The sequence below is a fragment of the Gadus chalcogrammus genome, chromosome 22 (assembly GCF_026213295.1).
Source record: "Gadus chalcogrammus isolate NIFS_2021 chromosome 22, NIFS_Gcha_1.0, whole genome shotgun sequence".
NCBI classification, from domain to species: Eukaryota; Metazoa; Chordata; class Actinopteri; order Gadiformes; family Gadidae; genus Gadus; species Gadus chalcogrammus.
The window spans coordinates 14,115,260-14,256,283 of NC_079433.1; the positions used below are offsets into that span (position 1 = coordinate 14,115,260).

At 44.4% G+C, this 141,024-nt stretch overlaps 8 protein-coding genes and 11 non-coding genes across 25 annotated transcripts in view; 14 read left to right on the forward strand and 5 right to left on the reverse strand.

Annotated features, from left to right (window-relative positions):
- The first annotated feature begins 1,972 nt into the window (after positions 1-1,972).
- Positions 1,973-36,535, forward strand: cdk6 (cyclin dependent kinase 6). 2 transcript variants are annotated; one of them, XM_056582897.1, is made up of 8 exons: positions 1,973-2,126; positions 3,352-3,702; positions 6,090-6,225; positions 12,005-12,172; positions 24,936-25,045; positions 34,314-34,364; positions 34,794-34,929; positions 36,161-36,535. In XM_056582897.1, exons 2-8 carry the CDS (start codon positions 3,479-3,481, stop codon positions 36,311-36,313), a joined length of 978 nt encoding a protein of 325 aa, XP_056438872.1. In that variant the 5' UTR covers positions 1,973-2,126; positions 3,352-3,478; the 3' UTR covers positions 36,314-36,535. The 2 variants fall into 2 exon arrangements, with proteins under 2 accessions (XP_056438872.1, XP_056438871.1); XM_056582896.1 differs by lacking the exon at positions 1,973-2,126 and adding an exon at positions 2,133-2,504.
- Positions 36,536-38,978: 2,443 nt separating this feature from the next.
- On the forward strand, positions 38,979-51,605 carry fam133b (family with sequence similarity 133 member B). 3 transcript variants are annotated; one of them, XM_056582933.1, is made up of 11 exons: positions 38,979-39,132; positions 39,629-39,723; positions 43,025-43,103; positions 43,509-43,769; positions 43,888-43,935; positions 44,078-44,152; positions 44,548-44,646; positions 44,808-44,849; positions 45,056-45,148; positions 47,816-47,866; positions 49,858-51,605. In XM_056582933.1, the coding sequence occupies exons 1-11, from the start codon at positions 39,109-39,111 to the stop codon at positions 49,942-49,944; spliced, it is 954 nt and encodes a 317-aa protein (XP_056438908.1). In that variant the 5' UTR covers positions 38,979-39,108; the 3' UTR covers positions 49,945-51,605. The 3 variants fall into 3 exon arrangements, with proteins under 3 accessions (XP_056438908.1, XP_056438906.1, XP_056438907.1); XM_056582931.1 differs by having other exon boundaries at positions 43,885-43,935; positions 49,858-51,604; XM_056582932.1 differs by having other exon boundaries at positions 43,885-43,935; positions 44,811-44,849; positions 49,858-51,603.
- Positions 51,606-52,475: 870 nt separating this feature from the next.
- LOC130376295 (progranulin-like) lies at positions 52,476-55,681 on the forward strand. Its single transcript, XM_056583513.1, has 6 exons — positions 52,476-52,568; positions 52,994-53,152; positions 53,354-53,686; positions 54,877-54,963; positions 55,096-55,218; positions 55,390-55,681. The coding sequence occupies exons 2-6, from the start codon at positions 52,994-52,996 to the stop codon at positions 55,393-55,395; spliced, it is 708 nt and encodes a 235-aa protein (XP_056439488.1). The 5' UTR covers positions 52,476-52,568; the 3' UTR covers positions 55,396-55,681.
- A 1,636-nt stretch (positions 55,682-57,317) lies between these two features.
- Positions 57,318-62,315, forward strand: si:ch211-10d23.5 (uncharacterized protein LOC556599 homolog). The gene is made up of 7 exons (XM_056582833.1): positions 57,318-57,616; positions 58,179-58,271; positions 58,530-58,682; positions 58,801-58,926; positions 59,627-59,659; positions 59,947-60,126; positions 60,924-62,315. Exons 1-7 carry the CDS (start codon positions 57,415-57,417, stop codon positions 61,631-61,633), a joined length of 1,497 nt encoding a protein of 498 aa, XP_056438808.1. The 5' UTR covers positions 57,318-57,414; the 3' UTR covers positions 61,634-62,315.
- Positions 62,316-86,252: 23,937 nt separating this feature from the next.
- Positions 86,253-102,953, forward strand: fam83hb (family with sequence similarity 83 member Hb). 2 transcript variants are annotated; one of them, XM_056582515.1, is made up of 8 exons: positions 86,253-86,509; positions 90,406-90,603; positions 90,921-91,259; positions 92,576-92,740; positions 92,873-92,997; positions 93,152-93,688; positions 94,031-96,368; positions 97,051-102,953. In XM_056582515.1, the coding sequence occupies exons 2-8, from the start codon at positions 90,481-90,483 to the stop codon at positions 97,069-97,071; spliced, it is 3,648 nt and encodes a 1,215-aa protein (XP_056438490.1). In that variant the 5' UTR covers positions 86,253-86,509; positions 90,406-90,480; the 3' UTR covers positions 97,072-102,953. The 2 variants fall into 2 exon arrangements, with proteins under 2 accessions (XP_056438490.1, XP_056438491.1); XM_056582516.1 differs by having other exon boundaries at positions 86,253-86,493.
- LOC130376347 (U8 small nucleolar RNA) lies at positions 100,613-100,750 on the forward strand. Its single transcript, XR_008893984.1, has one exon. It is a non-coding gene; the product is annotated as a U8 small nucleolar RNA (small nucleolar RNA).
- Positions 101,410-101,542, forward strand: LOC130376413 (U8 small nucleolar RNA). Its single transcript, XR_008894044.1, has one exon. It is a non-coding gene; the product is annotated as a U8 small nucleolar RNA (small nucleolar RNA).
- Positions 102,178-102,310, forward strand: LOC130376416 (U8 small nucleolar RNA). Its single transcript, XR_008894047.1, has one exon. It is a non-coding gene; the product is annotated as a U8 small nucleolar RNA (small nucleolar RNA).
- Positions 102,949-103,081, forward strand: LOC130376421 (U8 small nucleolar RNA). Its single transcript, XR_008894051.1, has one exon. It is a non-coding gene; the product is annotated as a U8 small nucleolar RNA (small nucleolar RNA).
- Positions 103,082-103,717: 636 nt separating this feature from the next.
- On the forward strand, positions 103,718-103,850 carry LOC130376417 (U8 small nucleolar RNA). The gene has a single exon (XR_008894048.1). It is a non-coding gene; the product is annotated as a U8 small nucleolar RNA (small nucleolar RNA).
- Positions 103,851-104,487: 637 nt separating this feature from the next.
- LOC130376418 (U8 small nucleolar RNA) lies at positions 104,488-104,620 on the forward strand. The gene has a single exon (XR_008894049.1). It is a non-coding gene; the product is annotated as a U8 small nucleolar RNA (small nucleolar RNA).
- A 636-nt stretch (positions 104,621-105,256) lies between these two features.
- On the forward strand, positions 105,257-105,389 carry LOC130376420 (U8 small nucleolar RNA). The gene has a single exon (XR_008894050.1). It is a non-coding gene; the product is annotated as a U8 small nucleolar RNA (small nucleolar RNA).
- A 638-nt stretch (positions 105,390-106,027) lies between these two features.
- On the forward strand, positions 106,028-106,160 carry LOC130376414 (U8 small nucleolar RNA). Its single transcript, XR_008894045.1, has one exon. It is a non-coding gene; the product is annotated as a U8 small nucleolar RNA (small nucleolar RNA).
- Positions 106,161-111,381: 5,221 nt separating this feature from the next.
- LOC130376411 (U8 small nucleolar RNA) lies at positions 111,382-111,513 on the reverse strand. Its single transcript, XR_008894041.1, has one exon. It is a non-coding gene; the product is annotated as a U8 small nucleolar RNA (small nucleolar RNA).
- Positions 111,514-119,402: 7,889 nt separating this feature from the next.
- On the forward strand, positions 119,403-119,533 carry LOC130376348 (U8 small nucleolar RNA). Its single transcript, XR_008893985.1, has one exon. It is a non-coding gene; the product is annotated as a U8 small nucleolar RNA (small nucleolar RNA).
- Positions 119,534-120,330: 797 nt separating this feature from the next.
- Positions 120,331-123,762, reverse strand: si:ch211-199g17.9 (uncharacterized protein LOC108180085 homolog). Of its 3 annotated transcripts, none has more exons than XM_056582215.1 (8): positions 123,222-123,762; positions 122,552-122,626; positions 122,408-122,455; positions 122,214-122,268; positions 121,696-121,785; positions 121,434-121,497; positions 121,285-121,351; positions 120,331-121,186 (listed from the first exon to the last, which is right to left on the reverse strand). In XM_056582215.1, exons 1-8 carry the CDS (start codon positions 123,271-123,273, stop codon positions 121,140-121,142), a joined length of 498 nt encoding a protein of 165 aa, XP_056438190.1. In that variant the 5' UTR covers positions 123,274-123,762; the 3' UTR covers positions 120,331-121,139. The 3 variants fall into 3 exon arrangements, 2 of the variants coding, with proteins under 2 accessions (XP_056438190.1, XP_056438189.1); XM_056582214.1 differs by having other exon boundaries at positions 121,696-121,798; XR_008893829.1 differs by lacking the exons at positions 122,214-122,268; positions 122,408-122,455; positions 123,222-123,762 and having other exon boundaries at positions 122,552-123,215.
- Positions 122,690-122,821, reverse strand: LOC130376412 (U8 small nucleolar RNA). The gene has a single exon (XR_008894042.1). It is a non-coding gene; the product is annotated as a U8 small nucleolar RNA (small nucleolar RNA).
- Positions 123,763-123,769: 7 nt separating the features above from the next.
- Positions 123,770-135,591, reverse strand: grinaa (glutamate receptor, ionotropic, N-methyl D-aspartate-associated protein 1a (glutamate binding)). The gene is made up of 8 exons (XM_056582213.1): positions 135,426-135,591; positions 129,552-129,967; positions 128,670-128,782; positions 128,283-128,483; positions 127,664-127,792; positions 127,188-127,331; positions 124,030-126,199; positions 123,770-123,844 (listed from the first exon to the last, which is right to left on the reverse strand). The coding sequence occupies exons 2-7, from the start codon at positions 129,928-129,930 to the stop codon at positions 126,050-126,052; spliced, it is 1,116 nt and encodes a 371-aa protein (XP_056438188.1). The 5' UTR covers positions 129,931-129,967; positions 135,426-135,591; the 3' UTR covers positions 123,770-123,844; positions 124,030-126,049.
- Positions 135,592-135,735: 144 nt separating this feature from the next.
- mapk15 (mitogen-activated protein kinase 15) overlaps positions 135,736-141,024 on the reverse strand; it is a 9,606-nt gene continuing 4,317 nt past the window's right edge. The window contains exons 6-14 of the mRNA XM_056582212.1: positions 139,945-140,108; positions 139,419-139,558; positions 139,257-139,314; positions 138,815-138,952; positions 137,932-138,037; positions 137,380-137,776; positions 137,094-137,221; positions 136,749-136,904; positions 135,736-136,540 (exon numbers count right to left, since the gene is read on the reverse strand). Coding sequence (XP_056438187.1) covers positions 136,361-136,540; positions 136,749-136,904; positions 137,094-137,221; positions 137,380-137,776; positions 137,932-138,037; positions 138,815-138,952; positions 139,257-139,314; positions 139,419-139,558; positions 139,945-140,108 — 1,467 coding nt within the window. The 3' untranslated portion in view covers positions 135,736-136,360. The remainder of the gene's footprint in view (positions 136,541-136,748; positions 136,905-137,093; positions 137,222-137,379; positions 137,777-137,931; positions 138,038-138,814; positions 138,953-139,256; positions 139,315-139,418; positions 139,559-139,944; positions 140,109-141,024) is intronic.

The window sequence follows — 141,024 nt, forward strand, 5'->3', positions numbered from 1 at the left end:
CTAGATAACCAAAGACATTGTCGTTGTACTCGAGATCAGAGCATACACACGTTCTGGTGTTGAATTTAAAAGAAGCAAGAGAAAGGTTTCCCAAGCCCTGTGATGTAGGAAACTACATTCATGTCTGTGAATAAAGAAATTACGATACCCACACACTCATAAAACCTTATAATCAAACCAAAACTTCCCCAGATTAACCAGCCCAGAAAACACACAGACGCCAGTATGACACATGTGCATGGCATGCCATTATAGTTATGAAAATGCATTATTAACAAATGAAATCAATGATTTTAAGATTTGAGAACGTCATCTCAAAACTATGTACCAACGGTCGATTGTTTGACATTGTTGTATGTAAACCGTGTGTGTATTCTCTCTTTGCCTCTAGGCCTATGCGTTGATGCCCATATTTATATCTGTCACCCTCTCTCTATCTATCTCTCTTTCTCCACTCATTCCCCTCATAACCATAGCGTGGACAATAGTAACTAATTGGTTTCTTCTCCAGCCAAAACAAGGGTGCGCCTGCTAATTTATTCAATCCGGGACCAATGGTTTTCGGTTCTTGTTTCGCAGCAACAATGATGACGGAAAAAATTCTAATGGCCCCATTTTTACAGTAATTGGTCTGGGATGCATTGTCTGCATTGTGTGCTTTGTCATGCAAATGGCCAACATTTAGAGGTGGGGCCGGTGGACATTCCTATACATAATATACTTCCATGTCATTCACCCCTGCAGATTCACTTTCATCCTGGGAGGAATCCTCAGTGTGCAGCTCCATCCAGCATGCAAGACATGTTTTGTATGTAAATCTTCGAGCACCAGGGGAGAAGGGCGAGAGACAGAGGGAGAGACAGCGAGAGACAGCGAGAGAGGGGGTGGGGGTTCTCTCCCCCTCCTCTGATCCCCAGTGTGCATCTCAAAAGCAGAGCTTCAGATGAAGTTATGATAATGGCGCTGGGTTCCACGCCTGTCGTGTCACGTCTCAGCCGTGTCCGTTCACAGAGCCGTGGAGGGGAGAACTTTAGATTTTTAAAGTAAGAAGTGTTTAAAAGGAGGGGTTTTTATTTATGATGGGAAAACGTGGTGGTTGGTAGGTTGTTGTTACTGTTGGGACAAGATCGATTTAAAAAAAAGTATTGTTATAATTGTTTGTATAGGCCTAAATGAATTTCTGAGAATAATGATAGTATTTACTTTCAGAAGCTGCCACTTTCATAAGTTAGTGCTGTTTCTGACAACTTTTAATGGAAAGCATTTTTTATACATAAATATATGAGATTTATTTAGTCAGAAATGTTTCTTCTAGAATTATAATTAATTATATTGAGTTATTAAACAATTCTAAAATGTTAGTCAATAATTTTTTTTATAATTAGGCAAGAATTAAGTGTATACATTGAAAGGTAAATCTTTGTTTTAAACATTATTTCGATTTATTAATGTGTATACCCATTTGATTTAATGTACTATACTGTACGCTCGCTATGTTTTTGTCATGATAAACCCCTCACATAAAACAATGGGCCCGGCGGTAGCAGAGCCCTCGGCGTTCACAGCAGCTCCTCCATGAGAGCGTGAAAAACGACCACCCGAGAAGAGGAGCTACTTGAAGAAGAATCCCCTACCGACAGAAATCAAGCCACCGGGCCTTGAACCTGACCTCATGGGCCATCGAGGAGCGCTTGTCGCATTGCCTTCCCCGCTGGTGCATTGTTAACGAGAGAGTTGTGTAAATGGCCAGGAGAGATAGATAGTGTGACTATCCAATAAACTCCTTCGCAGTCCCGACCTCGCTCTCTCTCTCTCTCACTCTCTTTCTCTCCCATGTGGCGCTCCCGGTTTTGACAACAGAGACAAAACCTAGAGGGCTATGAATGGTAAAAGAACCAAGGAGGCAGAGGGAAAGCTAAAAGAAGGCGGTTTGCCTTTGTAGTCGTTAGGAATGCGGAAATGTCCCTGCTCTGTGTCAAACCCTCTCTGAAGGGGGTCAGGCACATTCAACCAGCGTGGGAAAGCAGGGGAGAGTCGGAGCTCACAGGCGAAGCGTTGCATATCCCGGGATATATGGAAAAAGAAAGAGAAATCTGAAAGACGGAAGAGGAGCGTGCTTTCGAGGGGTATATCACGCGTTTGCCTTTGTCCTATGACCTCCCTGGAAAAAAAAAGTAGCAACAGTGCGCCCATGCAGATAGTTTTTGTGCTTGTGGAATACGCCCCCCTCCCTTGGTGTAGTGTTTGCTGCTCTGAGTCTCAGAGGTGGTGGTGGTGTGTATGTGTGTGTGCAGTCTTGAGGGATGGGGGGTTAGAGCGTGCACAGTCCAACTACCTGTGTGGCCCCGCACGAGGACAGTGAGGGATGTGTGTGATGCTGTCTACTGGGAGTTCTCATTTAATTGAATTTACAACTTAAAACATCCACAACAGCAATGTTTCCTCTGCAGTTTATTGGACGTCATGCCAACTTTGCGACATTTTATTGACAACGTAACAAGAAGGTAATCATGAGCCATTTTACGCTTTAAGTTATCGATTTATATTGTTTTGGTTCAGAACAGTAGGTTGTTATGTTTCCTTTGTGAATCAATAAAACGACAAAATGCTGCAATCTAGAGATTTCTCCTCCGATTTATTATTTTTTTTATTTTCTGAATCGAGAAACTATTAAATTAATATAAAATAATCCACGTGACCCTTCTTCACCAAAACCACTTGATAATGTTGACAATACTTTGTTTTATCGGCTGCGATTGCAACTGGCATGAAATAGGACTGAGAAAGTGTTTAAATTGAGCATTTCTGCAGGAAGTTTAGACAATGCCAGTAAGCCACGTGCTCGCAGAGTCTGTCTTGCCTGAAACAGAAGTTTGATAAAGGGCACATTTTGACTGTCTCTTGCTCACTGCAACCACCCGAGCTAGGCTCATATGATTCCAAGTATTCGAAGTAGTTTATATTTATTTCCCTAGGCTTATTGTCTCCTCTATTTCGGGTCGCCATATCCATCTTGAAAGCATCATGGGTATCAGGGGGCGATTTAATTACCATTAGCCAAATGTCAAATCTGTTTAGCTTGCTCTATGCAGGCCTTCGTAATAATAATAACGGCCGGATGAAATTGTAAAAAGGGTGGTTATACTTGACATTATTCTGTTTTTTAGAGAGGTAGGAGGACATGAGTTGATAATATGCGTAATAGGAGGAGGAGTGGAAGTGGGACGCATCGGGTCTCTGTTGATAGTCGGAATATAACATGACAGCTCTATTATTGCCTACGTGGACCACCGTTTGATCCAAACTGACATGGATGGTGACTTTCTACCTCTGTGTCTCCCTGTTATCCAGGCATTGCACGTGCCAACTCTCTCCTAGGAAGATGTCTTTGTGAAAAAGCCTTGACTCGTCACACTCGCCCGGGATTCCCCACAATATTTTCAGCTGCAGAAAAAAAACTGAAAAATAACCAGCAACAATGGACAAAGAAACTATTGCTACTGACTATGAACCTGTCGCCGAGATAGGCGAGGGCGCTTACGGGAAAGTGTATAAAGCGAGAGATTTGAAGAACGGGGGACGCTTTGTAGCCTTAAAGAGAGTTCGGGTCCAAACAGAAGAAGAAGGAATGCCTCTCTCTACCATTCGGGAGGTGGCGGTACTGAGGCAGCTCGAGGCGTTCGAGCACCCCAATGTTGTCAGGTAAGTCAAGTGTGTGTGTGTGCGCGTGTGTCCTTTACGTTTTGAATAGACTGGTTTGTGATGGTCCTCCTCCATACCTATGTTCATAATGAATGACTGCAATTAGTGATTGAATGAATTTGAGGGTGTACCTCAATGTATAGCATTTTTGACACACACACACACACACACACACACACACACACACACACACACACACACACACAAGGGAGTAGCATTCCTCTGGGTCTCACCTCCATGTTTGTTTTATCGTGGACTTTGCGAAGAATGAAAGAATGACCCAGATCCTGACAATAATTCGTCCATAATCAATGAATGACAGGGTACGACACAGAATGTTTTGTCTAAAAGTACCCTATTTAGAACAAGAAACGGTTCAGCTTTCCTATTCCTATTTAACCAACCCTAAGGATAAGTTGAGCACCACATAGCCAACCCTACGTTGGTGCACCCAACTGTGTGTGTGTGTGTGTGTGCATGTGCGTGCGTGCGCGAGATGCACCAGGAAACCCCTGGGTGTTTGTAATGGGGGCCATTATTCATTCCATATGTTCTGTGTCTGGGAGCCCTCATTGTAGCCCAGCGAACCCAGCGAGGGGGTCCTGCTTTAAACAGCCACCGCTTTAAGAGAGGTTTGGACAGATTTCCTACTGGAGGAACTGGCTCCTTGTTGATATCATCTCATATACTTGACTGATCCTGTCTTTCAACTACATTACAGAGTATTACCTGTTGACTCGGGACACTTTGTTGTTTGGTGTGAATGCCAAGATCTGCTGTAAGGGTTGAGCGATTGGGTACCAGGAACGGTTAAAGGTTTGAACTTATATTTCTTGGTGACCATTTGGTAAGGCTAAGGTTCAGTGGGGTTGGTGGTTTTTACGCGGCAATATGAGACAGCGTCCATATCTCCGTGTCACGATGGAGCAGGAAGTAGAGGAGGACCTCCCTGGCGGTCACCCTCTCAGGGTCACGTCTCTGATGGGCATTCCATCCCGGGTCACTTGGCATGCTGTTGCCGTCAGGAGGGATGCTGGCCGCGTAGCCGTAGCGGACAGGCTAGGCTAGGGTTACCATGGACCATCAGAGGTTGTCATGGACACGGGTTAGGGAATGCCGCTTTGGTTGTGGTCCTGAGGTCTTTGAAGAGAAGATACTGGATTACTTTTTTTTTTTTTTTTCTTTTTGGTAAACAGCTTTTCACTAGTAGAGCCGGTCTTGGCAGCCACGCAGACATAATCTGTTTTTTTGGCTTTAGGGTCGTTGCCTAGTGAAGACAACTGTAAATCTTTTGTCTTAAACCTTTTGAATCCCGAGAGCTTCGCACGGAAGTAATGGAGATTGTCGTGAGGAGCCGGCGTTATCGCTGCGTGTGAATGTATGCGTGGTTCTCTACACAAAACTCTAGTAAAATAACTTATTTGGAACGCTCCACACAATTTATCTCAAAATTGAATTTACTAGATTGAAACGCGTAGATTGTGTCCATATAAACCAGCCATAAAGTGTCGGCGTTTTAACTGTGTGTTCTGTTGGAATGTTACGGGCCGACAACCGTCCCTGTTCCATTGGATCCTAGTGGGGGTTGTAAATGATTGAGCTATCAAAGTGGAGCTGCTGCCAACATCTTGATCGGTCACATGAAAGTACATGTAAACAGACCATGGCTCTGTGGTTGGCATCTGAGGACAAACGGCCCCAAACATACCTGCGGACCCATTTAATACAATCCAAAGAGATTTATTTTCAAATACATTGAAAGGGTCTGTTAACGCAATGCAGCAATAGTTACAGAAGTTTAGGGAACACGTTTGATGGATCTGGCCTTTGTTTTTGTTGTCATCATCCTCATTGTTGGGCTCCAAACAAGAGAAGCTATTTTTCAAGGAGGATCACACCTCTTTAAAAGGAAGCGCATACATATTTTTTTAATTAATTTATTTCAATATATTTCAGTCCTGCCAACTATGAACTTAGGTAGTTCAGATTCGGTTCAGTTTGTTATTTTAACCAACTGTCTGCATACAGTCCGGCCATTTGGCCTGGTACCCATGTACCAAGTATTGGGCAAACACTTACTCAAGTTTTTGCCCAATACTTGGGTAAACACTCTGCAAAATGTCAATTCACAGCCTTGAACTTACCAACTTTAGCCATGAACTTACCGTTACCCACCGTCTGTCCTACAATACCTAGCCCATCGCCACCTACAAGTCGGTGGCCTCTTTTTTCCTTTGTTTTTATTTTGGAGTGGGCGGGGACTGACATTAGTGGTCTTTTCTGCCCTCTTTCTAACAACCGAGCGGTCACACAGGTATGCAAATATCTCTCCAATTGCAGTGCCTCTTGATTCCAAGCTGCTGCTTTGCTCTCCTCCTCCACTCCAGGTTGTTTGATGTGTGCACAGTTTCTCGGACCGACCGCGAGACTAAACTCACGCTGGTCTTTGAGCATGTGGACCAGGACCTCACCACCTACCTGGAGAAGGCCCCTGACCCTGGCGTCCCTTCTGAAACCATCAAGGTAGGACGGGGGGGGACGGAGACGGGGGGGGGGGGGGACGGAGGGGCTTTGGGATTTTAATCAGGGCAAATCAAGGCATAACCTATAACTTACTGCTTACTGCTGTTTATCATTAACACTAATACATGTCTACTGTGTTCCTGTGCCCTGAGACATTATACGCACGGTATCTGGCCCACAATTACAAATCTATTTGTAAAGTTAGTGTACTGGTTTATTATCACCATGCTCATTCATGGAATAAAGGACAGTCACTCATGGCAACGCAATTCTTAAATTCCAGGCCAACATCGCAAACAAAGTAAATAATAATGGATCACAGATTACAACCCATACCCCTGTTGCTGGTTTGCTCGCGCTCCGCCTACGATGTGTTCATGGTCCATGGTATGGTGGCCTGGGGAGTATTCTTAGATGAGGTCAGCCGGAGACAGAGAGGATGCAGTGGTGCTGGGGCGACATCAGAGGTGCACGGGGCGTTCTCGTGCGCTGCACATGTGGCAGCTGGGCTCCAAATTAAAGACTTCTTGCCGTCTCTATTTTGATTGCCCTCCCTCCCTCTTCCCCTCTGTTTACACGGTTTCGCAGATAGGGAAACAGCCGTGCGTCTGTATTATAAAATCCCCCAAAATGTTAAAAGTGTCCATGTGGTGTCTTTTAAAACATTTTTATATGGGAAGAATATAAAAAGGTTAGTTCACCATTAGTTAACTATGTTTCCAAATCTATCCAGAGTGCCAGATCTGTCCTTCTCTTTGTCTCCCACAAAAGTGAAGCGCATGCACAAAATCTTTCTGGAAGGGGATTCAAGATATCATGTGTTTGCAACTAATGTCAACTCCGCATCTCATGACCGTTCCTTCAGTTCGCTGGACGTTCATCCACTGTCCTGCCCACCCTCACACTCTCTTCACACACATGTGGTCGGAGTCCCAAGGAGGGGGGTTGGTGTTAATAATGGTGGGACCTTATGATAGGGGCAACCTCCCCGTGTTATTGACAGTAGAGTGGACGCTACATAGTAACCCTCAAGGACACACACACACACACACACACACACACACACACACACACACACACACACACACACACACACACACACACACACACACACACACACACACACACACACACACACACACACACACACACACACACACACAACCCCCCCCCCCCCTCCGCTCGGGTAGCCTTTGGCCCCCTGTGAGTGTCCAGCCAACGGTGCATCCAAATAAACCCCCTTTTCCAAATGTAGTGCCCTTGTGTGTTCATCCTGCGCCACCCACTCGCACCTCGCCTCAGTCTCCAGACCCACCACATGCTCATTGATGAAAGAGGCCCTCCTCCAAGAATCAAATGAGCTGGAAGGACATCAAGCGGCCGGGCTGCCCCAACCTCGCTGCTCCTCGGCTGGGCCAGCGCTTGGGTTTCACCCACACTCCTCCTCCATTCTCATCCACCACCACGACCACCACCACCACCACCGCCGCCACCACCACCACCGCCGCCCTCCAAGCCTGCTGAACTCTTTTCTCCAGGCCCATAAAGGGGGAGGTTAATGAAGCATGGGGAGGGAATTACACTAACGCTAACCGGCAGATGTCTCACATTGTGCCTAGCTACAATTAACAATATGGCTGCCCCTGGTACATTAGCATGAGAAAAGGAGGCGCACTTGGAAAGCCATGTTTTGACGGCATCTTGCAGCAGGCTAGCTAGCTACTATTTTTTTTTTCCTTCTTACTTGGTCCTTCTGCTCATGAGGGGTCAGATGTGTTGCGTTTATGGTTTGGATTTGGTGTTCACCGCTGGCCAAGTGATATTCGAGGGGGTTCTGGTTGAAGTGGTGCCAATGGAACGACAGTTGGGTGTTGAGCAACCAGTTTGGCTGGACTGCTGTTCTGTGTGCGAAGGCAATCCTCCACATCCAGGCATCGTTTCCCAACCACGCAGTCGTTGAGGAACAGAGAAAGGGGGCCGAAACTGCCCTCGTTATGTTTGTTAAATGTCAGATATCCATTACCCCGTTCCCTGCCAATCAACTGTGAGAGTAATTGACAGACAAGGGGAGATGACACCGGGGCCAATGGCGGCTAATATTGTTTGTGTGTTTTTCCAAGAGTCACACTTCTGAGATAATTAGTATTGGAAGGAAGAAAATGCAGCAGAAAGGAAGCTTGGTGAAATGGCTATTTAAAGCCGAGAGGAACTCGGGCTGCTGCTATTGTGTCAGATACCATCCCAGCCCCCCTGGAAAAAAAATCTGCCCCACTCTCGTACGGCCCGCTCGGCCTGTTGGCCTGCTAGCTGGGTCATGGCTGAATGGAGATGGAGAAAGAAAAGCCTGTTTACGCACCCCTTGGTTAAAACACACACACACACACACACACACACACACACACACACACACACACACACACACACACACACACACACACACACACACACACACACACACACACACACACACACACACACACACTTGGACCCGGATAACATTGCATGTAAACACACAAACACACACGTCGACGGGGACAATGAGCGAGCGGCGCCGGGCTACGTCGGGCACACATGGGTCCACGTGAGGCGCACACACACGCGCACAATGCAGTCATCTCCCTGCCATTCTGCGGGGGCATCCTGTCGCCACCTCTTCGGGGGGGCTGCACAGTGGCCAGACCCGCGCCGCTTTGCTAATGTCTTCTGCTTGAGTGTGCAAGCCCCCTTGTTTCAACCCTTTTGAGTCCCTCGCCAGCTGGTCGGCCCGTGAATGGGGCAGCGGGCTCGGGTCCATGTCACTTGTGAGGTCCTGGCTCGGAGGGGGTGTTCTGCGGGGTGTGCGCATGTGTTTTATTTAGTAGGGGGGAGGGGGGGGGGGGGGGGGGGGGGGGGGGGGGTTTGGAGTTGGGCTGGTGTTAGTGGTTAGGGCGGGAGGCGGGTGAACCACGACACAGCGGCGGACGACAACAACCGCCGTCCAGTGTGAGGAAGAGGGGTTGCTCGTGTCACGTCCGCGCAGGTGCCCGCTCGCTCTGCCTCATGTCCGTCCTCCTCTTCCTCCTCCTCCTCCTCTTCCCCTCTGCTGTTTGTGTGTTCCCCCTAGCCATTTCCTTTTCTCTCTCTTCCGCTCTCCACCGCGCCTCGCTCCCTCTCCTGCTCCCCTCTAATCACTCCCTATCTCTCTCGCCCTCTCTCTCTCTCTCCCCCTCTAATCACTCCCTATCTCTCTCGCCCTCTCTCTCTCTCTCTCCCCCTCTCTGTGTCTGCATGCCGCCCGTGTGGTGCCCCCGGCTCAGTTGCAGGGTGGTCAGCTATGAGAGGAAACACTCATTGTGCCGTGTGGCCCCTGAGTCCGGCCAGCCTATAATACTGTACCGCACCGCATCTGCTTCAGAGAAAAAAAAAACGAAACGCCACAACAACAACTGACTGTTGAGCAGCAAATTGGGATGAAGGCCAAGTGGCCGTCCTTTCGCAAAGCCCCATCCTATAGAGCCACTTGCTTTATGGTGAAGTCTGCTTTGAAAGTATGACATGCTTGTTCGTACTGACAGGTGCTATGTTGGAATAAAACTGTTTGGGGTGGGGGGGTTAACTGTCATATTTGCGTCAGTCCTTGACGACCCCATTGTGCATGCCCTATGGCCGTGTACTGTAGGGCGACAGTTTGTGAGAACAACAAGTTGGAACTATAGCAAGACAGCTGCTGAAAAACAGATTATCCCTCTCTCTCTTTCTCTCTCTGTCTCTCTCTCTCCCTCTCTCCCTCGCCCTCTCTTCTCCCTCTCTCTCTCTCTTTCCCTCTCCCTCTCTTCTCCCTCTCTCTCTCTCTCTCCCTTTCCCTCTCCCTCCCTCTCTCTCTCTCTGTGTTATCAAACATCTGCCACAGTCGGCTATGGGAGCAGCAGGCCCACTCATGTTAACTCCTTCCACACTGCCGTGCTTTAGATCATTTTCCCCCGAGGGACACGCTCATAATTACCTTTTATCTCCCACTGTCGTCGGGTTGTTGTTGCTTTGACCCAAACTCGCACACCAGGAGCCATCAAAGCAGAAGCGGCGCACGTGGATCATAACCCCGTTCATAATCATTCTCTAGCGCTTTGTAAAGGGGGTCACTCGCAGCCGGTCAGTCCGTGAAGCGGATACACGCACATCGGTTTCACATTCTGAGTATCAAAACAGGGCTTCTCCGATCACGGACCATCTGCCGTGTGATGTCTCGTCCAGCTCTCCTAACTGTAACCCAGTGTCCTCCGCCACCGGCTCCCAACAACAACCTTCAATTTATGTTTCCCTCTGAGTTTTCAACGACAATTTTATAATTTGCCATCCTCAGTTGTCTATTTGAAGTTTGAATTGTAACCATATTATTTTTCTCTTATCATTTGCCATCCTCAGTTGTCTGTATGAAGTTCCAATTGTAACCCTATTATTTGTGCTTGTATTGTATCCTTGGTATTGGAGGAATCTTAAAGGAGAATGTTGGAAGCAGTTTTGGTTAACTATTAGGGATGTGAATAACTCAAATCTTTCGTGGTCGAATTATCAGTCGGTGGTATGAACGAATATTCGATGTGTGCCGACATTCACAAAGGCAGCCATGGATCATCTGCAAGAAATCGCTTAATTTCTTAAACGCAAAAAAAACAACTACCTGTTAAGTAGTTCCAGTCAAATTGTCTGTTGTGAAAATGCATTGAACTGTAATCAGAAAACGAGGTTATATGCTATAGACCCTATAGTATCTGTGGTATAAAGGCTGGGACGAATTTCATATTATAAATCTGTACACTTTATGTTGAAAGTATAGACCGTCGCGAATCCCATTGAAACGAATGGCGCTGTGATTCGGTCTTCAAAACGAGAGCTGGTAAATTGTGAAAAATGAATTAAACTAATCAGACAACACGGTTATATGCTATAGACCCTAGAGTATCTGTGGTAGAAAGGCTGGGACGAATTTTGAATTATGTACTGTATATGTACAATGCATAACGTTAGCTCTCTGGCTCATAGCTGAGCGGACTAGAATACCTCCCGTTGCCAAGTCGTAGCTACGGTCCGTCCTATATACTGCTGGAGGAGTGAACAATGTTTCCGTTGCATAAGAACCTTACGGGAAGGTAATGATTGTTCCAGGTATTAGTCAAACCCTCGGGCGTTACCAGGGAAACAAAGTTATGGCATGTGAAAAACTTTATGTTTGAATGGGAAAAAATGTTAACAGTCCAAATGTTAAAAATCGATTTTGACCCTCGGGTACGAATAATCGAGTAATCAAATATTCTGACCCATCCCTATTAACTATAGCTTTTGAATGCAGGAGATGATATAGTTAATTATCCCAGATGGGACAGTAATGTTTAATGGGTATTTATGAATACAGGACCATAATGGGGATTTTAAAAGACAAATTTTATTTCAGACTAAATAAATACCAAAAATATATCTTACACTATATAAATGCAAGAAATGTACGGCAACATTAAATACTTTTGAGGTAGGAGGACATTATTTACTCTTACAGTATGTGCTTGATTATTGAAACTAAACATTATATACCATTTTAGTACAGGAGTAAAACATAATACAATTTGGGGGCGCATGCAAAATGTTGGTCTCGTTATTTCCTTTCACTGTCCAAGCACTGTCCTGTTGAGCTGTGGTTCTGTGGTCCTGATGAACTGCTGCCGTGGGCCTGATGAACTGGGTTTCTGTGGTCCTGTTCTTGGGGTTCTGTGGTGCTGACGGACCCGTTCTTTGTGGCCCTCTGCAGGACATGATGTACCAGCTGCTCCAGGGACTGGACTTCCTCCACTCGCACCGCGTGGTCCACCGAGACCTGAAGCCCCAGAACATCCTAGTCACCAGTGGGGGACAGATCAAACTGGCTGACTTCGGCCTGGCGCGCATCTACAGCTTCCAGATGGCCCTCACCTCTGTGGTGAGTTGTGGCAAGCTGGACCTCCTGTATAGGCCGTTTAACAAACACACACCAAGACCCAATTCGTTTACACTGGAAAACCCCAGCTGGAGTCTCCAAAGCTAGCATCACGATGCGATGCTAGCTTAGCATCTCCTTTATTGGTACCCAGTCAAAACCCAGTCAAAACATATTCTTAACTTTTAACCATATAAATGTCCTGCTAGGAAGGTTCTTCCATCAAAAAGGCCTGAAAGTGGGTTCCAACTTCAGAACAATACATGTTAAAAGGTGTTTCACTATTCATATAGAGGATTTAGACATATTCTCTCAGAGAATATAAAAGTCTTGACTTTAAGAGGCCCTGCTAAAAAATACGTTTCTCTTCCTTGTTTTCTATTCTGCATCCAAGAGCTACTTCACATCTTGACTATTCTTCTGACACACGTTCTTCAGTGCTTGATAACCTAGCCCCAAACCGACCCCCTCACATACTGTCGTCCTCAGATACTTCTTCACCTGAAGCAGTTTTTTATATGACCTTGTACTATCTTCCTATCTTATCCAAATACAAAACGCTCTTGGCGCTTCCCTCACAAATCTAATCTCAACAAAATGATTGATACGTATTTACTTTCTTACTTTCTCTTTCTCTTTTACCACAGGTTCATTTCTTAAAACACTTATTGTTGATTGACGATCTCGTGTCACACAAGTATGTATAACTAACCTAACTAAGGTTGCTCTGTCAGACTAGGTAACGGAGGAACGACCCGTTTCACCTTTTGCATGTTTATTTGTGTGCATGTATGCGTGTGTACTGGTGTGTGCATGCAAATCTGTGATTATAAGCTCGTCAGATTCTTGTGTGTGTTGTTGTGGAGACATTTGAAGACATGCATATAGAAATGTAGACACACACACACACACACACACACACACACACACACACACACACACACACACACACACACACACACACACACACACACACACACACACACATTGTTATTGACACTCAAACACTAGATAGGCTGTTGTCTCCAAAGAGAGATATGCAGATACTAGAAATGCATAAATGAGCAGCGAAATCAATTCAGATTCAATGCTCAGGTCTGGTTTTTGGGGTTTAAATGTGGCCAATATCCGATTCCAGTGTGATATGTTCACAGTCGAATTCACACGTGCTATCGTGGGTGACAGATTGCTAGAAAAGGAAAGAAACGACATTACTATTATTCTACTATTTGAACCGTCAGTTCACTGACCAGGTCTAGTAGCTCTCGCTACTGCAGAATTTTGACAATTGTTAATCTAGAGTGGCGGAAAAATAACAGGAAAGACCAAATGACTGTTAAGACTGAGTTGGCATTGCAAAAATCTGACCCGTATCTTGTTCAGGACCCTGATTTGAAATTGGCCCAAATCAGAATCAGATCAGATCTGATACCATCGGATGATTCTGATCACATCGTTCTGAAAAAAAATCCCATCAGAGTCACTCATGAGCAAAAGATGTGGTCCTTTTCCTTGCCGTCTATACCTGGCCTTAGTGTCCCTTGGCAGACAGGGATGGATGGACGGACAGAGACACACACCTCTATCTTCCCACCGCCGGTGCGTTTGCAAACGTGGAGGAGGCAGCTCTGATGACCAGATAACCGCCAGAGAAAGGAGAGGGTTGAGGCCCAGGAACCGGCTAAGACTCAAAAGAGACTTGAGAGAGGAGCCTTTAATTGAAGAGAGATGGGACATCTAGGGTCCAGATAGCAGGCTAACAATGGTCAGGGCAAGGTCGTGCGTAGTCCAACGGATGGACAGTGACTGCATTGTCTGCGTTGTGTATGTTTGGCCGACCCAAACATACATAATGCTATTTAAAGAAATACAAAATTGCACTTGGGCAATTTCAATATTTTATTCATATATATATATATATATATATATATATATATATATATATATATAGAGACGACTATGTTGCTCTCTCCTTTAGCCGTTAAGTGAACTGCAGCGTGCTGAAGGCCGTGCATTTAGAGCTCTGGAGTGCAAGCTCTGTGGGTTCAGAATAGTAGTCAGACGCTTATGTCAGCCAAAACATAATTAGATGTAACAATGAAGTTTCATGAAAGAACAGAATTTTTTTGCCATTAGCTGCAATTAGAAGTAGCTTCCTTCCCTTTTACCGGCCAAACCGGCCCCATTCTGAAATATTATAAATCAACCCACAGGCCGTTCTACCATTAGAGAGATTAGAGAGAGGGAATTTCTACCTTAATAGTTAAATTACAACCTGTTGTTATGTTGGCAATTTAAAGCGATTTACATTGCGTCAAACTCCTACTCGTCGTCCCTGTAAGTGTTGGGATGCATAGAGTTGTGTCTTACAGAGTCTAGCCTGCCAGGTCACCAGAACCAACGTATGGCTCCGCAATAAACTCAACCTGGGAATCCAACTCGATTGAAGGATATCGAGTATGTATGCATGTGAGTGAGAACGAGAGGGAGGGGAGAAGGAAAGCGAGAGAGTGCGCGTGTGCGTGCTGAAGTGGAACAGTGCAACGTGAGCATGCGATCTCAGGTTCCAGATGAATGTTGCTGTGTCTGGAATCCCCCTATTAGCCCCTCCAACACACACACACACACACACACACACACACACACACACACACACACACACACACACACACACACACACACACACACACACACACACACACACACACACACACACACACACACACACACCACCATTCATCCATTTAGTGTTTCCTCTTTGTAATAAAAGCAAATAAACATAGCACTGTATTCAGGGGTGCGCACACATACATGGAAATAACACACACACACACACAGCTTCTGACAATCTTCCCCTTTACCCAACAGACAGAGTTGCTAACGTAGTCACCCTTAGTGCTTCTGTTACGGGCAGCCAGATGGGTTTAGGGAACTGCTGCTGTTCAAGACGGACGGCCTAGCTCTCGCTTTCAGTCTGATTCATCTCATGTGTCCTGAAATGACAAGCAGGGGTTGCAAGTTTTTTTGCATAGGCCTATAGACGAGACTGCGAAGACTTATTTTCAGTTATTTTCTTACTAATTTGAAAGAGTCGTGTGTGTGTGTGTGTGTGTGTGTGTGTGTGTGTGTGTGTGTGTGTGTGTGTGTGTGTGTGTGTGTGTGTGTGTGTGTGTGTGTGTGTGTGTGTGTGTGTGTGTGTGTGTGTGTGTGTGTGAGACGTAGGCATATGCTCATTGATGAACAACTGATGGGGCCCCCCGATTGACGGCTTCCGATCTCTCTCTCTCTCTTGCACACACACACACACGTGAGATTCCCCCCCCACCACCCTCTGTGAAAGGAAAGGAGAGAGGGTGAGGAGGGAGGACCACCCATTGAGAGAGTACGGGGGGGTGGGGGGGTGAGATTAGGCAGCCCCTGGCGGTCCCTGGGGGTCTGTTGCTTTGTTGATGGTCTTAGAATGACCCCGGTCTGGCTGCGGCCGCATTGTTGCAAGTCTGATTGACAGGCGGTCGGGTAAGGAGCTGATGTCTCCGGCCGGCACATCAGAGGGGTCCGGACAGACGCACGACCCCTTCCGCTGTCCATCACGCCGGAGCGCTAATGCTGCTGCCTAAGCAGTTTCTCCTTTATTGTTGGAAAAACAAAAGCTTAAGGCTTTTGATGTTTGAATTTTGAACTCCAGATTAAGTATGCTTGTTTTCATTCAAAAAATTCTCACTTGTCTCTAAACGTTTATTTTTTCTTCTTCGTGAAGATAGAAAGGGGATACGAACCTCTAGTCAATGTTGATGTGTAATTTTGTCAACCGTCCACCGTCGCTCTGACTACTGAAACCAAAACGTGTTAGAGACGTATTATCAGGATTTTTAACAATTATTTTTTATTTATTTGTCTGCTTACTTTGTCTGTGAACGGGTCGAAACGTCGGGAGCCTTCAAACCGCTTATCGTCTGAGACAGACGTGAACAGTAGAGTTAGTGGGCTTCAGATGCAGCCTTGATAGCATCACACGTGACCAGCGCTGCTAGCTCACATCAAGCCCCGCTAGCCCTGTGCACTGGCAGTATCAGATCAAGGGCACAGATAGACACATGGCTCGATGAAGAACGACACCGAGGCCGCGTGGGGAAGCCGAGATGAATTGGACATGTCCGCTTTCACTGATGCACATCGAAAGCAATACTTTCTTTCAAGCCTTAGACGCAGATCATTTCACCAATGCGTGTTGAACTTGGTCTTTTGTCAACCACCCGCCGGACAGGTTCTCATATCGCTGACACTTCCTCTTCCTCCTCCATTTAACGGGTGTTTCCCACCGTTATTGATCGGATGATATCTAGAACCTCCACACCTAGCAACCATTAAAAACAAAACAAATAAACCGGAAAGCTGAAAACTACGTCGTCCGTGGTTGTTTGCTGTGAGTGTCACTTAGTGCTAGGATTACAGAACTGTAAAGTCAGCGTACGTCCATCCAAATAGCCTACTTAATTTCCCTTGTGGCTTCACACATCCCACTAGGATCTAATATACAGCTTCAATTATTTAGTTGGCTCCATTTTATAGTTTTACCTGTTAAACACAGGATACAGACGTAGATGGCCCTTCCCATACATTGCAACAGTGAGACATGCATATTCATCTGGTTTTAAAAAAGGTATTTTCTCACCGCTATACCTACTTTCTCTGTGTTGGGACCTCCCACCATGCCTACCAGAACAAGAAACCCGTATCTTAGACAACATTAAACAAATTGAAACCAGATTTCCTGACTGGACCCCAGCAGCAGCAGACGCAGGGCCTGCTACAATACAATGCTTTCAGACCGACTCCAGTCGGCTCAGGATTTTATGTTCATCTCTCATTTAGTTTAAGTTCCGGAATGTTGTGGCGCCCCTGACGCCATACTGATCACCAGACGCCTGGTTGCGTTTGTTTTGAAGTGTGTGCCTGTGTGTGTGTGTGTGTGTGTGTGTGGGTGTGGGTGGTTGCGTGCTCCTTTACGACGTCTCTTTCTGTCTGCCATTTTCTATTCTATCCATGTTTCAGCAAGATGTAATCGCCTTTTTTGTCTGACTGCCATGGTCTAGTTTAAATCTTGAAACCTGATTGCACTAAAGAACCTAGAGCAATCACATTTTGATGCATGTTTAACTACAAAGTAAGCGTCACTATGGCGGTAATAAGCTGCGTGCACCCACTATGTGAGCGTTCACCTACCGATGCTAGGGCCAGGGCCTCTGCCAGGAGAACACCCTCCACCTATTCTTGCATCGGACCATGACCAGGATACACGCATGGTATGGTGTTCCTACGTATTATTTTATTTTTATTCGCAAGTGATGTTGATAATACACTAAGACATTAGACGGAAGGATTTGTTTCATCTCAACCTGGGTCTTGCGCTTGGAAGATGTTTCCATGTATAGATCAAGTCATGCATCACTTACCATCCAAACTATAAGTCACGTTGTGTTGTCTGTTACCAAGTTCAGTAACTCAGTTTATTTTATATTATAAGCTATCGCAACAATGACATTTACCTTTCAATATAGCTATACAAAAGTAAAAATGATAACAAATCAAGCATTTAGTGTGTGGTTTGGTGTAAGTGTATGGTAACACTCAAAATAAGTTATTTTCATTTCTATTGTAACATTTGAGAGATATTCGTTTTGAGGGACAAGTCAACACAGGTAGAACTATTATAGTTATATGAAAGCACGAATAATCAAAGGATCAAGTGGTTAAGAACCCAACTGCTCATATGGCGATGTGTGTCTGACCGAACAACACACACTCTTATTATATTTAGTTTTATATCGCTGCGTCACGCTAAATTTGATTGATTCGTTTAAATGAAATAATTTAACATTTCTGGCGCACATATCTAGCCCAATACGATGTGCTGCTATGCCAGCCACCAAGCTAAGACAGTGTTACCCCCAAATAGACTAACGACGGGAGTTCCGCCTAGGTATATTAACAACAGCCAAATTGTACTTCATGACCTTTTCTCTCTCTCTCTCTCTCTCTCTCTCTCTCTCTCTCTCTCTCTCTCTCTCTCTCTCTCTCTCTCTCTCTCTCTCTCCTCTCTCTCTCTCTCTCTCTCTCTCTCTCTCTCTCTCTCTCTCTCTCTCTCTCTCTCTCTCTCTCTCTCCTCTCTCTCTCTCTCTCTCTCTCTCTCTCTCTCTCTCTCTCTCTCTCTCTCTCTCTCTCTCTCTCTCTCTCTCTCTCTCTCTCTCGGGACATCTTGTATGTTACTTGCAGCAATTTTATCAAGTAACGTTGGATAGATTTTCTCCCATGTTCCCGCGGTACTTCAAGACGTCATCAAAGAACCTCAGTTTGACCTCTAGCTAAAATGTTAGGTTGGTTTCACACAAATGGAACCCGCACAATTTTATCTGCAATGATGATTAAAGAGATACTTATTATAGATATATAGATATTTATAGTCGTATACTACCTATAATACTTCAGAGACGTATAATACATTTTGCATAGGCCTACTTAATATATTGTAAGCGATATAACACATACAGACATTAAAGTTATAATTGACATTGGTGCCATCATAATCAATTTGCTTCAAGCGAAACGCTTCTATCTGGCCATGCTCGACTCGGCGGTGGTCCTGTGAACCTCGCGGTGGGTCTTCTTCTTCACCTTCACGTGCCATACCTTTTGCAGGTGTTTCCTCTGGGATCTTTCATTTGATCTAGCAAGGAGCGGAGCTCAAGTACTCTATCTTTAGCGAGTCCTTTTTCTTGGCGTGGATAATTTCCACGCACACTCTCCCGTCGCCTCCTAATTTGTACCTTATAAAACGTTTCTTCCCTTATCTCCCTCATGCAGTCATGTCGATGGCGCATGCTCGCGTCAGCAGCCCACCATGGGATGCACTGTGACAGACTTCAGCCCTGAAGAAGAAACCACTCTTTGAAGCGTAGGGATTCCTGCGCCCAGCGTTGAAGATGTGCAGTTTGGCTGAATCTAGTCCTTTGTGCCACGCCAGACAATGTGCTTCCACTCTGGAAACACACACACACACACACACACAGACACACAGACACACAGACACACACAGACAGACAAGCATAGAGAGACAAGCAGGCAGGCAGAGAGAGAGACAGCAGGGAGAGGAAAAGGAAAGCTCAGGGCCCAGAGAAGGGAGCACGTGTGTTGGGCTCTGGGATTGTTTAGATATCTCCTTAAACGGCTCCGCATGGGAAAAAAGGAGGAAAAGAAAAAACCCTCCCTCTATGCTTTGACTGCAGCCGGCTGCCGAAAGTAGGCCTGCCCCCACTTTCACATAAGCAAACGGCACGCACACACAGAAATGATATACCTGAATGCATAGATGCCGGCCGGCAGAAAGCACACACATGCACACAATGCAGGACTTATTTAGCATTTCCTGTGTAACACCTAACACCCCGACTGTGTTCAATGGGGGGCGTGAAGCAGAAGGAGAACCCAGAACACAGAACACCACCCTGACGTTGGCCCTATGGACGCGCCCCCTCTGCCCAACCCCCCCAGCTCCTTAGTCCGCCCTAATGGTCCAGGGCTGCATGGGTACCGTCCAGGTGGGGAGGGGGGGGGGGACCGGTTGGTCAGTGAATGTGCGCACGCACACACATACACACTTACACAAACACACACACACACACACCCGCGCATACATGACCGCATCTGGATATTAAAGGCTTTCCTATGTGTACCAGCAGAAGGAATAGGAGGGGGCGGGGGGGGGGGGGGGGGGGGTGAAAGAAAAAGTTACAGCATATATGAAAAATTTTCCAGCTAATGATGTGCGGATGTGGTAGCACTGGGGAGAGAGGGCCACTGACTGTGCTGTCTTTGTTTCACTCGCCCAGGGCCCCATGCCGCATTCCTGTACGCTGTGCATACTCTGGCAACCGTTGTGGTGCCCCATTTCTTTTTTCCTTCTTCTTCTTCTTCGTCTTTCACAGTTCGCGCCGCCGCTGCTGCCCTTGCAGTTTTCTTACTCGTCTGGTGGTTTGGTTGCTTCTACGTCTCGGTCTCTCCGTCTCCGTCTGTCTCCGTCTCTCTCTCTCTCAGACTCTCTGACTCTCTGTCCCTCTCTCTCTCTCTGTCACTGTCTCTCTGTCTCTCTCTCTCTCTCTGCCTCTTTATCTATGTCTCTTTATCTCAGCCTCTCTTGTTCTATCATCTCAACACGCCCCCTCCTCTCGATCTCCCCAGACCCCTCTCCTCGACTCCCCTTACCCCCCCCCCCCCCGGGCCTTTTTCTATTTTCTATTTTTTTTCTCTTTCCTCGCTCTAGTCTCTTCCTTCCTCGGCCATGACGCGGGGCATTGTTTGAGACTAGATTGTTCTTTCTGTAAAACGAGCGAATGGAAGAAAGAAAGGAGGGTGGGAGGGAGAGGTGAAATAATAGTGTTTACAGTAAGGCTGCCGGAGCCGCAGAGCCAGGGGCCCGTCTGGAGACACAACACTGTGGCCTCGATGGGGACGCCGAGGCGGACAGCGTAGCTCCACACGTAGCGCCCGACATCCGCTCTCCTCGTCTCCATACGCCTCCAACGTTGACTTTGTTGAAATGTAGGTTTCCTTTGGATACGGCGGGTTTGTCGCGCAACGTTGAGTTAAGTCAGGGGCTGTTCATGTTAGCCGACGAGTCAGGATCTAACTGTGAACACAGGTAAACACTGGACACCTCTCTCTCAGGGGAAGAATGTTGTTGTTAATCTAGGAGGTCATTTTTGTGCCAAATCTGTGAATTGTAGGAGGTCAGAGCAACTCCTCCATTTAGGAGAAAATTCATTGGGTCAAAGGCCTTCTTGACAACGTTTCACTTGTGGATCCAAAGTGTGTGTGTGTGTGTGTGTGTGTGTGTGTGTGTGTGTGTGTGTGTGTGTGTGTGTGTGTGTGTGTGTGTGTGTGTGTGTGTGTGTGTGTGTGTGTGTGTGTGTGTGTGTGTGCGCTTTTTGAGCGGAGGGCCTCTTTCATCCTGGGCTTCCTCAGAGACGGGGAATGTAAACACGGGCTCCTGGCCAAGCCCATCGCGGCCCCTACTCGCCTAGGGCCCGGCAGTCCTCCCTCCCTCAACCCTCCACATCACACAGGGTCACCGTGATGAGAGAGAGACACACACACACACACACACACACACACACACACACACACACACACACACACACACACACACACACACACACACACACACACTCTTCATTCACTTCCTGTCTGGTCGTGGGTTCCTTGCACACATGCGTGAGATCATGGACACATTTGCACACACACACATGCGCACTCTAGACCGACAATTCCTGTGCAGCAACGCACAGCGCCCACATACAGTCACACACACACACACACACACACACACACACACACACACACACACACACACACACACACACACACACACACACACACACACACACACACACACACACACACAGGGCTCTGTCATTGGTGGCTGTACATGCTGGCTGCATATCTGTGGTCCGGATGTTGCGGGTCAGGACGGGTCTGGAGGTCCAGAACAGGGGGTCTGGGAGGGGGGGGGGCAAGTATTTCCTCTGGGGGTTGCCGGGGTTCTAGTGGAGCAAAACGGGAGAGAGAGAGGGAGAGAGGGAGAGGGAGAGAGGGAGAGGGAGAGAGAGCAGATCAGCCGGGGGTGGTGCGGGGGTGGAGGCGGAGGGTGGATGTTCTCAGCAGAAAGGAATGCTCAGAATGTTGTCCTTTAATCTGGAGTCAGCCTCACTCTCTTGCTCAGTTGCTCTTGTGTGTGTGTGTTTGTGTGTGTGTGTGTGTGTGTGTGTGTGTGTGTGTGTGTGTGTGTGTGTGCGTGTGTGCGCGCGTGTGCGCGCGTGTACGCTCAGGATTCTTTAGCTAACTTTGCCTCCCTCCGTTACCAAGTGGAAGAGACAGACAGATGGACGATGGACACACCTGACAAACTGGCCAGGAGATCCCAGGCGTTGCATGTGCAGTTAAAGTGCACGCTCTACACACCTGTCTTTGCCAGGTTCTTCTAGGCTTTCGTGCGAATGTATTTTTTTTTTCATTGTTTGACCCTGACAATCCAAAAGAAAAGACTGAATGGTGATAAGAGGAAGCAGACACTAAATCTGATGACAAATGTGGAGAGAGAGGAAGAAGTGGTCAAATATGGTGAGGAGAAGCGGAAGGGGAAAAGAGCAGCATTTTAAATAGAAAATATTCCTTGCATTTCAATTTACTTCTAATCCCCGGGGTAAACGGAGACCTGGGTTAACAGCCTGATCCACCAAGCAACAGGGGTCAGCTATTCAGTTTCACAGACTTGAACTCACCTTCAGGTGTGTGTGTGTGTGTGTTAAGGATATACAGTTATGGATGTTACAGGCTACGACAAACTAAGCCTTTACTGCATTTAGACATGTTTTTTCCCAGCATGAGAAATAGGTCAAACGAGAAGAACTTTAAAAGTATATGTTTTCCAGCGAGGGTCGAGCAAGGTTACGAGACGGTGAAGGGAGAGAGATTGGGGGGGCAGACAGTCGATGTGCTACTTAGACACTCATTGTGAGGCATGTCTTATGTGTAAATATAATGAGATCAAGTGTGCGCAGGTTTGCCTACCATGTACTTTTGTTGAGTCAGACATGTTAGGGTAGGTCATCCTGGACATAACACAAAGACCCAGGCCTTATATTTGCTTGTAGGTTGGTGTGTTGGATGCATGGCCTGCCGCGTTAAAGCAATAATGAATAATCGCAGCCTCAACCAAATATACAAAGAATTACTTGAATGTCCTTCATGTAAGCAGGTCTGCAGGGCACGTCAGAATGGAAACTACGTCCTCACTGGGCGTGTGTGTGTGTGTGTGTGTGTGTGTGTGTGTGTGTGTGTGTGTGTGTGTGTGTGTGTGTGTGTGTGTGTGTGTGTGTGTGTGTGTGTGTGTGTGTGTGTGTGTGTGTGTGTGTGTGTGTGTGTGGCTTCAATGTACGTATTTGATGACATTTGTGGCCAGGTTCATCAGATACACTGCGCGGCCGGGGACGGATGCTCTGTGGCTTTTCCTCGAAGGTTGCGTGCATGCGTGGGTGTGCTATTTTTTGCAGCGCAAGAAATAAGATGCAGCAAAGTGCGAATTCTTCATGCACTGCGATGCAATTCCATCGGCAGGACATCGTTTCACTTATGTTTTGTTGACCTGAGTTAACTATGGGTAAAAGGCCCTAACTTTCTGGCCTCAAATTGGGGAAATGAGAGCAAGTCCTATTGAAAGTCTTGGTTTCCAATGGGAAAACATCAATGCACTTGCTGCCTAAACTCAAACTCTTCCGGTTATTGTTTTGAGGTCACCCACACAGACTGACCAACACAGCAAGTTTCGTTGCTGATAAAGTCGCTGTCATTGATGTCATCACTGACGAGTCTGTTTCCCTTTTAGAAATGCATCATGTGCGTTTCATTTCTAGTCACATGACGAGATCCAATACCTCCAATCATCCTCAATTTCCTCTACTTTGCCATAGACAAGAACGCACCGCACATCTGTATGTTTTACCATCTCTTCAAATATTCGCCTCCGCATTTCATTCAGGGTAAGCTCAGAGTCCTGAGTCTGGGTTCACGACTTGAATCCGTTTCAAGTACGTCCCATGAAACTAAAATAATTCAATTTTACTTTTTAATTCCTTTCGCCCAAAATAACGTCACTCCTATGTTTCCTTCTGATGCATCTGATACGAATAACCAACGTCAACGGCTCAATCCAAACGGGTCAAACAGAGTGACCCCTCATGACCCCTTTCACCAATATCACCGTCTGACTCCCAAGATGCCAGGGCCCTTGTTCGCCGTGTGTGTATGTGGTGTGTGATCTGGTGTGTGTGTGTGTGTGTGTGTGTGTGTGTGGGGGGGGGGGGGGGGGGGAGATAGGGGGGCTGCTGTGTCCAAAGCTGTAGGAAAAAAAGATTGAGAGCGTTTGGGAAAGCACCTGGAACCATTCCACTCTTTCGCTAAGGGTCACTGAGTTGTGTCTGCAGGCCTTCTCCCCCCGCTGTAACGGCACTAACAATGCGGCAGCTTTTCCTGCTATGAGCTACAAGGCGCCGCGCTCCAGGCCGGACAAGGAGACGCATTTGGAAAGCCAGAACACGGCACAAAATGGCCGCTCTTTTATTTCAGTTGGATGCAGAAAAAAAAGAAAAGAAAGATCTTCTATGTATGCTAGCCTGACACTTCAGAAAGGGTTCCCATGGAGTGTTATTATAGGGGATTACGTGGTAAAGCTGCTGTGCTATGAGTCAAGCGTCACAGCTTAACATCTGAGGTCGTTTGATATACATCTGCTGGTCCCATTGTATACAAATGGTTGTATTAATGATGACACACACACACACACACACACACACACACACACACACACACACACACACACACACACACACACACACACACACACACACACACACACACACACACACACACACACACACACACACACACACACACACACACAGTGTATTTTCCCTGGTGGGTTGCTGTGGAAAGACTGTGTGATGTGGGCAGTCCAGACAAGGAGCACAGAGACCTGCACTGCCAGATATGACTTCACATGTTATGTAACCCTGATGCCGTGTTGGGTGTGTGTGAATCGGCAAAATGTTAGCCTATATACAGTGTATATACATTGTGTGTGTGTGTGTATATATTAAGCATTTAGCCTATTGCTTTTTCTGACAATATCCTTGTTGTGTGTATGTGTGTGCACTAGGTTGTGACACTGTGGTACCGGGCTCCAGAGGTGCTGCTCCAGTCCAGCTACGCCACGCCGGTGGACCTGTGGAGCGTCGGCTGCATCTTCGCCGAGATGTTCAGGAGAAGGTGAGAGGCGGGCGGGCTCTGAAGTCACCTGGGGTGCGCCCTAGGGTCAAACCCTGTTTTTATATACAAACGACTCAAAGATTCAGAGCCATGGCTCAAAACCAGCTAGCTAGTGCCTCGATGCTCTGATAGAAGGTGGGGATGAGGTAGGGATAATTATTCTCAAGCTGAAGCCATTGGCCTTCTGCTCAGAATTATTTGAGGTAGAAATCCATCCAGAGCTCAAACGTTTTGATAATGCGGAGAAATCTGTGGAGGAAATTGGCTAGAATGTTGTCATTTCAAAATAGACGCAAGAGCTGCAGTAAACCTGGTTTATGCTCAGAAAATAAGTACAGTGGTGATACAGAACACAAAGCCTCAGGAAACACCAAACCTTACACCCTCGCAGCAGCGAGCTCTCACAACCACCCCCAGCATTGTTTTAATACCACAATTAAGACTTCATTCAAAGCCCCCTGAACCCTTCTCTCCCTCACCGTCATTATGAACACTTCCCACGCTTACAAACACTTTTGCGGTTATGCAAACGCCTCTAAAGTGACGTAACCACGAGCCAAAAAGCTTGCTGTGGTCTACGGCCTCTGTTTTTCCAAGAGATCTTCAGCAAATTGATTAGGTGTTGTTAGCGTGATGTTTCTGCCTGTGCGACTCATCTCAACCCTTTTCATGTCCTACTGGTATGAACATGCTATGCCATTGTGACACATACTTGCACAATGCCAAGGGAAATTAGAAATAGACGTGGAAATCCCTTTTTTGCTTTGCAGAGTTGTGTTTAGAATATGTTCCTATCATCTCACAGTTTAGAGTTTTTTTTTACCTTTTGTGTGTTTGACTCATTCTATGGTTGCTCTGTTGCAACAGTTTTTCTTGCATTCTGCTCCTTTTGTCTGATTGTTGTGTTTAAGAAAGCTGACAAGTCCACATATACAAACTGTACTGTTGTGAACAAGAAGGTGTGTTCAAGCTTTGTACAAGAATAAACATGCCTGGGTCCAATTACTAAACGTAATAATTATGTACGTTTGGTGTGATGAAAAGGGTTGTCGGCATTGTAGGCTACTTACATGGTTAGCACTTTTCACCTTTTACGAATATGGCGTTTCACACCAAGGCGATTTCCTAGAAACATGATAACCGCGACGTTCAGTGAATTGCGTTGCATTGCATTGTCACTGACACAACAAAAAATAAACGTAATGATCTTTGTCACTTCTGAAATGTATGTCTAACATGCAAGTACATTTTTTACAGTATTATATTAGATTATTATCCGTTGACACCTGGCAGATGCATTGTGAGCCATGAGCAGTTGGGTTTCAGTTGTCTTGTCAAACTATTACAGTTACGACAGGGACTGCTTGCTGTGGTTGCAGCACACACATAGATACACACACACACCAGTGGATTGTATTTCTTGATATATATTTGTCAGTTTGTGGTCTAACGTACCACACACAGACACACGCACACGCGCAGACACAAACTAGCTAATAATGGACCTGATGCCAACTGTGCTGGCATGAGGGTTATTTATTTTTTGGTTATTCGAGTCAAATTGGTCTTGAGGTTGTAGTTTTAATGTGTTTATCTATTGGATTGTGTTGAGGACTCACCAGCCTATGGAGGTGTGTATCAACTAGTAGTCCATTTGTCTGTCCAACCTGATAAGCATGAGTCTCTATGCAGGCCATATCTACAGGTGGAACAGAGCCAAATTATGGTTAAACACAGACACACAAAAAGACACACACACTGTACCCAATCACTCCCACACCCTACAAACAGACCACCAGACATAACGACCAAGTTTCTTGGGAATGTGTGTTTTTGGAAGAAGGGAAATTTGTGTTTTTGCAAGCATGCCAACCTGTAGTTAGGTCCTTGCCAAAGCTTATGCAAACTTCCATAATCACTGTCATTGGTCTAAAACAATTCATTCAGGCTTTATTTTTGTGGCGTGTAAATTGGAGTGCAAATTCATTAGATACTATACAATTCAACTGTGAACTCAACTGAACTTTGTTATCTCATCGTTCTCTGGCCATCATCTCTGTCAAGTCACTCATATGACAAGGTCTATGCTTTTGTGGGTGAAGGAAGACGACGAATTGGCATGGTGTTCACGGCTGAGTTCTAAAAGAGCTCCAGGTCTATGTGAGACATCACGTGTAACTTCGTATTAGGTCGGGAGTACACAAGGAAAGTGAGGTATCCATATTTTTTTAACGGCCACTTTGTGTGCCTAGAATGGAGGCATATGTTGACAGTAGAAGTGATAATTGGAAGTGTGTGTGTGTGTGTGTGTGTGTGTGTGTGTGTGTGTGTGTGTGTGTGTGTGTGTGTGTGTGTGTGTGTGTGTGTGTGTGTGTGTGTGTGTGTGTGTGTGGCGCCTCCGGCCCTCAGCCCTCTTCTACAGTACAACATTGTTGATTTGAGAGTCTAAAATAGGCCGGGTAAAGGTATGTGTGTCACATGATGTCCTACTGTTCCAGAGGCTCTCTGGATTGGACCCGTGCCCACTAGGTCATACAGGCTGCGTTGTCGCATCCTGCGTGTGTTTGTGGTTCTGTAGCCAGTGACCGTCAAAGTGATGGCCTGTTAGTACCTTCATTGTGCAGGAGAGGATATGATGCTCAGGTGCACAGCAAGCAGGATGGTGTGTTTAATGATTTGTCTTCTATATACTGATACCCTGCTTGATCCATGGCGGTTATTACACAACACAATTCCTGTCATTCATGTATCAGCCCCTGGAAGTGCTGCCGCGCGCGCACACACACATGCACACGCACACGCACACGCACACACACACAACTTGAGAACATCCCCCTTAGCCCATCGTTTGATCTAAAAAATAACAGGATATATGATCCTGCTTTATGACCTGTAAATATCAATTTTCATTTAAACCAGCTATTGTTCGTGAAGCTCCTGCGTAGATTCAATATCGAAATGAATATGCATAGAGTCTAGAGTTCACTGGCTTTGTTTTATATCGACATCAGTCGATATAACACTATAACACACACTATTATACTCCTTTTACATGTTGTGGCAACCCGGCTTGGTGAGTGAGCCGCCTCCTTCCAATCAGCACACGAACTGGAGCTTACTTAAAGCCAAAATGGCACTTTTATTCAAACATAAATTATATATCTATCAAAGCAAACAAAACTCAGCTTTGGAGGAATCCAGTCTTTTTCCTCCGGGTGGAATCACATCACCCACGAGACTGGTCTCTCCGCACACGCGAACCAGGAGAGCCCTCAATGAGTGTGGAGCATGCCTTTTAAAGCATGCTTTCCCACCTGCTCCTCAGGTGCTCCGCATTTCAATGATTGGCACCCATGCTCTTACTGGCGCCATCTGATGAAAATCTGTGATACACCGCCTCCACAACCTGCCCCCTTGGCCTCCAGGGGCGCTGTGCCAGAGACGGGTTGCCACAATGTATGTATGAGAGTGTATAGTCGTGTATGTGAGAGAGTATAGTAGTGTATGTGATAGAGTATAGTTTTTTATGCAAGAGAATATAGTAGTGTGTGTGAGAGAGAATAGTATTGTGTGTGAGAGAGTATAGTAGTGTGTGTGAGAGAGTTTGACTGAAACTGAAGTGAGTTTGATTCCTCAGTTCCTGATTGGCTGACAGAAGAGGGGGTACTTTCGGGTGCTCAAAATACTGCGCTGTCATTTCACTCTTGAATCTCTAGCCATGTTGTTATGCTGCGTTCGCACCAAAAAATGAATTTGCCGCTTGTTCTCGTGGCCGCCTGAGTTTGAGAGAGGCTTCCTCTCATTCTCAACCATGGCCGGTCTCTATGTACCCGAGACGTCAGAAAAAACGTTGCAGTCGTTTAGGATACATAATATCACCCGTTCTATAAAATATTCTAATCTAGAAACCTCCGGGAACTCCGGCGTGAGTCCAGGAGCTCTATATCTAAATAATATAGGATGATATAATCTATAGATATCTTTAGAATATTATATTCTAGCGTCACAGGGTTTGGGAGATGGGGGCGGGCCTTAGCGGGGAGCTCTCGCGGGGATCCGCTTCGCAGGATTTGTTGTGGTTACCGGCGTTGTTGTGGTTACCGGTCTTGTGTGTGTTCCAACGGTTTATGGCGGTGGTATCCAATTTGAGTTGTTGCCGTTTGCGGACTCCCGGAGCTCCTCTGGCGGGGACCGGGAGCTCGGCTCCGGGGGCCGGCGGGACCTCCTGCACCTCCTCGCCGGAGGAGCTCCGGGAGTCCGCAAAGGTCAACAATCCCTTTCTCCTCCATGTCGTGGTTCAATCTGGACTTCAGATTGATGTGGAAGGACCAGAGACGTCCAAGAACCCGACGCAGTCGTGAAGATTCATGATATCATCCTGAGGCGCACACAGCTTTTGGCCGTTATATTATATTATATTATATTATATTATATTATATTATATTATATTATATTATACAGATAGATAGAGCTCCAGCACCCCCCCCCCCCCTAAACGACTGCGTTGCTTTTTCTGACGTCTCTGGTACTTCCACAGCAGGTAGACTGGCCATGGTTGAGAATGAATTGGCGGTCACAATTGGAAGCCGCTCTCAAACTCAGGCGAACACGCGACCAATTTTTTTTTTGGTGCGAACCCAGCATAACATCGGTGGAGATTCATGAGTGAAATGACGCCGCAGTATTCTGAGCGCCAGATATACCGCCTCTTCTGTCAACCAATAAGAAACTGAGGAATCAAAATCACTTCCTTTTCATTCAAACTCTCTTTCGTTTCATTCAAACTCACTTCTGTTTCATTCAAACACACTTCTGTTTCATTCAAACTCTCTTCCGTTTCATTCAAACTCACTTCTGTTTCATTCAAACTCACTTCCTTTTCATTTAATCTCACTTCCTTTTCATTCAAACTCTCTTCCGTTTCATTCAAACTCACTTCCTTTTCATTCAAACTCACTTCCGTTTCATTCAAACTCACTTTCGTTTCATTCAAACTCACTTCCTTTTCATTCAAACTCACTTCCTTTTCATTCAAACTCTCTTCCGCTTCATTCAAACTCACTTCTGTTTCATTCAAACTCACTTCCTTTTCATTTAATCTCACTTCCTTTTCATTCAAACTCTCTTCCGTTTCATTCAAACTCACTTCCTTTTCATTCAAACTCACTTCCGTTTCATTCAAACTCACTTTCGTTTCATTCAAACTCACTTCCTTTTCATTCAAACTCACTTCCTTTTCATTTAATCTCACTTCCGTTTCATTCAAACTCACTTCCGTTTCATTCAAACTCACCTCCGTTTCATTCAAACTCTCTCACACACACCACTATACTCTCAAACACACACCACTATACTCTCTCACACATACTACTATAGTCTCTTGCATCAACAACTATTCTCTCACACGCACTACTATATTCTCTTGCATAAACATCTATACTCTCTAACATACACTACTATACTCTCTCACATACACTACTATTCTCTCTCAGATACACTACTATACTCTCTCACATGCTGGTATACTCTCTCACATTACTATTCTCTCTCACATACACTACTATACACTCTCATACATGCATGTAAAAGGAGTATAATAGTGTGTGTGTATGAGTATACTGGTGTATATGCCAGATTATAATAGTGTGTGTAAGACCAAGTATGAATTCTGTCCCAGGCGGCCCCTTATATGCATGTATTTGTTTGCATAGATTGTGTGTGTTTTATAACCTGGCAGCTTTCCAAGTTGCCTGAAGGTGTTGGGTGGGGTCTTTTTCTCTCTATCTTTCCCTCTCTCTCTCTCCCTTTCTCTCTTTCTCTCTGTCCCTCTGCCTCTCTCTCTCTCTCTGGCAGGTGATTAAGATGGCTTATGGCTTTTAAAAGGCCACCTGCTAGAGATTAAAGGGCACCTGGTTGAGGCAATGAGAAATGGAAAGGTAAAAAAAAAAAGGTAGGGGGAGAGAACAAGAGAGGCCGCTCAATCCAAACTGTTGGGGTATTTTTCTTTGGTTGATCTGCGTTTGAATGGCCAACATGAAATCCCCTTCGGCTGGTTCAATAGGAAGTGAGCAAGGTTTGGTTATTCTCATTGTGCAGAATGACCTTTTTTGGTTAACATTTACCTGGGCCTTGCTTCGGCTAAACCTAATTTACTCACTATTAGTCACTGTTGTGTTGTCGGCACCGCATGCGCTTATTGCATTGGTCTAACATTTCCGCCCCCCCCCCCCCCCCCCCCCCCCTGCCCGCACAATTAACATTTATCTTGTGAGTCATCGTGACAACTTCAAAGGTTGTTGTTTTTTTCTCCCCCGTCAAAGTACTGTGCCCTTGAAAACCACAGCTTTGCAGGTAACGCTCTCTGGCCTTTAGCGTTGACATACCTTTTCTTATTTCTTCCCCTGCTGCCCTTCATAACCCTCCCTATTGTCAGAGTGGGTACTGAGAGTTACCCGTCACCAAAGGAATTTTCATTGAATGTCATGCAAGTCTGCATCTGCATGGCTTGGATGAAGGCACGGTGAGTCACTGCTTCAGCTGAATGGGGAACCGAGAGAGAGAGAGAGGGAGGGAGGCAGACAGACAGACAGACAGACAGACGGACAGATGGAGAGCGAGAGTGAGTGAACGAGGGAGGTGGAGAGAGATAGAGAGGGAATGCTTGTTGACATTCCTCTGATGGAAAAAGGTTGGCCGTGCTAGGTGAATGGCCCGGCCTCACATCCATGTTGACTTTCGCACAGTAAGGAGTGCGGGCGATAAGGCCTCAAAGACCCGGCTGTGAATGCATGTGTTTGCGGCAACGGTATGCAAACACGCTCACGTAACGCGGCCTGCAATGTGTAACGCGGACCAATGGGAGCGTGTCGCATCCACGTTGCGCACGAAAAGCACACACGCACGCGTGCAAAGGTTGCGCACACGCTTAAGCACCAAAATACATATAGACGTTTGTACTGAATCCATGGGCTCATACAGCCACCAAGGGAAAATAATTCAACACACGCAAGTGCACACATTATTTATTTGCACACACATACATTTACACGCACACGTGCATGCAGTTGCACGTAGACACAACCTACATGGAAACGCGAGATACAGTCATGCCACAAAATCTGCTTCCCAGTCAAGAATAGACAGAGTTGCTCACAAGGGAACACACACACACACACACACACACACACACACACACACACACACACACACACACACACACACACACACACACACACACACACACACACACACACACACACACACACACACACACACACACACACACACACACATTCCAGAGGTTGTCTACTTGGAATGTGGGACAGAATGGTGCTGGCTTTGGGAGAGCGTGACTCAGCTGCCTGTTCCACTCCAAGCCCCGATTTTCCTTCACCACCACCTTTTTGTGTGTGTGTGTGTGTGAGCATCCACATTATACCCTTCATGTGTGTGAGAGCATCCACATTATACTCCTGCTGTGTTGGAACATTTGTGTGCTAACACTCAACGGTTGACTGTTGGTGCATTCCAACAGCCACCCCTGTGTGAATCCAGTTATCCTCTCCAGCACACCAACAAACCACTCCAAGTTTAAAAATGGACCTCTTGGAATGATCAGCCCTACTTGTTTTGGCACAATGACTTTTAACTGTAGGTGATTTCTTTTTCTCATATTCTTTCCTTGAAAACCCCACAAACTGGTTTGGTCTGCACTTAACGGGCCTAAAACCTCAGCCAGAGAAACTGGCAAACAGTCTCCTGTTTCACTGTCGGTATGAAGTTTTCAAAAATAAGATTGTGTCTTCTTTGGTTGAAGCCGTTGGTATTAGAGAATTTAGTCGGTTGATGCCTGAGCTAAGCACTGTGCCATTGATTTTGGGACTTAAAAAAAGTTTGTGTACCATTGCAAGGGTTTTCTTCAAATTTCAAATGTGCAGAAATGTTTTAGCAAAGTGCAACAGCTTCCTCGTGGTAGTCTGTAGGGGAAAGTGTGGGTGTTCAGTTATGCAAAATTTCCGGCAAGCAAAGACAAACAGGGATCCTATCATGGCTACCAAGTCCCTCTAGTGACCGTTTAGTGTCGCTTCCGTTCTTTCTTCTTACTGCGGTTATTGTTATCATAACGTTATTATTGTTACTTTTACTATCAGAGGGTTTCACCTAAGCTATGATTATACAGCGTGGGTGGGTGTATATTTGTTTGTGCACACACACACACACACACACACACACACACACACACACACACACACACACACACACACACACACACACACACACACACACACACACACACACACACACACACACACACACACACACACACACACACACACACACACTCTACCTATCTGCTGGTAGCGTTTCTTTTATGATCGGTATGTGGCAAATGGTATGCAGTAGAACATTCAAGTTTAAAAGGACTGACTCTTTGGTTACACACAGCAAAGGGCATCGTCGTATTGGGTTGGCTAAAGAAAGTCTGTCTCGATCCTTTCAGATCACATCCTTCTTTCCTTTCAGGGAGACCTCAATAGGTTTTGGTTCCCATACCTCTTTTTCTGTTAGAATAATCCTACTGTTCTTTCACACGCCTGTTCCTCTGAAGCACACACACACACACACACACACACACACACACACACACACACACACACACACACACACACACACACACACACACACACACACACACACACACACACACACACACACACACACACACACACACACACACACACACACGATGGAGCAGACGCATATGAAGGATAAATGGGTGCTGGACGCCGGTGCAGCGGCCCCAATGATGACGGGTGGAATTTGTGCGCGTGCCAGGAGAAGCATGGCCGCCCACGGGCGTCCCAACGCAGCCCAAAGCCACAGGAACCACTGTGCTGCTGCTGACTCCCTTTTCTCCAATCCATCCTCCCTCCCTCCCCGTTTCCCTACCTCAATGAGCGCCCCCGTTAGCACAGCACCTCACTGCTGTCTCCTGACTACAGCAATAAGGGTCTTCAGTCGTCCTTCTTATCCATCCACCGTCCGTGTCATTTCTTGGCCCACCTGGAGGCCGATCTCGGTGGGCTACAAAGTGCCAACGGTGGATTGGTATGTTCGCAGTGTGAACGCTCTAGTCTCTTGGCTCTTGCACACAAACACGGCCACCGTGTTTGTGTGCCTGTTGTGTACATTGTGCGCTTTACACGTGTGGTTTCGTAACAGACAGTTGGACTTACACACTCCTTGTCTTGCCTTCCTTTCCCCCCAGACCCCTGTTTCGTGGTAATTCTGACGTTGATCAACTGGGCAAGATATTCGAGTGAGTATACAGAGTTACACTTTCTTCAGGCCCAACTTCTCCACCGAAATACATGGCATAAGAACAGCGATTGAGTGCCAGCTGTAGGCATTGGCAGTGGTCCAGTTCATTTTAGTTATATAGCACCTTTAAACCAGAGGCCTAAAATCAGTGGGCTTATTATTACTTATTATACTTACTGAAAAGATATTGGATAAAAACATGGAAAATAACTAGGCATTACATGTATAAAAACATGAGATAGGATACAGACATTAACGATAAGAGGGTATTAAAATAAAAAGGTATTATATTATTATTAGACCATAATTCATGGTAGGGAATTCCAGAAGGTACGAACACAGTGCCTGGCACAATAATAAGGCTGATATTAATTGAAAAATCAACATAATGTGACTGTATCACTGACGATCTATGTCTGTGCTCCAGTGTTGTCGGCGTGCCTTCAGTAGAAGACTGGCCCCAGGATGTAGCACTGCCACAGACTGCCTTCACACCCCGACCCCCTAAGCCAATAGAAGACCTGGTCCCAGACATGGATGAGCAGGGCAAGTCCCTCCTATTGGTGAGTAGCACACGCTGTTCATAGAGACCTTTAATTAACTACTTTTACGTAGGTTATTGTGTTGATGTTGAATGTTCATCACTTGCCTGAAATGTAATTACTGTTTTAGTTTTAATTCAGACTCTTATTGCTACTCTGCACTTAGTCCAGTTGTGTATAAGCATAGTTGTGCAGCATCTTTTTGTAGATTCCAATTTGATTGCTTTGGTTGATCTCAGTCTGCCTTGTAAAGGCTGCGGACATATACTGCTCGCACAGATGCGCACGCGCTTCCGTCCGTACGTTCCACCCAATGCGCGTTTCCTGATGCTAACTTCATGCCAGTGGATGGCGGCTATGCACCATAACGTTGTTCGCCAAACATCATAAAAAATTATGATTGTGTGAGATTTCTCTTCAGGGGTTCAATGCCATTTGGCTCTCTTTATACTGTTGCGTGGACGAATAAGACACATGTGGGTGAGCAGATGATGGCTGGTTCAAGCAGCCTCACCTGGCGCGGGTCTGTCTGATTAGACTCTGGGCTCGGATGAGGCTGCACACCTGTTGCACATTGAGCAATCAATGTTCAACTGGTTTGAAAGGTGACATATTGTACCACCAGGTGTGAGTGTGATTAGCCGTTACAAGCTGTTTTGAAAATCTGCCTCTTCTGACATCACAAGTTGGTGTGTCCACCTAGATGTGTGCTGATAGATCAGTCTACCAGCCTACCCAGTGGACTGTAGCAAACGTTGCCCTATCCGTCATACATATACGTGGACACACCCACTTGTGATGCTAATCACAATCACACCTGGTGGCATAATATGTCGCCTTTAAACCAGCCATCGGCACAATTCTCCTACATGGCAACATGGAGCACCAGGTCATGTGACATTGCATAGCAGACACCTAGGTGGCGTGTAGCAACCAACATTGTTACAGTGGGTAACAGTGGATCTCCTCTCTTCAAAACATGCCTCCATCGTGTTATCTGGAGAACCCTCAATCCGTAATCCATGTACTATGGCCTCATGGCCTCACGCATCAATACCGTCTCAGAATGTTTGATTAAAATAGGAAATTCTAAGTGTGATTTAAAAAATGTTTTGGAGAAAAAAGTGAACTCCTCTCGACCACGCATGCTTAACAATCGCAAAAAGCACACAATTTCTGGTGAGGCTCACCTGTTCCGTTCACTCAACTTACCTTCCCTCTCTCTCGTTCTCTCCCCTTCCATTTTCTACAGCAATTCCTGGCCTTCAACCCGGCCAGGAGGATTTCTGCGTTCGCCGCCCTCAGCCACCCATACTTCCACAGCGTGGACAGCCTCAGCAGGAGTATGTACGCCGCCCCGCCCATCCCCAGCAACAAGCCCACCATGGAGGAGAGGGTGGCCTGACGGGAGGGGGGGAGGAGTCGGAGGGGGACGCCCTGTTTATAACCCCCGCCCCTTCCAAACACGCCCCTTTATCTCCAACCTGCCCTCCCTGGTTGAAGAAGGCCTCGAAGAAGATGCCTCGAAAAGATAAAGGGAGAGAGTGCTAAAAGGGAGAGACGGGAGAACGTGGAAGAGAGTTAAAGAAAGAGAGAGAGAAAATGAAAGACATTGTCCCTCCCTGCCCCCCACCCCCACCCCCCCCCCCTCCACCCCCCTTTCCAAAAAAGAAAAAAAATGCACAACAGCTATCATCCTTAAAAAAAAAAAAATGAATGGGTTGTAATCGCTGCTTTTTGTTTAGGATTTGTTTCATTTTTTGGAGAATCGGTGTACACTTGTGCACACAATGCGAGGAAATGCCAGCCTCGTAGTGACTGGACTGCGCTGCTGGGTCAACGGAGGGACTCTCATGAACAGTGTTCAATCCACCAACGGCCTCCTCGGCTTGGGGAAGGGCGCTTGAGATGGCCCTGGCCCTGGTGGGGACCTCATGAAGCTCTTCTGGGTCCGTGCTTACTGTGGGAGCTTAATGTAGTGTGTGCAGATGTACGACACACGCACACACACACACTTAAAGAACGTTTTGGGGTGACACGAAAAGCAAACAAAAACTGCCACAAACTGCCATGTAATGACTCATTGCAATCCTCTTACCCTTATATATATTGATTTGAGTGCCACCTTTAGGCCATACTGAGTAACTGCAGACCAGTAGCAGGATTCTAATGGTTTTGCACCACTGTTCATTTTGAATAGAGTTCAAGCTCTCCACAGAATAAATACATAAATAAGTCAGCTCTAATGTGGGCTGCCTGGCATTAGTGTTAAGACAATGAGATGAGAGCATGGAAACTTTAGATTTCATAGACCTTGTTTTTTATCAATCAATTGGTGCTTATTCTTTGCTTAAAGGCAAGCCGTCATGTGCATTTATCATTAATTATGGCAAGTATTTTCTATTCTGATAAATGATGCACAGGCTTAACATTTGCAAAGGAAAGTCACACATCAGCACTATTCAACAACCGTACCGTACGTTCAGCGCAGGATTATGTCACAGAAGCTATTCTGTATTTAATTTTTAACGTTATTGACCGGTCTTACTATATGCTTGTTATCATCTAGGTATTACTTGATTTATTTTTGTATTCTTTTTTTTCTTTTTCTTTTTTAAGATGCTGCAGATTTTTTTATTTTTTTGTCAAGCCGATTACACCACAAGTCGATGTTAGATGGTCATAGAGTCAGTGTGAGGTTAGGTCTGCAGGTGAGGCATAACAGGTATAGCCATTTGGTACTGTTAAATATATATACATATATGTGTATGTATATATATTAGTGCTACTTGCGAGCTCTGTGATAAATAGCTTGAAGATGCTTTAGTGATGGTTAGATGTAGAATAGAGATTGGCAATTTGTTGTTGGAAAGTTGTTTGGAGATGTTTATTTTTCTTTGTACACCGAAAAACGTGGCAACGGGAATTTTTGATTCTGTGGGTATCAAGCATTGACATGCTTTATTTTGGATTCCGAACGACTGATGAATTTACTGTGGTTTTGTTTGTTTTTTGGTAATGAAATGCACAAATATGTTTGTTGAGCAGTATGCTAAATTTCATGCAGAACAGTATCATTCTTAACACTGGTTTACTTTTTTTCTTCTACAGGTAGTGCTGCTAACGCACACACACAAAAACACACACACACACACACACACACACACACACACACACACACACACACACACACACACACACACACACACACACACACACACACACACACACACACACACACACACACACACACACACACACACACACACACACAAACTCTAAAACTCTCTCAGGTTCTTGGTTTGGATGTCTGAGCTTCTCGGACATCGGTTTGCACATCTATGGATCATAATTCACTGACCACATAACTCTTTCAGGTTTTCTTTCAAGCTGATCAGCAGTCATGTCCTTGACGGCACTCTACTGTCATATTTAAAGTAAAATAAATGTCTGAATCATAACTGTCGAAACGTCACAGAAAACGCCTTATAAGAATTTTGGTCATCAGATGACGGCGAATACAATTACCAGCCTGACAAAGCATTGTGTGAAATTTTTCTATTGTCATTGGTGCATATGGATTTAATAAATACCACAGCTGGGTAACATTGGCATCAGAATGAGGTTTGTGCTTAATCGTCTGCAAAAGTGTTTATGAGATATACCAGCAAGATGTCCTCTTATGCACTTGACTCACTTCAAATCGTAACCATTAAATACTTACAAATTGTGTATATATATCACAGCAAGATGTCATGTTCCTCTGCACTTGACTCATTTCAAATCTTTCTGAACCATCAAATAAATCCACCGGATAATTCTAAATATTTTTAAAAGCATGAATGAATAACATTTTTGCTAGATTTGTATGCAATATTTGTCATATGGTTGAACATTGAATAAAAAGTAATTGATTACTTATCAATCATAGCCTATGTTTTTTTCTTGTTTAGTGTTAGCCCCTCATTTATGTAAATGGTAATGGATTTCAATGTTATTTTAATGAAATCAAAAGATCGTTGTTTTGCAAGTGGCCTTCCTGACCTCTAGGTGGCATACATAGACACGTCTTGTTTTGCTGCTGACATGTTTTTACAGTAGCGGAAGACATCGCGATAGGCAAAGCCAAGCTGCTAATGAGAGCAAGGCGTCAATGTAATATTTCTATCATTGCTTTCTTCCTATTCGGTATCATTTACCATGGGAAAGAGGGATAACCGAGTGGTAAGTTGTTTGGCAAACACACGCCTGTCTAAGGAGAGTGTTATTTATAAAAACGAACTAGCGGTATGAGCTACATGTAGGCTAACCAGCTCAGTGCTAGCTAGGTCAGCTAACCACAAAGCAGTTGTGCCGTTAAATAGCATAGCTGTAGCTAATGCTACCCTGCTAGCTAATTCAATCGTTCTAGGCCTCGATTGCGATGCCAACAATTTAACACGTGTCACTGTCAACAAAGATATGCGCCTCGTTGAACGGCTTGGCCTGTTTCATACTTTATGACTCAATGATTGGGTTGTTTCTTATTCTAATAGCAGCTTATCCTCGTGCCTCATTGGTGACGTCACATCGGCTCAAGCAGCCCAATAATAATGCACCTGGATCCGGTGTGGTCCTATTTACTTGCCGCACAACATAACAAATCACCAGCTTCCGCGGGTGGCTTCTGCTCCCTGATTGATGCTGTCCAGTGTTGCTGACCGGGTCTGCTTCTCTCTAGGCATACGTCAACCCCATCGCTGCTTCACGCTCTAAAGGACCGACGAGCTCAGGACCTAGCATCCAGGACTACTTGAGCAGACCTCGGCCGACATGGTGGGCAACATTACAGTCCACTGCTCATCACAGGACGTATCGCTGATGTATAATAAGAACTGCCAATGCTATGCCATTATTAATATATGAAAGGCAATGTCAACAATTGAAACCGCCCCACTTCTGATTCTATTCGTTTATGAATCACATATCTTGGTACCGTGGGTAACCCAACTATATGAAAGTTACTTATTTATTTTACTTTTAATCGAGTACATTGGTGGCCTCAATTAAATAATATTATATTTGCCATCTATCTAATATGATACACCAAAAAAAGTTGAAGGACAATGTATGCATTTATAATTTCATACAAAGCAGAACTCTTCAATCAGATGCACAGTGTACCAAAGGACCAACCTGGAAAATAACATTCTTAGGCCCCGTCCACACGGAGCCGAAAATGGCGAAAACGATCCGGTTTCGTTTTATGCGGTTCAGAAATGTCTCCGTAAAGACGGAGTCATGGTGAAACCGCATCGAGCTGTAGAAACGTTGTAGCAAATATTCAAGGCGCTGGTTTTACCAGAAGAAAGTGAAACACATCAAGCCGGCGTGCACACAGCCTGCGCACTGTGTACATTCAGTCACGAGAAGATTCAACCTTTTAAATTGAGCTGAAATACTTTTCAATGTACATTTAGTAATTACATTTATCAAGGGGATTTTTTTAAAGCTACAAAAATAATTCAACGCAACTCTGATTTCCCCCAGCTGGTGGGGGGCTAATGACGTCATCGTTTGCGTTTCAGGCATCCAAACGAATCCTATCAAGCGGCGCTAATCTGTATTGTGGGCCAAAAAACTAGAAGGGTCAAGCTGCAGGCTTGGGCGTTTCTGTCATGACACAATAACGCCCTTTAGGCGTTCCTGGTAGCGTTTCATCGACTAATCACGAGGTGTTTCGAAAGGCATACTGGTTTTCGCAAGGCATACTGCGAAGCACAGTCGCAAGGCATACTATGTTTCCTTCCTTAATGGCAATTTTACCTCTCTCATTAGACTGAGACCACTTGGCTAACGTTAGTTCTATGCTACCCGTACTTACTACTATATCTTATTTTGAAACTTCTGTTTGAGATAATCTAACTAGCAAATGTTCCGGATGTTGACAGCCGTGTGAAGAAGAAGGGGTTCGGTGTTGTCGGTGAAAGTTAGGCCGGTTTATAGCAGTTTCCGTATTCCGGTCAGAAAGACCAATGGAAATAATTCTCTGCACAATTTGAATTGTGTTTAAATATGCTAAAGTGGTCATTTGTTTAGCCAATTCATGTTAAACAATGAGGGTTTTGATTGACCCAACCCGGACCGCCGATGTTTTCCCCCACTATCCTTGAGCCGGGTCGGGCCGGGCCTTTGATCAAGCGTTTGTGTTTTTTTTGTTTTTGTTATCATTGCTTTATCGGCCTAATCTGAGGAGAAATCTCTACAGAAATATTATAGGCCTTTATTACATGGGTCTTCTTAATGCCGTGGAACGCTCCGTTCACTTGCACGGGTAGTAGTCCGGTAACTTGTCAACCTCAGCGTCTACGGTTGCTAAGCGATGTCAACGTCTTTGGCGGACTATTTCACTGCTGATCAACACTACGAATGCTGGTAACGAATAAATTGTAAAAAGACACACCATGTGAAGTTATTTTCCAAATAAGATTGGAAAAGCTTTGGAAGTTTATTTACTACACTATTTACATGGTTTCGGAGTAGTACACTTTGACATTTTAATACAGTTCAGCAAGAAAGGCGATGAAGAATAAGAAGGGGGCGTTCCAGTCTGCGTAAACGGGAACCCCCACCACACGAGAACGCCCATTTGTGTCTGCAGTGGGAGAATATTGCAAAAAACACGAAAACCGGAAGTAGCAGGTCCTCTTCTTCCATTACACTGGTATATTTACCATCCTCACTTCCGGGCTTCACTGATTCGCTAGTCAAGCTGCTAGCCCTCTACCAATCAGAATGGTAAAAGAATGACCGTCTCGAATGGCCGATTACACATGTTGAATCGGCTGAAATGAACTCCGACGTGGCCGATTTGAGCGACCACACCAAATAGACTCATGTCGCCGATTTTCGCTCCGGTGTGAAAATAACACGAAACCCTAACACGAAACCGCATAGGTACGGATAGATTTGAAACGAGAGCTGACTTTAACGTCATTGTTCTCAGCCACTCCCTCTGTTGGACCGCCAAAAATGTGGCTTCCAAGGAACCCATGCATATGAAGCAGACCCAGACCTGGTACTGAAGTGAAATGAAAATTGAGCGGAAGTAGGTAGGTGGGCGGTGCCAGGCTAGGACGTTCGGCCGAAATGCACAAGACTTTTTCTTGGATGCTTGTCAGAAACACATGTAAGACATCAGTTTGGACTCTGGTAACTTGTGATTTTTATGATATTTGATAGACACAATTCTTTATCAAATAATGAGATTAAATAAATCGCTCTAATTGACAATGAAAATAATCGTTAGTTGCATCCCCAGTGCACGATATAATATGGATAGATAGATACGGCCAATGGCTCTATAAACGACAACCGCCAACTGACCATCCTACATTATTGTGGTTGCTAATGGCGTCTTAGTGAGTCTTCTTGTTTAGGGCAGGGCACTTCAGAGTATTGCCGCTGCAAAACCGTCTCCTAGGCAGATATACATCACTGGACACATGGGACTCCTCCCGGTGATACGTCTTTAGTTCCCTGTGACAGATCGCTGTAAATCGGAGCGTCAATTTCTGTTCAATATCCAATATCGGCCTAACTTGAAACATGCTGTACTTTGAAAATTAAGATGTATGATTGGTTTGATACACCACCACAAAAGAAGTATACTGCTATTAATGTCACTTTCCGTTTTGATTCATTTCGGGATGATGTCTGCTTAAAAACGTTGCCAAAACACAAATCGGCACAATCAAATTTGTATTCATTAGAATACAAATTAATTTTTGACTGTATTTAATATCATACCTTCTGTATTCCTAAATAACCACACCATGATATCTCCCCAAGCCTAGTGGCAAGCAATGCTAAACTAATCAAAAAATACTTTGTAAACTGGCCACTTTCGAATTGCACGTATTGAATCCCCTTCTGAACTCTTCATCCACTTGAACGAATGAGTGTAGAACATATCCATCGCGAAACAAGAAATACGGCGTAACTCTGGCACTTTTTTAGCCTTTTCCGTCTCCCCCCTAGAAGTTCTGCTATGACATTGTAGGACCGCTGGACCCAGATTAATAGAGCTGTTCCACTCATGCTTTGCTGTGTGTGTGTGTCGTTTGTCTCCTCTCAGGGAGGAGGTGAAGGAGCTGCTGGAAAGGAAGAAGAAAGGATCCAGAGCTCTGGCAGACTTTGAGGAGAAAATGAACGAAGTAGGTCATTTAATGTTTAGTGTAGTGCTTTAATATTCCCCCAACTAGATGAGCATTTTATATGGATTAATAAGCCGACTTGATCCAAAGGCTGGTGGGCATGGTGCAAAATGAATGCCTGCAACCAGCCAATGGCAGATGCTTTCCCTGGCCAGTCAAAAGACAATTCTAAAATTGTCTTTTGGACCCCTAAATTTTGGACCCTGCCGGTTGATCCCTCGATTAAGAAATCGTCGACACCGGACTGAAAGTAAAGTTAACGTTTTTGCCAACCAACATCTCTGAATGAGGAGCCACTGCAGTAGGTCTTTAAGCAGGTGTTGAGTGGGGGTTGCATCAGTGTCCGACCTTATCTGACCCTAATTGACATTCTGAGTTGTTCTCCCTCATTCGCTGATTTCACAGAGCTGGAAGAAGGAGCTGGCCAAGAACCGAGAGAAGCTGTTGGCCGACCGAGGGAGAGAGCAGGAGAAGCAGAAAAGAATTGCAGACAAAGCAAAGGAGAAAAGTTTAGCAGGCAAACCAAAGGTGATGAATATCGGAATGAAAGGACAGATCTTCCATATAGCAGTCAAAGAAAAGGAGGACAATGTAATAGACAAAGAAAAGGACAAAAAAGTATTGGACAAGGAAAAGGAGAAGGAGGAGAAAAAGGAGAAGAAAGAGGTACATCCACTAATTGATATTTATTTATATTATTTACACACTGCCACTGTTATTTCCTGAAGTCTTCCCCCCGATCTCAATTTGAACTTTGTACTGTTGCCTCGTTTTCTTTTAGAAGAAAAAGAAAGAAAAGAAGGAGAAGAAGGAGAAGAAGAAATCCAATAGGGTGAGGAAAGCTGTTCAGGGTTGTGACTGACGCCTGCCCCGCTATAGTACCTCCGGTCCTCTGCTGCTCTGTGTGTATTGTATGTTTTGTGAGTTGTTGAACCCAAGTCTAATGAGCTCTGCTTTGATTGTCTTTGGTCAAGCATTCTCCATCTTCCTCCTCCTCCTCATCGAGTTCTGATTCCTCCAGCAGTTCCTCCTCAGAGTCTGATGATGAGGTACGTTGGACTTAAAAGCAAAAAGTTCATACTGTTTTGTTCAGTTATCTCTCCATTTTGAAAAGTGCACTCCTGCACACTAGTCCCCCGTAACGTCACAGCAACGACCAAATCCATTTTTGGAGGATTCCAATGTTGGCTATTATTTAGGTATTGATGTTTTATTAAGTTATCTTCCAGTATTTGATTGTGGAGTTTGTTGTCTTTATTGGGAGACACTGTTGTGTTTGATCATGCGAGACGTGGGAAAAACCTGTTTCATTAGCCTAAATAATGGTGTGATTTAGTGGATTCAGGAGTTTACAGTTACACGATCCCTATCAAGACGCATGTGATCGTTTTGGCCATCCCTGTGGATTGGTTAGTGCTCACGTGTTTCCTGTTGGTCTGCACAGGGTGAAAAGAAGAGTGTAAAGAAGAAGCGGAAAAGGAAGAAGTCGTCGGCCAGGAAAGCTTCGGACGGCTCGGCTGCAGAGTCTGATGCGGAGAGCAAGGTTTGTTCGAGTCCTGAGGACGGCCAGCCAATGGGCTGCGCTCCTCTCCTACAGCGTCGCTCAGTGTCCGACTCGAGGGCCCTGCTGCATGGGGAGGTTCATGTAGGTACCTTTTGGGTTTCGATCCTGGCTTTAAATGCCTTTTTATGTTTCCTTCTAAGCAGAAGAAGAAGAAGAAAATCAAGGAGGAAGGTGATGAGAAGGTAAATGAGAACCGACTGTAAACCAAAGGCCGAACATGTCCTCACATGAGTGCTGGCAGGTTCATTGTGTGTTTGCTGTCTCAGGATGAATGTGGGTTGGGGTGGGTGTATTTTTAAATAAGCCATTTTTTAATCTTAATTTTTAACTACCTATCTTAACTTTAATAACTCCCTGGGTGCCCTGAACCGTGTGTGCTCTGACACAGGACGAGAAGAGCCGGCACAGGAAGAGGAAGGCGGAGCGAATTCACAAGGACTCTTCCTCAGGGTCCTCGGTGGTCTCTGAAGGGGAAGAGGCTGTAAGTACACACACACACACACACACACACACACACACACACACACACACACACACACACACACACACACACACACACACACACACACACACACACACACACACACACACACACACACACACACACACACACACACACACACTGTGTGTTTTCAGGGTACCATCGTTTTGACTGCGATACCTGCCTTAATATCTCGATATTGAAACAATACCACGCATACACCTACAACAGCCTGAGGCCAGACCGCCTGTGTAGAAGGTGTAATGAGACGTTTGTGTTCAGATTTTGTGCACTACTGTAGTGTGCAGGATAATAATCCTTAGTTTGCACCTCATGTCATTTATGTTTCTTATTTTCACGTTTAATACTTTTTTAGTTTATGCTTTCCTTTACACATGTTATTGCATAATTAAATTATTGTAGCTTATTAGATCTCACTCATAGTGTCACTATAGCTTTTATATGGCATGCAGTAATCTGACATCCCCTATACTGTGGTTTGCAATTTCTTTTCTTCTTATCTATATATACAATTGTAACCAGATCACTTATTAATCAATCATTTTTACTTTGTGGTTTTAACACAAACGCTTTATTATTTTTCCCAAATGTATAGTTCTAATAAATTGAAAGGAATATCAACCTTACGCCCCGTCAATTAACTCCCCCGAGCACTAGATTTGAGCCCTAGCCCTTGAATTTGCGGCTTCCTGCAGAGGGGTAGTTAGAGAACATTGAGCAAGGTATTGCAGGATGTGAGAACAAAGGAAGTGAGAGAACACTTACTCTCACTTCCACTGAGGGAAGTGAGAGTAAGTGTTCGTGTTAAGGGGAGAGTAACGGGACGGGGCCTTAATGTGCATTGCATAACCAGAATAGTTATTTCTACACCTTGGTATAGTTCTGTCCATCCACCACACGAGGCATTGGAGAGGAGAGCTGGGTAAGGACTGTCCAAAGAAGCTCTAAAATGATGAAGAGTGAATTATCTCCAGCGCATGAGCACATTGGGCAAAGGAGGACAGGTCTTCTGCTGATGATCAGATTACCCGCTTGGACTACCTCAGATTACAGCGAGCAGCAACCGCAGTCACATCGTTCGGTGATGAACAACGTTGATAGATAACCTCCCCTCGATGATCGGTGAATGAATTAAACAGAGCCGCTTGCAGAGTTACTTGCAGGAATGCCTCCGGTTCTCAAATAAAAACTGGCATGCATATGAGAGAAAACAATAACTGATGTTATTATGCCCACAAAGCCTGCATAGAGTGGATACCAAGCGCTGCAAACGCCCTGACCTGCGGTCGCACATCGAAGCAACTCATAGGAAATACGGCTTAACACACACTCATTCTTAAAGTACCGGTACACTGCTTTATAAACCCTGGCCTTCACGGGTAGCCTGATATCAGACTACTCTCCGTGGGATTTGATTTTCTTGAGACTAAGCTTGTTTTGACTGAGGCTAATGACCGGCTGACCTGTGAGATAGCAACGGGTCACAAAACTCACGGTTCGGATTGTGTCAGGGTTTTTGTGTCACGGGTCGGATCATTTTATGATCAACAACAACAAAATAGATAAGACAAATGTGACTTTAATAAAATCTTCAAATGTGTGAAAAACAAATAAAGTGAACAATTAGGTAATAATCCTGCTTTCTTTAAGTATAGTAAATATTTCGAAAAATTGCTTGTGTCCACATAAAATAAAAAATACTTTAAAACAAAATAAAATGCAATCAGAGGCATTATACCTTCTTCTTTTTAACATGGATTGTAAATAAACTTTTAGAAAATCCTGTGTCCAAAGGAAGCACAGCAGACCTGGATTTACAACTTTAAATTGAGGATGTCTGCATTGCCTGGGGAGAGTGTTGGAGTCTACACTCTCCCCAGGCAATGCAGACATCCTCATCTTTTTTTCGTAGCGAAAGTATTGTATCGAAATACAGATTCTGTTCATTTTGTAAATCCATTGATTTCTGTTTGAAGGCTCATTGCTTGTTGACCGGAAACAGAAAGGGGGGGCTGGTTGTGGTCTTTTCGCTCGGTTCTAGCCCTACAGTTGATACGAAGAACCGAGCGAAAAGACTACAACCAAACATAAACAGCCCACTCCGGTTCTGGTTCCCGGTCCGGTTTCCGTTTCAATGGGATTTACGAAACGCCAAATAAAAGACGACAGAAACTGTATTTCGCAACGACACTTGATGAGGAACATCAACGAACACCACTAACCACTCTGAGTTGCTCATTTCTGAAAGCAAAAGTTTAGGGTTGTTTTAAGGTCAGGTTTGTGAATGCCCAAAGCCAGCCATTCTGAAGCAGGCAGGGGTGAATCGAAATGAGCCTGAGACAGGACCAATAGTCAACATTTCAGTGTGTCAACCACTATATTTCATCCTGGTCAAACCAGAAAGGGGGCTCAATGTGCTAAATACGGGAATTGTCCTTTTATACATGCGCCGATTACGTGAATGCAAAACTTTTTTTTTATTACTTTTTTTTTATCAGCGGATCAATTGCGTCCCGAACCGTGAGGGTTGATCCGTACGGGTCACGGGTAACCCGAGATCCGTTGCACCGCTACTGTGAGACAATATTTAAGGTTATTGAAATTCCCTTGTTTCAACATTGTGTGGTTTTGTGGCCTCTCCCTCAGGTTGACGCCAAGAAGAAAAAGAGAAGCAGTGAAGAGAAGGACAGAATAACAGTATGTGCCTTCTACCACAACAAACCATGTATTGATTAGTCAGTCATTTCGAACGATAACTGATAAAAAGACAACTCTAGATTTATATAGTCGGAATCCGAAATAATTGTATTTATTTGTGGATTTCTGAAGCTATAATGCACAAGTTTTTTTAAATTTCACAACAGTCTTTGGTAATTAAATTTGATTCAGTTGATTAGCCCATCCAATATCCCACTGGTCGTTGGGTTTTCATCAAACCAAGAGCTTTCACCATGCTAACCCCGTGAAGACACCGGATGCACACTTCTACTGGTCTGCTCTGAGTCACGCACCATAAGACCTATTATGGCACTGAGATGTACAACTCCAATCCCAATGTTGGGAATAAAAACAGAATACAATGATTTGCAAATCCTTTTCAACCTATATTCAATTGAATACACTACAAATACAAGATATTTAACGTTCAAATATATGCAAATATTCACTCGCTTGGAGTTCGATGCCTGCAACACGTTCCAAAAAATCTTGGATAGGGGCATGTTTACCACTGTGTTACATCGCCTTTCCTTTTAACAACATTCAATAGGCGTTTGGGAACTGAGGACATAAATAGTTGAAGCTTTGTAGGTGGAATTCTTTCCCATTCTTGCTTGATGAACAACTTCAGTTGCTCAACAGTCCGGGGTCTCCGTAGTCGCATTTTGCGCTTCATAATGCACCACACATTTTCAATGGGAGACGGGTCTGGACTACAGGAAGGCCAGTCTAGTACCCGCACTCTTCTATTATGAAGCCATGCTGTATTTGGCTTGGCAGCATATGTTGCTCCAAAACCTGTATGTACCTTTCAGCATTAATGCTGCCCTCACAGATGTGCAAGTTACCCATGCCATGGGCCCTAACACACCCCCATACCATCACAGATGCTGTGTTTTGAACTTTGCGGTGATAACAATCTGGATGATCCTGTTCCTCTTTGGCCCGGAGGACCCAGCATCCATAATTTCCAAATAATTTGAATGTGGACTCGTCAGACCACAGCACACTTCCACTTCCACTTTGCATGCGTCCATCTCAGATGAGCTCGAGCCCAGAAGAAGAAGAGAGAAGCCGGCGCAGTTTCTCGGTGTTGATATATGGCTTTCACTTTGCATGGTAGTGTTTTAACTTGCACCTGTAGATGTAGCGACAAACTATGTTAACTGACAATGGTTTTCTGAAGGGTATTTAGGGTGCACTCACACTAGGCCATCTGGCCGTGGCCGTTGGCCGTTTTCACACCCAACCGTGCTCAAATGGCCCCATTGTTCTCTGGCCTGCACTCACACTAGGCCATCTGGCCCTGGCCGTTGGCCGTCACAAAAGTGGCCTGGCCACGGTAGGCTCTTGTACATACGTCATCACGTCGTAAGTAACACGTCATCACGTCGTAAGTAACGCGTCATCACCAAGCGTCCGCTGCATGGACCATAATAAAGTCGGCCCTCAGTCAGAGTTCTAACAACAATGGACAACAACACGGAGAACACAGTTCGCACTTTGCTGAGTCTGTTGCTTATTTGGATATATGTTTACCGTTTAATGGGAAAGAAGGCTCGTCGCCTTTATTATGTCCGTGGTCGTCGCATGGACTATACGTCATCCAGCTCAGGTTGCGTAGCCGTGCCTGTGCGCGTGTCGGCTCATTAGCATCTGTACCGTAGCGGCCCGTACCGTAGCAGCACACCTCTCCCAAGTGGCCAAATTGGCCTGGCCTGGCCAGACTGCCCACACTCACACTGGCAGATTTGAGCACGGTTAGGTGTGAAAACGGCCACGGCCAGATGGCCTAGTGTGAGTGCACCCTCAATATAGGTTCAAAAGGATTTGCAAATCATTGTATTCTGTTTTTATTCGTATCTTTTTTACACAACGTCCCAACTTCATTGGAATTGGGGTTGCACATGCAACGGGACGCAACACAACATCACAACTCGGTTTAGTCATTTTAAATCTCATGTGTGCAGAAATCCAAGAAGAAGAGGCGGAAGAAGCACAAGAAGCACGGGAGGAAGAGTAAGAAGAGGACGGCGTCGGGCTCGGAGCACGACTAGGACCCGCGGCCTCATCGCTGGGACCTCACTCACTACAGACGCCCTCCTCCTCGACTACAAGTCCCATCCCTCAGACCGTGGCTATCCCCATGGAAGGACGCCTACAGACTTCTAATGCTGGTTTCCCGTTGGTGCAGAGAGAGTCTGGACACAACACTGGGGGGAGCAGGGAAAGTCCTCCAATGAAACGAGCCACGGCTCTTTTCGCTCTTGTTTGTACCATTTTAGTACCATTTGTTTTTCTTTTATTTGTAGATGATAGTTAATTGGTTTCGACAACGGGGCGACATAAACTTTGAAGTCACCACACGGCTCTCTTGGACCCAGGGTTGAGCCGCCAAGCGAGGGCTGTGTTTTTCGCGTGCGTGTGCGTGCGTGCGCGTGTGTGTGTGGTGTTTGAGAAACCCTGCAGAGTTGTAGAGCGACCGTGGTGACATTATTCTGGGAGCTTTTTTTTGTTCCGTTCAGCACCGAGGGATTTTCACAAATCACTCCATCTCACACGCGCGCACCCTGTGAATAATGCAGCTCTACACTTCTGTGTTGTCTTTTTAAGAAGTCCCTAGGCAAGTACGGTGTTTCTGTAGCACCAGTGTCATGCATGTGCATTTAAGACCTCTTTTGTCTTGCCAGCCTCATATTGAAGCTGGACTTATTGTCATTTTCGGCAGTCTAGCCAAGATTTATACAAGGGATAACTTTGAAAATGCTCTTTACGCAGGAATGTTGATGAATGTGTTGATATTGAAGAATTCCTTATTAAAGTATTCTTGTTTTAGCTCCGACTAGAGTTAATTTATTCACAGAATTTATTCCTGCATGACGTGGTCTTTATACAATCACCTGAATGTTTCGCTATGCAACTGCAGTTTTCTGCTTGGCTGCAACATTCACCCGGGAACTGGAGAAATACCTTCATCACATTTGCTTCTGAACAAAATAAAAGATTTTTCAAGAATTGGACACTAAAGTGACTTTTACTTTTAAAATCAATCTAGATTACCATTTTGTCAAAGCTTGTTAAATGCCTACCAGCAAGGATGCAGTGATCTTTATTTAAAAAATGCTACTGGAATTGTACTGATTTGAACAGTCTTGCAGTGGTGCACCTTAGGAGGGTTTAATCACCCTATATGTAAATCCATTACAGAGTCGATTCTTCTTTAAATGGAAAAGCCAAATTAGAAGTAGAAATGGTCCAGTTCACAATTTAAAAGTAACTATTAAAAATATCGCTTTCTCTTCCCCATTTAATCCAGAAGGTAGTTTCAATATGTATCATGATTACACATGATACGGACCAGATGGGAAGCCCCTGAACTTTGGCAAAACCATTAATACAGACCTGACTTTACGATTCCGATGGGGAATCAAGGAAGCAACCCAAAAATATAGAAAAACCGTTACGTCAAACTTTTTCCTTATTGTTGTACACAACTGCTTGATTTTCTTTTCCTTCAAATACTTTTTATAAGCACCTATATGCTTAAACATTCCATTCCAGAACAGACTTTTTGCTTATACACACAGAATTGATATACACACAGAATAGAGGTGTCTAGTCTATTTGTGGTTGTTGTAACTTTATTTACTAGCACTTAGTAGCTTGGTTATCTTTATACTTGCTTGTATGTCAGTATATACCACAGGCCGATATGAGGCATATTTATTTAATAGGGGACCAAGCGGTGAAGCTGCTTGGTCCCCTATTGTTTCTGTAACGTTTTATTTTTCCCCAAAATTCTGTAAAATAAATACTGCAGCCTATACCGTAAGTCGAAAACTCTTGAAATGTTCAGGTATGGTTACCAATAACCCCCACTACAAATCTTAAGACCAAGCCTCACAAAAATCATCAAACAGAATTGGTTTTATTTAGTTCCATTTGAGAAATATTGGCCAATAAAGTTGGAGCAGTTAGCCCGTTTTTCTTATGTGACCCTTTTGTTATCGTATACATTTTTTTTAACTATTATTAGGTGGATACCAATAACCCACACTACCCATAAACCCAAATTGTGGTACTGCACCCAAAGGTGGCGCTATTAAAAAAAGTTATGAACTTGCCTTTTTTCTCCTTACCAGATTGACCTGGGCTCAAAATTCTTTCATCATATTAATCTTTAAATTCAGATGCATCTTTTTCCCCTTGGACTTGTGCTCTAACAATGTTTACTTTTCCCACAATTTCATAGAAAAGTCAAACGTCCACAGTCTCAACCCATTTTGCCTAAATGACCATTTTGTCATTGTATAACTACCATACGGCTATCAATAGGTTGATACCATAAACATTGCAAATTTTCCGATCTAAACTCTTTAAGAAAGCCCTTAATTCTCTTGTGAAATGTGTGCTTGGGAGTTTTCTTGATGTATGCTTATCAATAGACATTTTCACCATGTGAATAAGGCTTTATATAGGCTTTATATTTAATTAAATGGCCATAAACTGACTTGCCATATCGATAACCCTTAATTAACAGCAACCAAAAGGGGGGAGGACAGTATTTCTTACTTCCTCATTATAAGTTGGCATATAAATAGTTGTGCTATTCTAAGTGAACTGAATAAATGTGATGCACTGCATCTGATAGGAAGAGATCCAACCACTGCAGGCTGAAAAGGTAAGTGATACCACACATTTGGTAAATAGGTGTTTTTCAAGATTCAAACCATTGTAATGCCATTTGCACAGGTAAAGGAAAGGTAAAAAGTGTGATAGGAAATAGGAAAATCCGCTGCACATTTTCAAAAAACACTGAATTATATTTATTTGATATACACACAGAATTATTGCAACATGAATTATAATGAGTTATTGCAAACAACAATGGGACAAAGGTAGAGAAATAGACAGAGATAAAGGTAGTGATGGGGGTGAGTAGTTTTCCTTTATTTTGCGTGGTGAGGGTTTGTAACAATGGGAAAGCACCACAACGTAAGCAGTCCCCAACACAATTGACCAACCCTCACCCAATCCCTGACCTGCTTACCAAATACATAGCTTTCTGATCCACATTTTTGATCGGACCAACTGTTCTTGCTCCAGATGTGGTGTTACAGTTTGTTGGTCCTAGTGGGCGTGGCCGTGGGGTGGAGTGTCCAGGTCTCCTGCTACGTCGTCTGTCCGGATGGATCGCTTTGCGCAAATGACAACACCTGCTGCAAGAACTTTTTCGGTGGATACGGCTGCTGCCCTTTCGCACAGGTGTGTGTCTGCTTATGTTCATTCTGTCACACATTTCCATCCAAAGCGCCTTATGGTGAACAGTTTGGAGATGCCAAACCGTGTCTTTTAACAAGCTTTTAACTGTTAGGCCGCTTGCTCAAGGGGACAGACCTTGGAACCAGGGAACCAGGGAATTAACTAGACCCTGCTCCTTCCCCCCTGTGCATCCCTCTCTCCCAGGCGGTGTGCTGCTCCGACATGATGCAATGCTGTCCAAACGGCTGGGATTGTCACGTCAGCACCCAGACGTGTACGAAGGAGGGCCATCCACTGCTCCGCTTACCCATGAGGCAGAAGGTGATCGCTGGGGGACCGGGCGGCTCCCTCTCTACCCTTCCCACCCTTCCCCTCTCACGCCTCCAGGGGCAGCGGGCTGTTCTGGGTCAGGGAGGAGCTGAAGGCCCGGGGGGTCGGCAGGTCGACTGCGCAGAGGAAGACGACGGCTCCTGCCCCTCGGGCACGGAGTGCTGCAGAGGGGCCGACGGTGGCTGGCTCTGCTGCCCCGTATCCGCTGTGAGTGCAACTGATAAATAAAAATATATTTTTAGGACATGTCGGCCAGCAACATTTTTGTGAGTAGTTACATGGACCTATAAAGAAAGTAGTAGTAGTAGTAGGATAGAATACAAAGTTAACAAAGGTGAGTGGGAGTGACCAACGGGGAGAGTTTGGGATCAGCGGGAGAGGCCGAGTTAAACTGCAATACACTGTGTGAAGTGGATATGTCTGCAAGTTGAGAAGCAAGGCTGCAAGACAGTTAAAGGAATCTACACAACAAAGTCAGTCGATTGGCATGGCCTAAAGTATCAGACTTCCTGGCTACAGTGGCAATGCAAATTCCATCGATCTTAACAGCTCTCAGAGCTCAGTCAGAAAGAGGAAGGGAGATATATCTAGGTCCTAAGAGAATGTATGTAATTAATTTTAATGCGAATAGCAACTATATGAAAAAAGTTAATATAATTGTATTTTATAGTTATGATTGATATTTCCACGACAGAAACTTTATTTAGCCTATTAGTGTATTGAGGAATTGTTTTACTAGCCTGGTCCTACCAGTGCAGACTCTCGTACTTCTTTCATTGCACAGAGTCTGGACCTACTCAATTGACAAACGTTAACTCACTTTAAGGCGGGTGTCTGTTGAAGTTTAAAACTATTTGATTTGCCCAGTGCCACTTAGGATCTGCAATAACCAATCGCTAGCTTTTGGCAGGGAATCACGTTGAGCGCAGGCTGTAAACAAACCAAACACCGTGCGTGAAGATGATCGTCAACGAGTGAACGAGAGCTCACTTTAACTTCATTGTTCTCAGCCACTCCCTCTATTCGCTGATTGGACATAGAAAACCCAATAACATACCGCAGACCATAGCCGCAGACCCAGACGTAGTACTGAAGGGAAATTAAAATTGAGAAGAAGGAGGCGGGCTTTTGTTTTACTCTATAATAGGGAGATTTAAATGAGGAACGAACTGTGGAACAGGTGAACCTTTGTCGCTAGTTTAGGGACTATGTATTATTTTTTAACCATTATTTCTGTGCCATTGCTGTGTTTAATTAATTAGAGTTAGATATCTTGATGCATATATCTTTGAACATTTGAAAGTGAAAATCAAATATTTCAATGTGCACGTTTCAGTGTTTCTTTAGTTTTGTTGTCCTGCTGCTAAACCCCTTTCCCAAACCCTCCCTGTGCCCAGCAGGACCTCGGGGAGGCTCTCAGCCCCAGAGGGTCCGCCGTACACCCGGCCACTAAGGCATGGAACAGGATCCTCGGGCTCAGAGAGGTAAGCTGGCTGTCCTGTCTTGATCAGAAAGGAAGGACGGAATGACAGAAGCAAGGAGAAAACAAAACAACATCACAAAGAACGTCTCTTTGGAGTGATTTGATGTCGATTTATTTCTCCTGTTTTTATTAGAACGAGATGGAAGGGTCCGATGGCATGGGAGGGGTGTACTGTGATGCGGTATCCTACTGCCCATCGGGGACCTCCTGCTGTCAGGGCGCTGCACATGGCTGGAGCTGCTGCCCTGACCACATGGTAACCATCACCACTCTCTCTTAGGCTATATAGCAGTAGTTAAACCTAGCTATTAATACATACGGAGCACACCACAAGTTATGCGGTTGTGAAAGGAACAAGTTATGAATTGAAAGCACTACTTCTGATGACTATTTTGAAAGTGACCCATTGTTGATTTTGTTGTTGCAGGGCTAGTGTTGTTCTGACGGGGTTCACTGCTGTGATTGTGGCTATGCCTGTGACCCCTCGAACCTGAGATGCAGGAAGGGATTCGCTGACGTCCCTTCAGGAGCAAAGAAGGATGCTAGACCATACTGAGACACAAAAGCACATATTCTCAGCTTCATGTATGCAGTCTTAAATTCAAATACCAAACCATATAGGAAAAGCCTTATTCTTAAATGTTCTGTGAGATTAATTGTTCCTTATTTGATAGACAATTGTTCAATAAACTGGCATTCTAAAATCAAAATATTGTCCTGAGAATCACTTATGCCAAGTGGGTTGGCAAATTATTTTGATTTCCTCATCTCTGTGTAATGGTGGTGGAGGTGGTAGAAAAGAAAAGGTGAGATGACTGCTGATGAAAACTCCTTATAGAATCTGTAATTTTGCACTTGTGAATTTATAATAGTTAAGACCATTTAAATCACAACTTTTGAAAGATGGCTTAACACACACTCATTCTTAAAGTACTGGTACAATGCTTTATAAACCCTGGCCTTCACGAGTAGCCTGATATCAGACTACTCTCCGTGATTTTCTTGAGACTAAGCTTGTTTTGACTGAGCCTAATGACCCGTGAGGATATTGAAATTCCCTTGTTGCAACATTGTGTGGTTTTGTGGCCTCGCCTCCAGGTTGAGGCCAAGAAGAAAAAGAGAAGAGATAACAACATTCAATAGGCATTTGGGAACTGAGGAACCCAAATGGTTGAAGCTTTGTAGGTGGAATTCTTTCCCATTCTTGCTTGATGAACAACTTCAGTTGCTCAACAGTCCGGGGTCTCCGTAGTCGTATTTTGCGCTTCATAATGCGCCACACATTTTCAATGGGAGACGGGTCTGGACTACAGGAAGGCCAGTCTAGTACCCGCACTCTTCTATTATGAAGCCATGCTGTATTTGGCTTGGCAGCATATGTTGCTCCAAAACCTGTATGTACCTTTCAGCATTAATGCTGCCCTCACAGATGTGCAAGTTACCCATGCCGTGGGCCCTAACACACCCCCATACCATCACAGATGCTGTGTTTTGAACTTTGCGCTGATAACAATCTGGATGATCCTGTTCCTCTTTGGCCCGGAGGACCCAACATCCATAATTTCCAAAACAATATGAATGTGGACTCGTCAGACCACAGCACACTTTACCACTTCCACTTTGCATGAGTCCATCTCAGATGAGCTCTGGCCCAGAGATGCCTGCGGCGTTTCTTGGTGTTGTTGAAATATGGCTTTTGCTTTGCATGGTAGACTTTTAACTTCCACCTCTTGATTTAGCGACAAACTATGTTGACTGATAATGGTTTTCTGAAGTGTATTCAAAAAGATTTGCAAATCATTGTATTCTGTTTTTATTTGTATCTGTTTTACACAACGTACCAACTTCATTGGAATTGGGGTTGTACATGAAACGGAACGCAACACAACATCACAACTCGGTTTAGTCATTTTGAATATCATGTGTGCAGAAATCAAAGAAGAAGAGGGGGAAGAAGCACAAGAAGCACAGGGCACGACTAGGACCCGCGGCCTCATCGCTGGGACCTCACTCACTATGGACGCCATCCTCCTCGACTACAAGTCCCATCCCTCTGACCGTGGCTATTCCCATGGAAGGACGCCCTTTGAAAGATTTATATACATTTTCAATGCAACTTCAAAATCAAAGAAATCACATCACAGTGTTTCGATCTTCCACAAGTACAAAACAATAATGGAATACCAATAAAGGTATCAACATGAAATAAACCATTAACAATCATAAAAAGGCATAGATATACACACAGTTTACAAAGCAATGAGCCTCCCCCTGCCTATCAACCTTATTCTCAAGGGTCATGAACCCACGACAGTCTCGCTCCTCCAGTCCTGAAGGTGGCGACAGAGCTGGCATGGTAAACCCTCTCTTATTTGCTTGTTTTCCTACACCAGTTGTTTGGCATTCTAGATATTCGGTGTGAACCTGAACGTTTGGTGAAGGTTGGGAAGAAATGTATCCTTCAAACATGTCTAAAATTGACGAGATCAGGGTATATGTTAACGAACGACTGCGCTCAGCCGCGGTGGAGATCCTAGGTGTGATCGAGAAGACGATAACGGACTATGAGGACCAGGCGTCGCATCTGAAGCGAGAGGCGGACCGTCAACGCAACCTCCTGGATATTGTTTTGAGACCAAAGTTGCCAGAAAATGGTTTGTAATAAACCACTCTATTGTCCAGGGAAGTGTTATATTTCAAGGTTTACGATATACTATCTCTTTACGTACGCTCCGAGACGTAATGCAGCATGAATGAATCACTCCCTGCTAATGTTTATTTCGGCATATCCGAATATGGATGCTGTTTTTATTTTGTAAACTGTTAGAGCGAGCATTTGTCAAACTTAACGTTACAATCTTTTGTAAACTGTGGACAACATGTCATCAAGACCCCCCTCCCCGTGTTTTTATTGTGTTATTATTGTGTCAAATGATAGCATTGTTTTCTCATTTAAAGATGTCTTATGCTGGATATTCAACAGAGAGATAAGTCTGCTAGTATATTTAAGGTCATGATTAGTGATCAAAGTGGGTATGATTCAGTTTAGAATTGACATTTTATATATATACTTTATTTGAGACTAGTCTTAGAAGTTGTCCATAGCAGATAATAAACAAACAACAAGGGTTTGATGCAGGTTACTCACAAGTGGACAAGGTAAGAAGTTCCCAGTGCAAGGAAGGACTGCAAGGCTCTGTTCCCATTCCCTTCCAGTTCCCTTCCAGCCCGCTGCCACCAACGCACAACAACCAGAACCTGGATTCATGTGTCAGCCTCTCCCAGTCCGAAACCCCAGCGGATCCAGTGGTACGGTATATGGCCTGTTTTTGCCTCTTTTCAGTCTTTCCCCATACAATAAAGCATAGGATTTGATAGTCTTTTTACATCAAAACATAGGCTTTGATGTATGTTTCACTTAATATACCTAGTTGGTAAACCAATGTTGTTGTGGACCAAAGCCATGAGTTCATATATTTCTGGTATAAAATGATATTAGCATTCAATTGATCTATTTGTTCAATTCTTTTTCGGAATCAATTTCTTTGCATTTTTTTCTTCTTTCAGAGCCCCTATGTGCGTTTACGTCACGCGAAGAGTTCCTGAAGTTTGCTTCTGTGGGCCACTGTCCATACTGCTGCAAGGCCACAGAAGCCAGTGAGATCCATCTGATCAAGAGGCACTATTTATTTGCCATTCATTACACTGACGAAGACGTTGGTAGGTTTCAGCTGACAGTAAAATAACTATTTATTATATTGTCTCTTTAAATGAATCTGTCTATATTGTCATGGGGAGTCGTGTAACATTATACTGTGTTATTCTTTGAATCGTTCAGAAAGGTTCACTGTGCCGTGTACCTGTAAGGAGAGGATTAAGGGACGGAGTCACTGGCACTGTCCAGATTGTGGAAAGACCATTTATCGAAAGAACAACTTTGAGATGCATCTCTCTAAACAACATGGTACGTTACTACGTTTACTTATCTTCTGTGGTTTTGATGTTTGTTGAATTGTACACACCTTGTTACGACCCTCAAGTCTGGGGTACAGAACATTTAGCCTACTCAAACAGTACAGACGCACACATTTCACAAGTAAACAAAGGGTTTATTGCAACAAAAAACACATAAAGCTCCCATAAAGGTCAAGGAAGCTGTATATCATCAGGGTGAGCCTGGGCCAAAATAATAAACAAAACAGAATTACCTTACAAAATAGTCTAATAGCTCCAAACAGATAAAATTGGTAAGCCTAGCTCCCTAGCTCAACAAAAACAGGAAACATTTGGGAACCAAATGGAAGGCCACTCACTCCTACCAGCTCCCTATAGGGACTACACTTAAACCTTTAACACATAAGGCCAAACTATGGCAAGGGTAGAAGCACCTACTGAATCGGAATACGAGACACGAGTGCCTTTGTGATCATGCACCAGCTTGATGGAGCATCAGAGAGGAGGAGGCCTTTGAGCAGGCGGCTTGGGTAGCCTCCACCAATCAAACATGCTGGACTCCAGGACAGCCGTATTTGTGGTCCTAAAATTAAGGACGGGGAGAGAAAAACAGCAATGGGGTAAAACCAAAACCCCACAAATACATAGGAACGTAACACATACTGTCATGACTCTTGACTCTAAATGTGTATTTTTGTTGTTCCTGACAGGTCATCTGTTACTGCAGCAAAGCCAAGATCCAGGTGAGTTGTTTTAATATTGTAAAATTAATGAATTTCAGTTGGACAACAGTGTTCACATTTCAAGTTCAACAGCATTATGCGTTTGAGCCCAAATATTAGACCATCCGCAAGGAAAAAAGTATATTGTCATACGTTTTATTTTGAGTTGAATCTCATGAGGAAACAATAGCATCCCTCCCAGAGTCACTGAGCTTTCGTGTTTGAACCTCCTAATGAAACATGTTCAGTGGAGAGGCTAGTGGTCGGCGACCGCTGGATGACCCTTCTTCCTCCTCCCGGCTGTGTAGAGGCGTTCCAGGCCTTCGCCCCGTTTGGAGAGGAGGACGGCCCCCCGGAGGAGTGGCTCTGGCCCGGGTTCAACAGCCTGGACCAGGAGGGGGGCGAGGAGGAGCCCCCCGCGCCGCCCCGCATCAAGGAGGAGCAGGAGCCGCTGTGGATCGGCCTGGAGGGGGGCCGCGAGCTCACAGGTGCCCCCCGCAAGTGTGCCGCCCTGTGTGACCCGGGGCTCATCCCTGAAATAACCATGCACATTAAACGAGGGGGGGTCGGCTTAGCTCAGGAGGTAGAGCGGTTGTCTTGCCACGGCAAGATCCCCAGCTCCTCCTAGCTGAGTGTCGATGTGTCCCTGAGCAAGACACTGAACCCTAACTGCTCCTGACGAGCTGGCTGTCGCCTTGCATGGTTGACTCTGCCGGTGTGTCAATGTCGGTGTGTCAATGTGTGTATTGAACGATGTAAGTCGCTTTGGATAAAAGCGTCTGCTAAATGCCCTACTTGTAATTGTAAAAGGAGATGAGGTTAAAACCACACACAGGGATGGCAATCTGAATATTGGCTATATATATATATATATATATATATATATATATATATATATACATATACATCAGGGGGGTTCCCCGGTGTCCTGGCCCAAACAGACTCATTCAATCCGGCCCCCTAATCATCCTCCTGTATAGTTGGCTGACTCACTAATTCCCTCACTCTCCACTCCAAGCTGGTGTGTGGTGAGCGTTCTGCCGCAGATTGGCTGCCGTGCATCACCCAAGTGGGTGCTACACACTGGTGGTGGTTAGTGAGGTCCGCCCTTCTCTGTAAAGCGTCTTTGAGTGTCTAGAAAAGCGCTGTATGAATTCAATCCATTATTATCAAGATAAATGTAGACAGAAAAAGAAGACTGAAAAATCTAAAAATAGGATTGACATGATTTAGCGGAAATGTGGTCCGCTTGTAACCACATCTCCTCTCTCTCTGCCGTCTCCAGTGCCTCCTGCATGGCCCTGCAGAACACCCCAAGAGGAGCTGGAGAAGCTCCAGGTCAAGAAGGAGGAAGAGGAGCGGAACGAGTGGGGCTGTGAAGAGGAGGCGGGAGGGCTACCCCGCGGTCCGCACGACTCCATGGCGACGGTCGGCCTCGTTAAGGCCTTCCATCCGGACCTCGCTCTGACCTCCTCCTCCTCCACCAGCTTTGGAAACACCCAGAGTGAGGTGGAGAGCGGGCAGAGGGAAGCCTTCGCCACCACGTCCTCCATGCTGCCCCAAGTGGACGCACACCTGGGAGGAGGATCCACTGGGATGATGGAGCTAGCCCACGCCTGGCCGCAGCCCCACGACGACTGTTCCCTAGGCAACTACAAAGACCCAACGGGGGGCCAGAGAGAGGGGGGCGGGGAATGGTTGGGGGTAAAGACGCCGCGGCCCAAGAGGTCGAGGCACGGGAAAACCAACGGTTCTCACGCCGGGTTCAGGTGGAGGAGGCCGGGGAGGTTCTCCCCTTTCCAGAGCCCCAGAGGCCCCCATCGATGTAAACTGTGTGGGAAGGCCTTCTACTGCGTCTTGACCCTGCTGAAGCACGCACAGACACACGCGCAGGACGCGGGATGTGTGTGCGTGGTGTGTGGAAAACATTCAGAGTCCAAGGAGGGCTTGCTCCAACACCTACAAACTCACAAAGAGAACTTCAAGACATTTTAGTTTAGGTGATTGCTTTCTGACGATGAAAGAGGAGGCAAGTTTGGTAGTCTTGGTGTTCAAAACAGATATTTATGCAGATGAATTAGCTAAACTATGATTTAGTATAGGTTATATTCTATGGGTTTGATTACAACGTTGATCAGGTATCGGTGGTGTTGAACAAGTTTGAGCATTGATTCAGTATAATAGTTAAGCACATATAAAATACAGTCTTTGTAGAACACAACATACTCTTGAAAACAGTAAACTCCGCTCCATTATATCATCCAATCACAGCTTTTTAAAACTGGATCATACTGGAAACTGCTGTGAGTTCCTACTTGCTAACAAAGATTTCAACAGTTTCTTGCAATTATTTTTTTATAAGCATGTGCTGATAAATTAAAAAGTACTTTCCAAATGTGTTTGATTACCTCAGTGACATTAATAGACAAATCCTTTTTATACCATTGGTCTAATTTCAAAATGAATTGTTTTCAGAATACTTACTCTAACTGCAATTAATAAAATTGGTAAAACACAATATTACTTCTGTAAATAATTCTAATTATTTATAGCAGTCCGCCCCAGTTCAAATGCAGCGGAGGCGGCTCTCGAGAATCAACTACTCGTAATATTAATGTCATGACTTTGTTGAATTTATTCTCCAAAAGATGCAACATTCAGATATGGGTCATAATAATCATAACTTACATTTATATAGCAACTTTCAAGGTGCCCAAGGTCGCTTGAATAATCTTTTTAGTTTGTCATGGTAGGTTGGTATGGCCGGATGAATATATATTTGTGTATTTATGTTAGTTAAGTTATGTAGCAGATGGTATAGCGAGGAGCCAGCTCCTCCCTGCTGTTCAATGTGAGATATCCCCGACCTACACGTGTGTTTACGAACAGAGCAGATCAGAGCATCGTCGTTTCGGTGAGACGGCTCGTTGTTAGTTTCCTCCTTCCCCAGCAGGGGGTGCACTCGCGCCACAGCTCCTCTCCAAAGGCCTGAGGGGCCGCGGCCCGGTGGTGCCTTGTGGCCCCAGGGGGGCCCCACTGCTGAACCCGCCATGCAGTGGACTGCTTGAGCAGAACCTGGTTCTGCTCTTCACAGAGACTGGCTTCTGGCTGACCCCTAAAGGGGCTCTCTGCTCCTTGACTAAAGTATGTTCGTAACAGTTATGAACTCATGCTTATGAAAATCAAGTGAGGGGACCTGTAATTTATGCATATAAAAAAAAACGTATACAAACGTATACAAATGTAAACAAAGCCATAATGTAAGTGAAAACATTGATGTTTTGTATTTGGACAGTGAGGTTCAAGTCACAGTGATCTACATGAAGAGCAGAGGACTTTGAACTATGGTCCACGATCAAAGACATATAAACTTAGTCAACTCAGGCTCCACTTTGGGCATTTTCAGTCTCATTCCAAATATTAGACTAAAGAGCTATGCCATTTCTTAAAGTGACCAATTACACAAAAGCTTTTGAGTATTACTTGGTCCATTTAATACAGGCACCTGTCAATCAAACATATGACTAATCAGAAGATTCCAAGTCGAAAATCTTTAATTCTTTGGGTTCTATGATGTCACAATGCATAGAGGGAGCTTATAGAACCTTTGGTGTGAGATCACTGGCTCTGAAGGATCCTGGGTTCAGTTGCTTGCCGACTCCTTGCCGTTCACACATCCACTGCCCTTTCGTCAGCGTTTGTTATTGATCGAGTGTTTACTACTGCTTTACTTTACCTTTTATCTTTATTCATCGTACAATCTGCACCAGGTAGGAGTTCTCTTTTGCTTCATTGTTACATTTCCACAAACCAAAACACATTTGACAACCTATAGAATGAGTAATATTTCAAAAGAGTGTGGGTAATAAAACCTGCTGCCACCAAAATTTCCGCAACAACATACAGGAGATGGAGAAGTGTTGGCTACAGTCCATCTCTATAGCCTTTGTTTACATGTTCCTATAGGGTTTAGTTTGTGTTAACCTTCAGCAGACCTGATCTAAACCGTGAAGTTTGACATTCACGGGTGTGCAGGTGTTGTTGTTGTTGGAGCTGGTTCCTTGTTGACCATGGACCCCGGGTCTCTGGGCTCCGGCCCAGGTTCCAGCCCGCATGGCCCAGATGTACAACGGGTTGAGTCCCTGACCGACACCCTGCCTTCGCCGGTGATCGATCAGAGCCACTCAGCGAAGCTTGTGGCTTCCCAGCTGCAGGTAAACATCAGCTTCTATCTTGTGTCCATGTCCCAACTCATTCCATATTCTTGTTGTCTTGTTTTTTTTTTTTATCAAGCTCTTCACGTTGCTATTGTTCTCGAAACAGGGTATTAATTAGATTTCCCCTCCCATTGTCAGCCTCAGCCGCGAGTCCTCCAGTCCAGGCTCTGGCTGAAGGCCCTGCACCTCCTCCTGGCCCTGAAGGGGCTCGTCTGCTCCTTCCCGTGGGTCCAGCAGGTGCTGCAGCTCCCGAGAAGCCTGTTGAGGAGCTTTGGATCAGCCACACAGGTGAACATTCAGATCTTCCCGTGCCATAGTCCTTGGCCAATGTCCATATGCGCTTGTTTTCATTGGACGGTACCGTGGGGGTGTTATTGCATTGATTGAGTGTGGGCTCTTGTTTGGAGGGACAAGTGGTGCTCCTGAAGTGGTACAGTCACATTTCAGTTCATGACAACATTGGGAATCCCAATCTTCATGCTTTCCTATGCTTGGTTGACTTGGATGAAATGACAAAGTCAGTAATATAGGGAGTACTACTATTCAATGAGGCTGTGAAGTCTGTTTTTTGAAGTGCACTTTTTGTGACCCAAACTAAAATGATGTCCTCTTTCTCTCTTGTGTGAAGGACCTGCTGGCTCTCCTGGCCTCCATCGCTCGTGGCTTTACTGAGGCAGCGTTGACCCTCCACAGGTCTCTCCGTGGGGCCTTCCCTCCGGGCACCACCTTCCCATGTGGGACTTCACCCAGGGAAGAGGACTCCACAGCGAGGACCTTCTTCTCTCGGCCCCCGCTGCGGGAGAAGCTGAGCCGTCACTCTGGTGAATGGGTTGGCAACAGCAGCAAGGGCGTCACTTTGTGTTGAAAAGTGGTGGGGACATGAGGGCTAAGATGAAGGGACCAAAACAAAGTGCTTTACCAACACTTTTAGAATAGTGTTGGTAAAAAACAATCCCTCTTTAGACACAATGTATCATACAGGGGATGGAGAAGTGTTGGCTACAGTCCATCTCTACAGCCTTTGTTTATATGTTCCTATAGGGTTTAGTTTGAGGTGGCCTTCAGCAGACATGATCTAATCCGTAACATTTGATTATCACGGGTGTGTAGGTGTTGTTGCTGGATCTGGTTCCTTGTTGACCATGGACCCCGGGTCTCTGGGCTCCGGCCCAGGTTCCAGCCCGCGTGGCCCAGATGTACAACGGGTTGAGTCCCTGACCGACACCCTGCCTTCGCCGGTGATCGATCACAGCCACTCAGCGAAGCTTGTGGCTTCCCAGCTGCAGGTAAACATCAGCTTCCATCTTGTGTCCATGTCCCAACTCATTCCCTACTCTTGTTGTCTTGTTGCTTTGGTCAAGCTCTTCACGTTGCTATTGTTCACGAAACAGAGTATAAATTTGATTTCCCCTCTCCAACTGTCAGCCTCAGCCGCGAGCCCTCCAGTCCGGGCTCTGGCTGAAGGCCCTGCACCTCCTCCTGGCCCTGAAGGGGCTCGTCTGCTCCTTCCCGTGGGTCCAGCAGGTGCTTCAGCTCCTGTTGAGGAGCTTTGGATCCGCCACACAGGTGAACATTCAGACCTTCTCTTGGCAAATGTCCATATGTGGTTGTTTTTATTGACGGTACCGTGATAACTGTGATGCAGTCACATTTCAGTTCATATCAACATTTTAAATCCCAATCTTCTAGCTAACTTTTGGTTGGTCTACTTGGATAAAATGACACAGGTAGTAATGTAATGAGCACTGCTACCAAAGGATGTAAAGCAGGTTTTACGCTGTGTATTTTTTATGACCCAAACTAAAATGATGTCCTCTTTCTCTCTTGTGTGAAGGACCTGCTGGCTCTCCTGGCCTCCATCGCCCGTTGCTTCACTGAGGCAGCGTTGACCCTCCACAGGTCTCTCCGTGGGGCCTTCCCTCCGGGCACCACCTTCCCATGTGGGACTTCACCCAGGGAAGAGGACTCCACAGCGAGGACCTTCTTCTCTCGGCCCCCGCTGCGGGAGAAGCTGAGCCGTCACTCTGGTGAATGGGTTGGCAACAGCAGCAAGGGCGTCACTTTGTGTTGAAAAGTGGTGGGGACATGAGGGCTAAGATGAAGGGACCAAAACAAAGTGCTTTACCAACACTTTTAGAATAGTGTTGGTAAAAAACAATCCCTCTTTAGACACAATGTATCACACAGGGGATGGAGAAGTGTTGGCTACAGTCCCTCTCTACAGCCTTTGTTTATATGTTCCTATAGGGTTTAGTTTGAGGTGGCCTTCAGCAGACCTGATCTAATCCGTAACATTTGATTATCACGTGTGTTTAGGTGTTGTTGTTGGAGCTGGTTCCTTGTTGACCATGGACCCCGGGTCTCCGGGCTCCGGCCCAGGTTCCAGCCCGCGTGGCCCAGATGTACAGCGGGTTGAGTCCCTGACCGACACCCTGCCTTCGCCGGTGATCGATCACAGCCACTCGGCGAAGCTTGTGGCTTCCCAGCTGCAGGTAAACATCAGCTTCCATCTTGTGTCCATGTCCCAACTCATTCCCTATTCTTGTTGTCTTGTTGCTTTGGTCAAGCTCTTTACGTTGCTATTGTTCACGAAACAGAGTATTAATTAGATTTCCCCTCTCCCATTGTCAGCCTCAGCCGCGAGCCCTCCAGTCCGGGCTCTGGCTGAAGGCCCTGCACCTCCTCCTGGCCCTGAAGGGGCTCGTCTGCTCCTTCCCGTGGGTCCAGCAGGTGCTTCAGCTCCTGTTGAGGAGCTTTGGATCCGCCACACAGGTGAACATTCAGACCTTCTCTTGGCAAATGTCCATATGTGGTTGTTTTTATTGACGGTACCGTGATAACTGTGATGCAGTCACATTTCAGTTCATATCAACATTTTAAATCCCAATCTTCTAGCTAACTTTTGGTTGGTCTACTTGGATAAAATGACACAGGTAGTAATGTAATGAGCACTGCTACCAAAGGATGTAAAGCAGGTTTTACGCTGTGTATTTTTTATGACCCAATGTAGAATGATGTCCTCTTTCTCTCTTGTGTGAAGGACCTGCTGGCTCTCCTGGCCTCCATCGCCCGTGGCTTCACTGAGGTAGCGTTGACCCTCCACAGGTCTCTCCGTGGGGCCTTCCCTCCGGGCACCACCTTCCCATGTGGGACTTCACCCAGGGAAGAGGACTCCACAGAGAGGACCTTCTTCTCTCGGCCCCCGCTGCGGGAGAAGCTGAGCCGTCACTCTGGTGAATGGGTTGGCAACAGCAGCAAGGGCGTCACTTTGTGTTGAAAAGTGGTGGGGACATGAGGGCTAAGATGAAGGGACCAAAACAAAGTGCTTTACCAACACTTTTAGAATAGTGTTGGTAAAAAACAATCCCTCTTTAGACACAATGTATCACACAGGGGATGGAGAAGTGTTGGCTACAGTCCCTCTCTACAGCCTTTGTTTATATGTTCCTATAGGGTTTAGTTTGAGGTGGCCTTCAGCAGACCTGATCTAAACTCTAATATTTGATTATCACGGCCGTGTAGGTGTTGTTCCTGGAGTTGGTTCCTTGTTGGGGAACATCGACCCCGGTTCTCCGAGCTCTGGCCCAGGTTCCTCCCCACATGACACGGATGAAGAATGGTTTGAGGCCCTGACCGACACCCTGTCTGTTCCGGTGATCATCCACAGCGTCTCACTGAAGCTTATGCTGTGCCAGCTGCTCCTGCAGGTAAACATCAGCTTCCATCGTGTGTCCATGTCCACACTCATTCCTTTATTCTTGTTGTTTTTTCTCCCTTGTCAAACACTCCCTTGTCAAACTGCTGTTTTCTCTAAAAAAGCGCTTTGTAAAAAGTTGGTTTTGCCCTCCCCCCATTGCCAGCTGGAGCCGCGAGCCCTTCGGACGGGGATCTCGCTGAAGGCCCAGTGCCTCCTCCGGGACCTGAAGGAGCTGCTCTGCTCCTTCCCGTGGGTCCAGGTGACGGAGGAGAAACAGGAGGCCAACACCTTCCGCCAGTCCACTGCTGTCTACCAGGTAGCCAACACAGAGGGACACCTTTCATATCTGTTCTATCTATTTAAAATATCAAAACAAAATGTATGTATGATGGCGGCCAAAATGCTTTAATTTATTTTTTGCAAAGTTTCCATCACCTGTTGGGCTGTACCATTGTTTTGTAATTTAGAAAGAATTTACAATAGTTTTCTATCTACTGAAGTTGTTGTGCTCCAAAACGTTGACTATCCATTCCTAAGACCCCTCTGTTGTAGCTACTCCGATTGTGACTGCGTGGTTGGATTGCTCCCAGCCTTCCTTGTGCTCCTCAATAGAAGCGCCTCCTAGCCCTGGCTGAACCCAATGTCACCGTCCTCTCCAGGTAACCCAGCGTGTGCTGGACAGTCTGGAGCGGACCCTGGGCCCCAGGTGTGTTCTGAGGGAAGCAGGGGCCTTCTCCTCCCTGCTCCTCCAACACCACCTGCTCCACCTGGTGACTCTCAACACGGCCCGGCTGCTTCCAGACGAGGAGTCTGCTCGTCAGCAGAGACAGGTCTTTATTCATACATTAGATATTATTATCATGTTATCATCATTTAATAGTAAAGAGTGTTGAACTGATCCTTTCTAACGGCCTCTGAATCAGGTGGTGGCTGCCCCCCGCCCTCTCCCTCCACCCTTCTCCGTCAGCTCTGAGCTGGTGGAGGTCCTCCTGGTTCAGCTGGTGCTCACGCTGCACCCTGTGGACGCCTCTGGGGACCAGGCGCTGAGTCCCCGGGACCTCCAGGAGCTGTTGGACCATGTAAGAGGACCAAAGTACCCATCTCATCTACCCTAAGCTCAGTGGTTTGTAGAGGGTGATCATCTCATATGAAAACCTTAGAGTGTCCTGCGTGGGGTCAATGCAGACAGTTTTAAGATGATAGTTCCCGGTGCTATCATATTATATTTTCGTGAAGTACTATATGATTGCATGAGGTTCCTCTGTTGATCGTGCTGTTAACTATGAACTGAACCCTTCTCCAGTTGACCGCAGTCATCCATCGTATCCTGGACCACACCCCCGGGGTGGCTGTGGACAGTGGCTCTCCCCTTCCACTGTGCAACACCCGGCGGCCGGTGCTGCAGCTCCAGAGCACCCTGTTGAGGGAGTTTGAGTCGGCCACACAGGTGGACATTCATCCTCTCAATGCATTAGTCCTCGGCATTTGTGCAATTGCGTTTTTTTCTTCATGCACATTTCTGTTTATGAAAATTGACCAATCTTCTTGCTTGAAGTATACTTTTCCTTTCTTATTAGTTGACTGGTAGTAATGTTGTGAGTACTGCTACATAAGGCTGTAAAGCAGGTTTTTCGCTGGGCATTTTTTGTGACCCAAACTAAAATAATGTCTTCTTTCTCTCGTGTGTGAAGGAACTGCTTGCTCGGAGAGACCCAGCTCTCCTGGCCTCCATCGCCAATGGTGTCGCTGAGGCAGTGTTGACCATCTACAGGTCTCTCCGTGGGGCCTTCCCTCCGGGCACCACCTTCCCATGTGTGAGATCACCAAGGGAAGAGGACTCCACAGAGAGGACCTTCTTCTCTCGGCCCCCGCTGCGGGAGAAGCTGAGCCGTCACTCTGGTGAATGGGTTGGCCACAGCAGCAAGGGCGTCACTTTGTGTTGAAAAGTGGTGGGGACATGAGGGCTAAGATGAAGGGACCAAAACAAAGTGCTTTACCAACACTTTTAGAATAGTGTTGGTAAAAAACAATCCCTCTTTGGACACAATGTATCATACAGGGGATGGAGAAGTGTTGGCTACAGTCCATCTCTACAGCCTTTGTTTATATGTTCCTATAGGGTTTAGTTTGAGGTGGCCTTCAGCAGACCTGATCTAAACTCTAATATTTGATTATCACGGCCGTGTAGGTGTTGTTCCTGGAGTTGGTTCCTTGTTGGGGAACATCGACCCCGGTTCTCCGAGCTCCGGCCCAGGTTCCTCCCCACATGACACGGATGAAGAATGGTTTGAGGCCCTGACCAACACCCTGTCTGTTCCGGTGATCATCCACAGCGTCTCACTGAAGCTTATGCTGTGCCAGCTGCTCCTGCAGGTAAACATCAGCTTCCATCGTGTGTCCATGTCCACACTCATTCCTTTATTATTCTTGTTTTTTCTCCCTTGTCAAACACTCCCTTGTCAAACTGCTGTTTTCTCTAAAAAAGCGCTTTGTAAAAAGTTGGCTTTGCCCTCCCCCAATTGCCAGCTGGAACCGCGAGCCCTTCGGACGGGGATCTCGCTGAAGGCCCAGTGCCTCCTCCGGGACCTGAAGGAGCTGCTCTGCTCCTTCCCGTGGGTCCAGGTGACGGAGGAGAAACAGGAGGCCAACACCTTCCGCCAGTCCACCGCTGTCTACCAGGTAGCCAACACAGAGGGACACCTTTCATATCCGTTCTATCTATTTAAAATATCAAAACAAAATGTATGTATGATGGCGGCCAAAATGCTTTACTTTATTTTTTGCAAAGTTTCCATCACCTGTTGGGCTGTACCATTGTTTTGTAATTTAGAAAGAATTTACAATAGTTTTCTACCTACTGAAGTTGTTGTGCTCCAAAACGTTGACTATCCATTCCTAAGACCCCTCTGTTGTAGCTACTCCGATTGTGACTGCGTGGTTGGATTGCTCCCAGCCTTCCTTGTGCTCCTCAATAGAAGCGCCTCCTAGCCCTGGCTGAACCCAATGTCACCGTCCTCTCCAGGTAACCCAGCGCGTGCTGGACAGTCTGGAGCGGACCCTGGGCCCCAGGTGTGTTCTGAGGGAAGCAGGGGCCTTCTCCTCCCTGCTCCTCCAACACCACCTGCTCCACCTGGTGGCTCTCAACACGGCCCGGCTGCTTCCAGACGAGGAGTCTGCTCGTCAGCAGAGACAGGTCTTTATTCATACATTAGATATTATTATCATGTTATCATAATTTAATAGTAAAGAGTGTTGAACTGATCCTTTCTTTCGGCCTCTGAATCAGGTGGTGGCTGCCCCCCGCCCTCTCCCTCCACCCTTCTCCGTCAGCTCTGAGCTGGTGGAGGTCCTCCTGGTTCAGCTGGTGCTCACGCTGCACCCTGTGGACGCTTCTGGGGACCAGGCGCTGAGTCCCCGGGACCTCCAGGAGCTGTTGGACCATGTAAGAGGACCAAAGTACCCATCTCATCTACCCTAAGCTCAGTGGTTTGTAGAGGGTGATCATCTCATATGAAAACCTTAGAGTGTCCTGCGTGGGGTCAATGCAGACAGTTTTAAGATGATAGTTCCCGGTGCTATCATATTATATTTTCGTGAAGTACTATATGATTGCATGAGGTTCCTCTGTTGATCGTGCTGTTAACTATGAACTGAACCCTTCTCCAGTTGACCGCAGTCATCCATCGTATCCTGGACCACACCCCCGGGGTGGCTGTGGACAGTGGCTCTCCCCTTCCACTGTGCAACACCCGGCGGCCGGTGCTGCAGCTCCAGAGCACCCTGTTGAGGGAGTTTGAGTCAGCCACACAGGTGGACATTCATCCTCTCAATGCATTAGTCCTCGGCATTTGTGCAATTGCGTTTTTTTCTTCATGCACATTTCTGTTTATGAAAATTGACCAATCTTCTTGCTTGAAGTATACTTTTCCTTTCTTATTAGTTGACTGGTAGTAATGTTGTGAGTACTGCTACATAAGGCTGTAAAGCAGGTTTTTCGCTGGGCATTTTTTGTGACCCAAACTAAAATAATGTCTTCTTTCTCTCGTGTGTGAAGGAACTGCTTGCTCAGAGAGACCCAGCTCTCCTGGCCTCCATCGCCAATGGTGTCGCTGAGGCAGTGTTGAGCATCTACAGGTCTCTCCGTGGGGCCTTCCCTCCGGGCACCACCTTCCCATGTGTGACTTCACCAAGGGAAGAGGACTCCACAGAGAGGACCTCCTCCCTGACCTCTGTGGAGGACAGGGAGGAACAAGGGGATGGCCAGAGGAAAGCCCACAACCTCTGCCCTCTGGTCGAGGTCCCTCTGGTCGAGGTCCCTCTGGTCGAGGTCCCTCTGCTCGAGGTCCCTCTGGTCGAGGTCCCTCTGCTCGAGGTCCCTCTGCTCGAGGTCCCTCTGCTTCAGGTCCCTCTGGTCAAGGTCCCTCTGGTCGAGGTCCCTCTGCTTGAGGTCCATCTGGTCGAGGTGCCTCTGCTTGAGGTCCCTCTGCTCGAGGTCCCTCTGGTCGAGGTCCCTCTGGTTGAGGGACCCCCCATTTTCACGAAAGGGAAAAGAAAAACAGTGACCTGGAAGGATCCTCTGGAGAGTACGGAGCCGGTCGCTCCGTACTCTCAGAAGAAGAAGCGGAGGAAGAAGAAGTGGTACTCTCGCTTCAGAGGACTGTTCTGTTGTTGCAGTGGCCAGTCAGAATAAAAATAAAATTTATTTTTTAGTATATTTTAATGGTTGTTGATTCATGTATTTATTCCAACTATTGTGATTATGCTAAATATCTCCTGATATATGGTACCAAAGTATTTTCAGTATTGAAAATGCCTCCTTATTTTCAAAATAACTTAATATTATATAATATGTACAACTGATGTTGTTCCCAGTCATACGTAGTAACCTAATTATCATCAGGGTCTGCTCTAAGAAAAAGAGAATATTACGTCAATAATGGCAGATGCTATTACAATTGAAGTCAGCATCCAGAGTTTGCAGTTCTTGGCTGGTTGTAAAAACCAATCAGCGTCCATCCTTTGAAAGTGATTAGAGCAAGGAGCATGTGTTTGTTTTTGTCCTTCCACTGTCAGTTCAGAGCAGATCAGAGCATCGTCGTTTCGGTGAGAAGGCTGGTTGTTAGTTTCCTCCTTCCCCAGCAGGGGGTGCACTCGCGCCACAGCTCCTCTCCAAAGGCCTGAGGGGCCGCGGCCCGGTGGTGCCTTGTGGCCCCAGGGGACCCCACTGCTGAACCCGCCATGCGGTGGACTGCTTGAGCAGAACCTGGTCCTGCTCTTCACAGAGACTGGCTTCTGGCTGACCCCTAAAGGGGATCTCTGCTCCTTGACTAAAGTATGTTCGTAACAGTTATGAACTCATGCTTATGAAAATCAAGTGTGGGGACCTGTCATTTATGCATATAAAAACAAACGTATACAAACGTATACAAATGTATACAAAGACATAATGTAAGTGAAAACATTAACGTTTTGTATTTGGACAGTGAAGTTCAAGTCACATTGATCTACATGAAGAGCAGAGGACTTTGAACTATGGTCCACGATCAAAGACATATAAACTTAGTCAACTCAGGCTCCACTTTGGGCATTTTCAGTCTCATTCCAAATATTAGACTAAAGAGCTATGCCATTTCTTACAGTGACCAATTACACAAAAGCTTTTGAGTATTACTTGGTCCATTTAATACAGGCACCTGTCAATCAAACATATGACTAATCAGAAGATTCCAAGTCGAAAATCTTTAACTCTTTGGGTTCTATGATGTCACAATGCATAGAGGGAGCTTATAGAACCTTTGGTGTGAGATCACTGGCTCTGAAGGATCCTGGGTTCAGTTGCTTGCCGACTCCTTGCCGTTCACACATCCACTGCCCTTTCGTCAGCGTTTGTTATTGATCGAGTGTTTACTACTGCTTTACTTTACCTTTTATCTTTATTCATTGTACAATCTGCACCAGGTAGGAGTTCTCTTTTGCTTCATTGTTACATTTCCACAAACCAAAACACATTTGACAACCTATAGAATGAGTAATATTTCAAAAGAGTGTGGGTAATAAAACCTGTTGCCACCAACATTTCCGCAACAACATACAGGAGATGGAGAAGTGTTGGCTACAGTCCATCTCTATAGCCTTTGTTTACATGTTCCTATAGGGTTTAGTTTGTGTTAACCTTCAGCAGACCTGATCTAAACCGTGAAGTTTGACATTCACGGGTGTGCAGGTGTTGTTGTTGTTGTTGGAGCTGGTTCCTTGTTGACCATGGACCCCGGGTCTCTGGGCTCCGGCCCAGGTTCCAGCCCGCATGGCCCAGATGTACAACGGGTTGAGTCCCTGACCGACACCCTGCCTTCGCCGGTGATCGATCAGAGCCACTCAGCGAAGCTTGTGGCTTCCCAGCTGCAGGTAAACATCAGCTTCTATCTTGTGTCCATGTCCCAACTCATTCCATATTCTTGTTGTCTTGTTTTTTTTTTTTTATCAAGCTCTTCACGTTGCTATTGTTCACGAAACAGGGTATTAATTAGATTTCCCCTCTCCCATTGTCAGCCTCAGCCACGGGCCCTCCAGTCCGGGCTCTGGCTGAAGGCCCTGCACCTCCTCCTGGCCCTGAAGGGGCTTGTCTGCTCCTTCCCGTGGGTCCAGCAGGTGCTGCAGCTCCAGAGTAGCCTGTTGAGGAGCTTTGGGTCCGCCACACAGGTGAACATTCAGACCTTCTCTTGGCAAATGTCCACATGTGGTTGTTTTTATTGACGGTACCGTGATAACTGTGATGCAGTCACATTTCAGTTCATATCAACATTTTAAATCCCAATCTTCTAGCTTACTTTTGGTTGGTCTACTTGAATAAAATGACACAGGTAGTAATGTAGTGAGCACTGCTACAAAAGGATGTGAAGCAGGTTTTTCGCTGTGCATTTTTTATGACCCAATGTAGAATAAGGTCCTCTTTCTCTCTTGTGTGAAGGACCTGCTGGCTCTCCTGGCCTCCATCGCCCGTGGCTTCACTGAGGCAGCGTTGATCCTCCACAGGTCTCTCCGTGGGGCCTTCCCTCCGGGCACCACCTTACCATGTGGGACTTCACCCAGGGAAGAGGACTCCACAGAGAGGACCTTCTTCTCTCGGCCCCCGCTGCGGGAGAAGCTGAGCCGTCACTCTGGTGAATGGGTTGGCAACAGCAGCAAGGGCCTCACTTTGTGTTGAAAAGTGGTGGGGACATGAGGGCTAAGATGAAGGGACCAAAACAAAGTGCTTTACCAAGACTTTTAGAATAGTGTTGGTAAAAAACAATCCCTCTTTGGACACAATGTATCACACAGGGGATGGAGAAGTGTTGGCTACAGTCCATCTCTATAGCCTTTGTTTATATGTTCCTATAGGGTTTAGTTTGAGGTGGCCTTCAGCAGACATGATCTAATCCGTAACATTTGATTATCACGGGTGTGTAGGTGTTGTTGTTGGAGCTGGTTCCTCGTTGACCATGGACCCCGGGTCTCCGGGCTCCGGCCCAGGTTCCAGCCCGCGTGGCTCAGATGTACAACGGGTTGAGTCCCTGACCGACACCCTGCCTTCGCCGGTGATCGATCACAGCCACTCGGCGACGCTTGTGGCTTCCCAGCTGCTGGTAAACATCAGCTTCCATCTTGTGTCCATGTCCCAACTCATTCCCTATTCTTGTTGTCTTGTTGCTTTGGTCAAGCTCTTTACGTTGCTATTGTTCACGAAACAGAGTATAAATTAGATTTCCCCTCTCCCATTGTCAGCCACCACCGCGAGCCCTCCAGTCCGGGCTCTGGCTGAAGGCCCTGCACCTCCTCCTGGCCCTGAAGGGGCTCGTCTGCTCCTTCCCGTGGGTCCAGCAGGTGCTTCAGCTCCAGAGAAGCCTGTTGAGGAGCTTTGGATCCGCCACACAGGTGAACATTCAGACCTTCTCTTGGCAAATGTCCATATGTGGTTGTTTTTATTGACGGTACCGTGATAACTGTGATGCAGTCACATTTCAGTTCATATCAACATTTTAAATCCCAATCTTCTAGCTAACTTTTGGTTGGTCTACTTGGATAAAATGACACAGGTAGTAATGTAATGAGCACTGCTACCAAAGGATGTAAAGCAGGTTTTTCGCTGTGTATTTTTTATGACCCAATGTAGAATAAGGTCCTCTTTCTCTCTTGTGTGAAGGACCTGCTGGCTCTCCTGGCCTCCATCGCCCGTGGCTTCACTGAGGCAGCGTTGACCCTCCACAGGTCTCTCCGTGGGGCCTTCCCTCCGGGCACCACCTTCCCATGTGGGACTTCACCCAGGGAAGAGGACTCCACAGAGAGGACCTTCTTCTCTCGGCCCCCGCTGCGGGAGAAGCTGAGCCGTCACTCTGGTGAATGGGTTGGCAACAGCAGCCAGGGCGTCACTTTGTGTTGAAAAGTGGTGGGGACATGAGGGCTAAGATGAAGGGACCAAAACAAAGTGCTTTACCAACACTTTTAGAATAGTGTTGGTAAAAAACAATCCCTCTTTAGACACAATGTATCATACAGGGGATGGAGAAGTGTTGGCTACAGTCCCTCTCTACAGCCTTTGTTTATATGTTCCTATAGGGTTTAGTTTGAGGTGGCCTTCAGCAGACCTGATCAAAACTCTAATATTTGATTATCACGGCCGTGTAGGTGTTGTTCCTGGAGTTGGTTCCTTGTCGGGGAACATCGACCCCGGTTCTCCGAGCTCTGGCCCAGGTTCCTCCCCACATGACACGGATGAAGAATGGTTTGAGGCCCTGACCGACACCCTGTCTGTTCCGGTGATCATCCACAGCGTCTCACTGAAGCTTATGCTGTGCCAGCTGCTCCTGCAGGTAAACATCAGCTTCCATCGTGTGTCCATGTCCACACTCATTCCTTTATTCTTGTTGTTTTTTCTCCCTTGTCAAACACTCCCTTGTCAAACTGCTGTTTTCTCTAAAAAAGCGCTTTGTAAAAAGTTGGTTTTGCCCTCCCCCCATTGCCAGCTGGAGCCGCGAGCCCTTCGGACGGGGATCTCGCTGAAGGCCCAGTGCCTCCTCCGGGACCTGAAGGAGCTGCTCTGCTCCTTCCCGTGGGTCCAGGTGACGGAGGAGAAACAGGAGGCCAACACCTTCCGCCAGTCCACCGCTGTCTACCAGGTAGCCAACACAGAGGGACACCTTTCATATCTGTTCTATCTATTTAAAATATCAAAACAAAATGTATGTATGATGGCGGCCAAAATGCTTTAATTTATTTTTTGCAAAGTTTCCATCACCTGTTGGGCTGTACCATTGTTTTGTAATTTAGAAAGAATTTACAATAGTTTTCTATCTACTGAAGTTGTTGTGCTCCAAAACGTTGACTATCCATTCCTAAGACCCCTCTGTTGTAGCTACTCCGATTGTGACTGCGTGGTTGGATTGCTCCCAGCCTTCCTTGTGATCCTCAATAGAAGCGCCTCCTAGCCCTGGCTGAACCCAATGTCACCGTCCTCTCCAGGTAACCCAGCGTGTGCTGGACAGTCTGGAGCGGACCCTGGGCCCCAGGTGTGTTCTGAGGGAAGCAGGGGCCTTCTCCTCCCTGCTCCTCCAACACCACCTGCTCCACCTGGTGGCTCTCAACACGGCCCGGCTGCTTCCAGACGAGGAGTCTGCTCGTCAGCAGAGACAGGTCTTTATTCATACATTAGATATTATTATCATGTTATCATCATTTAATAGTAAAGAGTGTTGAACTGATCCTTTCTAACGGCCTCTGAATCAGGTGGTGGCTGCCCCCCGCCCTCTCCCTCCACCCTTCTCCGTCAGCTCTGAGCTGGTGGAGGTCCTCCTGGTTCAGCTGGTGCTCACGCTGCACCCTGTGGACGCCTCTGGGGACCAGGCGCTGAGTCCCCGGGACCTCCAGGAGCTGTTGGACCATGTAAGAGGACCAAAGTACCCATCTTATCTACCCTAAGCTCAGTGGTTTGTAGAGGATGATCCTCTCATATGAAAGCCTTAGAGTGTCCTGCGTGGGGTCAATGCAGACAGTTTTAAGATGATAGTTCCCGGTGCTATCATATTATATTTCCGTGAAGTACTATATGATTGCATGAGGTTCCTCTGTTGATCTGGCTGTTAACTATGAACTGAACCCTTCTCCAGTTGACCGCAGTCATCCATCGTATCCTGGACCACACCCCCGGGGTGGCTGTGGACAGCGGCTCTCCCCTTCCACTGTGCAACACCCGGCGGCCGGTGCTGCAGCTCCAGAGCACCCTGTTGAGGGAGTTTGAGTCAGCCACACAGGTGGACATTCATCCTCTCAATGCATTAGTCCTCGGCATTTGTGCAATTGCGTTTTTTTCTTCATGCACATTTCTGTTTATGAAAATTTCCCAATCTTCTTGCTTGAAGTATACTTTTCCTTTCCTATTAGTTGACTGGTAGTAATGTAATGAGTACTGCTACATAAGGCTGTAAAGCAGGTTTTTCGCTGGGCATTTTTTGTGACCCAAACTAAAATAATGTCTTCTTTCTCTCGTGTGTGAAGGAACTGCTTGCTCGGAGAGACCCAGCTCTCCTGGCCTCCATCGCCAATGGTGTCGCTGAGGCAGTGTTGACCATCTACAGGTCTCTCCGTGGGGCCTTCCCTCCGGGCACCACCTTCCCATGTGGGACTTCACCCAGGGAAGAGGACTCTACAGCGAGGACCTTCTTCTCTCGGCCCCCGCTGCGGGAGAAGCTGAGCCGTCACTCTGGTGAATGGGTTGGCAACAGCAGCAAGGGCGTCACTTTGTGTTGAAAAGTGGTGGGGACATGAGGGCTAAGATGAAGGGACCAAAACAAAGTGCTTTACCAACACTTTTAGAATAGTGTTGGTAAAAAACAATCCCTCTTTAGACACAATGTATCATACAGGGGATGGAGAAGTGTTGTCTACAGTCCCTCTCTACAGCCTTTGTTTATATGTTCCTATAGGGTTTAGTTTGAGGTGGCCTTCAGCAGACCTGATCTAAACTCTAATATTTGATTATCACGGCCGTGTAGGTGTTGTTCCTGGAGTTGGTTCCTTGTTGGGGAACATCGACCCCGGTTCTCCGAGCTCCGGCCCAGGTTCCTCCCCACATGACACGGATGAAGAATGGTTTGAGGCCCTGACCGACACCCTGTCTGTTCCGGTGATCATCCACAGCGTCTCACTGAAGCTTATGCTGTGCCAGCTGCTCCTGCAGGTAAACATCAGCTTCCATCGTGTGTCCATGTCCACACTCATTCCTTTATTCGTGTTGTTTTTTCTCCCTTGTCAAACACTTCCTGGTGCTGTTTTCTCTAAAAAAGCGCTTTGTAAAAAGTTGGTTTTGCCCTCCCCCCATTGCCAGCTGGAGCCCCGAGCCCTTCGGACGGGGATCTCGCTGAAGGCCCAGTGCCTCCTCCGGGACCTGAAGGAGCTGCTCTGCTCCTTCCCGTGGGTCCAGGTGACGGAGGAGAAACAGGAGGCCAACACCTTCCGCCAGTCCACCGCTGTCTACCAGGTAGCCAACACAGAGGGACACCTTTCATATCTGTTCTATCTATTTAAAATATCAAAACAAAATGTATGTATGATGGCGGCCAAAATGCTTTACTTTATTTTTTGCAAAGTTTCCATCACCTGTTGGGCTGTAGCATTGTTTTGTAATTTAGAAAGAATTTACAATTGTTTTCTATCTACTGAAGTTGTTGTGCTCCAAAACGTTGACTATCCATTCCTAAGACCCCTCTGTTGTAGCTACTCCGATTGTGACTGTGCGGTTGGATTGCTCCCAGCCTTCCTTGTGCTCCTCAATAGAAGCGCCTCCTAGCCCTGGCTGAACCCAATGTCACCGTCCTCTCCAGGTAACCCAGCGCGTGCTGGACAGTCTGGAGCGGACCCTGGGCCCCAGGTGTGTTCTGAGGGAAGCAGGGGCCTTCTCCTCCCTGCTCCTCCAACACCACCTGCTCCACCTGGTGGCTCTCAACACGGCCCGGCTGCTTCCAGACGAGGAGTCTGCTCGTCAGCAGAGACAGGTCTTTATTCATACATTAGATATTATTATCATGTTATCATCATTTAATAGTAAAGAGTGTTGAACTGATCCTTTCTAACGGCCTCTGAATCAGGTGGTGGCTGCCCCCCGCCCTCTCCCTCCACCCTTCTCCGTCAGCTCTGAGCTGGTGGAGGTCCTCCTGGTTCAGCTGGTGCTCACGCTGCACCCTGTGGACGCCTCTGGGGACCAGGCGCTGAGTCCCCGGGACCTCCAGGAGCTGTTGGACCATGTAAGAGGACCAAAGTACCCATCTTATCTACCCTAAGCTCAGTGGTTTGTAGAGGGTGATCCTCTCATATGAAAACCTTAGAGTGTCCTGCGTGGGGTCAATGCAGACAGTTTTAAGATGATAGTTCCCGGTGCTATCATATTATATTTCCGTGAAGTACTATATGATTGCATGAGGTTCCTCTGTTGATCTGGCTGTTAACTATGAACTGAACCCTTCTCCAGTTGACCGCAGTCATCCATCGTATCCTGGACCACACCCCCGGGGTGGCTGTGGACAGCGGCTCTCCCCTTCCACTGTGCAACACCCGGCGGCCGGTGCTGCAGCTCCAGAGCACCCTGTTGAGGGAGTTTGAGTCGGCCACACAGGTGAACATTCATCCTTTCATTTGTCCTCGGCATTTGTGCAATTGCGTTTTTTCCTTCATGCACATTTCTGTTCATGAAAATTTCTAAGTCCCAATCTTCTTGCTTGAAGTATATTTTCCCTTTCTTATTAGTTGACTGGTAGTAATGTAGTGAGTACTGCTACATAAGGCTGTAAAGCAGGTTTTTCGCTGGGCATTCTTTGTGACCCAAACTAAAATAATGTCTTCTTTCTCTCGTGTGTGAAGGAACTGCTTGCTCGGAGAGACCCAGCTCTCCTGGCCTCCATCGCCAATGGTGTCGCTGAGGCAGTGTTGAGCATCTACAGGTCTCTCCGTGGGGCCTTCCCTCCGGGCACCACCTTCCCATGTGTGACTTCACCAAGGGAAGAGGACTCCACAGAGAGGACCTCCTCCCTGACCTCTGTGGAGGACAGGGAGGAACAAGGGGATGGCCAGAGGAAAGCCCACAACCTCTGCCCTCTGGTCGAGGTCCCTCTGGTCGAGGTCCCTCTGCTTGAGGTCCCTCTGGTCGAGGTCCCTCTGCTCGAGGTCCCTCTGCTCGAGGTCCCTCTGCTCGAGGTCCCTCTGCTTCAGGTCCCTCTGGTCGAGGTCCCTCTGGTCGAGGTCCCTCTGCTTGAGGTCCCTCTGCTTGAGGTCCCTCTGGTCGAGGTCCCTCTGCTTGAGGTCCTTCTGCTCGAGGTCCCTCTGGTTGAGGGACCCCCCCATTTCACGAAAGGTAAAAGAAAAACAGTGACCTGGAAGGATCCTCTGGAGAGTACGGAGCCGGTCGCTCCGTACTCTCAGAAGAAGAAGCGGAGGAAGAAGAAGTGGTACTCTCGCTTCAGAGGACTGTTCTGTTGTTGCAGTGGCCAGTCAGAATAAAAATAAAATTTATTTTTTAGTATATTTTAATGGTTGTTGATTCATGTATTTATTCCAACTATTGTGATTATGCTAAATATCTCCTGATATATGATACCAAAGTATTTTCAGTATTGAAAATGCCTCCTTATTTTCAAAATAACTTAATATTATATAATATGTACAACTGATGTTGTTCCCAGTCATACGTAGTAACCTAATTATCATTAGAGTCTGCTCTAAGAAAAAGAGAATATTACGTCAATATCATGGCAGATGCTATTACAATTGAAGCCAGCATCCAGAGTTTGCAGTTCTTGGCTGGTTGTAAAAACCAATCAGCGTCCATCCTTTGAAAGTGATTAGAGCAAGGAGCATGTGTTTGTTTTTGTCCTTCCACTGTCAGTTCAACGCAGTAATTCAAATGGAAAAGACCTGTTTTTAATGCACTTGGAATATAGTAAATTTGAAACTATGGAATCAGATAGAATCGGTAAAAACTAAAAACTAAACACAAGTTAAACACACTTACAAAATTAAACCCAAGTTAAACACACTAATAAACACAGAAAAGTCTCCATGAAGTTAGCGCGCTAACAGACTTCTGTTTAGACTACGATGACTATGGTTGTTGTGTTTTGCTTCCGATATTAGTAACATCTTTATCAAAGTGTCACTTTGCTACAATTAGGCCAATACCTGTAGGTGAATTGAAACGTCAGTGAACAAGCTTCTTGTTTTCTGTTATTCGCGCTCATTCAAACGTTTGAACATGTGGGTCAGGCTCAACAATTCGTTTGGGCAACCATGGGGATCTTTTCTTTTTAGAACACCATATACTTAATATCACCGTGGTATTTTGCTGCTTCTTCAAGCTATTTATCTAAATGTAAAACTATTCATTGCATTGAACCAGTAGCAAATTAAAAGGTTTTCTGATCCTGACTCTGGTGACTCTTGACCTGTCCCTAAAAGTGGATCAGAACAAAAATAACTTTGGCCTCAGCTTTTTAGGCATTTTTTTAAGGAAAATGGTATTAAATGTTAAAGTTTGTACAAGATCATATAAGTTAACTCATTATATTTTTCGCAACTTAAAGCTTAGAGCCAACACATGTCAAACGCTCACACAATCCACCCATAACCTACGGACAGACTACATTCAACTTCATTCAACAAAGTCTGTTCAAATAAAAAAACAAAATCTGGAAACTTTCAACGGCATAAATGCTATAGCTAAGCACAAAGCCAAGAGATCTATTAACCTAACACAAGCCATGATGTAATTAATACACCTAATTTTTCTTATACTGTTAATTTTTTGGAGAACCACTTTCAGCCTAAAAAAATCATTTGATTTTAACTATAGAGCGCAACAGTGACTACCCCCTTTTTGACCAGCTCTGGTTCCGGAAGTAAATTTCCCATTCATTTTCTCCATTGAGGTTTCGTAAAATCGTCATATAAAGAGTTTTAAGCCTGGTGTAATGTTGTACATTGTCTATAAGGTCGAGACAATGTATATGTTTCTTATAGACAAGATTACAAATTAAACAACCAAAAGCAATTTTTATCTTTAAATGAAGACTAAATTAAAAAACTAGCTGCTAAGGATTCTATAGCCTTATATTTCCTTGTCTAAATTGTTTTGAAAGTAAAATTCAAAATTCCCTCCTCCTCTTTCTTTTGACTCCCAGAGGGTGGTTTAAATGGTTTAAAAAAAATGATGAGTGTATGTGTAGTATGCCAATGATTTTACACATTTATGAAAACATGGTGATGTAGTTATAGTGAATAAGCCCAATATGATGCTAAAAGATTAATGCATTTGATACTATAGTACCGTGTAACTAAAAGATTCTGAAAGCAGCAAGACAAAATTCTTGCACTGAACAGTTGCCCTCCAAAATAATCACCTTAATTTATAAAATACTTAAAGGGGACTTAAAAAAGAAATTTGAAATTGACAACAGAGACTCGATTCCAACAGGCATCTTTGTGAAAGCATCAAGTCTTGGGTGGAAACATGTTTAAGTTCATTCTTGTATCTTAAGATATAAATTCTTCCATAAGAATATGAGAGTAGCTCCAAGCCACTCGTTTTCTGTCTGTTTGTTAGTGGGCAATACAAATAACAATAGAGAAACTACTGGATTTACTGGTCTTCCGTCTATTGACCCCGAACTACTGTAAGACAAGACATAAAACTACTTTTGTCTCAATTCATGATTCTATTGAAGGAGCTCCGATAGAGACCCTTAACTGAAAGGTACAAACAAACAAAACATACGCTAATATTACTTTGAACATATCGAAAGATAGCGTTCTTATACAAAAAGGTTACAAAGTAGTTAAAGTAGTTAAAGACGGTGTGCTCTCTCTCATTCACTCTTTGTTTTCACACCTGCAGTGATCTGATTATAAGGCCTTTTTCACTACCACTGGTCAACACCAGATGGAGACATTCTTCATGCATTTAAATGTGTTTAAATAAAGTAAACTGGCTCCAACCTGATAATCTGATAATGATTGCATGATTCTCTCTCTCTCTCTCTCTCTCTCTCTCTCTCTCTCTCTCTCTCTCTCTCTCTCTCTCTCTCTCTCTCTCTCTCTCCCTCTCTCTCTCTCACAATCTCACAAATGCACACACACACACACACACACACACACACACACACACACACACACACACACACACACACACACACACGCACACGGTATCAAATAGTACCACCTAGTATACATTGTGAGTAGGTGCAGTCAGAGAAGAGGATGGAAATATAGCTTGACATCGTCACCCACATTCGTATAGTTCTGCACCAGAAGGTCGAATAGGAACATCTACATTTTTGATTTCCAAAGGGCGTCATCAACGGGCGAACAGACCTAAACACCACTGGTCGCATTTGGATAGATACAGAATCCAGTGGCCAGTTGGAAAATTACATTATCATTCGGAAGTACTGCTCAGACATCTTTTTTATAATCATAATCTTTAAGTGCCGCTATTTCTGGAAGAAAAACCTTCAGAGGGCAGGACAGTACCTAATTTGGCCTACATTTATAGCCTCATTCCTGGTAAACTCTCTTGAATAACCATCATGCCATGATGTTATCGTAGAATCAATATGACGTTCCAAGTGACACTCAGAAACATGGATGATATATGATATGGTATATGTGTCCACTCAGTATTTCATCCCTTAATGTTATGGTCAACTAGTGGGTTTATGATTTAAACAATGCATGGTGTCTGGTGTTTCCAGTCCCACGCAACTCAAAATAAAGTATTCTGTCCTTTCATTATGGTATACTAAATATGAGTTCTAACCCAAAGAGAAAATGTGATATATTGTTTATAAGGCAATAAGGCCTATATTATTTAGGAGTGGACATTGTTATGAAACTATTCTTAAGGTGCTAGTTAATTACTGTGGCTGATGAGCACTACCCAAATATTTTGTGTTTGTTGATGTAAGTGTGTGTGTGTGTGTGTGTGTGTGTGTGTGTGTGTGTGTGTGTGTGTGTGCGTGTGTGTGTGTGTGTGTTTGCATACGTGACTGTTTGTGAGCGTGTGTGTGTGTGTGTGTGTGTGTGTGTGTGTGTTTGTGTGTGTAAGGGTTTATATATGTATGCATGCATGCGTGTTTGTGTGTGTGTTGTGCTCAGCAACACAGCAGTGTAAAGATGACCTCCCGGTCCCAGGCTCTGTGGAGTCACCTTATACTCAGGTGTGACATGACACCATGAGCAAAGCATGCTGGGAAAACTCGGGGGGTCGGAAAGATGTGGCCCTGTGACAGAACGTAAGAGAAACAAAGAGAACTGTACACAGAACACCTGGTTGCACTGAGATACCCTGTTCCATTATTTTGTTTTGAGCATCCACAATCCAGACCAGGATTTATCTTTCTCCTCAACACAGGTCCAAACCTGTGTGTGTGTGTGTGTGTGTGTGTGTGTGTGTGTGTGTGTGTGTGTGTGTGTGTGTGTGTGTGTGTGTGTGTGTGTGTGTGTGTGTGTGTGTGTGTGTGTGTGTGTGTGTGTGTGTGTGTGTGTGTGTGTTTAGGCTGCCAGGTGACTCAGAGAGAGAGAGAGAGAGAGAGAGAGAGAGAGAGAGAGAGAGAGAGAGAGAGAGAGAGAGAGAGAGAGAGAGAGAGAGAGGGCGCTGGAACCGGTGAGAGGACAGTGGAGGGGGTTCTGGGTGTGGTCCCACGCCCTGAGCACATTCCTACTAGATGCCGCACCCTCATTTCCAGCGTCTGTACCAACCGGTGTGCGGGGAGCACTTATGCACACCGGCACAGCAAGCTTAGCCTACGTGTAGCAATCCCATACAAAATAACTTTAAGGATGTGGAATTGCATCTCATACTGTGATTTAATGGCCTATATTTATTTCACTTAGGTGTCTCATCATGTGCTGTTATGCCTACGTGTGGCTGCGCCTGTGTGTCCTGTCCTGTCCAAACTTGGGACACGCCCTGACTTTTCATGAAATTGTCCGTGCGTCTGTGTGTATATAGCCTACCTGTTGCTCGCTATCACAGGCCATAAAAAGGGTGTGTTCCAACTGATAGACGTTTCGGAACAAAGGCTAGCCCTAAGAAAATCCTTGCATCCACACCCACCCGCATAGACATAATTCGCACATTCCTTTTTTTGTCTTATCATGTGTTAATCGTCGACATGTATGTCAACTTATCCGTATAACTAAAGCAAAAAAGAAAGACGATTTGATCTGGAATAACCTGGAAGTGTCAAAGCACCCTAGACAAACACTAACGTTGCAGCCGTTACTTGCAGAGGGGAGTTGAGTAGTCTAAAATAATCTGCATTCTACCAGGAGCCCATGTGAAGGAGGGAACAAAGTCCTCTCTTATTATTGGAGAGAGAACTATTCGTTTGTGAGTCATTTACTCCACGTAAAAAAAAAAAATCCAAACACAATGAAGTGGCGCGAACCCCTTAATATTTGCTGTCGACTTACAGAATATGTCAAAAAGGCGTGTGGGCTTGTCGTCGTTTATTATAAGTTTGAATGGGAAGTATTCTTTCATAAACTAAACAACTTTTTAAATATGCCACTTGAAGTGAATTTCAAATAATGTTGTGAATCGGTAATCAGCATAAACGGGGAGGGGCCTCGCCGATGGGAAGCCCTAGAGAACTCCTTCATTTTCAGACTCCGGCGCTAAACGGCAGGTCGGACACCCCGCAGAGAACTGCATAGGACCGACCTGAAGTTCACGACGAAAACCAGGGGTCTGGGCTCTTTTTGGGGTGGAGTTGTCGGCAACCAAAAGGAATGTATGCGGGGCAAGCAGACTCGTAGCTGGATCTATCTTCGGCTGTACCGGCGAAAGCTGTCGCCTACACAGCGGTGCATAAAAAGGCAAGAGGAGCAGAAAAGGAAGCCTCGAAGTGGGTTTCGGCAGGGTGAGACAATTGAAAAGTATGGGCAAATAAGAAAAGCTACTTTAACTCACTTGTTACTTACGCCGAAACCCTTTTTGCTTACTCATTTGTATTCTAGGCCTATTATAGTCCAACTTTGTCGATTCCATTCTTCTCTATGTCTATATCCTAGACACCTGAAGGATTACTTTGGAGGATTGTTAACGCTTTACTTATGAAAATTGGCCTATATCCATCTATCTTTTTTAACAACATCTTGCATACAATGGAGAATTACGTCAACGACCAAGATATATTTTTACCTTTCATAAGACAAAAGGCCATAGGAAATGTACAAGTTACAACAAGCAATAGGCCTACAGGTTTAATTCAATACTCTTTTCCCATGTCTATTACTGATGGCTATGACATGTATATTATCCTACTAATACCCCCAACATAATAATCACCTCACGATAACCTAATATTGGCACAAAAAACCCCACACTATTATTTACACGTTTTTAATAGGCTACTTATAGTTATAGAACTTGGCTGTCCATTCAAAATAATAAAAAAATCTATTCTCTTATAGTACTCTTCTGCTCTCTAAACATTCATCTTAATGTGTTTGTCTCTATGCTTTTTTACTAGATGCAATTGGCTAGTTGTGTAACTGACTTTCAGGTTATTGTATTGAGAGTGGAGACAGACGGACAGAAAGGGAGGTGCTGATTACTGTCTCCAGTCTTATCTCAGTGTTTGTGTTTATCATTAACAGTTACTAAAATGTCCCACACCAACAGGCTTCATTATCACCCATCCAAACCAGTTTTACAGTGTTGTCTTTATCAAAGTAAAGTACTCATAAAGAACAATTAAACAGTATTTAACCTGTACTGGTGGAATATGGTTGATAGTTAATTCTGTTTATTTAGCAAGGTGTGTTAAGCTATGTGGATATGTGTGTGTTTGCGGGTGTGTGAGAGAGAGATGCACTTATCTTTAGACATTGAGAGTTTTAAGTCTTTTTAGTTTTTCGCTTGGCTATTGTAATGTTTTACTGTTGTGGATGTAATACACCCTATGCTCTTGAGTTGACCCGTTGAAAGGACAGTAATTCAAGCATGGATTCATTCGCATACTCTGAAGAAAATCCTGTCTGAACGCTTTGATTACTACCCGAAAATAAACTAGACTTTGTTTATGTCAACTTTGTTTATGTTGGTTTAAATTGACTATTTATGTTAAATATAAGTATTCCTCCCAGCCCACCCCCTAGGGAAACACATTGCAATATCTGAAAGAAGAGATCTGAAAGAGTGATCCTATCTCCCAATGAGTCTCAGCATTGTCATCAAATTAAAACCCAGTTTCTACAGTGTTTGGATATCACACTAGTCAGTCTGGGTCAGGTGAAGACAGCCTGCTTCCATGTGCTTTGTTATCCTTGGTCATTTGACTGCCAATCCGTTGACACTTAATGATCAGTACAGAATGAAGTTTGGAGGAATCAACCCAAAATATCCAGTCTTAATCAGCTAGCCTTTCTGTGTTTAATAGTATAACTCACCAGCCTGAGTCAAATGTAAAGTAATCTTATTCAGTGGGGTAAGATCTCCGTTGGGTTTCACAACCTGTATGATTTGAACTCATGACCAGGGAAATTCTTTACACACCACTAGCCACATGTGAGGACACATCGCTCTCACAGAGCTTGTTGTTTTACCTGCACAGGTACACTATGTCCTGAATCAGCACAAATCTTGCCGTTCCTCAGGCTAATTTTGTATTGGTTAATTTATAGTTATTTTTAAAGATCTCAGTTTCGTTCTCTTAGGCGGCAGCACAGTGGAAAAAAGCATTAGGCTGTTAGACAAGTGAGTTGAAGAGCAAGTGGGAAGCTCCGCCATACCCTCTCTGGTGGAACAACCACTGCTGGGTGATTGAAAACATGTCACTAACTGCACCGCTTGTGACTTTGATGCATGGCGGAAACGTAGGCCTAACTATCAACCGAGTTTGTCACAATCCTAATACTTACTGAAAATGCTAAAGCTAGATAATGATTGAACTTAGATGACATTCAGTGTCAGCTAAGCCGTTCATTTATCGAAATTAAAATATTTTGAAATCTTCAAGATGGCCACTTTAATTTAAGTCCGTTGCTAAAGATTCAAATCTGATGCTTGCCAGATTCATCCCTTCAAGAATATGGTCTGCAGATGGCTGGTTTTGTTCCGCAGTGGAACTTTCCTCGGGAAATCGGCACAGCATACTACAACATGTACTTATGTGGTAGAAAATGAGTCAGGCACCAGGATGTTAGCCAATATGCTAGCGGATGAATCACAGGCATGTAGCAAATTAGCCTCAGGCCAGGCTAGGCTAGCCTATGCTGTGACTCATACAACAGGGCCACCCCTTTGACCGTGAGGTCGGACACAAAGGCCTTACCCCTCATTTCAGATTTCAGATGTGTGTTGAATACATGTTGCACACGTCATGCTCAGTTTTTTACTTGTACATGTTGGAATACCACTAGTCACTCTCCCATTCTGACCACATAGGCCATAACAAACCCTTCACCTTTCACTGCTTGCATTTTCCTCATTCCTGAAGTAAGTAAGACAGATTTCAACAGTGGCAAACAGTGAGAGTGACACAAAAAAAAACAACAGTTTGTACTATCCCACACTGCAATGTTCTGAGGAGCATAAATGTAAATGCATCTGTCATATTACCTAATAGCATGTAATTTAGCATGGGAACTGGTGAAACTACAGAAATGCATCTCATAAATGAATTATAGTTCTTGTACCACAGACTGCATATTCAGATTGGCTGCATGACAAGTTTACTCAACAGGAATATGAGAGAACCTGTCCTGACAGCTATTTACAGCCCCAGCTGTCTTACTACTCTCTTAATGCTCTCAATGCGCCTAGTCCTTTGTCTTCCCCTCACCATTGTATGGGTCCTGTGAGTTCCCCCCTCCTCAGATATCTATTTGCCGTTGGCCCATGTGCCTCGATTGAATTTTCACTAATCATTGGTGCAACTCAAGGTGGACTTTCCATTCAACTACAATGTTGATGTGTATTGAACAGGGTGTATAATTCTACAATGGGTGGTAAACTAACCCTAATATTATAGTACATATAGTAGTGTAGTCTTGCGGTTATGTACAACTACTCACATAAAGGTTCTCTGCATACAAATTGAATACAAAGATGACTGTACAATATTGCTGAGCAATGCTAGCAGTAATGAGTAATCTATCCATAAGCAATAGTTGGATATTTTCTACAAAGCGTGTGTCTGACCAGAGTCATCGAGTGTTGAACAGTAAAGAAATGTATTGGTCTGACATAGTATCTTTCTATTACTGTACGGCACTGTGTGAATCTAGGTGTAACACATGTTATCTTTATACTGCCTGATTTTGCCTCTACAACAATGGCTGCTTTGTTTAAGGTATGGACAATGTTTTTTCTTCACTTGCTTCCCTTTTGGGAGTCTCAGTAACGGTGTACAATACTGTAGAATGAAAAGTAGGTCATAGGTGTGCAACCGTAAACAACATTTAAATCAACCATAACCTCTGTTATTATCTATTTAACAGTTGTTTCAATAACTCTACCCGGAGGTTCTTCTTGCGCGGTACATTGCAGCACTTGAATCACACAAGTAACAGCTTGCTTATTGATCCCCTCTGGTTACTAACCAAATCGTTGCTTTGTACATTTTATGTCTTATTCAAATGTCTTCAGTGAAATGAGTAAGTTTGAACAAACCATCTCATCTATTATGTTAACTAAGCCATTCAATCCTCTTGCAACGCTTTTTGTATTTCTATATTCTCCCTCACCATTTCCATATCCTCATTTCCATAGTCTGTCCGTCGTAATTACTAGAGAATCCTTATTTTACCTTTTTGTCTTTACTCTCTAGGTTGAAATCCCTCCCTTCCTCTACCTGTCGGCCCCCCCTGCACTCTGACCTGTGACCCCAACCTCGCCTCCGACCATGGCGCACCGATCTCAAAGTTCCTCGGTGGGCGATAACCCTCTCGACCCTAACTACCTCCCCCCCCACTACCGTGAGGAGTACCGCCTGGCAATCGACGCGCTGATCGAAGATGACTCCCAGGTAATAATATTGCGTCTGTTACTGTTAGCCAAAGAGGTTGAAAACATGGGTGATGATGGATCTCAGCCTTTAAGTCTGTGCCGTCCGGACCAATCTGCGCTATAAACACTGCCAATTTAAGAAACAATGTTATATCTGTTTACTATTGTTTATTTTCATGAATATATTTGTTTTTCATGTCCAAATCCTCTCATCCATTTAGTGGGTCATTCAAGGAAAGAAAATCATATTCTTCATGCTTTTGAGTTCGTTGTCCTCTTGTCATTTTCTGTATGTAAACAAAGCTAATGATGGGGACATTTTTACTGCCTTATCAGGGTTACTATGAGTTCCTCCAGAAGGCCGACGTGGTGCCCTTCCTGTCACAGCCCGAGATCGATCACATCAAGTCCACCCTCCAGACTCCCAGCCAGAGCCAGTCTGCCAGTATGCCAGAGCTGACCTACCATGAGGGAGTTATGGAGGACGATGGATCATCTGACACCTACTGGCCAGTGCACTCCGACCTGGACGCTCCAGGCCTGGACCTGGGATGGCCCCAGCAGCAGCACAGCTTCATAGGGCCCACGGAGGTCACCACCCTGATCAACCCCTCGGACCCTGAGATGCCCAGCATCAAGGAGCAAGCCAGGAGGCTCATCAAGAGTGCATATCATGTAGGTGTTGGAGAAAGCAGTGGCTTATCACAAACGGGTCTTTCTGGTTCAGGAGAGCCATCAGTTTGGATGTTTAGTCAGGCGTTTAAACACTGTCAGTCCGATTCATGCCTCCATGGCTCTGAGGAAACCACTTCAGTGTTTTCAGATCAAGAGCTCACTCTAAGGAATGGGACATGAAGTACAAGCATGCTTTCGGTTATACTTTGGCGTTGGTAGACCAGACTATAACTTGTTGTTGCCATAACAGAAATAATTAAGGTGCAGAGTACAAAGGTCAAATGCCATAAGCGGTTGTACCGGTTTGCGTTGCTTGGCCTGTTGGGTCTGCGGTCCATTTTCTATGCAGAAATGTATGCGTCTTGGCTCGTCATTAGGACTTTTATTGTGGTCATGTTTTGATAGACAAGCAAAGTCTGTTCCTCAGCAATTATGACATTCACTGTTGTCAAGCCTCAGCCTGAATGTAGTCAAGCAGGTTGAGGAACGAACAGGTGGTCTGTCTTATCTAAAACATCCAGTAGTGAATATTGAGACCCTTGCTTTGAACGAATTGAACCGCTTTTCATGAAGCAGTGAGTACAGCCCACTGCATTTCTTTTTTTTAAACAAGATGATTATTTTGGTTACAAAACAAATGTGAACTACAATCTGCCTCCTGCATGCTTTGGGCTTCACTCTACGAAGGTACAGGCTACGAAGTGCATCGTATAAAAAATATGAAATTATTACACAATAGTTATTATAGATAACAAATACAAAATTAAAACGACCTAAAAAATCACTTAAATTGTATTTTGCATTCGTGCAAGTAGTTGTTTTTAGCCTTGTTGGCTTCATGCTGTCTTGGTGCCAACATTTATTTATGACAAGTTATGTCATTAGATACACTTCAATTCAATTGGGTTTTACATCAAGGGTATTGTGGTGTTAAATGTGATAACCATGTTTATCTAAAATGCCAATCCCCACCTAAGGGGAATAAGCTGTGTTTGATTAGGTTGCAAATCAATTGTGGAGGAGAATGCTTCATAGAAAAAAAAGGGTTGGGCCCTATTCAAACAAGCTCCCATAACAAATGTTAATATTTATGCAGAGCCAATGTTTTTGCATTTGAAGACATTTTGTATGCGTTTATCTATCACAGTTAGATAGATCTTTCTTTATTCTCATAATTTACACTTAACTTCACAGTTTTGAGAAGTTTGTGATAATTCAATATCAATTATTGTCATAGTTAAAACCTCTGCAAAGGTAACCATACTCATGTTATTGTATGTCAGCGGTGCGTCTGATCTCTCCCTGTTTTGCCCCAGGTTATCGCCGTGGTGATGGACATCTTCACGGATGTAGACATCTTCTCTGACCTCCTGGACGCCGCAGCCCGCCGCGTCCCTGTCTACATCCTATTGGACGAGCAGAACGCCCATCACTTTGTTGCCATGGTGAACAACTGCAGGGTTAACTTGGACTTGATTCAAGTGAGTTGAATTTGCATATACTACTGAGTGAATGTCATAGGGATGCTTTCTGCAGCCAACTTTGTAGTTTATTAACCTTCTCCCTGTGCCTTCATAACATGGTGCCCTTGTGTGTCCTTGTGGTTGTCGCAGATGATGCGTGTGAGGACTGTGGCAGGAATAACATACTACTGCCGAACGGGGAAGTCTTTCAAGGGACAGGTTAAAGACCGCTTCCTCCTGGCTGACTGCAGAGCTGTCATCAGTGGAAACTATAGGTAAGCGAGACTACAAAAAAGTTTAAAAACGAAACAAAATAGAAAGCATAATAATGCAATACTCCCAGGTTAAATAGCTTATTCTTCTCTAAGCTCTTGTGATGACATTAGTTAATATTAACCACCCCCTCCTTCCTATCTCCATGTCTTCCAGCTTCATGTGGTCCTATGAGAAGATACACCGCTGCATCGCCCACCTCTTCCTCGGGGAGCTTGTCGCCAGCTTTGATGAGGAGTTTCGTATTCTCTTTGCTCAGTCAGAGCCTCTGATAATCGACCAATCAATTGTGCCACATGGCAACTCAGATTATCAAAGCAGTCAGTTTGGTTTGAAGCGATCCCAGTCATTGCTGAGCAACAGGGCTTTTCCACGACAAAACGAGCTTCCCTCTGCGTTGCCCTACGGAGAATCTGAGCGGAATCCTCTCGCGTTTCGAAGGAACGAACCCTTTCGACACTCGATGGAGCCCACGGCAGGCATAACGATTGGAAAGTATGCACAGCAGCAGTTTCACCTTCAGCAGTCGTACTTAGAGCAGGGAAGGTCCATAGTCTCGAGACAGATGGAGCTGAGCTCTACTGGATTCAAGAGACACAGCTACGCGGAAGGCACCCAGGAGAGCTACTCGTCGTCAAAGCAGTACATGAAACACAGAGTCATGAATAATCTGGAAGAGACTGATTATCAGAGGTTAGTCCATTTATTGATCATATTGCCCATTGTCCGTTTGAATTATATAATGTTATCACTTTTCTCCTGAATTTGAATTCTGAGTAGCCAATTTCATACTATGATACTTTAGTATATGATACACGTAAACCTCCTAAAATGGCGCAATTTGATTGCTTCGCTATCTCGGGTTATTGGGCAATATCCCATGATTGAGATCTCGATCTCGGGATATAGTTTTCAGCGCGTCTCTTCACTCTAATAAAAACAAATAAACCGCTGATAAAACATACATACATCCAAGCAAAAAGTGTTATCTTTCTAATTTTTGGAATATTATTTACTCACTTTTGTATTTTACAGGGAGCAGACCCAACAACGGTCTTATTACCATGAGGGGCCGGAACATGGATCTGGCCATGGACATTATGACAGACTCCAAATGCATGCTTCGAATCTCGCCTTAGATCAGCGTTCAGAATCAAGCTACACATCTGAACCACCTGTCGTTGGAGGCTACAGTCGAGATTACTTCTCGTCGGATGACCTGAAAGGACCTGAAGGGCTCCATGGACATCACGAAGCAGGGCGATATGAAGGAGTTTCAACACAGAAGAGGCCCACCCTAGGCCAACCCTTTGCATGCCAGAACTCTCCGACGCAACCCCACCCTCCAGAGAAACAGCCGTTCCTGAAGCCGCCTGAACAGGAGCGGGATCAAGACCCGAGTGCCAGACAGGGCATGAGGAGTTGGAGGATCAACTCCTTCCTCAGCACATACGAGGATGGGGGAGAGGAAGGCCTACCTCAGGCACTAGGCCCGGATGCATTTGATGATGATCCATCAGCTCAACAGGTAGCGGACCCTCAACGTTCTACAAATCGCTACGGGATAAAAGAAATGCCCTCTAAACCAGATGTTCTGAGACCACGCTTTGGGAAACCCGTTTTACATGACAACAGCGAGAAAGACTCTGGCACAACCAGGGTTCTGCAGCCCAGCACTACCTATAGTCACCACATGATGGAGAAAGAAAGAGAGAAGGAGAGTGACATGGAGAGGGACAGATTGGGAACCAGGGAGGGAACAGGAGATGTGGAGATGAAGGAGGGTCCAGAGGTCACTGTTTCCAAGAACGAGTCATTCCGCACCCGTGTCAACCCGATGCTCATGAGAAGCTCTCGGCTTCGCTCCTCCCTTATCTTTTCCTCCTCAAAGGTGGAAAAGCACAGCGGGGGCCTGGGTCTGAACCCCGCCACAGAGGAAGACGAGGATCTAGACCATATCCGCACCACCTCTATAGTGGCTCAGATGCTTGAGAAGAGGAAGTCCTTGAACCGGGAGCCTTTTGAGTGGAGGAAGAAGACAGAGGAGAAGGACAAGGACGATGAGAAACAGAAAGTACCGGCCAAAGAGAAGGGGGAGACCAGCTTTAAAGACCTCAAAGATAAATTTCAGAATGCAAGCCAAGAAATTAAGACTTCACCAGCTGAAGCGCCCTCCAATGTCACTGCAGGTTCTTTGAAAACTCAACAAGAATCATCATTGAATATGAACGATCCAGCTAGTCGCCTACAGTATTTTAAAGATTTGGCCGCCAAGAGAAAAGCCTCAAGAATGGAGACAGAAACAGCACTCAAAGCCATCGGGCCAATTGAAAAGAAGCCCGACCTTTTGGATAAAACACATCATAGCACAGCCACTCACGACATCCCATCTGTTTCTGTTAACCCACCAGAACCTGAACCCAAGAAGTTAGACATCTCATCTAGGCTAGCGGAGCTCACTCGCAGATCGTCTGTCAGTGGAAACAAGCCACCTGCGGTCTCGACCAAGCCGTCAGTAAACCAGCTGAAGCCAACAGAGCCAGATTCCACTCGGAAGGCGGGGAATGGGTCAGAAGTTCAGAAGAAGGACCCTTTCAAGTCTCTGAAGCCCTTTCCCTCTCCAAACATCTTCCGAAAGGACCCGTTGAAGCTCAAAGCACTGAACCCTCGTCGGGTGTCTAGTGGTGAGGACATGCTGACAGCGGATGCAACCGACGCAGAGAAGAGTGAACTGAAGAAGAGCCGCTCGCACAGCTCTTCATCCATGATGCGTTCTGACTCAAGGGACGTACTCAACAAGTATTGTGGCTCCAATACTTCCATCAACACAATAGGGAGTGATGGCAAGAGTGAGGGGAAGCCTCTGGATTTCCTCAAGAAGCAGACGCAGAGGTTAAAGGGCCTCCTTGGGCCTAAAGATAAGGACAAGAAATCTGCTGCTAGTGCCGATGAAAAGACCATGAGAACTGTGGTTGAAATCACTGAAGACTCCAGCAAAAAGTCAAGCACGTCTTCTCACACGGGATCAAGCAACAATGACCAACCCAACGCTAACCACAAAGTGTCAGCGGGAACCTCTGGACCATCGCGGTACCAGTCCACCGGTGGCTCGGTGCTGTTCAGCAGCAACCTACGAGACGACACCAAGGTCATCCTGGGCCAGATCTCTGCCAACAGTCAGAAGAACCGCCTGGACCAGGATAAAGCAGGCGGGGCCAAGGAGGGCGACCCTGGAGACAAGGGCCTGGAGAGACAGAATTCATTGAGGAAGACTCTCTTTTCGCGACCCCAAACCAACCCACAGGAGAGAGAGGGCCTGCTGAAGAGGATGGAGAGTATGAGGAAGGAGAAGAAGGTGTACAGTCGCTTTGAGGTATGTGTACCAGCAAACAGAAGCCGGCAGGTTGGTTGGAAGAAGTGAGGAGTGGTGATAGACGTTGGAGAATTCCAACAAAAAGGTGTGAGAGTCACAAACTGATCCAACAAGTAACAAACAAAACTAAAGATGTTAAGGTTAATTGGATTACCAACCGAGAACCAAATAAGTTGCCGTGCAGGTTCCCGTAGTTAAACAATCCAGATATTTCCCTAGTTTGTCATAGTATTATCGGATTGTATTATATTTTATATTGTCATATAAAATATGACAATATAAAATATTGCCATATCAATCCCTATGACAGTGAATAGTTTGTTATATTATATCATAACACGCCTAAATAATATGAACAAAGTACATGATTGCTACCGTAGTGTTTGGAGATCTTTTCCTAATTTAAAAATATGTAAACTATTACACCAGTAAGTTATGCTTATAAACAGATTGGTTGTAACTTGGATGTGTGGGCAGATGCCTTTAACTAATTAAGATTTAAATCGGGGGTTTAGTTTCGGATTATGTTGAGTTGTGAATGATTAAGATCTGTGTCAACATTGAACTTCTACAGAGGCTCTAGTGTTTACCGTATAACCTTGACCACCAGGAGTATTAGCGAGAAGGGATGGTTGATCCTGTCGTATTCATTGTTCCTCTATTTCTGCTGTTCTGTTGACAGATGGGGAACAACCTTGGATAACTAAAGATGACTGACACTTTTGGCTTGGAAAATCTATGCAAATGAACAAAAAGACTCTTTCCGTAACGTGCCAACAACCCTATAAATGTACCTCAACAGCTGCCCATTCAAGCATTACTGGATTTTCTTACAAAGCAATAAACCTAGTTTTGAGTGTGCAGTTGTGGCAAGCATTGGCACCACATTTATTTAACCATATATGGTGAAAGAATGAAAGGAGCGTGACCTGCCTCTGATACCGACTGCTGTCGGCAACATTTCACCAAGCAATAAAAAGCCAATGCTCTAAGAGAGACGTTGGGCCCTTGTGGGTGTAAACATGCACAAGTAGGCTGCAAGTAAGTGGTGCGGAGAATTTTTTTTACATCAAACAATGTCATGTACTTAATATGCAACTGGATTGAACAAGCCTGTGCAGAACAGCACATTCCTAGTTCCGGTGCGCCTGTGTCTATAACAGACTATTGACTTAGTAAAGAAATAAATGGTAATGCGGAAAGTATGCCTCTTGGGAGGGGACATTTTTAGAAATGTCTCAAAATTGAGAGCAGAAAAAACATGAGTATATATATCAAGCACTTCCAATGTTGAGTTCGGTATCCGCAGCCCTTATAATATTTCTGTAGAAAGGTGGGATATAGATTACGTTTGGTTAAAAAATAAAGACTTGAATGTGCCTTTCGAAAGGGTGGGGCCTCTCAGGACTGACTTTTAAAATCAATTATTCAGGGAAGGGCTAGGCCTGCTGGAGCACATCTAAAGGGAAGAAAGCGTGGGTTACTATCACTGGTCCTTTCTTCAAAACAATGCTGGTGAAAGTTTGCCTATGCGCTGATCCACTCATTACTTAAGGTGGATTGTACACCACTGAAATAAATTCTTTATAGGACTATGCCAGATCCGTCATCCATTGAGTGGATAGACTCTTAATGCTGGACGAAGGCCAAGCTGATGACACTCACAAATCTTCTCCGACCTACGCCCTGAGCAGGTCCACTAACCTGTTTGTCTCTCAATTGGACCAATGACGTGGCTTTGAGGCTCAGTGAGCACTAGTCTTAATGTGTACTATGTTGAGACATTGAGGGTCCAACAGAGTTCTTCAGCACTAAGAGGATATTTGAATATGTTTTCTTCAAGGAATATTATTGTAAATATTAACATGAATAAGGGCTTGGTGAGGCTATTTATACAGTAACTGGTAACGAGTAGGTTAAATATTTTGTAAGTGTCTTATAGTATCTAATACCAATTAGTTTAAGTACATTATCAAAGAAATAATGATTCACAATGACAACAAATCAATTTGCTGAACAGATTTTTTTTTTTTTTAAAGTGAATTGTAATATATGTTAGAATATTTTGCTGCAACAAACTCATCTATTAAATGCGCTAAAAAAGAATTTGCTTTTGTTGCTGTAATCAGTATTGATGACCTCCACAACTTCATAAATGCCAAAAAAAAAAAAAATACTAGTCCCTATCTCGTTTCTTTATTAGTACCATAATCAGATAAGATTGTGGATGGTTGTTGTGAGAGGGAAAGGGATATCAAAATATCTCAAGATCTCACAAAATTATACCTGGCCAGTGGTTGCACTCAGCTAGAAGGGAGTCATAATAATATATCATAAGATCTTGACGAGGGAACAAGAATTATGGATGCACTTCCCTAATGATTCTGGCCTACTGTTGTCAGAACATATGTTATAGTGCTAGTGCTTTAAATCAATGAGGATTTGGTTTGATGGCTTTCCCCCAAGGTGTGTATATTTTTGTACAAAAATGTATGAATAAGATAAGATAAGATAGACTTTATGGTCATTGTACAGTCACCTATACAACGAAATTGGGAGTGCCAACTGAAGGTGCATTACACATACACTGGAAAAAGGGTTTTAAGCCGTACTTCATCTGATTATTATTTTGTAATTCAATTCAAATAAACATTTTTTGTTTTATTTTTAAAATAACTTTTTTTTATTTCAAAATACTGTGAAATATAGATATTTTTAATTAGGAGCTCAATTAAGAAATATCCATTTTGACAAATGTAAAATTTTAAGGTTGTGTATTCAACTGATTAATAATTTTGTCATTCAATCCAAATAATTTTTTTTGTTTTCTTCCTAAAACACTGTTATACTTGATTAGGAGCTCAATTTAGAGATATTTGTTCAGACAAATGTACAATTTCAAGGTTACGTACAAGCCTGCGCATGCGCATTAAATACAAAGACGCTTACGACTACTGGACCAAACCGCAGTGTTGCCAACTTAGCGATTTTGTCGCTATATTTAGCTACTTTTCAGACCCCTTTGGCGACTTTTTTTCAAAACAGCGACAAGCGACAAATCTAGCTTCTTTTTCAGCTGCTATTGGTGACTTTTGGCGACTTTTTGAGGTGAAAGCACTAGCCTTGACCAGAGTGACGATGACTCACTGGTTCTGTGAGCTAGGACAGTCTGTCTGTGTCTGGAGGGAGGTCTGGAGTTGGTCTAACTCTGCGATTTAGATTGTTAATATATATAGTATATTGTGTGGTGGCAGTAGCTCAGGTGGTAGAGCGGGTTGGCTGGTAATCTGAAGGTTGTTGGTTCGATCCTCGGCTTCACCAAGCAGTGTATCGAGGTGTCTTTGGCAAAGCACCTAACCCTGACTGATGTCGCGATGTGATGTCGAATCCAGACAGAAGCGCCTCAAGGCCATGAAGCGGCGAGAGCCGAGCGGGAAAAAATGATGATGATGTATACAATAATGAGAAACAATTGTTTGATTAAATTGTAATCTTTTTGATTGGATAAACCAAATTATTTCTGATAGATATTTCTTAAATGAGAACCAATTGTTGGAGTGAATCAATATTTTTTTGTTTAGGATTTAACATACGATTTAAATGTATTAACTTCATTCAAAGAATATAATTATACTTGGTGCCAAGTTGTATTATTTTGTTTTTATGAACATAGGAAATATTGTTTGAGGCAAGCTATATATTTGTCATTGGCTCAAGTTATGTAATATAGATGTGAACCATTACCCATGTTTTTTTTAATTGGTTCAACAGAAGGCTTTTTCCAGTGTACAAAATAAATAAATAAACAAGCAATTTAAGTTAAAAATTGTGAAAAAAACAAGACAGAAATAAGAAAAACATTTGGAACAACACAAGGACAGGTGATGTCAGAATAAATAAATATAAAGGCCGTAAGCATATTGCACTTTATAGAAAGTGAGGAATCTGTGTTTCAAGTTTCTTAACGTTTTGTAGATGGCTTTCAAATATATACAATCTATACAATATAAAATGTATTTCAGTCAAGACCTAAAAACAAAATTTGGTCCGAACTGTATAAGCATAAAATATTCAATCTGGGTCATTCAATTTAATCTTGAGTGACCATATATTAAAGCGGTTTATAAATACACATTTTTTAGGATAGTCACAAAGCCAAATCATCATCGTTGACCTAAGATAGCACCATGACCTGAGTACTCCTACGTAACAGACAAATATGTTCTGACAACGGTAGCATTATATCATTAGTGAGGTCTATCCTTACCTGTGGTTCTCTGATAGAGAACTTCAGAACATGATGATTGGAGATCTTATGAGATATGATTATATCTTCTTCCTTCCTGGCTGAGCGCAACAACTCTCCAGGTTTCCATTCTGACTATAAGAAAATGTTAAACAAATACATATATCTGTAATGCAGCCTACATCACAGGTGTGTTGTCCTCAAAGCAAACGGACAATGAAGTCCCAATCTCTTTCGTAATTGACAGGCTTTTGAGTGGTTAAAAATTGTCGATGGGAGTTTTAAGTTTTTAGCTTTTTATTGGTGGAAATAGGAGGCGATAAAGCGACTTTATCAACTGCATATTTGTGAACGAGCAAACTCATTGAGTGAACTCCATGAAACCTGGTACAAGAGCTCTCGTGAGATGTAATGATATCTCCTTCCAGACCTGGTGCCACAACCTACGTGGACCTATTTTGATTTATAAATGATTTGTAAAATGCTGCTGAGTTGATGGTGATATATCATTAGTTACTTCTGTTATATCTAGACTGTTATGCTCTGTTTCTCAGTCACCATGTTGTAATTACACAATTTATACTGAACTCATCAATCCATTTGTTATTGTTGTTCCTTTGCCAAAAAGATTAATTTCAAACTTCAGCATCATTAGCTGAGGTTAAAGACATCTCATCAAATTTAATTTAACATTTAGATCATGAAGGTAAATCATCATTGTTGACTTAAGGTAGCACCATGACCTAGGTACTCCTATGTAAAAGTAACAATAGTTCTGACAACGGTAGCAACATATCATTAGTGAGGTCTATCCTTACCTGTGGTTCTCTAAAAGAGAACTTCAGAAGATGATGATTGGAGTTTTTATGAGATATGATTATATCTCCTCCTGGATGAGCGCAACAACTCTCCAGGTTTCCATTCTGACTATAAAAAAATGTTAAACAAATACATATATCTGTAATACAGCCTACATCACAGGTGTGTACTGTCCTCAAAACAAACGGACAATGAAGTCCCAATCTCTTCGTAAATGACAGGCTTTTGAGTGGTTACAATTTTACAATGTGAGTTTTGGTTTTAGGTTTTCATTTGTGGAAATAGGAGGCGATCAATAGGCTTTATCAACTGCATATTTGTGAACGAGCAGACTCATCAAGTGAACTCCATCAAACCTGGTTCAAGAGCTCTCGTGAGATGTAATGATATCTCCTCCAGACCTGGTGCCACAACCTACGTGGACCTATTTTGATTATAATTGATTTGTAAAATGCTGCTGAGTTGATGGTGATATATCATTAGTTACTTCTGTTATATTTGGACTGCTCTGTTTCTAAGTCACCATGTCGTGAATACACAATTTATAGTGAACTCATCAATCCAATTGTTATTGTTGTTCCTTTGCCAAAAAGATTTATTTCAAACTTCAGCATCATTGCCTGAGGTTAAAGACATCTCATCAAATTTAATTCAACATTTAAGTCATCGTTGACCTAAGGTAGCACCATGACCTAGGTACTCCTATGTAAAAGTAACAATTGTTCTGACAACAATAGGAACATATCATTAGTGAGGTCTATCCTTACCTGTGGCTCTCTAAAAGAGAACTTCAGAACATGATGATTGGAGATCTTATGAGATATGATTATATCTCCTCCTGGCTGAGCGCAACAACTCTCCAGGTTTCCATTCTGACTATAACAAAATGTAAAACAAATACATATATCTGTAATACAGCCTACATCACAGGTGTGTACTGTCCTCAAAACAAACGAACAATGAAGTCCCAATCTCTTTCGTAATTGACAGGCTTTTGAGTGCTTAAAATTGTCAATGGGAGTTTTAATTTTTATGTTTTTATTGGTGGAAATAGGAGGCGATCAAGAGACTTTATCAACTGCATATTTGTGAACGAGCAGACTCATCGAGTGAACTCCATCAAACCTGGTTCAAGAGCTCTCGTGAGATGTAATGATATCTCCTTCCAGACCTGGTGCCACAACCTACGTGGACCTATTTTGATTTATAATTGATCTGTAAAATGCTGCTGAGTTGATGGTGATACATCATTAGTTACTTCTGTTATATTTGGACTGCTCTGTTTCTCAGTCACCATGTCGTAATTACACAATTTATACTGAACTCATCAATCCAATTGTTATTGTTGTTCCTTTGCCAAAAATATTTATTTCAAACTTCAGCATCATTGCCTGAGGTTAAAGACATCTCATCAAATTTAATTCAACATTTAAGTCATCGTTGACCTAAGGTAGCACCATGACCTAGGTACTCCTATGTAAAAGTAACAAATGTTCTGACAACATTATGAACAAATCATTAGTGAGGTCTATCCTTACCTGTGCCTCTCTAAAAGAGAACTTCAGAACATGATGATTGGAGATCTTATGAGATATGATTATATCTCCTCCTGGCTGAGCGCAACAACTCTCCAGGTTTCCATTCTGACGATAACAAAATGTTAAACAAATACATATATCTGTAATACAGCCTACATCACAGGTGTGTACTGTCCTCAAAACAAACGGACAATGAAGTCCCAATCTCTTCGTAAATGACAGGCTTTTGAGTGGTTACAATTTTTCAACATGAGTTTTCATTTTAGGTTTTCATTTGTGGAAATAGGAGGCGATCAATAGGCTTTATCAACTGCATATTTGTGAACGAGCAGACTCATCGAGTGAACTCCATCAAACCTGTTTCAAGAGCTCTCGTGAGATGTAATGATATCTCCTTCCAGACCTGGTGCCACAACCTACGTGGACCTATTTTGATTTATAATTGATTTGTAAAATGCTGCTGAGTTGATGGTGATACATCATTAGTTACTTCTGTTATATTTGGACTGCTCTGTTTCTCAGTCACCATGTCGTAATTACACAATTTATACTGAACTCATCAATCCATTTGTTATTGTGGTTCCTTTGCCAAAAAGATTTCAAACTTCAGCATCATTGCCTGAGGTTAAAGACATCTCATCAAATTTAATTTAACATTTAAGTCAACGGCGTTGACCTAAGGTAGCACCATGACCTAGGTACTCCTATGTAAAAGTAACAAATGTTCTGACAACAATAGGAACATATCATTAGTGAGGTCTATCCTTACCTGTGGCTCTCTAAAAGAGAACTTCAGAACATGATGATTGGAGATCTTATGAGATATGATTATATCTCCTCCTGGCTGAGCGCAACAACTCTCCAGGTTTCCATTCTGACTATAACAAAATGTTAAGCAAATACATATATCTGTAATACAGCCTACATCACAGGTGTGTACTGTCCTCAAAACAAACGGACAATGAAGTCCCAATCTCTTTCGTAATTGACAGGCTTTTGAGTGGTTACAATTTTTCAACGTGAGTTTTCGTTTTAGGTTTTCATTTGTGGAAATAGGAGGCGATCAATAGGCTTTATCAACTGCATATTTGTGAACGAGCAGACTCATCGAGTGAACTCCATCAAACCTGGTTCAAGAGCTCTCGTGAGATGTAATGATATCTCCTCCAGACCTGGTGCCACAACCTACGTGGACCTATTTTGATTTATAATTGATCTGTAAAATGCTGCTGAGTTGATGGTGATATATCATTAGTTACTTCTGTTATATTTGGACTGCTCTGTTTCTAAGTCACCATGTCGTGAATACACAATTTATAGTGAACTCATCAATCCAATTGTTATTGTTGTTCCTTTGCCAAAAAGATTTATTTCAAACTTCAGCATCATTGCCTGAGGTTAAAGACATCTCATCAAATTTAATTCAACATTTAAGTCATCGTTGACCTAAGGTAGCACCATGACCTAGGTACTCCTATGTAAAAGTAACAAATGTTCTGACAACATTATGAACATATCATTAGTGAGGTCTATCCTTACCTGTGGCTCTCTAAAAGAGAACTTCAGAACATGATGATTGGAGATCTTATGAGATATGATTATATCTCCTCCTGGCTGAGCGCAACAACTCTCCAGGTTTCCATTCTGACGATAACAAAATGTTAAACAAATACATATATCTGTAATACAGCCTACATCACAGGTGCGTACTGTCCTCAAAACAAACGGACAATGAAGTCCCAATCTCTTAGTAAATGACAGGCTTTTGAGTGGTTACAATTTTTCAACATGAGTTTTCATTTTAGGTTTTCATTTGTGGAAATAGGAGGCGATCAATAGGCTTTATCAACTGCATATTTGTGAACGAGCAGACTCATCGAGTGAACTCCATCAAACCTGTTTCAAGAGCTCTCGTGAGATGTAATGATATCTCCTTCCAGACCTGGTGCCACAACCTACGTGGACCTATTTTGATTTATAATTGATTTGTAAAATGCTGCTGAGTTGATGGTGATACATCATTAGTTACTTCTGTTATATTTGGACTGCTCTGTTTCTCAGTCACCATGTCGTAATTACACAATTTATACTGAACTCATCAATCCATTTGTTATTGTGGTTCCTTTGCCAAAAAGATTTCAAACTTCAGCATCATTGCCTGAGGTTAAAGACATCTCATCAAATTTAATTTAACATTTAAGTCAACGGCGTTGACCTAAGGTAGCACCATGACCTAGGTACTCCCATGTAAAAGTAACAAATGTTCTGACAACAATAGGAACATATCATTAGTGAGGTCTATCCTTACCTGTGGCTCTCTAAAAGAGAACTTCAGAACATGATGATTGGAGATCTTATGAGATATGATTATATCTCCTCCTGGCTGAGCGCAACAACTCTCCAGGTTTCCATTCTGACTATTACAAAATGTAAAACAAATACATATATCTGTAATACAGCCTACATCACAGGTGTGTACTGTCCTCAAAACAAACGGACAATGAAGTCCCAATCTCTTTCGTAATTGACAGGCTTTTGAGTGCTTAAAATTGTCAATGGGAGTTTTAATTTTTATGTTTTTATTGGTGGAAATAGGAGGCGATCAAGAGACTTTATCAACTGCATATTTGTGAATGAGCAGACTCATCGAGTGAACTCCATCAAACCTGTTTCAAGAGCTCTCGTGAGATGTAATGATATCTCCTTCCAGACCTGGTGCCACAACCTACGTGGACCTATTTTGATTTATAATTGATTTGTAAAATGCTGCTGAGTTGATGGTGATATATCATTAGTTACTTCTGTTATATTTGGACTGCTCTGTTTCTAAGTCACCATGTCGTGAATACACAATTTATAGTGAACTCATCAATCCAATTGTTATTGTTGTTCCTTTGCCAAAAAGATTTATTTCAAACTTCAGCATCATTGCCTGAGGTTAAAGACATCTCATCAAATTTAATTCAACATTTAAGTCATCGTTGACCTAAGGTAGCACCATGACCTAGGTACTCCTATGTAAAAGTAACAAATGTTCTGACAACAATAGGAACATATCATTAGTGAGGTCTATCCTTACCTGTGGCTCTCTAAAAGAGAACTTCAGAACATGATGATTGGAGATCGTATGAGATATGATTATATCTCCTCCTGGCTGAGCGCAACAACTCTCCAGGTTTCCATTCTGACTATAACAAACTGTAAAACAAATACATATATCTGTAATACAGCCTACATCACAGGTGTGTACTGTCCTCAAAACAAACGGACAATGAAGTCCCAATCTCTTTTGTAATTGACAGATGTGGAAATTATGCCTAACCCACTGGAGACCGTGGCTCAATTTCTGTGGAAAACACAATATCTTTAATTTTAAACGTAACGCTATCATGTCATATATAACCACAGCACAGGATGTGGAGAGAGCTGTGAGCTTTCCTCCTGGAGACCGGGGTTCAAGTCCGGTGGAAGTCTTCTGTTGGAAGACTCTCATCTCTATTTCATGCGAATTATAAAGTATAACCTAACTCTCTAAACAGCTCAGGTTCGGATGCCCGCAAAAACGTTGACAGGGGTACCACTGTTGTTATTTATTGGTCAACATGGAAAAAACATGATGGGTAACTTTGTCGGTTTTTATCGGCCATCATGAAATAAACATAAGTGGTAACACTGTTGTTTTTATCAAATGAAACATGAGGGGTAACACTGTCGATATTTATCAAATAAAGCATGGGGGGTAACACTGTTGTTTTTTTATTGGTCTTCATGAATAAAAACATAAGGGGTAATACTGTTGTTTTTTATTAGTCGTCATGAAAAAAAACATAAGGGGTAACACTGTTGTCTTTGTCAAATAAAATATAAGGGGTAACACTGTCGTATTTTATTGGTCGTAATGAAAAAATATATATAAAAAAAATAATAATAATTTTTTCTCAAATAAAATATAAGGGTTATAAATATAAATACACTGTTGTTTTTCATCAGTCATCATGGGAAAAAAACATAAGGGGTAACACTGTCGATATTTATCAAATAAAACATAGGGGGTAACACTGTTGTTTTTGCTTTGGTCGCCATGAAAAAAAACATAAGGGGTAACACTGTTGTTTTTCTTTGGTCGTCATAAAAAAAAACACAAGGGGTAACACTGTCGTTTTTATCAAATGAAACATGAGGGGTAACACTGTCGTTTTTATCAAATGAAACATAAGGGGTAACACTGTCGTTTTTTATCGGCCGTCATGAAAAAAACATAAGGGGTAACACTGTCGATATTTATCTATTAAAACATAGGGGGTAACACTGTCGTTTTCATCAAATGAAACATAAAGGGTAACACTGTCGTTTTTCTTTGGTCGTCATGGAAAAAAAAAAACGGGTAACACCGTTGTTTTTAATTGGTCGTCATGAAAAAAAACATAAGGGGTAACACTGTTGTTTTTTATTGGTCGTCATGAAAAAAAACATAAGGGGTAACACTGTTGTCTTTGTCAAATAAAATATAAGGGGTAACACTGTCGTATTTTATTGGTCGTAATGAAAAAATATATATAAAAAAAATAATAATAATTTTTTCTCAAATAAAATATAAGGGTTATAAATATAAATACACTGTTGTTTTTCATCAGTCATCATGGGAAAAAAACATAAGGGGTAACACTGTCGATATTTATCAAATAAAACATAGGGGGTAACACTGTTGTTTTTGCTTTGGTCGCCATGAAAAAAAACATAAGGGGTAACACTGTTGTTTTTCTTTGGTCGTCATAAAAAAAAACACAAGGGGTAACACTGTCGTTTTTATCAAATGAAACATGAGGGGTAACACTGTCGTTTTTATCAAATGAAACATAAGGGGTAACACTGTCGTTTTTTATCGGCCGTCATGAAAAAAACATAAGGGGTAACACTGTCGATATTTATCTATTAAAACATAGGGGGTAACACTGTCGTTTTCATCAAATGAAACATAAAGGGTAACACTGTCGTTTTTCTTTGGTCGTCATGGAAAAAAAATAACGGGTAACACCGTTGTTTTTAATTGGTCGTCATGAAAAAAAACATAAGGGGTAACACTGTTGTTTTTTATTGGTCGTCATGAAAAAAAACATAAGGGGTAACACTGTTGTTTTTTATTGGTCGTCATGAAAAAAAACATAAATGGTAACACTGTTGTCTTTGTCAAATAAAATATAAGGGGTATCTTATGAGATATGATTATATCTTCTTACTGGCTGAGCGTAACAACTATCCAGGTGTCTGTTCTGACTATAAGATACTTCATTGTTATCATTGTATAGTCGCCTATACAACAAAATTGGGAGTGCCAACTTACGGTGCATTACACATACAAAAAACAAACAGGCAATTTAAGTTCAATTCTAAAAAACAAGACAAGAACAGGCGAGGTGAATGATAAATATAAAATATAAAAAGCCATAAGCATATTGCACTTTATATAAAGTGAGGTATATGTGTGTATGTTTAATGTTTTATAAGTGTTAAGTGCCCTGATTGCCCAAGGAAAGAGCTGTTGTTCAGTCTGTTGGTTGTGCTCTTCAGGCTCCTGTACCTCCTACCAGAGGGCAGTAGGCTGAGCAGGTGGTGGTGGGGATGGAGGTGGTGTGAATACGAATGTGTGAAACAAATAAGTGTTTTCTCTGTTAATGAGTCCACAAGATATGTGTGTGCTTTCGTTGATGCACTGATACGCTAAATTCTGAGTGATTAAATTATCCTAATATGAGATTTGGTTGTGGAATTAGCAAGCGATCAAGAGTCTTTATCAACTGCATAGTTTTAAACAAGTATCGAGTGAACTCCATCAAACCTTGTTCAAGAGCTCTCGTGAGATGTGATGATATCTCCTTCCAGGCCTGGCGCTACAACCTACCAGGACCCATTTGGAATGATCAATTCCAACCCGATTAGCACTGGGTGTTATGCACACTGGTCACAGCACCACATACGTGATATTAACGTAAAAATAGGAAGGTCATGGTACTAAGGTCTGTCAACGTTGATGATTTGGGCCTGATGATTTTTCTACACTCGACCGAATGGGAAGGATACTGCATGATTCATCAAAGTACTTTAATCTGCGATTGATCTGACCCAGATTCAATATTTTCCGCTTGTTAGTTTCAGAACTAGATGGTAGAATACCTGTGAGAAGTTATTTAGATAAGTAAACATGATCTTCCATCTAGAAATGTAAAGCACTAAATGGTTTGAACTAAGAAGTCAGAATGGACCCTGTTTTTACTCCCATAAACGAAGGAGTTGTTATCAAAGCTCAGTGATTCATCATATTTCGAAATTCTCTCTTAGCGAATAACAGATAAGATAGGCCTACTCCTCCCTAATGACATGTCGTCACAGTTAACAGAACTAATCTGACTATCAAGTAGAACTACATAGTTCCTAATGCCACATAGCCAAAATGGCCAAGTAATTACAAAGGCATTTTCTGGTGGAAGCCTTTAATGAAGCATGAAAACATTCCTTATTATATTCAATATATTCTAAACCATTTATTTAATTTCACAATATTACACTGATATTAAGTTGTTTTTCTGCACACGTATGAACTGAAACCGACAAATACAACAGTTATGTAAGGATCACTCTATGAATTAAGCAGTTATTGAATGTGGATACAATTCCTTGTTCATACACATGCATACGGGATCCAATTTGAAATAAGGAGTGGTTTATAACAATACCCTTTAGTTAACTTCACAAATAACCGCTCATTACAATTGAGGATAACAATTGTTAACGTTTCAAATGATTTTCTGTGTATAACTTGAGATCACTCCTCCTGGCTTCCTCTTCCACTTTACCTCTTCTAGACTTCCTCTTCTAGGATATTTAACTGTGCCACCTTAAGAATTTCTAAAATTATAGAGCAAAACCTAGTAATGAACACATTTGATGGAATACACCTTAACCAAAGAGACCCCAATGACATACACACATTGGAAGATACTTACCAGTGGCTAATAACTGGCATTTTGAATTCTGAGCGCTTTCTATTTCAGATGGAAGTCTCTCTGGGGTCTGAGGAGGAAGGATAAAGCTTAAAGAAGTGTAAAACAAAACAACATTTCTGTAAAATCTCTTCAGGGATCGCAAACCTACAAATATATTGAGTAGATTTTTGTGCTGCTCTATGAGTTGATTGAGTTGGTTTTCAAATTTCATCCTGCATGAAGAAAACATGTACGATTATAGATATACAAATATAAGAATAAACAATGGCCACAGGTCGGGTGGTTATAATAAGTTTTATTTGACAGTCAACGTCAACATAAGTTCAATGGCTCAATCGGGGTGAGACAGAATAGTCACATCTATCTGCAGTGATAGACTTTCTGAATCACAAATAATGTGCTCTGGTTACCGCAGCTTTCTGTGCTTCAACTTTAATTCCTGGATCTGGCATCTGTACTGTTCTAACGTCTCCTCGCTTTGCCTGTTGAGCTGCAATTGTCTGTAAACAGACACTTCACACATCAGAAATGTATAGGGTATGGAGGGTTATTCAAGCATGCTATGCACCAAGAAGTTAGCATAAAGTTGATATTCATCTACCATGCATTTTATTGTGTATGGGCATAGTATAAAAAAATATATAGATATATATTTATTTTTTCTGTAGACATCATTTTATTTCATAATCTAGAGGTAATAACCACACATTTAGAGATATTGTTTACTGGGACACGACGAAATTAATTAAGATTCTTAACTGAATACTTAACTAGCTATCTCATAAGTTGTGCCCTACATGGCTACATGTTTCTGTAATTTACTGCCATCTAGCGTTTCACATCATAAACACACAATCTATGAGTTGGGTTCTTTCGCCGAATGCACACACACGCCTTATTTATTTGCCATTTTTGTAGACTGCTGCCAATCTCACCTTGCGGATTCCTGCTCTGACTCTCTGCATTGGAACTGCAGAACCCTGCATGACTCTTTAACAAAACATGATTACAAAACCATTTATAATAAACTTTTTTAATTGCGGGTGTCATAAATATGCAGGAATTAAGAGGATCCTTTTCATTTCACAAAATAGGCATTGCATATGAGAAGGATGCATACGGAACACCTTTTTTGTCTCGGTGCGTAGCTTTGAGTTGGTAAGCTTCAGTTCGTACTGTAATGAAAATAAAACCAATTTTCAACAGTGGCAAATTTTAACAGCAGTCTTTATATATAATGTCTGAAGGGTCTCAAAAAGAAAGTTTCTCACAAATTACCAGTTATTTCAACAAGGCATCATTAACTGAGAGGGATTCGGTGACGTCTCCGTCAAGGACCAGTTTTTCTGCTCAGATAAGTACAACGCATAAAGATTTTAACACGGATTTTAACTTTCAACACTCCTCAAATCAGAACGGTCCTGGAGGGTTGTTGCGCCCAACCAGGATGGAGATATAATCATATCTCATTAGATCTCCGCTCATCATATTCTGTAATTCTCTTGAAGAGAAAAACAGGTAAGGATGTACCTCACCAATGATACCGTAGCAACGATGTCAGAACTCAATTGACCCTCGGGTAACACTATCTACATCATGGTGCTACTATTTAATAAAAAAAAATATATATAGAATTATCCTGTTTACAGCAATGCAAAACATGACGCATGACTGTGGAATAAATATTACTGAAATGATTGATTAATTACTTTTCTGAAATTGTGTTCTGATTGTCTCGATCCTCCCGGGGCTTGCCTTTCCTAGTCTGCTTGTTAGCAGTGGCGTCTTTGCATTAGGGGCCAGTGGGGCACGGCCCCACCACAGGGCGCTGCCGTGCAGGGCACGATTATACTTTTCTTTTTTTTTTCAAAAATGTCATTGAGCATAAGTTAATAATACATTAATTGTTAATAATTAATTACATGTCCGCAGTTTTAATTTGATGAACGCAATTGTCTTACTTTTTGTAGTGTAGTAGTTGTGTGTGAAATAGTTCGTTGCTCCGTCTCGTCTGTTCCGCTCGGTGGGGCCCAGCCGAGATGGCCCTGTCTGCTGCAGTGTAGAAAACGATAGTTATGTTATTATAACTCTAGTTCTATGATTGTAGGCGTAGCCGTCTAGGCTTCGCCTTATGGGCTTGTCCCGTGCGCGCGCCTGCGCGCGCTGAAAATTCAAACTATGCACCTATCAGCGTGGGCACCGCCCACATTTCCCACGGTATCGTGTCTATATAACGCGGTGTATACCGTCGCTCATCCTCCACGCTTTTCTTTCAGCATTTGGAGGGTACAGCAGGTGGGAAACTAGACGGCTACGCCTACAATCATAGAACTAGAGTTATAATAACATAACTATCGTTCTATTTCATGTAGGCTACGCCGTCTAGGCTTCGCCTTATGGGCTAAGGTGAAGCTGCGAGCGGAGCCCGATCAATGTACTCCTGCTGGACCCCAGTCAAAAACGACCTAAGTCACCAGAACACATTAAGACTCAAAAAGCCAAGGAAGTGTAAAACACAACAGCTTTATAAAAACTAATTCCTCCTAGATCAAGCAACGCAATGATCAAGGGAGAAAAAAGTGAGTCTGTAAAGACTCCGGCTCTATTCCGTGCTTCATGGAACCCATGAAAAGGAAAAGAAAACCAGAGCAACACGGTTTCCATTAGGTCCGCTACCACCGGGGGCGGAGCTACGGAATTCGGCTCTCCAATAATGGGACTCTCTCGGCCGTTTCTTATTTGAAGAAAACGGCGGGAGTGCCTCACTGGTAAACAAAACCACCAGACAATTGGCGAGCCAATAGAAAACCCCCTAGCCTGTTTTTCATTTGAAAAAAGGTGGGAGAGTAAGAGACTGGTAATCAAGACCGACTCGCCAGCCGGCGAGAGGAAATCCAACCACGCCGCTTTAAAGAACATGTCTATATTCTTAAGCCGTAAAAGGGGTCCCGGACTCTAGCACAGAGTTGCCGAGTGAGCCCCTGGACATGTCTAACATGTAAAAACGGACAAAGAGGCCGAGGGAAGACCAAGACGCAGCCGCGCAGATGTCTTCCACCGAAACGCCCTTGAGTAGAGCCGTTGAAGCGGCCACGCTCCGTGTGGAGTGAGCTTTAACGCCCAACGGTGGCGCCAAGCCCTGCCGAGAGTAGGCTAGGCAAACACCCTCACATACCCAGCGAGAAAACCGCTGCTTAGAGAGAGCGCGGCCCCTGCTAGCGTCGCTATAACACACAAACAACTGTTGTGTGGAGCGGAACGCTGCCGAGCGATTCACGTACATAGCCAACGCCCGAACCGGGCACAGGAGATGCAACTCAGCCTCCGCCTCACTAGAATGAGGCGGGGGGTGAAAAGCCTTAAGCACAATATCCCTCGACCGAAAATAACTATTAATGTTCTTCGGGAGGAACGCAGGATTAGGTCTGAGCAACGCGAAGGAGCTGTCCTCGTTTAGCAACAAGCAACTCGGGCTGACAGACAGAGCGGTTAACTCACCGGCCCGCTTGGCAGAAACCAAGGCCAACAAGAGCGCCGTCTTAAATGACAGGGCATCCAAAGGGGCCTGGGAGAGAGGCTCGAAAGGATCCCTGGACAATCCGCGCAACACGGTGGGGAGATCCCAGCGTGGTGTAAGCACGCGTGAAACAGGCCTAACCCGTCTAGCCCCACGCAAGAATCTCTTGACCAGTGGATGGCTGAAGATCGGTCCACCATCACAGCCTGCATGGCCAGCCGAAACGGCTGCCGCATAGACCTTGATAGTGGAGAAAGCCAAACCTTTTTCCAATAAGTTTTGCAGAAACGAAAGCACGCTTCCCACCTCGCATTGAGATGGGACAGCGTGGTTCGTCTCACACCAATTAGAGAAGGCGCACCACTTCGCCGCATAGAGGGAAGAAGTAGAAGGCGCACGAGCACTCTGAATAGTGTTGATAACCGTCTCAGGCAAACCTTTGCCCTGCAGGATCAACCTCTCAGGAGCCAAACCAACAGCCGTCCCGAGACATCGGGCTGGTGGTGCACCGTCCCGTGGGCCTGTGAAAGCGCATCCGGCCTGAATGGTACTGGCCAAGGCGCCGACCGCGAGAGCGCGGCCAGCTCTGGAAACCACAGAGCTGAACGGTTCTCCGGGGCCACTAATATCAGGGACAGTCTCTCCTGTCTGACCCGTTCCAGAAGAGGAAGGATCAGCTGGAGCGGGGGAAACGCATACAAGAGAGCCCGCGGCCAAGGTGTGTGTGCCAACGCATCTACCCCCAACGGGGGAAGATCCCGAGGGCTGAGGGAGAACCACCACCTGCAGTGCGTGTTCTCCCGGGACGCGAAGAGGTCCACCTGCGCTGTCCCGAACCTCTGCCAGATCAATCTGACAATGTCGGGATGTAACCGCCACTCGTCTCGGCGGGGACCGCCTCGAGACATGAGGTCCGCCCCAAAGTTCTGGGCGCCCGCGATATGCAGGGCTCTCAGACTGCGGAGATACTGATGAGCCCAAAGCCAGAGCTCGACCGCCTTTCGGTGGAGAGCAGGGGAGCGGACTCCCCCCTGTCTGTTGATGTACGCCGCCGCCGACACGCTGTCTGTCCTGATCAGAACGTGGCGGCCGCGCACCAGGTGAAAGAAATGCAACAGCACTTTCCTCACAGCGTCGAGTTCCAACACATTTATGTGTGCTGTAGGGGGCGTGCGCCACTCGTCTCCGACCGAGTGAGAGAGGCACGTTCCTCCCCAACCCGTCAACGAGGCGTCCGTGAAGACCACTACGTAGGACGCCACCCTGCCCAGTGGAACACCCTTGAGAAGAGCGGAGGGTCCTTTCCAATATTCCAGGTCTGGCGACACCGAACGGGGGACGAGGAGCACCCTGAGCTTGTGTCGCCTGGGGTCCAACCGTTGGCGAGCAAACCACCGCTGGAGTCTGCGCATAAAAAGCAGACCCAGGGGGACCACGGGGTGGGCAGCTGCCATCAGCCCCAACAGGCGCATGGTGGACAGTGCGGTCACGTTTCTGCGAACGTGAAAACGGGAGAGCGCCGACAGGATGGCGTCTCGCCGAGGAGGCGAAAGCATCGCAGTCATGGTGGCTGAGTCTAGGCAAAGCCCCAAGTAGACTGTCTGCCGGCTGGGGAGCGGGGAGCTCTTCTCCCAGTTGATGGCAAAACCCAGGAAGGAGAGATGGTTTATCACCAACATGGTGTCCCTTCTCGCGGTCTCTTCTGAGTTGCTCAGAATAAGCAGATCGGGTAGAAAATAATCCTCTTTCCCTGACGTCTGAGCGGTTCCAACACCGTCTCCACACACTTCGAGAAGGTGCGCGGAGCCAGGGAATAGCCGAACGGCAGACACTGGTACTCGTACGCCATCCCCATAAAGGCAAAGCGGAGAAACTTCCTGTGCGCCTGCCGAACAGGGACGTGGAAGTAAGCATCCTTGAGATCCAGGGATGTGAACCAATCGTCCTCTCTCACACACCGGAACAATGCTCCGACCGTGAGCATTCTGAACTTCCTCGTGGCAACGAATCTGTTGAACACGCGAAGATCCAGAATAGGTCTAATTTCCCCTGACTTCTTGGAAACCAGGAAGTAGCGGGAATAAAAACCTAGGTGAGACTCGTGGGGGGGGAACGACAGTGATGGACCCCTTTACCAAGAGACGTGCCACCTCTGCTGCAAGACCCGTGCTCGCAGCCGGGTCCCGTAGCGTGGTCTCCACCAACCCCATAAAGGGTGGGGGACAACGCTTGAACTGTATGGGATGGCCCCATCTCAACGTGGTGTCCAACCACGATGGCAGAACGCACCGCTCTTGCCAACACGCATAGCGGTTGGAGAGAGGGTGAGCCGACAGCTGAGGAAGACCGTCCAGGAATAACCCGTATTCCTCTGCCCCTACCGCCTTCACACTGCGTGTGAACCATGGGGGGCTCCCCATGAAAGGGAGGAGGCTCAGCGAGCGTAGGAGACGTACCACAACTAGCAGTTGTAAAAACAACGAGCTGTCTAGACGTCGCGCTCGTGCCCGCTGAACAGGGAGCGAGCCGTCCGGCCGCAGCACCTGTCCGCAGGCTGTAGCCACAGCGCGCGGACCCATCTCCTCACCTATAATGTGGGGAACCAGGAGACCGGTACAAGCGGCCGTATCCACGGGCTCGTGCAACGAGTCTCTGATCCGTCCACGAGGCTCCAAGGGACGCCGCTTCTTAGAAGCAGGTGAACCAGAGGCCATGTGAACACGCCGTCCGACCGCCACCCTACAGCCACAGGGCTGAGAGGGGGGAAGAGGCAACATGGAGGAACGCACCACAAGCGTAGGACGCAGGTGGCCTGAGGAATATCGCTCTTTAGGTACCATGTAGCCTACCGCTGTTCGGCCGAACGGTCTTTACTTTTTTTTTTTTTTTTTTATTTAATAGGGAAAGAAAAAGTAGGAGCAAGCTTCCGGAACTTACCGGTCCGTGGCGCTGCTCTACCCGGCTGCTGCGGCACCGGGGCAGGAATCGGAGGCGGCCCCCTGGAACACTGGGACCGGTCTGGACCCCGCCTCCTCCCAGCCTGCTGGTGGGAGGAGCACGTGAGAATCGCCCCGAACCGGGAACGATTCTCACGGACTGACTGCTGGTGCGCGAGCACCTCGGAGAACCGGGGACCAAATAGGCCATCAGGCGCTAGTGGACCCTGGACGAGGCTGGCCCGCTCTCGTTCCTGCACCGCAGTGTGGGAGAGCCATATGACCCTTTGAATCATGGTAGCCCACGCCATATGCCGGCCGGCCGAAACGGCTATCGGCTGGCATAGCTGGAGGATGGCGCTGGAAAAAGCGGGAAACCGCCAGCCATCTCACGGCTTCCTCCGGGCCGTAGGCCTCCCTGTCAGCAAACAAGGAGACCATGGCAGAGGAGAGCAGGGCGATGTTGTTGACCGCCGTCGCGGATTGTCGGCCTAACGTCCGTTAGGCCGACAATCTGCTTCTGGAGGCGGTCGGGGGGCAGCGGCTTTTCGTTAGGGCGCCATCCGGCGCCCGGACAGAGAAGCGCTGCCAGTGGAGGCTCCAGGCGAGGGATCCCCCTCGCTTACCGGAGCCTTCAGGGTAGAAGGGTCCCCACCTGCAGCAGTAAACAAGTGCTGCACAGGCGGGAACAAGGGGTAACCCGCCGGGAAGCAGATGGGGTGCGAAAGCACTCGCCCTGCATATCGTCAGATACGGGGGCGAGAGGCGGGGCCGGGATGGGAAACCCTTTGATGGCCGCCGCCTCACCCATGATCTCCCCGCGACGGTGGCGGTTGTAACCCGAGAGCGGGAAAAAACCGGACGCCGAGTCGCCGTCCATGGAGGCGTCGTCGTCGGCGTCGATGATGCCATCGCGTCAGGTCCACCGCAGGGGAAAAGAAGAGATGCCTGGAGAGGATCCCCTCTTCAGGCAGCTCCCGGCAGGCGACACAGGAGACGGGGGCCGCCATAGCAGCCTCGGCGTGGTCGGTGCCGAGGCACACAGAGCACGCCAAGTGCCCGTCACCCGGTGCCAGGGAGGCGGGACAGGAGGCGCAAAGGAGTCCTGAAAAGGACCTAGCTCCAGGAGCGCTCTCAGGTGGCCCTGAAAGGGGCCGTTTGTCCGCGGCCTCGCCCGAGCCGCTGCCACCGGCTCGGGAGATCCGTGTTTAAGTCTTCATCTTCTTCTTAATAGTAGTTCTCAATTTCTCGCTGATAAGCACAAGTGCTGAAAGAAAAGGGAGGATGAGCGACGGTATACACCGCGTTATATAGACACGATACCGTGGGAAATGTGGGCGGTGCCCACGCTGATAGGTGCATAGTTTGAATTTTCAGCGCGCGCAGGCGCGCGCACGGGACAAGCCCATAAGGCGAAGCCTAGACGGCGTAGCCTACATGAAATAGAACTGTGGAGCAGTTGCGCGAGCAAGCGCGTGCGCAGCGCCCGCTTCTGTTTCGGCTGTGGGGCCAGAAGTTTAGGGCCCCAAAGCTCTTCTCATTGGCTGATTTGTAGAAAGGGCGGGGTTTACGGCGGGAGCCGATCAGATCTTGCTAGCTAGCTAACGTAGTTACTGTTACAGTTAAGGCGGCTGCATGCTTCAGCGTTGGTGTTACGTTGTTGCGCAAAATTTACTCAAAGCAATTCATGCTCCCTTTTAGGTTGCGCGTGTTGCCAAGCAATTTACCGCCAGAACAGTAGGTAGAGTAGCCTAATATGTGGAGTAAAGTTTTTCGTTGAAGACGACCTCGAGAATGACGTCTTTGTCTGTGGGAGTCGTTGGTTTGTTTATGTGCCAGATCGTGTTCTCCCCATACACAGTGAATGATGGCAACAGACAGAGGAACAGGGGTGATGAAGTTGTTGATCATTGGGGTTGTATAAATGTGCATATCTCTCTACATTTTAAAACGACATAATGTGTTGGCAGCAAAGTTAACTTCACTTCAGGTTAATGCTTTTGTATATGAGCCTGCCGGGTGATACTCCAGACAGGAAGTAGTAACCAGACCAGCAAACCAATCACAGCCTTGCAGGCTGGGCGGCTCGCGTAAAAGCTTACGTAAAAAATGACGCAAGTCTAGAAAAATCGCCCGACGCACGCAAGACGTGAGAAGTCGCGCAAGGGGGGCGCAAGGGCGCGCAAGGGCCTCTTGCGCTTGCGCTTACGCTTACGTAACCGAGCATAAACCAGCCTTTACAGTTACTGTTACAGTAAATAACAACAAATGGACGTTTCATTCATTAAATGATGAATCGTGTTGAGTATCTGTCTCATGTGAGATTTAGCACTTTACCACTTGAACAGAAGTTGGAGATAAAACGTTTGGGACCACATCGCCCGACGGATTTAATCATTATTAAAGAGGGAAAGGACAAGAATAGATCGTTCAACCAGGAGTGGTTCAAGCGGAAAACTTGGCTTACCGGGAGCTCGTCAAAAAAGGCGCTCTACTGCTTTCCATGTCTGCTCTTTGGAGGGGAAACCGTCTGGACAACCAAGCAGAGACTATATTGTGAGTGGTGGCTTTGTATATTGATTGCTGTGTAAAGGGTGTGCGCCGTTGTTTTTATTGTTGCCACGTTGTTGTTTCTTGAGTTTGATATTGTGAGATCTTGAATGCTGCCATTTGGTGGTGCTATTGCTATAATAGCCTAATATATGTCGTCATATTCGCGTTTGAGTGATGGCATTATTCAGCTGCAATTTTGGTCCCCTCTGTCACTTGCTACTTTGTTTTTGTTGTGATGGTAGTAATATGTGGTATTTCTGGATTGCGTTATAATATTTTCCTGCATGGGCCCCACCAGAGTTTCCAAACCAAAATCGCCACTGCTTGTTAGGTAGCTGTAAATAGTCCAACTGTGTTAATAAACCTAGAAACGCCCCAGGTCCTACGTAACAGACAAGTATGTTCTGACAACAGTAGGAAGGTATCATTAGTGAGGTGTTTCCTTACCTGTTGTTCTCTCATAGAGAACTTGAAAACATGATGATTGGAGATCTTATGAGATATGATTATATCTTCTTACTGGCTGAGCGTAACAACTATCCAGGTTTCTGTGACTATAAGATAAGATAGCCTTTGTTGTCATTGTACAGTCGCCTATACAACAAAATTGGGAGTGCCAACTTAAGGTGCATTAAACACACAAAAACCAAACAGGCAATTTAAGTTCAATTCTAAAAAACAAGACAGAAATAGCAAGAACATTTTTTAGAACAAGACAAGGACAGGCGAGGTGAATGATAAAAATAAAATATAAAAGGCCATAAGCATATTGCACTTTATATAAAGTGAGGTATATGTGTGTATGTTTAATGTTTTATAAGTGTTAAGTGCCCTGATTGCCCAAGGAAAGAGCTGTTGTTCAGTCTGTTGGTTGTGCTCTTCTTCGTTGTACCTCCTACCAGAGGGCAGTAGGCTGAGCAGGTGGTGGAGGGGATGGAGGTGGTGTGAATACGAATGTGTGAAACAAATGTGTGAAACAAATAAGTGTTTTCTCTGTTAATGAGTCCACAAGATATGTGTGTGCTTTCGTTGATGCACTGATACGCTCAATTCTGAGTGATTAAATTCTCCTAATATGAGATTTTGGTTGTGGATTTAGCAAGCGATCAATAGTCTTTATCAACTGCATACTTTTGAACAAGTATCGAGTGAACTCCATCAAACCTTGTTCAAGAGCTCTCGTGAGACGTGATGACATCTCCTTCCAGGCCAGGCGCCACAACCTACCAGGACCCATTTGGAATGATCAATTCCAACGCGATTAGCACTGGGTGTTATGCACACTGGTAACAGCACAACATACGTGATATTAACGTAAAAATAGGAAGGTCATGGTACTAAGGTCTGTCAACGTTGATGATTTGGGCCTGATGATTTTTCTACACTCGACCGAATGGGAAGGATACTGCATGATTCATCAAAGTACTTTAATCTGTGATTGATCTGGCCCAGATTCAATATTTTCCGCTCATTAGGTTCAGAACTAGAAGGTAGAATACCTGTGAGAAGTTATTGAGATAAGTAAACATGATCTTCCATCTAGAAATGTAAAGCACTAAATGGTTTGAACTAAGAAGTCAGAATGGATCCTGTTTTTACTCCCATAAACGAAGGAGTTGTTATCAAAGTTCTCTCTTAGCGAATAACAGATAAGATAGGCCTATACTCCTCCTTAATGACATGTCGTCACTGTTAACAGAACTAATCTGACTATCACGTCGAACTAAATAGTTCCTAATGCCACACAGCCAAAATGGCCAAGTAATTACAAAGGCATTTTCTGGTGGAAGCCTTTAATGAAGCATGAAAACAATCCTTATTATATTCAATATATTCTGAACCATTTATTTAATTTCACAATATTACACTGATATTAAGTTGTTTTTCTGCACACATATGAACTGAAACCGACAAATACAACAGTTATGTAAGGATCACTCTATGAATTAAGCAGTAATTGAATGTGGATACAATTCCTTGTTAATACACATGCATACGGGATCCAATTTGAAATAAGGAGTGGTTTATAACAAAACCCTTTAGTTAACTTGACAAATAACCGCTCATTACAATTGAGGATAACAATTGTTAACGTTTCAAATTATTTTCTGTATATAACTTGAGATCACTCCTCCTGGCTTCCTCTTCCACTTTACCTCTTCTAGACTTCCTCTTCTAGGATATTTAACTGTGCCACCTTAAGAATTTCTAAAAGTATAGAGCAAAACCTATTAATGAACACATTTGATGGAATACACCTTATCCAAAGAGACCCCAATGACATACACACATTGGAAGATACTTACCAGTGGCTAATAACTGGCATTTTGAATTCTGAGCGCTTTCTATTTCAGATGGAAGTCTCTCTGGGGTCTGAGGAGGAAGGATAAGGCTTAAAGGAGTGTAATACAAAACAACATTTCTGTAAAATCTCCTCAGTGAAACGCAAACCTACAAATATAGTGAGTAGATTTTTGTGCTGCTCTATGAGTTGATTGAGTTGGTTTTCAAACTTCATCCTGCATGAAGAAAACATGTACGATTATAAATATACAAATATAAAAATAAACAACAGCTACAGGTCGGGTGGTTATAATAACTTTTACTTGAAAGTCAACGTCAACATAAGTTCAACGGCTCAATCGTGGTGAGACAGAATAGTCACATCTATCTGCAGTGATAGACTTTCTGAATCACAAATAATGTGCTCTAGTTACCGCAGCTTTCTGTGCTTCAACTTTAATTCCTGGATCTGGCATCTGTACTGTTCTAACGTCTCCTCGCTTTGCCTGTTGAGCTGCAATTGTCTGCAAACAGACACTTCACACATCAGAAATGTATAGGGTATGGAGGGTTAGTCAAGCATGCTATGCACCAAGAAGTTAGCATAAAGTTGATATTCATCTACCATGCATTTTATTGTGTATGGGCATAGTATAAAAAAATATATCGATTTTTTTTTTTTTGTAGACATCATTTTATTTCATAATCTAGACGTAATAACCACACATTTAGAGATATTGTTTACTGGGACACGACGAAATGAATTAAGATTCTTAACTGAATACTTAACTAGCTATCTCATAAGTTGTGCCCTACATGGCTACATGTTTCTGTAATTTACTGCCATCTAGCGTTTCACATCATAAACACACAATCTATGAGTTGGGTTCTTTCGCCGAATGCACACACGCCTTATTTATTTGTCATTTTCGTAGACTGCTGCCAATCTCACCTAGCGGATTCCTGCTCTGACTCTCTGCATTGGAACTGCAGAACCCTGCATGACTCTTTAACAAAACATGATTACAAAACCATTTATAATAAACTCTTTTTTAATTTCGGGTGTCATAAATATGCAGGAATTAAGAGGATCCTTTTCATTTCACAAAATAGGCATTGCATATGAGAAGGATGCATACGGAACACCTTTTTTGTCTCGGTGCGTAGCTTTGAGTTGGTAAGCTTCAGTTCGTACTGTAATGAAAATAAAACCCATTTTCAACAGTGGCTAACTTTAACAGCAGTCTTTATATATAATGTCTGAAGGGTCTCAAAAAGAAAGTATCTCACAATTTGCCAGTTCTTCCAACAAGGCATCATGAACTGAGATGGAATCGGTGACGTCTCCGTCAAGGGCCAGTTTTTCTGCTCAGATAAGTATAAAGTATAAAGAATTTAACAAGGATTTTAACTTTCAACACTCATCAAATCAGAACGGTCCTGGAGGGTTGTTGCGCCCAGCCAGGATGGAGATATAATCATATCTCATTAGATCTCCGCTCATCATATTCTGTAATTCTCTTGAAGAGAAAAACAGGTAAGGATGTACCTCACCAATGATACCGTAAAAACGATGTCAGAACTCAAGTGACCCTCGGGTAACACTATCTACATCATGGTGCTACTATTTAATAAAACAAATATATATATAGAATTATCCTGTTTACAGCAATGCAAAACATGACGTATAACTGTGGAATAAATATTACTGAAATTATTGATGAATTACTTTTAAACATTTTCAAATGTTACCCAAAAGGCTTTGCGAGCAAAAAGTGTCGTTGGCATTGGTTGGCTGCGCCCTGCCTTAAAACAACTCACAATTATACTAGCTAAAAACGCCTGGTTATGAGGTAAAAAATATACAGAACAATGATGTAGTAATGTTTAATTGCTGGATGTTAACTTTGGCTGAAATGATACGCTCCTCTGTGTGTATTTGTAAAAAAAAAAAGCTTACGGGAGAAGATATGACAAACATCCTGGAAAGGACCCTGACGAGGATGACGCATATAGGCTGGAAGAGGGTCATGAATTGTGGCGTTTTCCCGGTCTACCCCAACGCTATTTCCGTTATCCTGCTTCCTATGTGTATACACGTAAAGAGTCACCGGAGGGAGAAGAAATAGAACCGGACCGGATAATGAACAACAACAAGAATAATATACATTGAGATTTTTTTAGAAGTATTTCCAATAGCAATGTCAGAAACAACCCAGACGGATATAGATCTTTCAGAAGTCCTCTCTCTCTCGCTTCATGCCGCTTAAACCATGTGACTGAAAGTCCCGCCCCTTTATACCCCTAGTAACGCGTACCGTCGTTAGATCGTTTTATCACTTTTATTAAGAGACGTGGTTGATTTATAAACAAACGACGAGTTTTCGTTAATATCCAATACAGGGACACACGCTTAAAAGAAGGATAAAGTTGAACGAGCATGTCTTGCTGTATTGTATAATGTGTTATTGCCTAGTTTAATACAAAGGCGAGGTGCCTCTGCCATACCCTCTTGATGTTTTCTCAGCTTGACCATCAGCTGTTCAAATTTGAGTTCTTCCATATCTCTGCTTCCTTTGTAAACTATGGAAAAAGTGAATTAGTACATCAAAGGGAAAATGGTATCAATAAAATCACTTGGGGGGCGTAATGCTAATTGAAACGCATTATAAAACGACGACGTTATTATTTAATTTATCTAGTAACATTATGTTACTTATTACAATATGTATCCATTACGTTTAACAATAAAAACAGGTCGGACTTACCAAAGATACTAGTTATCGCACCGAATATCGAAGAAACGTGCTTCGGGACAGAGTGTTTATGAAATCTTTAAACGGTAAACATTTAAAAAATGAGCCCTCAAATTTGCTCGTGTCAAGTGTGGGGTCAGCTGGCGCCAAAGAACCACGCCATGACGTCACCTTTCAGTTGACGCTGATCAAGGACCGACGAATACTCGAAGTAACTAAGGCATGTTTATAGACGTTGGGCAATCGTGTAAGGCAAAAGCCTTTTTTTGATTATTATTATTATTATTACTAGCAATAATAGACCTATATAAACCTTATAAAAACGTAAGTCACGCAAAGAAACAGATGCACACGTTAACATATTCTAATGTTTCAGCAAAAAAAGAAAACCAAAAAGAGCATACATGAGTCGTATGATTGTTTGTCTTTTAATGTAAAGCAAACAGCATTGTAGAGGAATACAATTTTAGTTCTGTTGCAAATATACAGACCCTACCAAGCTCCAAAGTACTATACACGTCAAAGCACTAAGAAGTTGTATATACACACGATTGGAAACACAAGTTAAAAATATACAGGCCTCTCAGCAATAATTCTCAAATACGATTCCCCTTCCAAAATAATCATAAATGTGCATTAGCACGTGCAAATATGATGAAAGGTTCATGCAACAGCTAGAAAAAACCCAAGACTTTTTAAAATAAATCTTTATTATACCATTCATGTTAAGAATTAAGCATACTTATTCTCAATGATCAATATCTTTTAGCCATTCAATTTTAAGTATTGACATGCTTAACTCCACAGGTCTTAAAATGACCTAACATTTGTAGAAACAAACTCTTCAAAATTGGGCAATTAGTTTCATTTTGCTGAGGTTATTCTTCCAGTGAATATCTCTTTCTTCTATCTCAATAAATAGTTGTTAAGAGTAATTTCAACATATCCTTCAATTAGGTTTTTGAATTGACAAGTGACCTATATATGCACTAGGCTGGTATTAATATCAATACTTCCAATATTTCACATTACTTGTAAGGGAAAATTACAGCACTCCATTTTACTATACAATTTAACACCAAATAAGTTAGCAAGGAAGAGCAAACAATATATTAAAAATAATTTATAAAAACAGCCTAGTCTAATTATATTTAAAGGAATGAACTTTCGAGCGACACACTTCTCTTCTCTGGAAGGACATGTGTACTGTGTCAAAATGTGTGTGAATGAAGACATCAAAAACTAAACTTCCTCCTTTAACTTCCTGATGAGTTCTGTCTCTTTACTAGGTGAAGACAAGTTGCGGTCTCAGAATGCAAGCTGCCAAGCACCATAAGCCTTGAGACTCATTCAGCAGAAAACCGTGTTAGGGACATTGGCATCATATAGTTACACAGTTGGACTATTTACAGCTACCTAACAAGCAGACTAGGAAAGGCAAGCCCCGGGAGAATCGAGACAATCAGAACACAATTTCAGATGTGTTTAACATTGCCATGCACTAACTTTACCTTAACGGGATTAATTTGGGAAGATGTATCTTTAGCAATAGCTCCTTTCCAGTCAAGGCTAATGTGCATGGGATTCTCTCCAACTGCAGTGCCACACACACACACATTATATATACACACACAGATACAAGGTGTGTGTGTGTGTGTGTGTGTGTGTGTGTGTGTGTGTGTGTGTGTGTGTGTGTGTGTGTGTGTGTGTGTGTGTGTGTGTGTGTGTGTGTGTGTGTGTGTGTGTATATCGAAGTTCCCTAGTTGTATTAATAAAACAGGAGAGAGCTAGTGGTACAGCAGGTATCATAGTGGCCTGTTACATTTGTCAGGTATTACTGCTTTTACATCTGCATTCATAAAAGGCTGCATCAGCCCAATATATCAGCTTCAAGGAGTGAAAATAAATGTGGAGAAAACCGACAAAACATACAACAAACAGGTGTTAAAGAGATCGGGCATAATAGCGTCATTCACTGTTGCGGAAACCCACTTTCCCACTTCCTTCAGATATTCCCACTAATTGGGCACTCTCAATCACGGGAGCGTCCCACGATAGCCAGGATGTAGAGGAAGATGTTGATGATGTCTGTGTAAAGGTTGAGGGCTGCGAAAATGTACTCCTCTGGGCTCAGAGCCATCTTCTTATTACCTAGAAGCAGCTGGGTGTCCACAGCCAGGAACTGCGGCAGAAAATGTTATGTTAGTGAAAGTGGAAGAGATCTTTTATGTATCCAAAACCGTTGAAAAAAAAAACAGAGACATGAAATGACATTGTATTACTGTGCGTTCACACCAAACGCGACGGGGCGACAGGATCCCATACAAAGTGAACGTATAGACGCGTATCGGGCGAATTCTTTGCGAGAGAAAACCGTTTTGATTTGTCGCGCCACACTTTCGCCGTGCACAGGCGAGCGCGTTCACAAGGATTTGTGGCTCAACAAATTCGCTCGAGTTGAAATATTTCAACTTTGACGCGAATTTCGCGTGAAGACAGCCAATCAGTGTTCAACAGCGTGGCCACTGAGTCACATGTGTAACGTAACAGCCAATCAGCGTTCAACCGTCAAACTCAGTGCAGTGCAGTCCGGGGTGAACTGCAGCATGGAGTAGAAAGTCAATGTTGCCGTTTGCGACTCCCGGAGCTCTATATATAATATAATAGTATATAATATAATATTTGTATATATAATATCACGGCCAAAAGCTCTGTGCGCCTCCGGATGGCCATAGCGCGGGGAGCTCTCATAGGGATTGGGCTTCTCGGGGTTTGTTTACCGGCGTTGCTATGTTTCCGGTCTTGTGTGTTCCAACGGTTTATTAGGTAGGCCTATCTAATACATCTCTGTCCATTCAATGCTTCATTCACTGCCTCTTCCGTGGTCATTACAATATTATGAATATACTGCGTCGGGTCCTCCGACGTATCTCCCTCTTCCACAAAAGGTAAAGACATGCAATGGTGGTTAACTTGTTGTGGCGCGACAAATTCGTCAAAACTTGCACAGCGACAGATTATGATGTGTGGCGCGACAAAACTTCGGCGACAACGCGAACGGGCGACAAATTTCGCGTTTGGTGTGAACGCACAGTTAGGGTTTCAGCTCCCTTGAAACACAGTGAAGCACTGGTGGTTAACGCAGCACCATAAATGAGGAGGACACTCACGCAGGTGAACAGAAGGGCCCCCAAGGATGCATAGACGATGTCAAGGATCCTGTTGCGAATGAAGATGCAGAGGAAGGAGAAGACCAGCAGAACTATCAGGCAGACAAAGAGCACGCCGCGGCAGGAAGTGAAGTCATACTTGCTCTGTGGTGGGGAAAGGGTTAGAGAAGAGAGAGAAAAACAGAATGTCTTTAGTTAACAGTTAGCCCGGATTAGGGGGCAAAGATGGCTACTAACAGATCCAAATTAACATGTTTTCCAAAAGTTTGCGTGAGTGAATGACTCTGTGAACAGAGAATGATTTGGAGACTTCTCTGCAGCTTCTGCTAGTTTGGTTGCATCAAAATCACACGCAACTTTTAACATTAAACTGTTAAACATAGATTGCATCTTAATTAACAGAACTATAAAATAAATCAATGACCTCATCCTTGTCGCTTCGGATCCTATCTTTACATGGCTCTTTGTCTACTGACCTGCAGTGAGAAGACGACCACCGTGAAGCAGACCACAGCAGTGATGCCCACAGCCATGATGACGGTGTCCGTGTTGTAGAAGCTTGCGATCATGCCCACCATGTACGACAGGCTAAGGGTCAAGATGGACTGAAAAAGAGAAGGAGAATGTCATGAACAAAACGCTTTCTAAAGTTCTTTATGCAAAAATGTATAGACCTGTATTAGAGGTTTAAAGCAAAAGGACAATCATTTTTTGATCCTACATTTACATCAGTACAGTTATATGCTCCTTTTAACGGCTAGCCGTTGGGAGTTGCTGGACCGGCCCAATTGTCGATCCAGCGATGAAATTAATTTTGTAAATTTCTTCAGTAGTAGATTTCGAGGAGAGGGTTACTGATCCCACCTGCCTCTATGACGTCCTCACAGGACGGGAGCTAACAGTCAGGGTTAGGTGCCTTGCTCAAGGACACCTCGACACTCAGCTAGGAGGAGCCGGGGATCGAACCAACAACCTTCAGGTTACCAGCCAACCCGCTCTACCTCCTGAGCTACTGCCTCCCTCAGCAATTCGTTAAGAACCCTGCTCTAACAAAGCCATATACACACACAGGCTTCCACAGAGTCAGGGACCTACCAGCGCCACCAGGTTCCAGGGGTGCTTGCGGCGGAAGTCTCCGCAGCAGCTGAGCACGATGAGAGACACGACGAAAACGGCGTACGACGCATAGTACGTCCAGGGGTTGTGGCGAACAAACAGCTTAGCTTCGTCGACGAAGGTAAATACGGCCACAAAGGAGAATGTGACCGTCAGCTGCACTGTGAGGACCATAAAGACCTGGCAGAGATGGAGACAGGGGGAACCAGCAGGATTAAAGGCAGGTTCTGAAGCTCTTCCCTTCATTGCATATGTGCATTTGCATGATTTAACGAGGGCAGCATGTTAGTAATTAATCACAAGTGATCACTTTGATAGGGAATTGGCTTGGGGCTCATAAGAGAAAAATGGCAATCATTACCATACCTTGCGGATGAAAGCTTGACGGATGGTCTTGTCCTCAAAGCCAGAGTTGGTGAAGTCTTCATTGTCGTAGTATGATGGGGGCACATCCCCGTAGACAGGGACTCCCATTGGTCCTGAAGACAAAGAGCAAAACCAATAGCAGATAAATCAAAATGCACACACACACACACACACACACACACACACACACACACACACACACACACACACACACACACACACACACACACACACACACACACACACACACACACACACACACACAAAGAAGGAAAGTTATTTTTAAGTTACAAGTTAAGTGGCGCTATTGCAGAGGACGGATCTTCCCCAAATAAGTACAGACATGATAAAAATAGTTATGTTATTGCATATTTTTCAGAAAAACAAAACAAAAAAATATGTAAATACTGAATTGAGCACAACAATAATGTTTTCTTAACCATTGCCTTGTTTTAGGATATATTTTTCGAGAAAATACCTGTTATCTAATAATAATAATAATAATAATAATAATTCATTATATTTATGTAGCGCTTTTCAATGACCCAAAGACGCTTACAGAAGGGGGGGACCTAACTCACCACCACCAGTGTGTAGCACCCACTTGGGTGATGCACGGCAGCCAATCTGCGGCAGAACGCCCACCACACACCAGCTTGAGGTGGAGAGTGAGGGAATTGATGAGTCAGCCAATTGTACAGGAGGATTATTAGGGGGGCCAGATTGAATGAGCCTGGTTGGGCCAGGACACCGGGGAAACCCCTACTCTTTGCGATAAGTGTCCTGGGATCTTTTATGACCACAGTGAGTCAGGACCTCTTCTTGTCGACAATATCTAACCAAATTGTCGACAAGAAGACCTACGGAAGGCCGTCTACTTACCACCCGAGTGAGTGAGCGGCTGTTGGGGGCTGTTCTGGTACGGTAGGGAAGAGCCCTCTGCGTAGGGCACCTGGGCATCTGGGACAAACCCAGGGCCTGGCTGTGGGTAGCCTTGTGGCGCGTAGCCGGCCTGTGGGTAACCAGGCTGCCCGTAGCCGGGCTGTGGGTAATCAGGCTGCCCGTAGCCGGCCTGTGGGTAACCAGGCTGCCCCTGGACGGGGTATCCCAGCTGCCCAGCTGCTGGAGGAAAGGCTCCGGTAGTTGCCAGGTTGTAATTGGGAGGGGGCATGCCGAAGCCAGGCTGGGTGGGCCCGTAGACGTCGTGGTGGAGTGGGTTGGTCTCCCCCATGCCGGGGTAGCCACTCTTATCCTGGGACATGATGTAGTGGTACGCTAACTTGTCTCGGGCTGGTTATCTGTGTGAACGAGGAAAAATAGGGCACAGGAGGGATTAGGGGCTTTTTATTCTTTGTTACAAAACAACCAGTCTCTCCACACCTTGCGCTGTGGCTGCAAATTAGAAGAAACAATATACAGTCGTTACTGATTCGTTACCAAACTGTTTTACTATTTAATAAGACCAGAAAATAACCATCTATTGGATTACCAAATAACCAAACGGATGATTTTCTCTACTTAAAATGTAATAAATAACAATAATAAATAACAAAGATCTTCATATACTTCAAGCACACATTTACACAGCTAAAGATGAAATGCCTCCATTTAATAGGAGATGGATTTATTTTGCTCTTTAGCCATTCCTAACCTTGAATGAAAACAGTGAACCGTTATCGAAAGATAAAAAAAAATGAATGCATACATTCTACCACCACACATGTATCTCATCTTCCACTTATACAAATATAAACCCTTTCTGACAAGCACTACAGGACAGTGTAGTAAAAGGAAGACCTAAATGAACTCTGACAGGTTGCCATGGGGCCAGATTGTGCTTAGTTAACCAAATGCATTATTGATTTGCCTCGTTTTTCTGGTCATACAGTCATAAGATCACTTGGCCGCTAGCGTCCTACTGGGCTTCCCCTTACAAAGATGAACAAATTAATTGTAATCTGATTCTATGGTGAGCTTTCAAAACAGGAACCAGCTCTGCACGTCGAAAGGCATGGGCTTGTTGATATGTTGCTGGTGTTCTTCTGATGTATGGTAAGGGAGTCTGTCTAACCAATTCTTCAAGATACTCTTACTTTTTATATTTGGATACATAAGGCTCCCATGGAACTCCTTATCTGGTGGTAAAATGGTGGAGAACACACAGCCACATGTGAGGCTTCAAAGTGCTTCAGAAATGGGTCACGTCACAGATGCGCACTCATGTTTTGATGCAGTTAGCAGGTGGTAGAGAAGGAGAGCGAATCACTACATATAATCACTGAAGCTCAAATGAAGAGCTGAAGCAAACAGAATGACTGGTTTATGATGGTTTGCCAAATGATATGAAAACTTCACTGAGTGAATCAATTTATCAGCATTGATGGGTGCTAAATCGACAGGCTGAAGTGCAGAAAACCGCCATACAAAGGATGATTATGTCACTACAGATTGAAATAGCACTTTTACCGCTCTCATGCTCTGCTTTAGTAGGTCACACTGAATGAAAGTGTAATGATTATGTAACAATCCTCTAAATCTGCAATGGGTGAACGGATCCAAAATAGGTCTCTAGTAAACCATCTCTCCCATGGAAATCACCATGACAAAACAGCTAAGGATGATAACTGGCCAGCACAGCAACACTAGTCCCAAATAGTCAGACTCAGCAGCATATACACTTTATCTTTATCGGTTCTCAAAAACATCAGATAGGTCCTCTGAGGAGACAGAACCCTTCCTGCTATCCTAGCAACAATAGTTTAACAAGGAGGAACTCTGCACAAGCAGTACAGCAACAATTTTGCCCTTTGTCTAGATCATGTATTTCTCCATCAAAGGATCGGTCAGGGATATTCATTTGCAAAGTTCAAGATGTGGGAAAAGTGTTTAAAGCCTAGAGAGCCTAACTGTATGTTCAAACCAAAAGCTCGAAAGTGTTTAGAGCGATAAACGCCCATTCACTTTTTATTAGACGTGCGCGATAAAGCGATAGGAGCGGAACACTTGAGCGATAGCTTTAAAGCTGTAAATGAGAGTTGAAAACAGCTCTAGCTGTTTTAAAAATGAGCTAGTAACATTTCGGCTGTAAATGACCGCCAGCCAATCGGAATGTAGAGGTCTCTTGCCGGCGTGGGTCCCAGTAATTATCCTTGCAAGAGCGATATGAGAATATTTTTGAGAGCGTTGCGTTTTGAGCTATTCTGCTGATTTTGCATCTTTTACAGCGTTTGGTTTGAACGTACAGTGAGAGTTTCAGTGGGTTGAGAAAAGGGGAACAAAAACTTCATATGCAACATGTCAGCAGCAGGTCAGACCACAAGGTTTTTAGGTTAAATAAATGTTTCTACTGGCTGTAGCCTAATGGTATCTAACCTTCTATGCTGCTGTTGCATCAGTGCCCTCTTAATCTCTAGCCATTTATTTGGATATAAAAATAAGTGACAAAGCGAAAGTAAGTTGATCATTTCTCTACAAGGCCTGGATTCATCTTATCTATTTCCCACATGCACCAGTCTGTGATCAGCCCCTGAGACTAAAGGGGCCGATTAACCCTAACCCTATGAGTGAATCAGGTGACTTTAAAACCATGTGAGCAACAGAAAATAATTAGACTCTTGATTGTCATGGTAGCAAGGTTTGAAGAAGAGCAACTTCAACCCACTGTCAGACAGAGAGAGAATATCATTTGCGTGATCTCAACAGTAAGGGGTCCAGTTTTGGAAGCAATAGTAATAATGCTGCTTCAAACACTTAAGACGTCATCATTTCTCTACATTACCCAGAATTACCCACTCTACCCCTTTTCAACATCATGAGGCAACATTCTGTAAATGATATACATATAAATGTGAATCAAAAGCATTAGAGCGATTATAACAATGTATAACAGGCTTCATTATTAATATTAATTTATTAATTCTGTGAGCTAGGTGAACACTTGGGGTAGAAAATTCGACAGTCCCTTTGTGACAATGGTCGGGGGTTTTAGATAGCTGGTGACACCGCTGGGAGAGGTAGCCTGGCAAAGCTAACTTTAGCTTACCCACTGGTGCATTCTATAACACTCAATGGCAGTTTTTCCGTGCTGGATTTCGATCCTCCTTCAACCCCTTGCTTTCGGGGGAAAAACACAAAGTCTACCAGGCTTTAAGTTTGAGCCTTGTTCCTACTACGAAGAAGGCAAAAATGTATGTCTTTCTAGCCATAGGCGGATCAAAAAAATGTAATATGCAGAGTCCAGTTGCTGTTACAGCGATTTGAAGAAATACACTCCTAATTAATCCCATAGTAACTTTGTCTCTGTGTGACATAGTAGCATCTAGATAAATCAAGTTCAGCCACAGCAAAGTGAAATATACAAACAATAAAACACGACCTTGGGTGCGTTGTGCATCACCAATAGCAATTTATATGTTTAGGCTGTAATATTCCTTCAATGGTTGACTTGCTATATGCCCTAATTGTATACACTAGTTGCAAAACCCACTCAGTCAGGTCAGGAGATAAATCACAACAGCTCAGCCTCCTCATATTTTGACAACATTTATTTTTTCCTCTGAATACAGTGAGCGCCTAGGTCGGTGGACACTATAACATATACTATGATAACAATCATATAAAATAGACATGCATACTTAAAGAGAGACATCTCATGGTTGATACCAAAATTAAACCCTTTGGCAGTGTTTTCACTTCTATAGTAGAAGCACATCGATGCCGCCATTGCCAGAGATTGAACTGCAGTCACAGCCAATATTTATCACAAAAATGGCTCACATACAAAATCATTTGAATAGATAATAGCTCCCAATTTTTTCAAGAAAGTCTCTGTTCTGCTTATGGGTGGGACAAACAAATAGGCTTTATAAACAAGAACAACAATGTCAAAACAGGCATCCAAGCTATCGCTAGTGTCTGGACATCAGATACTGCCTCAGAACTGTAACCAAAAACTCCTGATTTGGCTTGGGAAAGCAATCTCTAGAAAAGAAGAGCAGAAAAAACAGCATGTGTCATAGCTTGTCCCTTTTCTCACTAGATGTGAAGAGCTGGACATGAGCGGATTGGAATCCATTGCTCAATACATTGATGCCTTTATACAAGACCGTAGTAAAAGGTCAAGGTGGTTTTAAGGCTGCATGCGTTGTTGTTATTCTAATGTCACAGGACCAAGAGCTTTTAGTTGGCTGGTGTTGTTGTTGCAACGCTATGTTTTAAATGCAAATATTGTCTATTTCTACTCCTTCTGGCTAAGCCTTCTACACAACATGTTAGCAGAGACATCTCTGCTTCGCCCAGAAGACTTGTTCTTGATCCTCAATGCCACCTTAATTTATTATAAAGCAAGAAGTAATTCACAGACTCTGTATCATCAGACTCTGTATAAGCAACAGTATTATAAACATAGGTCAAATGTGAAAGAACATAACACCCTCCATGTGATTATTAAATAATCAGATATGTATACAATATCAAATGGATACTAAGGGGCATCTCTCTGGTCGTAGCATTGGACCAATCTTAACATGGGGCCTTAGAACATGGTACTCTTAACTGTTTTTGGCCAGCGACTGCGGCAGTCCGGCAGAACCCAGACCCCGTGCTGGCAGGTCAGCAGCCATGTCCCAACGACGAGACAACCCGACTCAGCCCACAGGCGGCCACAACAAAAAAACAAGTTAGCTAGGATCACCTTACCACAGCGCGCAGTACAAAGATACAGGATCACCATGGCTTGGTTACTAGCGTATGTGCAGTATCCACATTGGTTTCAGCTTATTGACAGCCGAAACATTCAGTCTAGTAAAGAGATCTTTCAATTCATTAGTGAAGAATATATCAGTATAGCAGAGCCAGATGGAATGGATCGATTACACTAGGCAGACTTTATATTTTGGGGGGGGGGGGGGGGGGGGGGGGGGGGTCCACTACACTCACGTTATGATATATTGTAAACAAGGAACAAACAAGTGACTTATAACTATTATTATATAATGCTCATGAATGCCGTAAGGTTCAACATGACATTTTTCTATATGATACAATCAATTGATATGCATTTTTACTTATGATTTGAATGTTTCTTTACTTATTCGGTGATTCGATTAATTTAAATCATGCTTAAATCATGCTACATTTGCAGTGTGGTCAGTTCAACTGCAACCCTTTTTTTGAATAGCACACAAAAAAGGCCCATAATAAACTGTTGCCTAACCAGGTCCCCGTCCATTCTAGCACACCTGCTAGGCCTCTGCGGTGAGAGATATATGTGGACTGGTTAACATCAATATCCGGCCTTATATATTTCGAAACAGAAACAACAGTGAGTGAGACAGAAAATGGATGCACAAATACATTTGGCAAAAGATATGGGTCTTGTTATGATTGATATTGAGCCCCCCATACCGCACCCCGCAGCCCCCAGCCACCCAGGGACGGACCGACGCTAGCAATTCGCTCAGTTTAGACAAGAACAAAGACATAGATGCCCAATTGACTTTTTGAAACGTTGTGTCAATACTAACATACGGATAATAGCTAATTCTTCCAACAAATTTGTTATATATCACCTTCTATTTTGCTAAATAGCTTGATAACTCATTGACAGGCAACCCCGTTATGCGTTGCTAACCAACCCAGTGTGAAGCCCAACGGCGTCGCCTGTGTCGCAAAGAAGCTTGTTTTATAACGAGTCATTCCCTTCAGCAATCATTCTATAAAACAAGGTGTTTACTCATAAACAACCGAGATGCTTACCGTTTACTTCCGCAGTTCGTCGACCGTGCCAATTTCTTATAAACACATATATTTATTAATAAAGTATCCGCCGAAATATGGTTGCGCACAGGAATGGCGAGCGCTGCAGATCGGAGGAGTGGGTCAGGAGCTGCGCGTAACCCCTGACGTCACCTCAAAATGTTGTCACGTGGTTTATGGGAATCTCCGAAGTCTTTTAACAGTAAATTAAACACATTAATTAAATAGCCGTCCGTCACAATGACGCAGCTTTTTTTTTCCTGTCTAGATTATAATACATACAAAACAAACGGCATGACGAAGTAGAGCGGCAGACTAACTCTTAAAGAGCTCATTTATTTAAAGAAAATCAAATTTATAATATCAATATGAATAAAAAGGCACAATACTCTTATATATGCAATCATTTATAAAATGTTGAAATGGAATAAGTTTGATTGGTTTATTAAAATAAAGTGTGCGTGTGCACCTTACATTGTGCACGGTATATGTAACATCTGCATGAACTACCAAAATATAATTTTCATTAAAACGTTATTTTAATTCCAAATAATATAAATTAAACTAGAAAATGTGCATAATGATATTTTTGGAGAACATAGACACTCGGGTTTAGATATATTTTTTTAAACAAAATATTTTCAAAGTCTTACAAAATGACACTGATTTCACGAATACGCCAGTACAAGGCCACAAAACGAGGAAACGCGTTGCATTCTACGTAAACTACAGCTCGCCAGGCTTTTGCACAGAAATATGTCCAGGGATCTAGCATTAAAATATAACATTCTCTCTCTTTAATTTACTTATTACAGAGTTAGATCGGGTCACTTGTGTGAATGATGAAACGTTGCATAAGTGCCCGCCCCCCCCATGGTAAATGGGTTCTGGGTACTTCCGGCAGCAATGTGCTTTGGGTGTGGTGGACGTGTTCCTTAAGGACGGCTCTGTAGCAGGTTGTCCAGCTGGGTCTTGTTGATGGTGCCGTACGCCTGGGAGTAGCTGCCCAGCTTGGCCCGGGGGTCTCCGGCGCCCGACACGTTGGAGGTGGTCTGGAAGACCTTCTTGCTGAACCGATGGGCTGGCCGGGCCTCCCGCGCCTGGGAACGCTGGTTCTGGAGGAAACACGGGGAAACAAATATATAATTTGAAGAAGGGCTAGCCCTTTGAAGAAGGACAATAAGCGAAGAACTAAAGAAAATTGTTTTTCTGGTATACATTGAAGACGATAAACAGCACGCAAAAAAAACCTGTTTTCTGTATGTTTTATAGAGGACTGCAGTTACTGAATATTAAGAACACCCAGTCCAGAGGTTAACGGACCAGTCGCGCCGTGGTGACACATAACCCCGAGTGGGCGGTGGGGGGCTCCTCCCGGCGGACCAGAGGGTTGTTCTGCGCCTGGGTCAGGGCCAGGGAGAAGGAGCGAGTGTGGGCCGCCGCCGCGGGCCCACCCTGCTGGAGGTTCAGCTCGCTCATCTGGGGCGAGAGAGAGGCGATGGAACAGACACAGGGAAACCACTTGATTTAAAAGGGGACAATTATGTATAGAGGAGCGTTTGGGCTTCTGAATTACGGTTATCAAAAGGTGATTAGAAAGGCCCGGGGATTCAAATTGAAGGAAAGATATATAACATAAATGAAGACCCAAAGGATGCCGCTCCTTACTGTGATGGCGTTGGGGCTCTCTGATGAGGCGGCGTTGTCAGTGCCGGGCTGGTGTGAAGGGGTCCTGCTGGTGGTCCCTGGGGAGCGGTAGAAGTGGGGAGGGCCTCCTGGACTCTTTACAAAACCATCTGAGCCAGGAACAACCAATCAGGGGCTCAGAAGGGGTCACTATGTTCTATGCATTAAAGCTATCAATTATATGTTTTTACTGGTACAAAGTACTCAAAAAATACAGGCTGGCATGCATCATAAATGCACATGCATGCCTATTTGGATTGATACGTACTAGGCGCATGCGTGATGGGGTTGTATGTGAGCTGCCTCGTCTCCTGGGCAGATGTTGGACTCGCCTGCGGGGCCGTCTGCTGGAGAGCCACGTGTGGCGCTCTGGGTTTGGGGACTTCGGATCCCGCCGGCACATCGCTCGCACCGTCCCCGTTTCCGTCTAGACTCTTCTCCTCCGGGTCGCTGTGTCCCTCTCCATCGATGGCGACCGGCTCCTTTTCTCCCTTCTCCTCGGCCGCTGGGTTTGTTTCAGTGGGGTTGGCTTTGACCCCGGCGCCGACGGTGGCGCCCAGGGCTGAGCCGGCCCCCGCTTCTGCTGTGCCCGAGCTGGTGGTCTCTATCTGCTTGGGCTGGGTCGGTTTGGGAAGCCAGCGAGTGGTCCTTCTCTCCAAAATCATCTTTTATTGCAAAGCAAAAGAGTGACATTTCAAAAGAGGGTTGCCAAGGGTTGTGACATTCGCAAAAAAAGGAACATGGCAACGATGTCAAACACAACAAATAAGTGGGTGTAACACCATCAATGTCTGATGAGCTTCTGCAGTGTGGTCCATACCTCGTACAGCTTGTTGCGATATTGGACCACAGACAGTTGCGTGTCGTCCCCCACCGACAGCACCACACTGTAGCCCAGCGCCGGCTCCTTGAGCGGGTTATGGAACCTTCCAGAAAGAGAAAACAACTTTTAAGAAAACAACGTTTCAGGAACTCGGGAGAATAATAACTTCATCACAAAAAACCTTGAATGACATTTATAGTGTGAGGAGAAGAGAGAAGAGAAAGTAAGGGTATTATATTGTGTAAACCTTGACCTAGAGATAACTCACTTCCTCTCTCCAACTGGGAGATGTTAAGATAGATGACATTTGCATTGCCATTGTAGCCATTGTTAAGGCCATGCAAATCGACTGACTTCTATGTTATGTTGATTCCTTTAACTGTCTTGCAGCCTTGCTTGCAAGGCTGCAAGACATATTTTCTTCTCTTTCTTTCTTATTCTCTATACATTTGGTAATACTTCTTAAAATGTTCACATATAGACTCTATTCCGCTCTTTAAATGTTCATATTAGCTTTTTCTCTCTCTCTCTATACATTTTTTTTTTTCCTATTTTTTTGCCGTTTATATGGCTAGAGGCTAGCTGCTTCTTACATATCTGGTTTACTTCTGGTAGAAGCTAAGCGATATGTCATAGCAAAGACTCCAACGGTCCAAGCCTTATCATTTTGCTGCTAGTGCATTACTGTAATATTACAGCGGCATGCAGTATGTTGAGATACAGCAATACTACTGTTAATAAACAGTATCTTACCGGCAAAAGTACAATCTTTAATTTTATAATACTGAGGTATTATATAGCTATAAAGCTACTTGGAAGCAACTGTCTGCACACACAGAAAGCTAGGCTGGGTACCAACCCTTCCCTCCAGCTCTGTTACCTGGCCACGTAGGGGTGTTGGAGGGCCTGCCCAGCGGTGAGCCTCTTGTCTGGGTTGAACACCAGCAGGCGCTGGACCAGATCCAGGGCGTCGGGGGGCACGGCGGGCTGGAGGATCTCTTCCAAAGGCACCTGGGGTCTGGAGGAGCACATGAGGATGCCAGGGAAGGGACACATTTTAGGATTCAGAAGGCGTTAATTACTGGACAAAATAAGGGAAAACGCACTATAATACAATGTGGATATGGTAAAATAAATTACAATATGTATGTTAACAATTATCCATCAGTGAACAGGAATTCATGCAGATATAAGCATTAACAAACTATGCTTAGATAATAATGCTTATTATATAACATTAACTAATGCATTTACTAATGTTCATTAACAGTGCTACACACACACATATAAATATATATCCATAATATAATTAAACTGCTCACTTTAGCAGCATTCTCTGGATGACACTGGCACCATACTCAGACTTAATGGATTGAATGTCTGGAAGGGAAATATCATAGTAACAGTCAACTGAGGAACCGAATCAACTACTCAAAATCAGATCAATGTTTGGATTATTCACAGACGCAAAGCAGATTGTGTACCCTCTGGGCTAGGATGAGCAATGGCACTGAGGATCTTCTCTATCTGGTTGATGGAAGACGTGCCGGGGAACAGAGCCTTCCCCAGCAGCATCTCCCCCAGGATGCAGCCTATGCTCCACATGTCGATCCCTTTGGTGTACCTAAGACAGGAACACAGCGATTAACACTTGGAACAGTTTCTATCCATCTACCACACCGTGCTCAAGTCTGCATCAAAAAGGACCGATCAACTGTCATAGGACTTTGGGTCAGGATAGCGTAGTTGTCTTGTGTGTTTTGCCCCAAGAACAAAAGGGGCTGGGTTCGATCCCCAATCATTGTACCAATAGGCACAATGTTTAATGCCTGCTCCTAAATGACATTACCAAAACTACAATTTCAGTTTAAGTTGCCTTCGAGAAAAAGCAAAATTAGGATCATTATGTATTATTGTTGGATGTATACAATATGTTCTTGAATCTCCAACAGTAGGTGTGCATAAGCAGGGAGGATTCCTCAAAAAGGATATCAGAGAGGTTCTCAGCACCTCGAGGAGCCCAGCAGGATCTCAGGGGCCCGGTACCAGCGTGTCGCCACGTATTCAGTCAGGGTCGGGTTCCCAGCATCCTCCTGGATCTGGCACAGCGACCTGGCCAGTCCAAAGTCACACAGCTTCACCGAACAGTCGGTGTCCAGCAAAATGTTGGAGGGCTGTGGGACAGAGACACAGGGGACAATACTTTAACTGATTTGACCATCCAAAAGTGAAGCCGCGGGATATGAACTGGTATAGGTCTTGTTGTTCAAATAAGATACAAACTAATTCAAAGGTCTCCAGGTAAGAAAGAGTAATGGCAACAGAATAAACACACTGAATGCACTGAAAGAATGAATGCAAGGTTCTCGAGCCAACTTGCGAAGCCAAGTCAGCAGCGCTTCCACCGATTGGCTGAACTCCAGGACTGCAGAGTTTTAATGTCACTGAAACTGTAGAGCTCTTAGAGGCTCCATCTGCTGATCCAAATGGTTGCAATTTACTCCAGCTGAGCTGGATAATATGAACTACATGATTTTCTTACCTATAACGCAAAGTAGGAGTTAATGTATAAATTAGTGCTGTCAAGCGATTAAAATATTTAATCGCAATTATCGCATTAATGTCAGTTAACTCATGATTAATCGCGAGTAATGGCGATTAATCGCTTTTTTTTTTCTATGCTAAATATCCTTTGATTTCTTTGTCCCATAAATTTTCACATTTTAATGCTCTTATCAGCATGGAGAAGTGCATCGGCTTGCCTTGTGCAAATGTTTTCTTATTGATAACAACATTGCCATATACTGATCAAAACAGGACGATGCAAAAAAAAGCCTATAGTGCAATTCAACGATGAACATACAAACATACTGCCTTGAACATAGCAGTCAGGCTACTGCTTCTTTATTTTGAGCCAAAGAAAAAATTAATAATAATAATATATATATTTTTTTTACAAAATAAAAAAATGCGTTAATCGCGGGTACAAGCGGCCGAGATGAGTTTTCTCAGAAGGGTGGCTGGCGTCTCCCTTAGGGATAGGGTGAGAAGCTCAGCCATCCGTGAGGAACTCGGATTAGAGCCGCTGCT

What these genes read in the sequence shown, in the direction of transcription:
- cdk6 (XM_056582897.1), top strand. Translation starts at nt 3,479, where the DNA reads ATGGACAAAGAAACTATTGCTACTGACTATGAACCTGTCGCCGAGATA. An exon ending in TCCCTTCTGAAACCATCAAG is followed by an intron (nt 6,226 to 12,004) that starts GTAGGACGGGGG and finishes GGCCCTCTGCAG; the next exon opens with GACATGATGTACCAGCTGCT. An exon ending in GCCGAGATGTTCAGGAGAAG is followed by an intron (nt 25,046 to 34,313) that starts GTGAGAGGCGGG and finishes CTTTCCCCCCAG; the next exon opens with ACCCCTGTTTCGTGGTAATT.
- fam133b (XM_056582931.1), top strand. Translation starts at nt 39,109, where the DNA reads ATGGGAAAGAGGGATAACCGAGTG. An exon ending in TCTCTGAAGGGGAAGAGGCT is followed by an intron (nt 45,149 to 47,815) that starts GTAAGTACACAC and finishes CCTCTCCCTCAG; the next exon opens with GTTGACGCCAAGAAGAAAAA. An exon ending in AAGAGAAGGACAGAATAACA is followed by an intron (nt 47,867 to 49,857) that starts GTATGTGCCTTC and finishes TCATGTGTGCAG; the next exon opens with AAATCCAAGAAGAAGAGGCG.
- LOC130376295 (XM_056583513.1), top strand. Translation starts at nt 52,994, where the DNA reads ATGTGGTGTTACAGTTTGTTGGTCCTAGTGGGCGTGGCCGTGGGGTGG. An exon ending in GCTGCTGCCCTTTCGCACAG is followed by an intron (nt 53,153 to 53,353) that starts GTGTGTGTCTGC and finishes CCTCTCTCCCAG; the next exon opens with GCGGTGTGCTGCTCCGACAT. An exon ending in GGATCCTCGGGCTCAGAGAG is followed by an intron (nt 54,964 to 55,095) that starts GTAAGCTGGCTG and finishes TGTTTTTATTAG; the next exon opens with AACGAGATGGAAGGGTCCGA.
- si:ch211-10d23.5 (XM_056582833.1), top strand. Translation starts at nt 57,415, where the DNA reads ATGTATCCTTCAAACATGTCTAAAATTGACGAGATCAGGGTATATGTT. An exon ending in GCAGCAAAGCCAAGATCCAG is followed by an intron (nt 59,660 to 59,946) that starts GTGAGTTGTTTT and finishes CCGGCTGTGTAG; the next exon opens with AGGCGTTCCAGGCCTTCGCC. An exon ending in GGGGGGCCGCGAGCTCACAG is followed by an intron (nt 60,127 to 60,923) that starts GTGCCCCCCGCA and finishes TGCCGTCTCCAG; the next exon opens with TGCCTCCTGCATGGCCCTGC.
- fam83hb (XM_056582515.1), top strand. Translation starts at nt 90,481, where the DNA reads ATGGCGCACCGATCTCAAAGTTCCTCGGTGGGCGATAACCCTCTCGAC. An exon ending in TTAACTTGGACTTGATTCAA is followed by an intron (nt 92,741 to 92,872) that starts GTGAGTTGAATT and finishes TGGTTGTCGCAG; the next exon opens with ATGATGCGTGTGAGGACTGT. An exon ending in AGGTGTACAGTCGCTTTGAG is followed by an intron (nt 96,369 to 97,050) that starts GTATGTGTACCA and finishes TTCTGTTGACAG; the next exon opens with ATGGGGAACAACCTTGGATA.
- si:ch211-199g17.9 (XM_056582214.1), bottom strand. Translation starts at nt 123,293, where the DNA reads ATGACCCTCTTCCAGCCTATATGCGTCATCCTCGTCAGGGTCCTTTCC. An exon ending in TTGAAGCACAGAAAGCTGCG is followed by an intron (nt 121,498 to 121,695) that starts GTAACTAGAGCA and finishes TTCTTCATGCAG; the next exon opens with GATGAAGTTTGAAAACCAAC. An exon ending in AAAATCTACTCACTATATTT is followed by an intron (nt 121,352 to 121,433) that starts GTAGGTTTGCGT and finishes CTTCCTCCTCAG; the next exon opens with ACCCCAGAGAGACTTCCATC.
- grinaa (XM_056582213.1), bottom strand. Translation starts at nt 129,930, where the DNA reads ATGTCCCAGGATAAGAGTGGCTACCCCGGCATGGGGGAGACCAACCCA. An exon ending in GCCGCTCACTCACTCGGGTG is followed by an intron (nt 128,783 to 129,551) that starts GTAAGTAGACGG and finishes CTTTGTCTTCAG; the next exon opens with GACCAATGGGAGTCCCTGTC. An exon ending in CCTGGAACCTGGTGGCGCTG is followed by an intron (nt 127,793 to 128,282) that starts GTAGGTCCCTGA and finishes TCTCTTTTTCAG; the next exon opens with TCCATCTTGACCCTTAGCCT.